The sequence below is a fragment of the Homarus americanus genome, unplaced genomic scaffold, assembly GCF_018991925.1.
Source record: "Homarus americanus isolate GMGI-L3 unplaced genomic scaffold, GMGI_Hamer_2.0 scaffold16430, whole genome shotgun sequence".
Taxonomy (NCBI): domain Eukaryota; kingdom Metazoa; phylum Arthropoda; class Malacostraca; order Decapoda; family Nephropidae; genus Homarus; species Homarus americanus.
In genome coordinates, this window is record NW_024729259.1 from 2,634,317 (window position 1) to 2,747,778 (window position 113,462).

Sequence of the window (113,462 nt, forward strand, 5' to 3'; positions counted from 1 at the left end):
CGGCAAATTGGTTATTCAACCAACTTTCCCGGAAAGCAGATATTTCCCATTTTTTTATGCAGATACAATTTCCTGCTTTCTATGATAATCTACTTCCAAAATTAGGGTATTTCCTGAACACGAAAATCTATTTCCTCAAAAGTCGATAATCTAATTTCCTTGAAAAATTAGAAAATCTTATCTAATTTTCGGGAACCAGATAACCAATCCTCCCGTGAAAGTAGATATTTCTATTTTTTATGATACAAATTTCCCGTGTTCTATGATATTTTCGAAAGTTGGTTATCTAACCAACTTTCCTGAAAGTAGATATATTTCCCATTCTTGCGATGATAAATTTCGTTTCTTTTATGATAATCTATTTTCGCAGTTGGTTATCTTAACCAATTTTCGCGTGGCAGATATTTCCCATTTTCATGGATACACTTCCTGTTTTTCATGATAAGTTGATGGGAAAGTTGGTTATCTAACCAACTTTCGCGGAAAGTAGATATTTCCCCATTCTTTATGATACAAATTTCGCTTATGATAATCTATTTCGGCAAATTTGTTTATCTAAATCCGAACTTCTTAAAAGTATATTTCCCATTTTATGACACAACTTCTGTTTCTATGATAATCTATTTTCGGCAAATTTTGGTTATTCTAATCAACTTCTTCTGGAAAGTGATATTTCCCATTTTTTGTGATAAATTTCCCTGTTTCTATGATAATCTACTTCCCCAAAATTAGGTAATATTTCGAAAACATAAAAAATCTATTTCCCCCAAAAAAGTCGATAATCTAATTTCCTCGAAAAATAAGAAAATCTTATCTACTGGGAAAACCAGACAACCAACTTTCCGTATATATTTCCATTTTTATGATACAAATTTCCTGTTTTATGATATTTGATGAAAGTTAATATCTAACCAACTTTCCTTGAAAGTAGATATTTCCCATTTTTATGATACAAATTTCCCAAAGCTATGAGCAATCTACTGGAAAGTTGGTTATCTAACCAATTTCAAGTGGAAAAGAAGATATTTCCATTTTTAAGATACAAATTTCCCGTTTCTATGATGATAGTTGCTGGAAAGTCACATTCAACCAACTGTGAAAGTAGATATTTCCTCATTCTTTATGATACAAATTTCCCGCTTTTTATGATAATCTATTTTCTGCAAATTTGGTTATTCAACCAACTTTCCCGGAAAGTAGATATTTCCCATTTTTGTGACAAATTTCCTGTTTTCTATGATAATCTATCTCAAAAATTAGGTAATATTTCCCCGAACAGAGACTCCATTTCCCCAAAAAGTCGATATCTAATTTCCCGGTACCAGGTCCATTCTTTTCGGGAAATTAGATAACTTCCGCGTGAAAGTAGATATTTCCCATTTTTATGATACAAATTTCCCGTTTTCTATAGATATCGATGGAAAGGTTATCTAATCCACCCCGGAAAGTAAAGATATTTCCCCATTTTTTATGATACAAATTTCCTGTTTTCTATGATAATCTATTTCGGAAAGTTGGTTATCTAACCAACTTCGCGAAAGTAGATATTTCCATTTTATGATTCAAATTTCCTGTTTTATGATAATTATTTTCGGTGTTGGTTATCTAACCAATCAAAGAAGATTCCATTTATGACACAAATTTCCTGCTTTCTATGATAATTTATTTTCGGCAAATTTGGTCTAACCAACTTTCCTGGAAAGTAGATATTTCCATTTTTATGATACAAAATTTCCTGGTTTTCATGATAATCTATTTCGGAAAGTTGGTTATTCAGTCAACTTTCGCGGAGAAAGTAGATATTTCCCAGTCTGTATGATACAAATTTCCGCCCATGATAATCTATTTCAGCAAATTTTGGTTATCTAACCAACTTCGGAAAGTAGATATTTCCTCATTTTTTTTGGTATGGATACAAATTTCTTTTCAAGATACAGAACTATTTCACCAAGTTTATTCAACCAACTCTTTCCTAAGCAGATATTCCCATTTTATGACAAATTTTATATGCCCGCCATCAAATCTGTTATATATTTCCCATTTTTGTGATACAAATTTCCTGTTTCTATGATAATCTGCTTCCCAAAATTAGGTAATATTTCGAACATGTAATTCATTTCCCAAAGTCGATATCTAATTTCCCAAAATAGAAAATTTTCCACTTTTCGGGAAACCAGATAACCAACCTTCCGTGAAAAGTAGATATTTCTATTTTTATGACATAAAATTTCCGTTTTTATGATATCTGATGCTGAAAGTTGGTTATTCAACCAACTCTCCCGGAAAGTAGATATTTCCATTTTTATGATACAAATTTCCTGGGTTTCTATGATAATCTATTTCGGAAAGCTAAGATCTAACCAACTTTCTTCGCGGAAAGTAGGTATATTTCATTCTTTTTATGATACAAATTTCCCGGCTTTCTATTGATAGAATCATATTTCGCACTGGTTATCTAGCCAACCTTCCTGGAAAGAGATATTTCCATTTTTATGATACAAATTTCGTTTCTATGATAATCTATTTTCGGCAAATTTAAGTTATTCAACTGTTCCTATGATATTTCCCATTTTGTGATACAAATTTCCCGTTTTCTATTATAATCTACTTCCAAAATTTCCAATATCGAAAAATACGAAAAACTACTTCCCAAAGTCGATAATTCACCTCCCGAAAAATTAGAAAAATCCATCTACTTTTCGGGAAACCAGATAACCAACTTTCCGTGAAAGTAGATATTTCCCATTTTTATGATACAAATTTCCTGTTTCTATGATAATTTGATGAAAGTTGGTTATCTAAATAACTTTCCCAGAAAGTAGATATTTCCCATTTTTTATGATACAAATTCTGTTTTGGTGATATCTGCTCGGAAAGTTGGTTATTCAGCCAACTTTCGCAGTGCAGATATTTCTATTCTTATGATACAAATTTCCTGTCATGATAATCTATTTTCATACCATATTCGTACTAACTTTCCCGGAAAGGAGATATTTCCCATTTTTTATGATACAAATTTCCTGTTTTCTAATATAATTTATTTCAAATTTATGGTCTAACCAACTTCCCTGAAAGGATTTACTTGTATACAAATTTCCCGTTTTCAGATAATCTACTTCCCAAAATTTGGTAATATTTCCCGAAAATACGAAAACCACTTCCCAAAGTCGATAATCTAATTTCCCGAAAATTAGAAAAATCTATCTACTTTTCGAAAACTAGATAACCAACTTCCGTGAAAGTAGATATTCATTCATGATGCCACAAATTTCCTGTTTTCTATGATATTTATTTTCGGGAAAGTTATTATCTAACCAACTTTCCCGGAAAGTAGATATTTCCCATTTTTTATATACAAATTTCCCGTTTCTATGATATTCATTTCGAAAGCATATTCAAACCAACTTCTCCCGGAAAGCAGATATTCCCATTTTTTATGATAAATTTCTGTTTTATGATAATTCATTTTCGGTGCTGGTTATCTAACCTAACTTTCATGAAGTTATATCCTATTCTTTACAAATTTCCCGCTTTCTATGATTAACTTATTTTAGGGCAACTTGGTTATCTAACTAACTTTCCCGGAAAGTGGTGATATTTCCCCATTTTTTATGATACAAATTTCCCGTTTCTATGATAACTACTTCCAAAAATTAGGCATTTCGACAAGAGTGGCCTGCAAAGCTTCCTGATGTCTTAATTTCTGTACCAGAAAATCTATCTACTTTTCGAAACCAGATAATCAACTTCATAGAGAGTTTCCATTTATGTGATGCAATTCTATGGATAATTCCATTTTCGGGGAAGGGTTATTCAACCAACTTTCGCGGAAAGTGCAGATATTTCTATTTTTATGATACAAATTTCGTTTATGATAAGTTATTTTCGTGGTGCTGGTTATCTGTAACCAACTTCGCGAGCAGATATTTTATACAAATTTCTGGGCTTTCTAAGATAAATCATTTTCGCAAATTTGTTTATTCAACTAACTTTCCTAAAAAGTAGATATTTCCCCATTTTTATGATACCCTCTGTTTTATGATAATCTATTTTCGGCAAATTTGGTTATCTAACCAACTTTCCCGGAAAGATATTCGAATTTTTGTGATACAAATTTCCCGTTTCTATGATAATTCATTTCCCACCATAGGGTAATATTTCGAATACGAAAATTCATTTCAAAAAAGTCGATAATCTAATTTCCTGAAAAAAATAAGAAAATCTTATCTACTTTTCGGGAAACCAGATAAATCAACTTCCGTGAAAGTAGATATTTCCCATTTTTATGATACAAATTTCCTGTTTTCTATGATATCTATTTTCGGTGCTGGTTATCTAACCAACTTTCCCGGAAAGTAGATATCTCATTTTTATGGATACAAACTCCGTTTTCTTGGCGATAATCTATTTTCGGCGTCATATCTAACCAATTTTCGCGAAAGTAAGTATATTTCCATTTTATGATACAAATTTCCGTTTTCTATGATAAGTTATTTTCGGGAAAGTTATTATCTAACCAACTTTCAAGAAAGCAGATATTTCCCATTCTTTATGATACAATTCTGCTTTTTATGATAATCTATTTTCGGCAAATTTGGTTATCTAACCAACTTTCCCGGAAAGTAGATATTTCCCATTTTTGTGATACAAATTTCCCGTTTTTCACATAAATCTACTTCCCAAAGTTCAGGGTAATATTTCTCGAAAATGATGAAAATCTATGATTCTAAGTTTATATCTAATTTCCCCGAAAAATTAGAAAATTCACCACTTTTCGGGAAACCAGATAACCAACTTTCCGTAGAAAGCAGATATTTCATTTTATGATACAAATTTCTGCTTATGATATCTATTTTCGAAAGTTGGTTATCTAACCAACTTTCCCGGAAAGTAGATATTTCCTCATTTTTATGCAAATTTCTGTTTTCAGATAACGATGGGGAAAGTTGGTTATCTAACCAACTTTCGCGGAAAGCAGATATTTCATTTTTGCGGATACAAATTTCCTGTTTATGATAATCTATTTTCGAAAGTTGGTTATTCAACCCCAACTTTCAAGTGAAAGTAGATATTTTCCCATTCTTATGATACAAATTTCCCGCTTTCTATGATATCTATTTTCGGCAAATTTGGTTATTCAACCAACTTTCCTGAAAGTAGATATTTCCTCATTTTGTGATGCACCTTTGTCTATGATAATCTATTTTCGGTGTGGTTATTCATTAACTTTGAGAAAGCAGTAGATATTTCCAGTCTTGCGATACAAATTTCCTGCTTATGATAATCTATTTTCAGCAAATTTCCATACTAACCAACTTTCCCGGAAAGTAGATATTTCCTTATGATACAAATTTCCTGTTTTCTATGATAATCATTTCGGCAAATTTGGTTATCTAACCAACTTTCCTGAAGTAGATATTTCCCATTTTATGATACAAATTTCCGTTTTCTCGATAGAGCTCTATTTTCGGCAAAATTTGGTTATTCTTAACCAACTTTCCTGGAAAGTGCAGATATTTCTATTTTTGTGATACAAATTTCGTTTCTATGAGATAATCTACTTCCCAAAATTAGGGTAATATTTCCCTAGTAACAGAATCTACTCTCAAAGTCGATAATCTAATTTCCGGTACCAAAATCTTCGGAAACGCAGGACAACCAACTTTCCGTGAAAGTAGAAAGATATTTCCCATTTTATGATACAAATTTCTGCCTTTATGATAATCTATTTTCGAAAGTTGGTTATCTAACCAACTTCGCGGAAAGTGCAGATATTTCATTCTTTATGATACAAATTTCGCTTTCTATGATAATCTACTCTCGAACAGTCGATAATCTATTTTCCGGAAGAGTGGTAAAATTTGTTTTTCGGAAAGTAGATAACCAACTTTCTCGGAAAGTAGATATTTCCCATTTTTATGATACAAATTTCCGTTTCTATGATAATCTACTTCAAAAATTAGGTAATATTTCCCAAAAGTGATAATTCTACTTTCCTGAAAAGTCGATAATCTACTTCTCAGTAGAAAAATCTACGTTTTGGAAAGTAGATAACCAACTTTCTCGGAAAGTAGATATTTCATTTTTATGATCATATTTCGTTTTATGATAATCTATTTTGCAAAATTAGGTATATTTCCAAAAGTCGATAATCTACTCTCGAAATATAATCTATTTCCAAGAAAATTACTTTTCGGGGTAGATAACCAACTTTCGAAAGTAGATATTTCCATTTTTATGATAAATTTCCTGTTTTCTATGATAATCTACTGCAAAATTAGGTAATATTTCAAAAGGGATAATTTACTTCCCGAAATGATAATTTACTTTTCCGAAAGTAGAAAATTCACTTTTCGGGAAAGTAGATAACCAACTTTTCGGAAGTAGATATTTCATTTTTTTATGATACAAATTTCGTTTTCTATGATAATCTACTTCGCAAAATTAGGTTATATTTCCAAAAGTGATAATCATCCGAAAGTCGATAATTCACTTCGAGTAGGTCTACTTTTCGAAAGTAGATAACCAACTTTCTCGGAAAGTAGATATTTCCCATTTTTATGATACAAATTTCGTTTTCTATGATAATCTACTTTTGCAAAATTAGTAATAAAATGATAATCTATCGAAAGTCGATAATCTATTTTCGAAAGTGTTTTTCTACTTTCAGTAGATAACCAACTTTCTAAAGAGATTTCATTTAAAGATAAATTTCGTTTCTATATAATTCTTGCAAAATTAGTAATATTTCAAAAGTTGATAATCTACTTCCCTGAAAGTTTGATACTATTTCTGAAAGTAGAAAATCTACCGAAAGAGATAACCAACTTTCTCGAGTAGATATTTCCATTTTTATGATACAAATTTCGTTTTCTATGATAATCGACTTCGCAAAATTAGGTAATATTTCCCAAAAGGGATAATCTACTTCTCGAAAAGTGATAATCTACTTTCCCGGTAGAAAAATCTACTTTCGGAAAGTAGATAACCAACTTTTCGAGTAGATTTTCCATTTTTTATGATACAAATTTCCGTTTTCAGATAATCTACTTCCAAAATGAATATTTCTGTGGTGGATAATTTTACTTCAAAAGTCGATATCTATTTCTGAAAAGTAATCTATTCGAAAGTAATAACCAACTTTCTCGGAAAGTAGATATTTTATTTTTTAGATACAAATTCCTGTTTTATGATAATCTACTTTGGAAAATTAGGTAATATTCTAAAGTTGATAATTTACTTCCTGAAATGATAATCTACTTTCTGAAAAGTAGATTTTTCTACTTTCGGGAAGTAGATAACCAACTTTGTAGATATTCTATTTTTATGGTACAATTCATGATAACTACTTCGCAAAATTAGGTAATATTTCCCAAAAGTCGATAATCTATTTCCCCGAGGATAATCCATTTTAGTAGAAAATCTACTCTTCGTGATAACCAACCTTTCGGAAAGCAGTATTTCTATTTTTATGATACAAATTTCTGTTTTCTTGATAATCGACTTCGCATGTGTAATATTTCCCAAAAGTGGATAATTTACTTCCAAAAGTTTGATGATCTACTTTTCCTTAGTAGAAAACATTTTTTGAAAGTGATAACCAACTTTCGGAAAGTAGATATTTCCATTTTATGATACAAATTTCGTTTCTATGATAACTACTTCGCAAAATTAGTAATATTTCCCAAAAGTTGATAATTTACTTTGTCGATAATCATTTTCCTGAAGTAGAAAATCCATTTTTCGGAAAGTAGATAAACAACTTTCTGAAAGTAGATATTTCCATTTATGATACAAATTTCGTTTTCAGATAATCTACTTCGCAAATTAGGTAATATTTCCCAAAAGTCGATAACCCATTCTCGAAAAGTCGATAATCTACTTTCCCGAAAAGTAGAAAATTCTTTCTGAAAGTAAATCAACTTTCTGGAAAGTAGATATTTCATTTTTATGATACAAATTTCCGTTTTCTATGATAATTACTTGCAAAATTAGTAATATTTCCCGTGCGGATAATCTACTCTCGAAAAGTCGATAATCTACTTCTAAGTAGAAAACTTCTATTTTCGGGAAAGTAGATAACCAACTTTCTCGGAAAGTAGATATTTCCATTTTTAGATACAATTTTCCGCTTTTTCTTTGATAACTTTGCAAAATTAGGTAATTTTTCCCAAAAGTCGATAATCTACTTCGAAAAGTCGATAATCTACTTTCTCGAAAAGTAGATTTTTTACTTGAAAGATAACCAACTCGGTAGATATTTCCCAGATACAAATTTCCGTTTTCTATGATAATCTACTTGAAAATTAGGTAATTCCAAAAGTCGATAATCTACTTCCCGAAAAGTTGATAATCTACTTTCGAAAGTAGATTTTCTACTTACGAAAGTAGATAACCAACTTTCAAAAGTATATTTCCCATTTTTATGATACAAATTTCTGTTTTTAGATAATTCATCAAAATTAGGTAATATTTCCGTCGATAATCTACTTCGAAAGTCGAAAATCTACTTTGAAAGAGAAAATCTATTTCGGGAAAGTAGATAACAACTTTGAAAGTAGATATTTCCATTTTTGTGATACAAATTTCGTTTTCTATGATAATCACTTTTGCAAAATTAGGTAAATTTCCAAAAGTCGATAAACTACTTTGAAGTCGATAATTCTACTTTCCCGAAAAGTAGATTTTCTACTTTCGAAAGTAGATAACCAACTTCAGAAAGTAGATATTTATTTTTATGACAAATTTCCTGTTTTGCGATAATTTACTTGCAAAATTAGGTAATATTTCCCAAAAGTCGATAACCTATTTCCTGAACAGTCGATAATCTATTTTCCCGAAGAGTAGAAAATCTCATTTCGGGGAAAGTAGATAACCAACTTTCTCGAAAGTAGATATTTCCCATTTTTTATGATACAAATTTCCGCTGCATGATAATCTACTGCAAATTAGGTAATATTTCCCGTGGTGATAATTTATTTTCCCGAAAGTTGATAATCTACTTTTCCGAGTAGAAAATCTACGTTTCGGGAAAGTAGATAACCAACTTTCTCGGAAAGTAGATATTTCCATTTTGATACATATTTTCCTGTTTTCTATGATAATCTACTGCAAAATTAGGTATATTTCCAAAAGTCGATAATCTACTTTGAAATCGATAATCTACTTTCGAAATAGAAAATCTACTTTTGGAAAGTAGATAACCAACTTCGAAAGTAGATATTTCCATTTTTATGATACAATTTCTCGTTTTCTATGATAATCTACTTCGCAAAATTAGGTAATATTTCAAAAGTGATAATCTACTTCCCGAAAGTCGATAATCTATTTTCCTAGCAGAAAAAATCTACTTTTCAAAAAGTAGATAACCAACTTTCAGTAGATATTTCCCATTTTTATGATACAAATTTCTGTTTTATGATAATCTACTGCAAAATTAGGTAATATTTTCCCAAAGTGATAACCATTTCTCGAAATCGATAATTCACTTTCCCAGTAGAAAATCTACTTTTCGGAAGTAGATAACCAACTTCTCGGAAAGTAGATATTTCATTTTTTATATACAAATTTCCTTTATGATAATCTACTTTGCAAAATTAGGTAATATTTCCAAAAGTCGATAATCACTTCCTGAAATCGATAATCTACTTTCGAAAAGTAGATTTTCTACTTTCGAAAAGTAGATAACCAACTTTCTCGGAAAGTAGATATTTCATTTTAATGATACAAATTTCCGTTTTCTATGATAATCTACTTCGCAAAATTAGGTAATATTTCCCAAGTCGATAATCTACTTCCCGAAAGTCGATAATCTACTTTCCTTAAAAGTAGAAAATCTACCTTTCGGAAAGTAGATAACCAACTTTCTAAAAGTAGATATCATTTTTTATGATAAATTTCCCGTTTTATGATAATCGATTCGCAAAATTAGGTAATATTTCCCAAAAAGTGGATAATCTATTTCTCGAAAGTCGATGATCTACTTTCCGAAAAGTAGAAAATCTACTTTTCGGAAAGTAGATAATCAACTTTCTCAAAGTAGATATTTCCCATTTTTATGATACAATTTCGTTTTCTATGATAATCTACTTCGCAAAATTAGGTAATATTTCCCAAAAGTCGATAATCTACTTCCCGAAATCGATAATCTACTTTCTGAAAAGTAGAAAAATCTACTTTTCGAAAGTAGATAACCAACTTTCGAAAGTAGATATTTCCCATTTTTATGATACAAATTTCGTTTTCTATGATAATCTACTTCGCAAAATTAGGTAATATTTCCCAAAAGTCGATAACTTACTTCCCCGAAAAGTCGATAATCTACTTTCCTCAGTGAAAAATCTACTTTTCGGGAAAGTAGATAACCAACTTTCTCGGAAAGTAGATATTTCCCATTTTTTATGATACAAATTTCCCGTTTTCTATGATAATCTACTTTGCAAAATTAGGTAATATTTCCCAAAAAGTCGATAATCTACTTCCCGAAAAGTCGATAATCACAAATTCAACTTCTTTTTGTATTACAGGTCCAAGGAATAGATCCCACCAAAATCATCACCTCATTACTATGGGGTATATTGAAATACATGTAGTAGTTTTAATTACAGAATATATTAACAAACAAACAATAAAACAAATATATCAGTTATGTACAAAATTAAACACAAATTAAATCCGATCAAATAAATGACTAACTCGAGTGACAAAATAATGAAATATAAATATACTTATTTTTTAACAGATAACGGAGCTACTGTAGTGTGTGGTCTACGAGCTGGTGCTACTATAATATGTGGTCTACAGAGCTGGTGCCACTATAATGTGGTCACAGAGCTGGTGCTACTGTAGTGTGTGGTCTACAGAGCTGGTGCTACTGTAGTATGTGGTCTACAGAGCTGGTGCCACTATAATATGTGGGTCTACGGAGCTGGTGGCCTGTAGTATGTGGTGCAGAGCTGGTACCACTATAATGTGTTCACAGGAGCTGGTGCCACTATAATATGTGGTCTACAGAGCTGGTGCTACTGTAGTGTGGTCTACAGAGCTGGTGCCACTATAGTATGTGGTCACAGAGCTGGTGCCACTATAGTGGTCTACAGAGCTGGTGCCACTATAGTATGTGGTTCTACAGAGCTGGCGCAACTATAGTGTGGTCTACAGAGCTGGTGCCACTATAGTATGTGGTCCTAGAGCAGTGTGCCACTATAGTATGTGGTCTACAGACAGTATGTGGTCTACAGAGCTAGTGCCATGGTGTGTGGTCTGGACAGTGCCACTATAGTATGTGGTCTACAGAGCTGGTGCCACTATAGTATGTGGTCACAGAGCTGATGCCACTATAGTATGTGGCTCACAGAGCTGGTGCACTATAGTATGTGGTCTACAGAGCTGGCAACCATAGTATGTGGTCACAGAGCTGGTGCCACTATAGTATGTGGTCACAGAGCTGCTGACATAGTATGTGGTCTACAGAGCTGGTGCCACTATAGTATGTGGTCTGCAGAGCTGGTGCCACTATGGTATGTGGTCTACAGAGCTGGTGCCACTATAGTATGTGGTCTACAGAGCTGGTGCCACTATAGTATGTGGTCTACAGAGCTGATGCCACTATAGTATGTGGTCTACAGAGCTGGTGCCACTATGGTATGTGGTCACAGGAGCTGGTGCCACTATAGTAGGGTGGTGGAGCTGTGCTACTGTAGATTGGTCAGCCCTCCAACACGCCCCTGTTAGCCAAGTCATTTAGTGTTGTTGGTGGTGATGTAGCCTCCTGCCATCTGATGGTGGTGGTGGTGCCTCAGTCATCTGGTGGTGGCGCCTCAGTCATCTGTTGGTGGTGGTCACCTGTGGTGCGCAGTCATTTGGTGGTGGTGGTCACCTGGTGGTGGTGCCTCAGTCATCTGTTGGTGCCGCAGTCATCTGGTGGTGGTGGTCACCTGGTGGTGGTGCCTCAGTCATCTGTTGGTGGTGGTCATCTGGTGGTGGTGCCGCAGTCATTTGGTGTGGTGGTCACCTGGTGGTGTCACCTGGTGGTGGTGCCCTCAGTCATCTGTTGGTGGCCGCAGTCATCTGGTGGTAGGTCACCTGGGTGGGCGCAGCTGGTGGGGTGCCCAGTCATCTGGTGGATGGTCACCTGTGGTGGTGCCTCAGTCATCTGGTGGTGGTGGTCAACTGGTGGTGGTGCCTCAGTCATCTGTTGGTGGAGGTCACCTGGTGGTGGTGCCTAGTCATCTGTTGGTGGTGCCTCCATGTGGTGGTCACCTGGTGGTGGTGCCTCAGTCATCTGTTGGTGGTGCCAGTCATCTGGTGGTGGTGGTCACCTGGTGTGGTGCAGCAGCTGGTGGTGGTGCCGCAGCCTGGTGGTGGTAGGCCCAGCCATCTGTTGGTGGTGGTGGTGGTGCCTCAGTCATCTGTTGGTGGTGCCTCAGTCACCTGGTGGTGGTGCTCAGTCATCTGTTGGTGGTGCCCAGTCACCTGGGTGGTGCTTTAGTCATCTGTTGGAGTGGTGGTGCCTCAGTTATCTGTTGGTGGTGCCTCAGTCACCTGGGTGGTGCCTCAGTCATCTGTTGGTGGTGCCTCAGCATTGTGGTGGTGCCCCAGTCATCTGTTGGTGCTCAGTCATCTGTTGGTGGTGCCGCAGTCATCTGGTGGTGGTGGTCACCTGGTGGTGGTGCCCAGTCATCTGTTGGTGGTGCCTTAGTCATCTGGGGTGGTGGTCACCTGGTGGCCCAGTCATCTGGTGGTGGTGGTCACCTGGGGTGGTGCCTCAGTCATCTGGTGGTGGTGGTCACCTGGTGGTGGTGCCTGCAGTCATCTGTTGGTGGTGCCGCAGTCATCTGTTGGTGGTGCCGCAGTCATTTGGTGGTGGTACCTGTGGTGGTGCCTCAGCTCATCGTTGCGTGCCGCAGTCATCTTGTTGGTGGCGCAGTCATCTGTTGGGGTGCCTCAGTCATCTGGTGGTGGTGGTCACCTGTGGTGGTGCCTCAGTCATCTGTTGGTGGCGCAGTCATCTGGTGGTGGTGGTCACCTGGTGGTGTGCGTCAGCTTGTGTGGTGGTCACCTGGTGGTGGTGCCTCAGTCATCTGGGTGGGGTCATCTGGTGGTGGTGCCTCAGTCACCTGGTGTGGTGGTCACCTGGTGGTGCCTCAGTCATCTTGGTGGTGGTGGTCACCTGGTGGTGGTGCCGCAGTCATCTTGCAGGTGTGGTCACCTGGTGGTGCCGCAGTCATCTGGTGGTGGTGGTGGTCACCTGTGTGGGTGCCTCAGTCATCTGGTGGTGGTGGTCACCTGGTGGTGTGCCGCAGTCATCTGGTGGTGGTGGTGGTCACCTGGTGGTGGTGCCTCAGTCATCTGGTGGTGGTGTTCACCTGGTGGTGGTGCCTCAGTCATCTGGTGGTGGTGGTCACCTGGGTGGTGCTGCAGTCTGTTGGTGGTGCTCACTGGGTGGTGGTGGCTGGTGGTGGTGCCTCAGTCACCGGGGTGGTGCCTCAGTCATCTGGTGTGGTGGTCACCTGGTGGTGGTGCCTGTCATCTGCTGGTGGTGGTCACCTGGTGGTGGTGCCTCAGTCACCTGGTGGTGGTGCCTCAGTCATCTGGGGTGGTCACCTGGGTGGTGCCTCAGTCATCTGTTGGTGGTGCCTCAGTCACCTGGTTTGCTGGTAGGTGGTGGTCACCTGGTGGTGGTGCCCAGTCACCTGGTGGTGGTGCCTCAGTCATCTGGTGGTGGTGTCATTGTGGTGGTGCCTCAGTCATCTGTTGTGGTTCAGTCATCTGGGGGTGGTCACCTGTGGTGGTGCCTCAGTCACCTGGTGGTGTGCCTCGGTCATCTGTTGGTGGTGCCTCAGTCATCTGGTGGTGGTGGTCACCTGGAGTGGTGGTGCCTCAGCTCACTGGTGGTGGTGGTCACCTGGTGGTGGTGCCTCAGTCACCTGGTGGTGGTGCCTCGTCATCTGAGTGGTGGTGGTCACCTGGTGGTGGTGCCCAGCTTGTGTGATGGTGGTGTGCTTCGGTAGCCCATTGGTGGGGTGGTCACCTGGGTGTGGTGCCTCAGTCATGCCTGTGGTGGTGACTTAGTTATCTGGTGGTGGGTCACCTGGTGGTGGTGCCTCAGTCATCTGGTGGTGGTGGTCACCTGGTGGTGGTGCCGAGTCATCTGTTGGGTGCCTCAGTTATCTGGGGGTATGTGGTCTCAGTCACCTGGTGGTGGTGCCTCAGTCATCTGGTGGTGGAGTGGTGGTGCCTCAGTCATCTGTGGGGTCACCTGGTGGTGCCTCCAGTCATCTGGTGTGGTGGTCACCTGGTGGTGTGCCTCAGTCACTGCTGGTGGTGCCTCAGTCATCTGGTGGTGGTGTCACCTGGTGGTGGTGCCTCAGTCACCTGGTGGTGGTGCCTCAGTCATCTGGTGGTGGTGGTCACCTGGTGGTGGTGCCTCAGTCACCTCTGGTGCCTCAGTCATCTGGTGGTGGTGGTCACCTGGTGGGTGCCTCAGTCACCTGGGTGGTGTCAGCCTCTGTTGTCAGTTGTCTGGTGGTGGTGGTCACCTGGGGTGGTGCCTCAGTCATCTGGTGGTGGTGGTCACCTGGTGGTGGTGCCTGTCACCTGGTGGTGGTGCCTCAGTCATCTGGGGTGGTGGTCACCTGGTGGTGGTGCCTCAGTCATCTGGTGGTGGTGGTCACCTGGTGGTGGTGCCGCAGTCATCTGTTGGTGGTGGTCACCTGGTGGTGGTGCCTCAGTTATCTGGTGGTGGTGCACCCGGTGGTGGCCTCATTCCTGTGGTGGCCGCAGTCATCTGGTGTGTGGTCACCTGGTGGTGCCGCAGTCATCTGTTGGTGGTGGTCACCTGGTGGTGGTGCCTCAGTCATCTGTGTACCGTGCTCAGTTATCTGGTGGTGGTGCCGCAGTCATCTGGTGGTGGTGGTCACCTGGTGGTGGTGCCTCAGTCATCTGGTGGTGGTGCCTCAGTCATCTGGTGGTGGTGGTCACCTGGTGGTGGTGCCTCAGTCATCTGGTGGTGGTGGTCACCTGGGGCAGTCATTATCTGTGTTGGTGGTGGTCACCTGGTGGTGGTGCCTAGTCACCTGGTGGTGGTGCTGCAGTCATCTGGTGGTGGTGGTCACCTGGTGGTGTGCCTCAGTTATCTGTGGTGCGTGTCATCTGGTGTGTGGTCACCTGGTGGTGGGTCACCTTGGTGGTGCCTCAGTCATCTGTTGGTGGTGCCGCAGTCATCTGGTGGTGGTGGTCACCTGGTGGTGGTGCCTCAGTTATCTGGTGGTGGTGCCGCAGTCATCTGGTGGTGGTGGTCACCTGGTGGGTGGTCACCTAGTGGTGGTGCTCACATCAGTTGTTGGTGGTGCCAGTCATCTGGTGGTGGTGGTCACCTGGTGGTGGTGCCACATCTGGTGGTGGTGGTGGTCACCTGGTGGTGGTGCCTCAGTCATCTGGTGGTGTGGTGTGTAGCCTCTATTATCTGGGTGATGGTGGTGGTGGTGGTGATGTAGCCTCCTATCATCTGGTGTGGTGGTGATGTAGCTTTCTGTTACCTGGTGGTGGTGGTGATGTAGCCTCAGTCATCTGGTGGTGGTGGTGGTGGAGGTAGCCTTCTGTTACCTGGTGGTGGTGGTGATGTAGCCTTCTGTCATCTGGGTGGTGGTGATGTAGCCTTCTGCCATCTGTTGATGGTGGTGGTGATGTAGCTTTCTGTTACCTGGTGGTGGTAGTGATGTAGCCCTCAGTCATCTGTTGGTGGTGTGTGGTGAGGTAGCCTTTATCCTGGTATTGGTGGTGATGTAGCCTTCTCTCATCTGGTGGTGGTGGTGGTGGTGGTGAGGTAGCCTTCTGTCATCTGGTGTTGGTTGTGATGTAGCCTTCTCTCATCTGGTGGTGGTGGTGGTGGTGATGTAGCTCAGTCATCTGGTGGTGGTAGTGATGTAGCCTGTCATGTGGTGGTGGTGGTGCCTTAGTCATCTGTTGGTGGTGGTGATGTAGCCTCAGTCATCTGGTGGTAGGTGGTGGTGATGTAGCCTCCTGTCATCTGGTGGTGGTGGTGGTGGTGGTGATGCAACCCTTTGTCATCAGTCTGTCCCTTGTTCTTCACTGGTTAGATGATATAAATAATTTTAATGATAAATAGATAGGTTCACAGACTTACTAATTGGCAAAGCCATCAGATACTTATTTACAGTAGGGTCCTTTTGCTAGGTCTCTAATCAGTAATACTATGTCTACAGGAGAAATAATGAAAGTTTTCTGATCAATTTAACAATCATTACATTGCACTTGGACTAACCGAGGTTGGCAGATCACTTCTATAATATTTTTGTGGTTAATACAAACAGCTTCATCTGTTATGATTTTACTTTTAGCTATGAATTGTTTTACGCTATTACTGGTTTTGATGTGATTGGTAACTTGTTTCAGTCTTTTATAGCTGTGAAGAAGAAAGTGTTTTTGTGACAAAATTGATACAGTACAGTACAGTATGCAATTATGTTCCTCTCTAGTGCCCTGCCGGTTCATTATCCCTAATCCTTATAGAAATTTTGGTGTTAAATCAGTCTGCCAACCACCTATAGGGTTTCAGACTCAGTTGTTTCCTCTATCTGTCACACTTAACATTTTCAGTGATTGTGATTGACTCAGATAATGTGATCTCTTGCATTCATATCAAAAATAAACCTCTCCTTCCTTGTTTAAATAATTTTTAATTTGGCTTTTAGCTTCTGTGTTAAGGCAGAGTGTAATGATGATAAGAATAGTCTAAGTGACTTTGTATGAGTGCCAAGCAAAGGGTTGCTATGGTCAGCTGAGACATTTGGCATTTCTATAAACAAATTGTTGATCCTAACATTAGTTTTACTTATTATATCGTCTCTTAATTTCACCTTGAAGAAAGTCAAGAGTTAGTCGGGTATTTCCTCAGTTTACAGTTGAGATGATTATTGCATGTAGTTAAACTCCCCAAGTCGGATGTCCTCTGAAATACCAATGCAGATGCTGAGTTGTAATTGGCCTCTACAAAACCTGGGCAGTACTCAAATTCTGAATCTTGACTCTATAGTACTAAAATATCCTTTTACTGAACTAGGTGGGTAGCATCCAGCTACTTCAGCCATAGGCCCATAGGTAGTTATATTTATTTCTGTAATGATGCTTACTCATGTCCTTATGTGTACTAATGAAACAAAGCTGATATTCTTCAGAAACTGAGGAACTAAAATGTGTTCATGTTCATTGGTTAGATCATTTCCTAAACCAACAAGACCTAGGATCACAGATTGGCCTTGGCACTATGCAAGCTTTACATTGCTCACTAACTTCTTGAAATAAACCCTAGAAGGTTTAGATGAAATTGGACTCAAAAGCAAGGAGACCTGCCTGATGTAGACTATAAATATGTGAATAAGAGGAAAAAACAAGTCAGTGATGGTGATGCAGCAAATGATGATGACAGACTTTCTCCAAGAGACAAATTTTGAGTAAAATCCTTTATTCCCATGATGGATGCCCTTGAAATCAGTGTGTAAAAAATTATACAGTACCCTGTACCAATAATTTTGCAAAAATATAGAAATTTTAGTTGATTTTGAAGAAGAAAGATTGTGTGACAGTTAAAGTTTCTGATGAAAGACTATCCTGTAATGTGATGTTATGTTGGGAAGTGGAGGACTTTCATGTTTATACCAATAAAAATTATTCTAATAAAGGATATTTATGCTAGGACATCTATCAAGTCGTCTTCCAAGATAAGATTCATTGAGCTTCCTTATGCAGACAATATTGTGGCCACTTTTTGGTCTAATAGTAACAAACTGCTCAGGAGAAAGGTAAATTCTGCTGGAGGATTAAAATGAACTATGGACATCAATGCTGTGAATAGAAAGTGAAAATTTTGTGGCTTATCATTGGACGACTTCATCCATGACTTTGCTCTTGGAAACTATGAAGAAAATATTTTTAAACTTAAATGTTCAAACAGAAGAGACAGTGCCAGTCGCATTACTGCTTCCATTTACTAAGGGTGAAACTGTTTAATTTCTTTATATAATAGTAGGAGTAACCGGAGAACAGATTATCTCAACTGTTACTCAACTCCTGTGTGATGAATAACTTCTGTTACCAAAATTGTCACGTATACTTGGAGTACACTTGGGTAACTGTAAACTGTAGACTGGTCAACTTAAACTGGTCCTAGGGAAATTAAGAACCAAGCGGACTGTAAAGAACTGCAGAAGGACCTCTGTGGGCTCCAGGAATGGTCGAAGAAATGGCTGCTGAGATTAATACTGGTGACGGGTATGTACAGAGGCTTTTCCAACGGTAAGGAGGCGTATCATATGCCGTGGGGATGAAGAAACTGCACTAGTTGAGACTGTGTGTGAGAGGACTTTTGGTGTGTATGTTGACAATGAGCTGAAGTTCTCGGGCCATTGCGATAGAAGGTAAATCAGGCAAATAAATTATTGGGTCTTATAAGAAGGTCGTTCAGATATCTAGACGGTCCGTCAACGATCTTCAGGGGTGGAATTGCTTCCCCATCTGGGTACTGTCACCCCATCTGGTCCCAGATATGCTAGGGACTGTCAATTGGTTGAAAATGTTCAAAGGAGGGCCACTAGGCTGGTGCCTGCACTTCAGCACCTCAGCTACCGCAGGGAATTGGGCCTGAACTTGCCTAGCTTATACTACAGACGGGCAAGGGGGGACCTAGTTGAGGAGTATAAGCATCTCAGGGGCTACCAGTTGGAGCTGGTGGACGCTCGCCCCTACAGGGTCGCTCAGGAATTTGAAGAGCCCGCAAGTCCAGGAAACCGCGAGGGCAAACTTTTTCTGGAGTGAGTTGTAAACTCTCGGTACAATCTACCAGAGAGTGTTGTGACGGCACCGAGTGTGAGGCTCTTTCAAGACAAGACAGTAACACTGAGCGGGTTCAGGTGCATTCAGGAGCCGGTGCATGCCCAGTATTTGCCAACAGTGCGTGACAGAGACGTGACCGATCGCCCAAGCGGCAAACCAGAGTCGATCAGTGGCGAAGAGGATAAAAGTAAAAGTAGACTGGGTCCTATTAAGATACACTTTGCCATCTACTGTATCCAATATCTTCTTTGTAACAGTATATAACACAGAAATGGGGAGAACATAATATCTCTACCTTTACCATCTGTTATATATATGTAACAACCTTCCTGGGTTGTCACCATTTGTAACAATCACTTGTGAAAGATGTTACCTTATATTGTAGACGTACTAAAATATAGATCAACGTTTATTGGGTCTTCAGTAACTTAATCCAATGGGTTCCATTTGTGTATTTATTATAAAAGGTTTCTATGTACACTTTCAAAAAGGATTATCACCGTAACTTAATCACTGTAGCTATGAGTGTTAAATGAGGACGGAGGCTATCTTAAAGTAGCTCTCCTAAAACACGTCCCATTGATGTGAGAGTGGGAGTGATCTTGAGTAAGGACCCTCGAGGGAAAACGAAAATACATCCGACGTCCTCCCTCGAGGAAAGACGGAAGCACATCAACGATGGCTATAAATAATGTCTTCCTCTCCTCAGGGTTACCAAACCACTGCCCTCAATAGGTGGCCAGGGAGCCGGATACTTATCCCTTAGCTCAACACTAAGTGACGAGACCTCCCATGGACACACCTTATCACGTGCTCTGAACATGAACCTCATAGCTAGTGGAAAGTTACATGGGATGATAGTTATACAAGTCTAATGTAATTAACCCACATTTATAAAAATACTTCTGCCTATAAGACAGGGGCTAATACAAGGGTTAATCTGTGCAATGTTTTATGTTAAAAGTCTTCAATTTCACATTTGCTAGTTAGGAAATCATAAAGTATTTTATAATACAAATAAGGCTTTTCCTAAGATGTATATGTTATTTAGATTATAAGTTGTTCATTGCCTCTTCGCCTATGTATACTGTACAGTATATGTAAATACATAGTATTATAAACAACCAAATTATTGACCTTTATGTTAGAATGTAATACATCCTTTCTCACTATTAAATACCTTATTTTTTTATGGTATGGAGCCTCTAAATCTTGGCATAGCTTAGGGCTTCAGCATGTCTTACTACAGCCCTCCATCTAGCACAGATTGTAGTGATTATATAGTTACTACAGTACAGTACAGTACAGTACAGTACAGTACAGTATAGTACAGTAAATTTAAGTTCAGTGTAATTAAGTTCGGCATAATACTGTACAGCACTGTACATATTTCTACTCTAATGTTAAGCATGTCAGACTAGCCAAAGTGCAGTGCCTCTCTCCACCCACCAAGGCTCCAGCAATCATATAGGAAAGTAAATGTCCTGGAGTGTTCAGTTGTTATTATGTTTTTAAAGGCTAATATCAAATGAAGACAATTTTTTAAAAGGTACTGGATACAGGGACGTGTACAGATGAGGTGTGTGTGTGTGTGTGTGTGTGTGTGTGTAAGATAGGTGTAAATATGGAGGAGAAAGTAAAGATGTCTAATAAATATGTTAAAGAAGAGGTATACTGCATGAACCAACCTTCTGGAAAACATGTAACAACACACAAGTGAACATACTGGACGTGGCATGCTATATGTTTTACCTTGATAAGAGATGAGTTTATCTTGGGCCACTGCAGGATGAGTGAAGGAAGTGGGTGAACTTTTGAGTTTCTCTAATACATCTTTGTTGGTCGGTCCACTCAGTCTACTTCCCCGACCTTGCCTTCCTCTGTCACAATAAAAAGTGAGTTAGTGAAATACTGTACAGGCATACCTCAGGGTACAGAAGCTTGAGTAATGGAAATTCACATTAAAGGAACTAAAAAAAAAATATGGAATAATCTTTGAGATACAGAGGAAAAACTTCCATTAGTTACTGGGACACTGCACAGTACAGTACTGGTATTGGTTTGCTCAGATCCCATGAAGAATCTCCACCGGTGCATGAATGACATTTCACTCCAATTTTCACTGATTATATTCGGGAATACTGTATTATGTTGGGGAAAAATATTAAAATGGGTGAAATCATGTGCTAACCTAACCAAGCCTAAGAAAACCTGACCTGACCTAACCAAGCCTAAGAAAACCTGACCTGACCTAACCTAATCTACCCTATATCTTAAATTGCCTATATCTAGAAAACTAAGCGTTTGCATAAGAAAATGAACAGAAGGAAAAGCATAAATCAGGTTACAAAACTGTGGTATAACTGCAGTTTCGGACAATATGGATCATGAGTTGACCAATGTGTTTTTCCGATTGATTATACAATTTTAAGACATCTTTTTATAACGTATCCCTCGCAAATTACTTAAATATACAGGAATCAGCATAGAAGAAAATTGTCTTAAAAATGTCTAAACAATCGGAAAACACATTGGTCAACTACTAGGGGTATTGGCCAAAACTCTCTTATAAAAAATCCTAATTACTTAACCACTGACGGTCACCAGCCGTACATTTGCCTTTGCTGCTTTATTAACTTTAGAAAATTAGTTACCAAAATTAAAATAAGGAAATACCTGTACCTGCTGTTTCCCATACACAGGTAACGTGGTACTGTAGTTGTGTATAAATTATAACTGGTAAAGGTGCTTCCAGGTAAATTTGTTTGTTTACTAATATTCTGGTTTCTGAGCGTGCGCAGTTCCTTTACTTTTATCTGTGTTAAAAACGTTTATGCATTAGGGAACATCTTTCTTTATGTATCCTCGACCTCGGTGCCCCAAATACCCTTCTGATTAGAAAGATGATCTTGGTCATGTTTTTACTTTTACTTTACTTTTATCCTCTTCATCACTGATCGGCTCGTTAGCTGCTTGGGCGGTCGGTCACGTCTCTGATACTCACTGATTGGCAATTACTGGGCATGCACTGGCTCCACATAAATCTGATCCTGCTCCAATGCTGGTCAAGTCTGGTCTTGAAATAAGAGCTCACAGCCTCACACTCGGTGCCGTTGTAGCGGACCAGAAGTTAAAACTGTCAAAGAAATAAAATTGTTTATTTTGTATTTCCCTTTTCAATCGTTTGAGTGTGTGTGTGTGTGTGTGTATGTAAGTATTGCTTCTAAATTTATTTTATTATGTAAGAGGCGCCATATAACACTTTTCAGATACAGTAAACATACTGCTAGGATATACAATACAATTGGCAGCGCATCTTAGCTAAACAAAACAATAACTTTTTTATCAGAAAACTTAGAAAATTGAAGCTAACTTAAACATGATCATAAATTTGCCAGAACAAAAACTCTCTACCTTAATAAGTATTATTTCATGCCAGAGTTTTGTGTTCAAATTGTCCCGAGTATACTGATGCTTTAACTAAAACTTACATTGATTTACTAGTCTTTAAGTTGTTCATTGTGATCCTCGTTACTGTAGCCTGTGCTATTATCCACATAACTGTCACTTTATCAATTATTTATACATAATTCCAGAAAGTAAACAATATCAGCTCTGCCTTGCGGTTCTAGTTCTGCTAAATCTATTAAATCCGAAACAAGATCTTCACTTTATTTACAGTCTGCTTCCTTTCTTATATATCGTCCGGAGATATTTATATTTAACTCTCTTCGTTATTGACTACTGATCGTGTCGCAATGCGGATCTGGGTTTTTTTCACTGTCCAGGAAAAAGTACAATGTTGGTAAGGAAGGCGGTGAGTGTAAAGGTGATCCTTCAGTACATATTACTAGATACGAGATTATAGTGTAGCGACAGCATCTATTTTGTGTGTGTGTCCAACAGAGAGAGAGTGTGAGTGTGTGTGTGTGTGTCCAACAGAGAGAGAGTGTGTGCGTGTGTGTGTGTGTGTTAAATTACCATAAATAATGTTATAAGTATTACATTTATAGATTCTCACATTCACGATTCATCGAAAATCTGGATCAAGGTTTGTTTACCAATACACAACAGGTCTCTAGGGGTTCGTGAGCTCCTTCCCGAATTTATTACTGTTATCGCTGCTATACTAACACGCGTGATGACACCATATATTGTTTTGTTTTTTCTTTTAAGGTACAATAATGTGTACGTGAGGGTAGTGGCCTCTCTTCCCTGTCTCGTTATCAGAGTTAATATTGAATACTATTGTCATTTTTCCAAGGTTTATTTTTTATTTATTTATTTTTTTCGTGGTGATGACTCAGCTGTTGTGTTATTCAGGAGGAGGGAGGGGGAGAGGCTAGTGGCGTGTCGTCTCCTCCTCAATGTGGTTATTATCGTCATCAACTCAACAAGAAGAACAACAACAAAAACATCAACAATAATTATAATAACACTGATAACTACAACAACAACAACTACAACAACTACTATAACAACTACAAGTACAACACAGGCAAAGGGGTTCTGAAAATCCTTTTGGGAATTCTGACTGACACAGTGTTCATACTTGGCCTGACACAGTGTTCATAGTTGGCCTGACACAGTGTTCATACTTGGCCTGACACAGTGTTCATACTTGGCCTGACACAGTGTTCATAGTTGGCCTGACACAGTGTTCATACTTGGCCTGACACAGTGTTCATACTTGGCCTGACACAGTGTTCATACTTGGCCTGACACAGTGTTCATACTTGGCCTGACACAGTGTTCATACTTGGCCTGACACAGTGTTCATACTTGGCCTGACACAGTGTTCATACTTGGCCTGACACAGTGTTCATACTTGGCCTGACACAGTGTTCATACTTGGCCTGACACAGTGTTCATACTTGGCCTGACACAGATAACATCAGCATCTCACGTAAACTATGTTGAACACACAACCATACACAATCAGTAACTAGATTCACAAGAGCTATACTACCATATTACATCACTATACCTTATACAGACAACTTCCTGTGTGTAGAAATATTTAAAAACAACGGTTATTTATCGTATTTTGACCAATTTTCTTGTTATATTGTCTTAAAGTATCATCTTACGACTTTTTTTCATATAATAAAGTAAATCTCATCAGGGTAATGTTAGACACGCGAAGGTAAACATCACCTGATTGGCTACTATCATGGGGGTGTAATGGCGACGAGAGTGTATATCTAAGACGTGATTGGTTGGGTTAGCAATAGGGGCGGAGTCAGAGATAGGTGAGGGGGGGTCCATGGCCATACCAGGTGCCACTCGCCCACTCGGTGCCACAGGAGGGGGTATAGTCTCCCGCCATGAAGTAAAGGTAAGGCTGTTGATTTCTGTTATATATCTGTTTACGGTATATTTTTCCTCATTTACTGTTTATTTTAATGTTTTTATTCATTACTATTAACGCTGTTTTTAATTATCTATGTTGTTTTCGTTGTTTACTGATTTCATTATTTACATTATTTACTGTTTACATTATACCTCCGAGGGTAGTTTACGTTGAGTGATGGAGAAGGAGGGGTGAGGGGTTGAAGGAGGGGTGAGGGGTTGAAGGAGGGGTGGGGAGTTGAAGGAGGAGTGAGGGGGTTGAAGGGGTGAGGTTGCTGAGGGGTGGGGGGGTTGGAAGGAGGGGTGAGGGGTTGAAGGAGGGTGGGGGTTGAAGGAGGGGTGAGGGGTTGAAGGGAGGAGTGAGGGGTTGAAGGGGGGGGGTGAGGGGTTGAAGGAGGGGTGGGGGTTGAAGGAGGGTGAGGGGTTGAAGGAGGGGTGGGGAGTTAGCTGATGGTGTGGCCTAGGTGGATGGTGTGTGGCCAAGGTGGATAGTGTGTGGCCAAGGTGGATGGAGTGTGGCCAATAGGTGGATGGTGTGTGGCCTAGGTGGATGGTATGCAGCCTAGGTGGATGGTGTGTGGCCAAGATGGATGGAGTGTGGCCAAGGTGGATGGTGTGACACAATTCAGCATCTAGAAACGTATTCACATTCTGTCTCTGCTGTGTATGTATGTATGTATGTATGTATGTACGTACGAGGTATGTATACATAATAGGTCGCCATAATGTGAACAATGTGTATATTAACTTATGTAAACAGACCTCTACATATGTGTGTACTCAATGTGCTTGTAATAATGTACATGTGTCCGTACTGTACCGGTATAGTATACAAGCTTGTAGGTGATGTATACATGAACACGACCATACACGTACACACAGGCATGCCAGGTGCTCGTGTACACAATCACAAATACATACATACATACATACATACATACATACATACATACATACATACATACATACATCGACTTGTGTTGAATGTAATGTACGCAAACGCCATCATACACATGTACACCGACGTGTTATATACTAATACATTTGTCAGGTCCACATGTATACACGAACACAAATACGTTCACAGTTATACGATTAGGTCATGTGCACATATATGAATGTACACATAGTTGCGTCATATGCGGATGTACAAGGCCACATGTGCACCACGAGGTCATGGAGGGTGTGTGTGTGTACAGCGTGTTGTTAGAAACGTCCATACGAGAACAAGAACACGCATGTACACAAGTATATATGAATCACGTACACACAAGAGAGCATTTACATAAGTGCAAGTGCTTGTCTGTCTGTCTGTCTTTCTGTCCGTGTGTCTGTCTGTCTTTCTGTCCGTCTGTCTGTCTGTCTGTCTGTCAATCTTCCTGTGCGTGTGTCTGTCTGTCTGTCTGTCTGTCTGTCCGTCTGTCTGTCTGTCTGTCCGTGTGTCTGTTTGTCTGTCTGTCTGTCCGTGTGTCTGTCTGTCTGTCTTCACGTCGTTCTGGTGTTCCGAGTCCATATATCGACCTCCTCACGCCCCCCCCCCTCCCCGCGATCACGTGAGGATTTTACACACACGATCTAGCTATTTTACCTGAAGATTAACCACTCTATCGCTACCTGGACGCGGGGGGGGAGGGGGGTACGTCAGTGTTAGGTTAGGTTTGGTTTGGTTTGGTTAGGTTAGGTCGATACATGCATACATACATACATACATACATACATACTGCACATACACCTCCTCCGCCGACTCAAGTCCCCTGGAGTTCCTTCGCCCGAGCTCCTCAGTGTTTACTCAACATTCATACTTCCCAAGCTCACCAATGCCTCCCCTACCTGGTCTTCCTCCCTAAATGCCACACAACGTAAACACCTAGAAAAAGTGCAAAAGAGGGCATGCAACTGTATATTTTCAGCCTTCCAGCTGCCATGCTCTTTCAATAAACCGCTAATTACTATTATTGCTATTATTATTATTATTATTATTATTATTATTATTATTATTATTATTATTATTACAAACATACTGTTGACCAAACTCTACAAGGACCTGTGGCCCCATCCACCACAGCTTGAGGGCCACCAAACAACCATCTTATTGCATTGCCGTAGCCATTTAGGTGTGTCACCTTGGTACTCTGACCTCATCACGCACCGCCAAGTGTTGTCGCTTCACAATATACTGTATATCAGAGGTTGTCACTCACCAGACACCTTTAATTGTTGTCACCGCAAAACTATGACACCACCTAACAGGGATGGCACTGGTAAGGGTGGCACTGGTAGGGGTGGCTCTTCATCAGCACGTGAGATGGGAGATACGAGAGAAGGTGATACAAAGATATGACACACACACATACACACACACACACACACACACACACACACATAATTTTTTGCTACTAACCATAAAATATGAATCAAGAAGACTTCACTCATACCTGACACTTGAAGGAAGGCGATCGATGTCGTTGGTGGGTAAGGGGTGAAGTGGGAGGGTGAGGGGGCTGAGGGGGGAGAAAGTACCAGGAAGTAGGGTTGAGACTAGAGAGGGGGTAGTGGTCAGGGTGAGGGATGAACGTGACAGTACCCGCCTAAAACACCAGACAGATTAAAGTTTATGTAATATGCTTGAACCTCAGGGTAGTTCTTAAGGGTGGCGAGGAAGGTAATGTGGCACTGTACCTGGTCTACAGTATGTCATTCCCTCATCTGTAAAGTCAGGTACATGGTTCACAGCTGGGTGGGTGTGTGTGGGGTGAGGTGTGTGTGGTGTGATGTGGGGGGGGTGGTGGTGGGTGTGAGTGGGATGAGCGCCAGAATGCATAGAGCTGTTCACACCTACCATGCAATGCAGCACATCAACATCACTAAATAATAAACATGCTATGCTGCAAAAAACGCAAGGCAGCACGAAGTACAAAATTGCAGCACCAAGCAGTATTACGCAGCACCAAGCAGTATTACGTAGCACCAAGCAGTATTACGAAGCACCAAACAGTATTACGTAGCACCAAGCAGTATTATGCAGCACCTAGCAGTATTATGCAGCGCCAAGCAGTATTATGCAGCACCAAGTAGTATTATGCAGCACCAAGCAGTATTATGCAGCACCAAGCAGTATTATGCAACACCAAGCAGTATTATGCAGCACCAAGCAGTATTACGTAGCACCAAGCAATATTATGCAGCACCAAGCAGTATTACGTAGCACCAAGCAGTATTATGTAGCACTAGAATAGGAGGTAGGTGAATCAGGTGAGGTAAGGGGGTCATGCAGCACCAGGGTAGAAGGTGGGAGGGAGGGAGGGAGTATTGATTGTGTAGGCACGACAACGCTACAACACCACCATCGTGTGTGTGGGGGAAGTGAGGAGAGGAGGCGAAGGGAGGGAAAGACGCGTAATATATCTCCCTTATGTTAAATCAGTGTTAATTGACGCGTATTGTCACCTTTATAAAGTTTATTCTGAACCTGAGGTGTTTTTTTCTGGTTCCAATAACAAATTCGGTCCGATTGGGGTCTAACTTACTCCCCCCGCTCCCCATCGAACCTTTTACGGCCGTGAGTTTGTAGGGGAATGAAGGTCACTGTACTATACCCCTGGTCAAGTTGTATTCTGGACCCCGATTCTACCTTTAATACTAGTGTTGTGTGTTACTTTGCATAGCGCTTGGTAGAATTCCCTTACCCTTGAGTCATTCAATAGTGAGAAACGTGGTGACTCCTTTTACACACACACACACACACACACACACACACACACACACACACACACAAACACAGATACACACCATGGTAACTACGTGTTTATTTTTCATCATGGCTGACCCAGAATCTAACCCAGTGTAGCAGTCGCCCACACAAAACCAAAACACGAATATAATGAACTGCTTATCGAGGTGAATTGATCCTGTGAACTATAAATAACAAGATGTTTATAAGTTACATATCTATAGCCTAATAATATGTACTGATGTTACATAGAATGAGGTTAAGGTTAGGTAATATGTGACACAGGAGATGTTTAGTTTAAGTGTTGTGTTTATACGTAGGAGTCAGAGTGAGTGTTGTGGTGTTGTAATGAGGGAGGAGGTGAGGATGGAGAGGAAGGAAGGAGGGAAGGAAGGAGGGAAGGGAGGGAGGCAAGAGGGAAGAGAGGAAGGCTAGAGGGAAGAAAGGGAGAGAAGGAAGGGAGGGAGGCAAGAGGAAAAGTCTGGTCTGCCATAAAAAAAAGAAAGAGAGATAGTTCACTTTACTGTCACGAAGCACAAGTCGAGGCAGACAAAAACCTCCCACCTTGTCAACACGTAACGAGGGACAGGTAAAACAGGTGATGACATAATATATAAGTACAGAGAACTGACACACGGTACAAGACACGAACATATGACAATTACACGACAATAATAAAATAGCAGAAATATATGGTCCTGACGTTCAAACATGTGACACAAGGATTTGACACCAACATAAAAAAATAAGGAGTCTGCAATAGGTCAGTTGGCCTGTGCATGGCAGCTCCTGTCGAGAGTTACTACCACTCTCTATCATCCATGAATCTATCCAGCCTCCTTTTAAAACTTCTCAGCGTTCTAGTACTTCCACAAAGTTGCTAAGCTCGTTCCACTCGTCTACCACCCTATTTGTGAACCAGTTTCTTCCTATCTCCCTCCTAAATCTAAACTTATCCAACTTAAATCTGTTGCTCCAAGTCCTATCCTGCTCGGATATTATAAGAACTTTATCTATATCTCCTCTATTGATTCCTTTCACCCACTTAAATACTTCTATCATATCTCCCCGCACTCTTCATCTTTCTAGGGGATGCAAGTTTAGTTTCTTTAATTTAACTTGATATGGAAGGTTTCTAAGTCCCGGAATCATTTTCGTCATTCTTCGCTGCACCGACTCCAGGGAATTGATATCCATTCTATAATAAGGTCACCAGAACTGAACCGCATAATCGAGGTGCGGCCTGACTAGCGCAAGATATAGTTGTAATATGACCTCCGCACTCTTATTACTTACTCTTCTAGATATAAAATATTACACAGATGTGACACAAGTACATGACACTAATACATGATACAGACGCGGGAGACCAGAAGGTGATCCCTGACCCACATTATTGTCAAGGTGACCCAAATCGTTAGTTCCATGGCAGTATCTACGTCACGCTCTCAGGGACTGTTGATGGACCAGGACGGAAGGGTGTGTGTGTGTGTGTGTGTGTGTGTGTGTGTGTGTGTGTGTGTGTGTGTGTGTGTGTGTGTGTGTGTGTGTGTGTGTGTGTGTTCCTCAGGGGTAGCGTATCATTTTCCCGTCTCCATATTAATCTCTCTCTCTCTCTCTCTAGATAATGTCTCCCTCTTTCTCACAAGTCTCTCTCTCTCTCTCTCTCACGTCCCCAGAGTGAGGCAGGATGGGGAGTGGTGCCAGCAAAGAAGGCCTGGAAGGCGAGCCCCTGGAGACGGTAGATGTCCACACCGGCGGCATCAACTGCATGTCACTTTCCGAGGACAGCTCCCTCCTGGTGACCGGCTCAGACGACAAGACCGTCCGTATGTGGAGCACCAAGACGGAGCCTATCGAGGACTTGGGTGTGTTGGAGTAAGTGTTGGAGTAGACCACTGCTTCACGTGTTGGAGTAGACCACTGCTTCACGTGTTGGAGTAGACCACTGCTTCACGTGTTGGAGTAGACCACTGCTTCACGTGTTGGAGTAGACCACTGCTTTACGTGTTGGAGAGACACCGCTTCACGTGTTGGGTAGACCACTGCTTCACGTGTTGGAGTAGACCACGCTTCACGTGTTGAGTAGACCTGCGTCGTGTTGGAGACCACCGTCACGTGTTGGAGTAGACCACTGCTTCACGTGTTGAGACCACTGCTTTACGTGAATAATTTAATCAAAGTTTATTTTTTTTTTGCACTGCCTAATGTATGTCAATCGATGTTGTTTCACTGTACAAATACCTGAAAAGAAAAAACAATGGTACCCCCTCCCCTGTAAGATGGTACACCTGTAGATTAGTTCAGACTACACTTGTTTAAATGTTGTTATACACTCTACAGCAGTAACACCAAGGGGATCATGGACCTGGGTGTTCTCACGTAAGTTTGCCGCAGAGGTTCTCTACACCTGTTGAGAACTTTATTAATATTTCCACACCTGTTGAGAACTTTATTAACATTTCCACACCTGTTGAGAACTTTATTAATATTTCCATACCTGTTGAGAACTTTATTAATATTTCCACACCTGTTGAGAACTTTATTAATATTTCCACACCTGTTGAGAACTTTATTAACATTTCCACACCTGTTGAGAACTTTATTAACATTTCCACACCTGTTGAGAACTTTATTAATATTTCCACACCTGTTGAGACCTTTATTAACATTTCCACACCTGTTGAGAACTTTATTAACATTTCCACACCTGTTGTTTGGACTCTTTTTAACACTATTACTACGTTTAAATATTTTTAAATTAACCTAACCTCAATTTTCTACATTTGTTTACTCATCATTTCTTAACTCCGGGTTATGTCGTGTTTCTACAGTTTGTTTTCCTATCACGTGTTAACTCCGGGTCATGTTACCTTTACCTCACTGAATGTGTTTGATAATTACCACAGTCTACGTCTGTTTATAGCAACGTGTTATTCTTGTTAATGTTGACATAGTCTGTTCTTGGTGATTTTGCCACAGTACACTTGTTTAACTTTGATAACATTGCCACACACTACACCTCACAACGCTGCCATACTCCACACTTGATTATGGCACAAGAAGACTCGCCCACATTACATACACGACACAACACACACACACACACATTGACACACACACACTCCCTCATCCTTGTGTTAAGTTGATCTAATTCTCACGTTGGTTCAAACTTTTATTATTATCAAACTTTATTTTTATTTTTTCTCGTGTGAACAGATTGTATTGTGTTTTTTATTGTTGCCATATTTTACGTCCCATAATTCTTGATTTTGCCATACTTTATAATTGTTAAAGTTACCATACTTTATACTTCTTGACGTTGCCATACTCTACAACCTAACCTATGCCTTCACTTCCCCACAGGCTACAAACTTTCTTCACGCAGTAGCCACAAATTTTCTCCAGGGGGCCACATATAAACACTGTACTTTCTCAATGGCCACAAATTATCCATCTATCTCCTCCAGGGGCCACATATAAACACTGTACTTTCTCAATGGCCACAAATTAAACTCCTTTCTCCTCCAGGGGCCACATATAAACACTGTACTTTCTCAATGGCCACAAATTAAACTCCTTTCTCCTCCAGGGCCACATATAAACACTGTACTTTCTCAATGGCCACAAATTAAACTCCTTTCCTCCAGGGCCACATATAAACACTGTACTTTCTCAATGGCCACAAATTATCCATCTATCTCCTCCAGGGGCCACATATAAACACTGTACTTTCTCAATGGCCAAAATTAAACTCCTTTTCTCCTTCAGGGGCCACATATAAACACTGTACTTTCTCAATAGCCACAATTTATCCATCTATCTCCTCCAGGGGCCACATATAAACACTGTACTTTCTCAATGGCCACAAATTATCCATCTATCTCCTCCAGGGGCCCACATATAAACACTGTACTTTCTCAATGGCCACAAATTAAACTCCTTTCTCCTCCAGGGGCCACATATAAACACTGTACTTTCTCAATGGCCACAAATTATCCATCTATCTTCTCCAGGGGCCACATATAAACACTGTACTTTCTCAATGGTCACAAATTAATTCCTTTCTCCTCCAGGGGCCACATATAAACACTGTACTTTCTCAATGGCCACAAATTATCCATCTATCTCCTCCAGGGGCCACATATAAACACTGTACTTTCTCAATGGCCACAAATTAAACTCCTTTCTCCTCCAGGGGCCACACGAGCTTCATCCAGTGCGCTGTCGTGTATGATACCTACGTCATCACGGGGTCTAAGGACACTACCATTAAGAGATGGGACATGGCAAGCGCTGACTGCGAGTTTACATATGAAGGTACGAAGAGGGGCGGATGTTTAGCTAAGTCTGTGTTCATATAATTCCGTTTTCTATAATCTTTCGATGGTATGTTTCGTTTGGGTTGTAAGCGTTCATAATTGCCCTTTTATATTATTTCAGCCTTTTTTATGATTTTTTCGGTCTATATTCCTCATAAGCATTCAGAGTTTTTTTATATATCAGAGTCAAAGATCATTGCTAGAGGTCATTCCGTTCTAGGAAGCTTAAGAAATTTAATATTAGGGCGTTCTATAAAAAAGATATCCTCAACCGATATTTCTGTTTTACTTTTTTTTTACCTTAACACACTAATGATCCAAAATTTACGTCACTAGCTTACTCTACCACCGTAACTATGGTTGTGTGTTAACTGTGAACCCTCCCACAGGTCACACGGGCCGCATTAACCGCCTCATCTGCACAGGAGAGTTTATCTTCAGTACGTCACATGACAAGACCGCACGGGCGTGGCTCTTTGATACTGAAGATGTGGATGACCCAACTGATGCCTGTATCCGTGTGCTAGAGGTATACTTTATTCTTCTTCTTTGTATCTTTATCTTTAATTTCATCTCTCTCTCTCTCTCTCTCTCTCTCTCTCTCATCAAATCAAGTAATAACATTGAGACAAATAGTAATATTATTAACTCTTAACTAAACACTAATGGGAAAGGATACTCGCTCTTTCCCATTCTCTCTCATCCATTGTAAAATTCTCTTTCCCCTCTCTTCCCCCATTATAACTCTCTCCCATTCTCTTTTCCCTCATTCTCTCTCCACCATCATCAATCTCTCACCCCTATTATAATTCTCCTCCATTCTCTCTCCCCACCCACCCAGGGACACACCAGTGTAGTATCACCTCTCATCTTCATCCCGGGTCATGATACGGGTATACCGGACGAGAATGGTCTTAACATCAACCCTGGGGATCTGATCGTGACTGCCAGCTTCGACAACACTGTCAAAGTTTGGTCCTTCGATACTGGGGCCTGTCTGAAGGTAGGGTGGTGTGAGGGGGTAGTGGTGAGGGGTAAGGGCAGGGTGGGAGTAAGGGGGAGTAGTGGTGAGGGGTAAGGGGAGGTGTGAGGAGTAAGGGGTAGTGGTGAGGGGTAAGGGGGTAGTGGTGAGGGGTAGTGGTGTGGGGTGAAGTGGTGGGGTAAGGGGGTAGGGGAGTAAGGAGTGGTGGTGGGTAGAGGGTAAGGGAGTAGTGGTGTGGGGAGTGGGGAATGGTGAGGGAGGGGTAGTGGTGTGGGGGAGTAGGGAGTGGTGGGAGGGGTGGGGGTAGTGGTGTGGGGAGGCCAGGGGAGTGGTGAGGGGTAAGGGGGTAGTAGTGAGGGAGTGTGAGACTGATAGGGGTAAGTGGTCAGGGTAGTAGTGGAGGGTAAGTGGTACAAATAGCCCTTCGAATATCTCCAGTTACGTATTTCAAAGTCAACTAAAATTACCATATTGTGAGTTATAGACTTTTAGTGACATTATTAAAGTGACAATTTACTCATAGTTATATTAATTATATACAATTTTAAAATAACTTAATATACCCTTAGCTATACTGTTATATTATCTTCTTAATTATGATGACTTACTGTAATAGTGTTGTAAACGACCAAAAACATACATCATTATTATCTTAGTAACCCCTACAACACTTCTCCGTACTCTACAGACCTTGAAGGGTCATAGAAAACCCATCACCTGTATGGACACTGATCCTAAAGGCCGCATCCTCTATACAGCGGGGCAAGACAGGTGTATAATCGCCTGGGACATTAACATGGGCAAAAAAATGAAGGTAAGTGTAATAGTACATACCATGGGGTTGCTGCTTTACACCTGTACTGTTCAATATACTAAATCTCCTGTTCAAAAAATCAATTACGAATCATCATTAAATTACCTTTTCGCTTCGTTTTTTTCTCTTGTTTGCCCCCCTTCATTTCTTCCTCCTTCATTGCCCTCTTCAGGTAGTTGAGGACGCACACACGGGAGCTATCCTGTACTTGAGGGTGGTGAACCGCTTGATGTACACGTCGGGGACAGACCACACGGCTAAGTGCTGGGTGAGGGAGGGCTTGGAGAACACCCGGACATACAAGGACCACACCGATAGCGTCGCCTGTGCCAAGTTCCATAACGGCATCTGTAAGTGATAGTCATGAGTTAAGACTGACAGACATTCACTAGAAATCCATTATATAACTTTACATTGATGCTATAACATATACTATATTTACCCCCCCACCCCCACACCCCCACACATACAGCCCTCTTACTAACGCTAATGTCTCCTGCAGTATACACAGTCTGCAATGATGGGTTCGTGAGGGCCTTCGACGCTAAGAGTGGCGCCCTCAAACGCAAGTACAAGGGCCATGAGAACGCTGTGACGTGTTTGACTGTGTGTGTCAACGAGTACGAGGGACAGGTCTACACGAGGCTCATGACAGGGGGTAATGACTCGACTGTGAGGGTGTGGAATGCTACTGATCTTAGGTGAGTGTACAACCTCTACTACCTCTACTGTTAAGTGTAGGTGAGTGTACAACCTCTACTACCTCTACTGTTAAGTGTAGGTGAGTGTACAACCTCTACTACCTCTACTGTTAAGTGTAGGTGAGTGTACGATCTCTACTGTTAAGTGTAGGTGAGTGTACGATCTCTATTGTATGGTGTAGGTGAGTGTACGATCTCTATTGTTAAGTGTAGGCGAGTGTACGATCTCTATAGTGCTATAATCAATATCTGTGCTTTGATTACCTCCTTGTGTCAGGGAAGACTTAGGTATCTAATAACTGTGCGGACTACGGGCTCAAAAACAACTACAGGTATACTGCAAAGAAATCATTTTTGATACAACCTGTTGATGTTTATTTGTTTTGTCATCCAGTTATGAAATCCCAACAATAATACCTGTTGATGTTCATTTGTTTTTGCCTTGGAGTGACGGGATCCAAACATACTACAACCTGTTGACGTTCATTTGTTTGTTTTTTCTCTTCCAGTGACAAAATCCCATTAATACAACAACCTGTAGACCGTGACTACACCAGAGTTCAGAGCAAACGCCTAGACGAACTCAACCAACACCTGGACGACTACATGCCCGACGATTCTCTGAACAAGTCGTCTGGGCAAACTGTTCCTGGTGGCATCAAGAACAATCTCGACGACTCAGATCTCAATATTATCGATGCTGACTAATTAAACTGTTTGTTGTCGACGAGGATAACAAGGCTGGTATAGTTGTTGTTAAGGATGTGTAGGGAAGGTTAATTCAAATCAGAAATAAGAATGAGGACAAGTCACGTAGGGTCGAATAAAGGAAGAGAAATAGAAGATAATGATATTGAATGACACACTACGAGGAATAAGCAACATCCCACTAGAAATTATAATGATAATGTAAATAGTGAAAATAATAATGATATTAAACAATTGAATAACTAAAGCAAATCATGATAGATAAGGATATAAATGATAATGTAACTAGTGAAGGAAATTACGATAATAATAATAATAATAATAATAATAATAATAATAATAATAATAATAATAATAATAATAATAATAATGCTTTGTAAATTATGTAAGTACAGTCCTATTAAGTAGAATGAAACGCTTTAGTTATACCATACAGTGCCTTAATACAGTGCATCTGTACATTGTAACCACACACCTGTACTTCATTAACCCTACCTGTAAATTACGAACTTTTTATGTGAGGTCACGAGAGGTCACCAATGTGTCCGCCAGGTGAGGTTACGGAGACACATGTTATATCAGATGTGTCGTTGACTATGTATCTTCGTCAACAGCTGGTAGGGTTATGTGTCATGTCGATATTGGTACTGTAGTAGGCTGGCCAGGATACATAGACTGATAGTGTGGTAGGATGGCCAGGATACATAGACTAACACTGTGGTAGGATGGCCAGGATACATAGACTAACACTGGTAGGCTGGCCAGGATACATAGACTGATAGTGTGGTAGGATGGCCAGGATACATAGACTAACACTGTGGTAGGATGGCCAGGATACATAGACTAACACTGTGGTAGGATGGCCAGGATACATAGACTGATACTGTGGTAGGATGGCCAGGATACATAGACTAACACTGGTAGGCTGGCCAGGATACATAGATCGCTTCATTTGTTACACCATGCTAGTCATCACAGAGGGACAGGAACTGATGTGTCTTGTATAGATGACCTGAAGAATAACCACCCCAGGTTATTTCACCTGAAGTCTTATTACCTAACCTAACCTAACCTAACCTAACCTAACCTAATTTAACCTAATTTAATCCAGTGAAACCTAATGTAACCTAACCTAATCTAAATTAACCCAACATAACCTAATCTAATCCACCAAGGTAGTACTAGGGTGGTTAATCTTTAAGTGAAATAAGCTGGGGTGTCTAATCCTCAGGTAATTCCATTATATACATATATTCAGTATATTATGACTCACTCATATAAATTAATTTGTATCATATTTTATCCATATATACATATACATATATTTTGAGTAAGATAATATTTATGCTCTCTAAATAAATCACTTTTAATTATTATTTGTTGTTTGTTTAAATATTTATACCGCTGATGTTTACTACCGAGTCAGAGTAACGTTATAAATTTTCCCGCAAAAACAGCTGACTAAACTTCCATTTGTATCTCCTTATTCATCAGACTTATATCTCTCTCTATCGTTATTACTGTCACCTCTTGTACTGGCTACTGTCCTATCATGGGCGTCCGCAAGATTTTTTCCATGGGGTAAGAAAACAGGACACGACCTGACATAACAGTTTATTAAAATATAATGATCAAATAAAATCGAGCTAGTTACTTTCAAGTATTGTATGATCAACAATATCACTTATCGGGATTATAACCAAATTATTGATCACTAAAATTATCATATGATTGACCTTAAGCATTAAAAACTAACGAAAATAATCTTTTGATATCATTAATCCTGATAATCTAGGGATGGCCAATGCTAGCTGTCTAAGACATGGCCACCTAAAGCGAGTGGCCATTAGGTATATAAGGTAAGTATAATACATGCTCAACCCCCAAAGTTCGACCCTAAGACATTAAGTCACACCCATAACTAACACGCAGTTAACCCCTTAGTTAAATCTCACCCCCATAAATCCCCGAGTATAGTTCACCCCTTAACATCCCATAGTTCACCGCCATAACTCACTATCACAATGGTGACTTGTTCAGAACATTAGCAGTGTACTTTCAATGGAAAATAAATACTGCAGGCGGCACTTATTAGCTTCAAATCGACTAATCGCGTCTTCAGTGAAGGCTTTCTTTCTATCTACCATCTTCTGGCGATGCACGCTGAGCATGCACTGTTGCACAATCCAGACAAGCGTTCAGTTGACATTGTTGATCGAAGCCATGTGTTGGCACGTCTCAGGGTGCAGAATGACCGCTCTACCTCACAAGTAGAGGCAGGAAGTGTTAAGATCAGTAGGGGGCTTCTTGAATAGCAGGAAACATCATTCATCATCATCATTATTATTATTATTATTATTATTATTATTATTATTATTATTATTATTATTATTATTATTATTATTATTATTTATTATTATTATTATTATTATTATTATTATTATTATTATTATTATTAAAGTTACATTCGGCTGGTCTCTTTAATACTACGGTAACACCTTTAAACTCATTCAAAGTCATTTAATTCCCGTATTTAAAATCATTCATGAAACAGGTTATTTACGTCCATTTTCTCTGTTGTAATAAAAGAAAATGGAACTTGTATGTGGGTGGACTTCTTTACTTTTTTATTATGGTTGTAAGAGATATATATTTGCTTATCATATTTGACACTTATCGGCTTATTAGCCGTTTGGGCGGTTTATCCAGATAAAGCACTAAAATTGTCATAGGGTTGACCTTAAGCATTAAAAAATATCGAAAATAATTAAGTTGATATAATTAATCATGATAATCTAGGGGTGGCCAGTGCTAGCTGTCTGTCACGCTGGTGACTTATTCAAAACATTAGCTGTGTATTTTCAATGGTAAATAAATAATTCAGGCTGTGCTTATTAGCTCCAAAACGATGAATCATGTCTTCAGTGAAGTCTTTCTTCCGGTGCTACTATAGTATGCGGTCTACCGAGCTGGAGTTGGTCTACCGAGATATATACACTGTGTCCCGGTAAAAACAATTCCAACTCGGTAGATTGCACACTACAGTTGTACCTGCACGGTAGACCACATACTATAGTGGCATCTTTTTTTTATATTTAACACCTGGTGATGCACGCTAAGCATGCACAATCCAGACAAGCATTCAGTTAACACTGGGTCACAACTCAAGGCTGAAGAAGTCACAAGTCCAGAAAACTGTGAAGGCAAACTTTTTCGGAGTGAGAATTGTAAACTCTTGTAATAATCTGCCAGAGAGTTTTGTGACGGCACCGAGTGTGAGCTGTTTCAAGACCAGACTTGATTAACAGTGGAGCAAGTACAGATACATTCAGGAGCCGGTGCATGCCCAATACTTGTCAACAGTGCGTAACAGAGACGTGACCGACCTCCCAAACGGCTAACGAGCCGATCAATGGCGAAGAGGATAAAAGTAAAAGTAAATTCAAAGCTGATCTAAGCCATGTTAGTACAGTAAATACACTATTGTAACAACATTTTGCATATTATGAGATGTGGAACTCTCTGTTACAGTTAGGTTACGTTACGATAACGTTAACATTAGGTTTGGTTAGGTTAGGTTAAGTTATGTTAATTTAGGTTATATTAGTTTGAATTTGGTTAGTTTAGGTTAGGTTGGGTTAGGTGATTCGCCAAAATAAGAATAAAACGTAGGTCGTTACTTGACAGCAATGTAAGCAACCACCACAGCAGCCTTAATACACCTTGATCCTATAAACAACAAACAGCACAAACAATTAATGACATAACAAACAACAAGAACAACCTAAACAAACAATTGGTTGCCTGTAAACAATGGATATAGAGACCTTAACTTACCAAAACAATAACAATAACGTAAACATAATGACAAACAACAATAATAAACAACAGAAAAAAAACAAGCGAGAAAGAGAGCGAACCAAACAGTTGTCAACAGAACACGTAGACAAAATTGTGTGTCTCTAAGTGGTGTATGTGTGTGTGTGTGTGTGTGTGTGTGTGTGTGTATGTGTGTGTGTGTGTGTACATCTCTCTCTCTCTCTCCGTGCGTGGGTGTAAACAGACAAAAAGGTGATAACTCTCTCTCAGGCGGCGTTGCTACACACACACACACACACACACACATACATTTCCACATACACCCCGGGCCAGCCAGTAGTCTAACTCACGGTGTATCGCCGCCAACACCTCACACCACCATGAAGCGGTAAGAAGTGTCTGTATGTCTGTCTATCTGTCTATCTGTCTGTCTATCTGTCTGTCTATCTCTGTCTGTGTATACTTCCTTCTGTTTTCTCTGTTTTATTTTTCTGTTTTTTTCCGTCTCTTTTTTTCTCATTCTTTCTCTCTTATTTATTCGTTTGTATTATTTTTTACTGTCTTCTTTTTCTCTCTGTTTATCTCTCTTATTTATTCGCATGTATTGCTTCTCCCTGTCTCTTTTTTTCTTCTGTCCATCTATATCTCTTATTTATCTGTCTTCTCCTGTCTCTAAATCATTTTATCCTCTCTATCTATCTATCTATCTATCTATCTATCTATCTATCTATCTATCTCCTCCGCTTTCAATATCTTATTTACACATAACAAAACAGTCATCAAATCAACTAACTTCTACTAATTACGTATCTTCAACAAATAAGTAATCTCCTTCAATTAATTAATCAACCCAACAAATATAATTAATCGTTTCTATATATAATCACGAAAACATCACAGGGAAGAAAATATGTTAATTACCCCTTAAAAATAATTATTAAAGTAACCATAGAAAATGTACATAACATCAAGAATTTATAAGCGTCCGAAAGAGTTGTTACTGTTGACATAATTATATAATTGTACTATGATTTTTAATGTGTTGAAATACCAGGTAACTTTGATAGAAATACCAGGTAACTTTGATGAAAATAACAGGTGTTATGTGTCGTGGTGAACAGGTGTTGTGTGTCGGGATGAACAGGTGTTTATGTGTCGTGATGAACAGGTGTTATGTGTCGGGATGAACAGGTGTTTATGTGTCGGGATGAACAGGTGTTATGTGTCGGGATGAACAGGTGTTATGTGTCGTGGTGAACATGTGTTATGTGTCGGGATGGACATGTGTTATGTGTCGTGGTAAACAGGTGTTATGTGTCGTGGTGAACAGGTGTTATGTGTCGTGGTGAACAGGTGTTATATATCGTGGTGAACAGGTGTTATGTGTCGGGATGACAGGTGTTATGTGTCGTGGTAAACAGGTGTTATGTGTCGTGGTGAACGTGGTGAACAGGTGTTATGTGTCGTGGTGAACATGTGTTATGTGTCGGGATGGACATGTGTTATGTGTCGTGGTAAACAGGTGTTATGTGTCGTGGTGAACAGGTGTTATGTGTCGTGGTGAACAGGTGTTATATATCGTGGTGAACAGGTGTTATGTGTCGGGATGAACAGGTGTTATGTGTCGGGATGAACAGGTGTTATGTGTCGGGATGAACAGGTGTTATGTGTCGGGATGAACAGGTGGTTTGTGTCGTGATGAGCAGGTGTTAAGTACAGGTACAGCGGGATAGCAAATGGTTGAAAACTAGAAATTATGTATTGATTGAGGAAGGAAGGGAGGGAGGGAGGGAGAGGAAAGGGAGGAGAGGAAAGGGAGGGAAGAGGTGGGTATGAGAGGGAGGGAATTTGAGGCGTGTAAAAATGGCAAGACTTTTAAGAAAAATGACGTTTATTATTATTAGTTTTTAAGTACTAATTTATTGAGGCGTTGACACCCCCCATAGAGGGTGTTGTAGTTACCAGGAGTCGGCTGCCACAACAACATTGACCGGTATCAGCTGTTGGAGTCCTCTTTTGATCACACAGCCACATTGTATAGTACCTTACACTAAATAAGGACCATTACTTAATAACATCAACCTCCCTTTTTTTGTTAACTGGCCATAGAGGATTATATAAACCAGTAGTCCCCAACATTTTGAGTCTCTGGGCCACATTTATCATTGTAAATATAATAGAGGGCGCCAAAACTTGGGGTCTAACTGTACATTCAAGGAAAAAAATCATATATCGTACAGCTATTTGCAGTTTTAGACGTCTAACTGTAATAAGTTACATGCTTTTTATATTTACTCTTGGAATATACATTCTACCAAACAGGGAGGTACTACCGCCTGGGAAGATATTGGGGGCATAATGTGTTGTCTAATGGTAGACCCTGCTGCTATTTATTTGACCAAGTCCCAGGTTGCTGATCTGACTTTCTGCCTCATTTACACACCATTGCAGGTTTCAATTGTTTCTCTTACTTTGACAACACAACATACATACAGTATATCGTTTATCACTCTTGATATATATAATATATATATATATATATATATTTCATGTAAATCCACAATGAAAACGTGGATAAGATAATTTGATATCATTACGGCCGGAACAACGGAGTACCTTAGCTTTCGTCTTTATTCAAGACATCTAAGGTACTCCGTTGTTTCCATTTTCCCGTGTGATTTTATCAAGATATATATATGTATATATATATATATATATATATATATATATATATATATATATATATATATATATATATATATATATTTCATGTAAATCCACAATGAAAACGTGGATAAGATAAATCTTGAATAAAGAGACGAAAGCTAAGGTACTCCGTTGTTTCCATTTTCCCGTGTGATTTTATCAAGATATATATATATATATATATATATATATATATATATATATATATATATATATATATATATATATATATATATATATATATATATATATATATATATATATCCACGTCAGGGTCATGTTCTTTCTCTCTTCATCATAGTGGGTGTGGACACCGGCCCCGCCCCGCAGCATGCTATCTCCTCTACCTCCCTCGACCACAATAATATACCCCTCATTCACCTGGACATGCAATAGACATCTCCCAACCACTGACCTTGCAACATACCTTTCCCCGCCCCGTGGACATGCAATATATTTCTCCCCGCCCACTTGGTCTTGCAACATACTCAAGGTAGCTGTTAACGTGTCTACAGGAGGAAGTAAAAGAAGCAGCAGCGGTGGCGGGCAGCAGCAAGTACAGCCGCTACAGCACCACCAGGAGGGAGGACCAGCAACACCAGCAGCAGGAAGGAACAGCAACAGGATGGGAGGTGGCAGCAGCAAGAACAAGACTAAGGGTCACCTGCTGGACACACTACATGACCATGACGGGAGCATCACCTGCATGACGCTCTCTGAGGACGGCTCCCTCCTGGTGACGGGGTCCTACGACATGACGGCCAAGATGTGGAGTACTATGAGTGAACCCACCGAGTGTCTTGGTGTACTCAAGTACGTGAACACTCTTACTTCAGGTATTTAATACCTACCCACCCCCACCTGACCGAACCTTACCTTACCTAACTCACGCTAACCTAACCTAACCTAACCTAACCTAACCTATCTTAACCTATCTTAGCCTAACCACATCATTAAATACGGTGCACCTCCCCTTAAAACCACGTCTCTTAGCACTGTTTATCTACCTATGAACCACGAGCCACGCGAGAGGTTGCGAGACTCAGTAACACATTACTTGGTTACACTGCACAAAAAACACACACAAGACTCAGTAAACTTAACTCACGTTCTAATAACTCCTGAGAAACCCCGGTACACACAACAACCACGATCAATACCAGTAATGTTTATGACCTTCTCGTCAGTAGAAGATGGAAACAGTACCACCTGGCCCTCCCTTCCTTACCCTCCCTGGCATTCCCTGATCCTCTCTAACCCCCCTTGACCCTCTTTGGCATTCACTGACACTCCCTGACATTCCTTGACACTCCCTGGCACTTCCTGGCACTATACTCACTGGGTATCTTCAACAGGAGCCACACTAACCATCCCTGGCACCTCTTGACCCTCCCTGGCACCCTCTAACCATCCCGGGCACCCCCTAACCATCCCGGGCACCCCCTGACCCTCCCTGGCACCCCTGACCCTCCCTGGCACCCCTAACCTCCCTGGCACCCCCTTGACCTCCTGGCCCTCTGACCCTCCTGGCACCCCTTGGCCCTTCCTGGCACCCCTAACCATCCCTGGCACCCCTGACCTCCTGGCACTCCCTGACCTCCCCTGACACCCTTGACCCTCTGGCTGACTCCTTGACCCCTGCAGCCCTTGACCCCCCCACCTCTCCCTGGCACCCCCTAACCTCCTGCACCCCTGACCCTCCCTGGCACCCCTTGACCTCCCTGGCACTCTTGACCCTCCCTGACCCTCCCTGGCACCCCTTGACCTCCCTGGCACCCCTAACATCCCCTGCACCCCCCTGACCCTCCTGGCACCCCCTTGACTCCCTGACCTCTGCCTCCCTGACACCCCTTGACCCTCCCTGGCACCCCTTGACCCTCCCTGACACCCCTTGACCCTCCCTGGCACCCCTTGACCCTCCCTGACACCCCTTGACCCTCCCTGGCACCCCTTGACTATCCCTGACACTCATTGACCCTCCCTGGCACTCCCTGGCACTATACACACCGGGTTATCTTCAACAGGGGCCACACTGGCAGGATCTGGTGTGTGACCATGAAAGGCACCTTCGTGTTTACGGGTTCTGAGGACAAGACCATTCGGAAGTGGGATATGTGTACCTCCGATTGTCTCTTTACCTACAGTGGTGAGTTTTACTAAGACATGTGCAACTCTTATTGGGTCATGTGCACGTCTGATTGGGTCATGTGCACATCTGATTGGGTCATGTGCACGTCTGATTGGGTCATGTACACCGAACACAATTAACACCAGGTAACGCACTACACCACCAGGTAACGCACTACACCACCAGGTAACGCACTACACCACCAGGTCACGCATGACACCACCAAGTAACGCTCTACACCACCAGGTAACGTACTACACCACCAGGTTACGCTCTACACCACCAGGTAACGCACTACACCACCAGGTAACGCTCTACACCACCAGGTAACGCTCTACACCACCAGGTAACGCACTGCACCACCAGGTAACGCACTACACCACCAGGTAACGCACTACACCACCAGGTAACGCACTACACCACCAGGTAACGCCTCTACACCACCAGGCAACGCACCTACCACCAGGTAACGCACTACACCACCAGGTAACGCACTACACCACCAGGTAACGCACTACACCACCAGGTAACGCACTACACCACCAGGTAACGCTCTACACCACCAGGTAACGCACTACACCACCAGGTAACGCACTACACCACCAGGTAACGCATAACACTCTCCCTCAGGACACGTGCAACAGGTTCATCGAATTATCTGCTCAGGGGACTTCATGTTCAGTACTTCCTATGACAAGACGGCCAGGGTGTGGGACCTTCACGCCGACGATGTTATGGAATCAGAGGAAGCCTGCGTCAGGATCCTTGAGGTGAGGAATGACCTCACTAACTTGACTCTCTCTCTCTCTCTCTCTCTCTCTCTCTCTCTCTGTTTATCTCTCTAGAAATTGGATATAAAATGAGATACCTTCTTTTTTTTAACAGTAATATCACCATAGTTCATTATATCCATTAATAATACCATAATACACCATCATTATTATTATCAGCACCATCACCAGCATCATCCTTACTGTCATCACCATTATCACCACCACCCCCTCCACCACCACCATCACCACTACTAACACCACTACTACCACAGGGTCACCAAATGGCTATATATCCCATCATCTTCATACCTGGCGACGATACCGGAGGCCTGAACGAGGAAGGACTACACATTAACCCAAGGGACTTGGTCATCACGGGCAGTACGGACACCACCGCCCGTTCCTGGTCCTTGGATATGGGAATCTGTATAAAGGTGAGGTTGACGGTGGTGTTGGGGTGGGTTGGTGCTAGGGTGGGGTGGGGTTGGGGTGCGTATGCTAGGGTGGGTTGGGGTAGTGTTAGCGTGGGTTGTGTAGTGTTATGGCGTGGGTTGGGGGTAGTGTTAGCGTGGGTGGGGTAGCTAGGGTGGTTGGGGTAGCGTTGGGGTGGGTTGGGGTAGTGTTAGCGTGGGTTGGGGTAGTGTTAGCGTGGGTTGGGGGAAGTGTGAGGTTGACTAGTTTAATTAAGGCTCAAGACTTCTTCCTATAACACTTAAGCAACACACTAATACGAATGTTTCCTACAGACGTTCAAGCAACACAGAGGGTCAGTGTCATGTATGGACACTGACCCAACGGGGAAGTTACTGTACACCGGCAGTGACGATTGTACTGTCAATGTGTGGGACATTAACAGTGGCCGATGTCTTAAGGTAAGTGATCTGGCCTCTCACACCTGTTTGACTCATACCCGACTAAATAACACCTCTTCAACTCACACCTGGCTATAACCTCTTTGACTCACACCTGGCTAACACCTCTTGACTCACACCTCTTTGATTCACACCTAGTTAAAACCTTTTGACTCACACCAGACGAAAAACCTGAATAACTCACACCTGTAACACCAGTCCCCCTCACCTCCCCTCCTCCTCCTCCTCCTCGCAGACTCTTGATGACCACAAAGGCTCGGTGACCTGCCTGAAGGTGGTGAATAAACTCCTGTACACCGGCAGTGCGGACTCAAAGGTCAAGTGCTGGGTGAGGGAGTTCGGTGACTGTACCCGCACCTACAAAATCAACAAGAGCGAAGGCGGTGTGGTGTGTTTCAAGTTCTACAGAGGTATATGTAAGTTTGACTCACTGGACTAGTATCAGTTTTTTTTTCCGTAAAGCGAAACATTGTTATTGTTTTGGGGATTTTTAACAGGGCTTTAATAACCTAACCTAACCTAATCTAATCTAACCATGAAATTACTTTAACACACTTCCTGGGTGGCTACAGTGTTCGTCGGCTACACAGACCACTCAGCCCGCGCCTACGATGCCAAGAGTGGATCTATGAAGAGAGATTACCGCGGCCACACTGACTCCATTAACTGCCTGACCGTGGCTGGTAATAAGCTGTACACGGCCAGCTCTGACGGCTCCCTCAGGGTATGGGACGCCTCCAAAGTCAGGTAAGATGAACATACTATCTATAAGTGTACAAAGTGAGGGCATGAGTGTACACGTGTGATTCTAAACAGCACATAGGTTGTACAAGGGAGCGTATATGTAAAATTATGTTCGCTTGGAAGGAATGAATACACACATACGCAATCATGTATATTTTATGCTTGTTCCTGGATATATGCTCATCTTACGCATGTTCTAGATTATTTGTTATTTTACGCATGTTCTAGACTGTGTTACGCTTATTCCAGTATGTAAACATTGTCTTGTACTTCTGTCTGTCAGAATCTTATGTGATTTTACGTCGCTTAAACAAGAACTTATTTTGTCTTAAGTTGGGCTTCAAGATTTTATTGTCTTAGGTTGGCTTAGATAACTTACTTTATCTTAAGATGGGCTAAAAGTATTTAAGTTGCCTTATGATGCTTTAAAAAAACCAATCCAGTCTTAAAAAACAAAAAAAAACATCAGCGCATCTATCGGTAATAACTATTTGGTATTAAAGTCGAATTATATGATCGTGTTTCATCTAAAAGGTAAATAAGTTATTTCTGTTCACTTTCTATTTTACTTATCTACCTTAACTAAACTAATTGTTGTAATATTAAGTGCACTGTATAATCCTATGTGAATAATAATAATAATAATAATAATAATAATAATAATAATAATAATAATAAATGGTGTGTGTACAGTCGGGGACAAAAGTTCGCTTCCCTATATAAAACTGAGTCACTAGAATGAATCTTTGAACTGATTCACCCTGACTGTCATCTGGTGCGGGTGTTGTTTCATCTCATTTGGGGGTCGATACTGTTTCATTTTGGGCGGGAGCGAACTTTTGACCCTGTCGGTATTTATTTTCACATAAAGATAACGCTCCGAGTCTATTTTGAGTATATATATATATATTTTTTTAAATACGGTTAGGATAGGATAGACTAGGTTAGGTTAAGACGAAACTTACCTAACCTAATTTAACTTTTATTGAGGAAAAAACTAACTCAACCTAACCTAACCTGTATCTAGGACGAAATTAACATTACCTAACCTGTATTTAGCATAGAACTAGCGCTAGTATTAATTATTCTTTAACTGGAGATTCATATCTCTCATGGTTTCCACAAATGTTTTTTTTTTCACAGCCTTTACTAAACATTGTTACTATATTCACCTCATCTTAAACAAATTATTTATCTGTCAAAACAATCCTTCGCTCTGGCTTTCTTTTATAATATCTAAGTATGATAAATATTATTGGATTACCTGAAGATTATCACCCTAACTTAACCAAACCTAACCTAACCTAACCTAACTTAACCAAACCTAACCTAACCTCACAGATAGTGCTATGGTGGTTAATCATTAGGTGAAGTAAGCTGGGATGGTTAATCTAAAGGTGATCTATTTTGTTTGCCCTCTATTAAGCTTTGTATCCAGTTGTCTTCAGTTCGTCATGCTGTCACGTTTAGTTCCCTCCATAAAACAGTGCTGTAGTTCCCACCTCCTGTTTAATTCAAATCACCTTCCTAGCTGAGGGTCTTAAGTGTGTCCAGTCAGGCGGAGGAGAATTAGTGTAGGATGAAGGACTGTAGAGTGGTGTGTTCAGAGCCTGGAGCCTCCCTCTGTCTTGCAGTACAGACGACGAGCTCTTCGAGTTGGCGGTGGCCAAAGCCTCACGTAAAAGAACAGCTGTGAGTCCTATGGTTGGCGAGATGCGGTAAGTGAGTTTCCTCGACTCTCTTCTACGGTTAGGTAAGTCACCGTAATCGGACACTCTGTAACCGGACACACCGTAACCGGACTGACTTGATTTCGTCTGTGCTTGTGGGAATTCTTGAGACAGCGTAGGTCGAGGTGTGAATCGACATTAGATTTTACATGATTCAACGAGCAGTTGGTTGCACGTATTGTGGTTCTCTCTGTGCTGTCACGCCTTTCCTTAGCTGGTTAGTTGATTCCTTTACCTGGCTAGTTACCTCTTAATAAATAGCTGTCGAAGAATTTATGCCTTTCAGTGACCTCTACCTGCCTGTGACACTGACGAGGAAGAATCCAGCCTGATAATTGAGGATGATTTACGAGCACTTGATTTGCATGCTAGGAGAGTTATTTATTATCATTGCATTATCACCATGACTACCTTATCTAAAGAGGTAATACAGAAATTAGCTTTAATGTTTTTCTTGCAGTGATGAAACGACTTCTGAAGGGGACGACTCCGAGGAGGAAGAGAACAAGCCTATGGATCTGGATAAGTACCTCGACAAGTACCTGGGTGACGATGTGGACCCCGTGAGCAAACCTGAGGACTCCACACCTGTATAGAACCGTCAACCACACCTGTATAGAACCGTCAACCACACCTGTATAGAATCGTCAACCACACCTGTATAGAACCGTCAACCACACCTGTATAGAACCGTCAACCATACCTGTGTACAACTGTCAACCATACCTGTGTAGAACTGTCAACCATAGACACAACTTGCATAAAAGAACTGTCAATAATCCTTAATTTTTTTGGTGAAACCATGGAGAAATTTTACGAACGAAGGAAAGAGAGAAGACGAGGAAAGAAAGGAGGAATAGAATGACATTATAATAACAAAAACAATAAAATAAAGATTACAATTCTCAGTTTTCACATTTAAAAGAAAATAAACATTATGATTATCACCAACATTATCTTTTAACATCATCATTCATATTGTTCGTGTTTCTTAAGTCTGTGACGTCACCACCTGCCTCAGACTGTGTTGTAATGTTCAGTGTTAGAGAGTAACTATGTCCCTTTATATTCATCCACTATAACTGTGTCCATTAGATAAATATTCACTATATATATACATATTATATAATGACGACGACGTGCCTATACCACTTTTCATAAACACATACACTGTATTTTTGCATGCAGTCTGATAATAATGTATACCTAGCAATAAAATATTTGAATTATATTGTCTTTTTGTATATCTGAGAAAGAAAAAGATGTTTAGTCTCGTTTTAGATAAATAATGAAGAATTTGGGTACGAAAACGCTTGTGTTATGGTAGATGGGATAAAAACAAGTGACAATCGAGACTATAAATAATAAGGGACCCTTCATGTAAAGACCACCATGACCAAAACAATATTTACACTCACTAATAAATACACCAGTTATTCACTAAATCACCCACAGGTAAAAATAGTCTTACCAGTTCATAAATCAGATTTAAATAAGGAATTGCAGGGTGTTAAGGTGTTAGAATCTCAAGTCAGGAGTTTCATTTACAAGTACAGAAATCGAACACCCGAAATCCGACGAGTGGGGAGGGGAGGGAGGTGGGAGGGAGGTGGGAGGGAGAACAAGGGTGGGAGAGTACGGAGGAGGGGGAAAGGGAGGGTCGAGAGAAAGGGAGGGAAGAGGAAAGGAAGGAGGAGGATAGATTCTTAAAATATAATATGCTCTGGCAGGTAAATATGATCACGCGATATTGATTAATTTCTACAGCCATCTTAGAAATGGAGTCACCTGAAGATTAACCTCCCACCCCCAGCTTAACTCCCACCAGGTAGCGTTACGGTGTTTAATCGTCAGGTGAAATAAGCTTATGAGATTAATCTTCAGGTAAATCTTATAAAAAAACTGTGAGGTTAACAGCAAAGGTGTGGTGGTGTCAGCCGAGGGAGTGTGGTGATGGTGTCAGCCGAGGGAGTGTGGTGGTGGTGTCAGCCGAGGGAGTGTGGTGATGGTGTCAGCCGAGGGAGTGTGGTGATGGTGTCAGCCGAGGGAGTGTGGTGATGGTGCCAGCCGAGGGAGTGTGGTGGTGGTGTCAGCTGAGGGAGTGTGGTGGTGGTGCTGGGCGAGGGAGTGTGGTGGTGCTGTGCCGAGGGAGTGTGGTGGTGGTGTCACGAGGGAGGCATGGTGATGGTGTCAGCTGAGGGAGTGTGGGTGGGGTGGCCAGCCGAGGAGTGTGTGGGTGGGATGGTGTCAGCCGAGGAGGTGGTGGGGATGGTGTCAGCCGAGGAGGTGGTGGTGGTGGTGTAGCTGTGCCGAGGGAGTGTGGTGATGGTGTCAGCCAGAGGGAGTGTGGTGATGGTGGCCAGCTGAGGGAGTGTGGTGATGGTGTCAGCCGAGGGAGTGTGGTGGTGGTGTCAGCCGAGGGAGGTGGACAGGGGCCACGAGGGAGTGTGGTGATGGTGTCAGCCGAGGGAGTGTGGTGATGGTGTTAAATGAGGGGAGTGTGGTGGTGGTGGTGGTGGTGCCAGCTGAGGGAGTGTGGTGATGGTGGTGACGGTGTTAGCCGAGGGAGTGTGGTGCTGTAATGGTGGTAGTGGTGGTGTCAGCCCAGAGAGTGTAGTGGTGGTGGTGGTGGTGTCTGCTCTGGGGCAGTGTAGTGGTGGTAGTGGTGGTGTCAGCCCAACTACTGGGTGGTAGTGGTGATGTCAGCCCAGAGAGTGTAGTGGTGGTAGTGGTGGTGTCTGCCCAAGCAGTGTAGTGGTGGTAGTGGTGGTGTCAGCCCAAGTAGTGGTGGTAGTGGTGATGTCAGTCCAGGGAGTGTAGTGGTGGTAGTGGTGCAGTCAGCCCAGAGAGTGTAGTGATGATAGTGGTGTTAGTGGTGGTGTCAAACACGTCAGTACTACCACTGGGCCACCTGCCACCACCACACATACACACAGAGCGACAGTCCAGGTACTCAGTCATGCGAGGGGCGAGTAACAGTCTGTTCCTTCAGGCTACACAGTTACAGTCTATTTCTACAGCCTAGTTTACCAAGTTCCAGGTTAAGTGTAAGATCAACAGTCTAATTCTACAGTCAAATTTACAGTCTAACTCTACAGTCATACAGGTGAGTTTAGTTTACAGTTTAATTCAATTTCAAGTATTGAGAAGTGAGTGAGAAATCCAGTTCTTAACACCAGTCTACGCCAGTCTATGTCAGTCTATGTCAGTCTATTACCTCTCATGTAACCTGTCGTCATGTGATTGGTGATAGACAGGCGTGGGAATAATTGAGTTCGTGTGTGTGTGTGAGTGTGTGTGAGTGTGTGTGTGTGTGTGAGTGTGTGTGTGTGTGTGTGTGTGTGTGTGTGTGTGTTATGGTTACCGCGTCAGTAGTACCCACAACAACATTGATCCTCTCACCTCTGTGGACACCCAAGTATGGCCCCCTCCCTCACTCCCTTATACTTAATCTCCCTTATTTACATCTCTTACTCTCCCTTAATAACTCACTCTCCCTTAATATTTCCCTCTCCCTCACACTTACTCTCCCTTAATAACTCCCTCTCCCTTACTCACGTATTTAACTCATTTAATGACTCAAATGCGGTCGTTCACTCTCTTCATGACACATATACTGTAGACTCACGTGTGCTTACAGGTATGTCATACATGTGTGTTTATAGGTGTGTCATATACAGTAGACTCACGTGTGTTTACAAGTGTGGCATATAGACTCACGTGTGTTTACAGGTGTGTCATATAGACTCACGTGTGTTTACAGGTGTGTCATATATTTCATGAATTTTGTCATTAAATTTTATGAAACTTGAAATTTTGTTAAATCTATAATCGATATTTAGATGATAGTAAGTGTAAATAAATCATTTTATTTGATTAATTATAACAATGACGTATTTAGTGAGTGTGATGTTGTGTTTGTTTGTTTGTTTATTATTGCTTGTACACACACACACACACACACACACACACACACACACACACACACACACACACACACACACAAGATCTTTATGTTTTGGTGTGACCTAGCGACAGACTCCCCTCCCCTCCTAACCTCCTCCTCTCTCTCCCCCTCCTCCTTATGCCTCTTCCTCCCTTATCTCTCCGTCCTCTCCTTCCCTTTCACCTCCCTCCTACCCATCCTCATTATCTATCATCCCCTTCCCTTCCAATCCCCCTTACTTCTCCTCCTTTACTTCCCTTTTTCCTCTCCTTCCCCCTACTGGTGTGCTACCTGTTGCCTGTTGCGACAGGTAGTCACAGAGAGAGAGAGAGAGAGAGAGACTCCAAATATAACCTCTTTACCTTCTGCAGGAGTCACAACACCCCACGAGAAGAAGCAGCAGTACCAGCAGGAGGATACACACAGAGTAGCGAGAGAGAGAGAGGAAGGATGGGTAGCGGAATCACTAAAGAGTTGGGTAAGCTCCCTCTGGAGACCCTGTGTGACCACGACGGAGGCATCAACTGTATCGGCGCTTCTGACGATGAATCCCTCCTGGTGACGGGCTCTGAGGACAAGACTGCCAGGGTGTGGGCCATCGGGGGCAAAGAGACGGAGTGTATCGGTATTATAAAGTAAGTGTGTGTGTGTGTGTGTGTGTGTGTGTGTGTGTGTGTGTGTGTGTGTGTGTGTGTACCTCCTGATGCTGCTGCTGGTGTTGAGACATTAATACATTGTAACCTCCTCCAGGGGACACACGAGCTACATCACCTGCGTCACGGTTCACGACACCTTCGCCATTACCGGGTCTGCTGACAACACCTTGAGGAAGTGGGACATTATCGACTGTGATTGCTTGTACACCTATGAAGGTATTCTGTATGTTGATCTTTACCGTGTCAGTCATTACTCTCTATAGAAGGCTAAAGGTTGGAGAATAAATCGTGGTGAAGTTTACCTCCGAGATTATCATAAGGTATTGGCCAGTAGGGTTAAGAATGAGATAAGAAAAGCAAAGAGGAATAATGAACTGAAGATAGCAAGGGAGGCGAAGTCAAACCCTAAGGGATTCTTTCAAATCTATCAAACTAAAATACGAGAAAAGATTGGACCAATACAGTCAGATACCGACGAGCTAACGGATAACGACGGAGAAATGAGCAATAATCTGAACAGATATTTGTTAACAGTTTTCACCACCGAAAATTTAATCATGATACCGGAGGCACCGACTAGTGAAGAAAATAGATTAAGCGAGATAGTAGTGACTAGTAACGATGTTAGTAAGCAAATAGTCAAGTTAAAGCCTAATAAGTCACCATTTCCTTAGGAGATATTTGCCAGAGCATTACAGGAATGTAAGGAAGAGCTTAGTATGCCCTTAGCAAATTTGTTTAACATACCATTAAAAACGGGTGTAGTACCAGAATCCTGGAGAATAGCGAATGTAATAGCGATTTTCAAGAAGGGAGATAGATCACTATCCTCTAACTACCGTCCAATCAGTTTAACATCAATTGTAGGCAAATTCCTGGAAGCAATAATTTCAAAATCTATTCGAAATCACCTGGAGAAGCACAAGTTGATCAATGATTCCCAACATGGCTTCACAAGCGGGCGTTCATGTCTGACTAATCTATTAACATTCTTTTCAACTGTTTTCGAATCGGTGGACGACGGGCACGATTATGATGTGGTATATCTCGACTTTAGCAAAGACTTCGACAGAGTCCCCCACGAAAGACTAATGCGAAAAGTGGAGGCTCATGGCATTAAAGGTGATATTCTAAAATGGATTAGAGCAGGAAACAGGACAGGACAGGAAACAGTGAGTAAGCATTAACGGCACTAAATCCGATTGGAGTAACGTCACTAGTGGAGTACCTCAAAGCTCAGTACTTGGACCATTACTATTTATTGTATACATAAACGACATAGATATAGGCGTAGACAGCAACATAAGAAAATTTGCTGATGACACTAAAATAGGGTGTGTAATTAAATCTGACGAGAACTCCGCTAACTACCGGAAGATCTAAAAAAAAGATTTGCATAGTCTGAAAAATGGTAGATGAAATTTAATGTGGACAAATGTAAAGTACTTAGTTAGGAGATGTAAACAGAGAAACCAGACATCAGATGAACAACTTTGTTATAGAGAAATCCGACTGTGAGAAAGATTCAGGAGTAATGATAAGTTGGAATCTTAAACCAAGACAACAATGTGTATTTGCTCGAAACAAAGCTAACAAAGTACTTGAGTTCATACAAAGGAGTGTTAGTTACAAGACAAGCGAGGTTAACGTGCGTTTGTGAGACCTCACGTGGATTATGTCGCTCAGTTCTGGTCACCGTATTACAGAATGGATAGGAAATCCCGAGAAAGAATTCAGAGGAGAATGGAAAGTCAGGACTAAACAAAGGTGATATAACAAAGGTACTCAAACTATCCAACCAGGAGCGAACTCGTAGCAATGGTTTTAAATTAGAAAAATTTAGATTTAGGCGCGAGATAGATGAACACTGGTTTGAAAATATAGTAGAGGACGAGTGGAACAAGTTACCAAACATCATCATGAACTGGAACACGCTGGGTAGCTTCAAACATAGGTTGGATGGGTATATGAGCGATACGGGTTGGGTGTAAACGGGACTACCCAATATGGACCAATAGACCCGCTGCACTTTCCTCCATTCTTATGTTCCTGTGTTCTTATGTTCTTATCAATAATTACTCTCTATGTCACTTTACACTTATATCCACATCTACTCTCTACTTACTGTATATACATGTAAATCCTCACATAATAATTACGTTAACTTACACACATCCACAAATACTTCTTATGTCTACTTAAATACACACACAATCCACACACACTCCACACACAATCCACACACACTCCACACACACTCCACATAAAAACTAACTGTGTCAACAATACTCACAGCAACACAAATAATGAGTGAGGCAGCCAGCAGTCGTTAAGAAGAGATGATTGTCACTTTAATTTACCCAGTCTATAGGGTCCATAAGCTTGCGAGCTAGAGGGGTATATGTAACCAGCTTCTGCCAGGGTTTAGTCGACAAGAATGGTAGTCAAGTTTCCCTCGTAACTATTCAATAACATTACATATTAACACCACACTTTACACACATGATCACTGAATATTCCCGCGCCATTATTTTCAGCCATAACACCACAACGAGTCACACAAACACTAAATTATAGCCATACAAGAGTTAAGCATGGAACACTTTAGAAGCCAACGACGGTGCTGTCCTCTGCGTGTAAACAACATAACAGTGGAACTAAAAATTATACCCTTGTTGACGGTGCTGCCCTCTACGTGTAAACAACATAACAGTGGAACTAAAAATTATACCCTTGTTGACGGTGCTGCCCTCTACGTGTAAACATAACAGTGTGACTCAGAATGATACCCTAATTGACGTTACAATGTTAATACAACACTTTAATAACTAAGGTCTTAAAACCCGTAACTAAATCCAACAACCAATTGATAATTATGAGAAATAGAACTGTTTATGTTGATGTTATGATGTTATTAATGCACTTCAATAATCATAAGGTCTTTCAGTTGGTTGTTAAAGTTGTAATTACACTAGTTGTCCATTAATAATAAAGAAATATGAGATACAAATTTATTACCCACAGGTCATGTATCAACACCCACAGGTCACAGGGTCATGTATCATTACCCACAGGTCATGTATCAACACCCACAGGTCAAAAGGTCATGTATCATCACCCACAGGTCATGAATCACGCATCACCAGGGTGTTGTGTACGGGAGAATACTTAGTGAGCACCTCCCAGGACCACACCGCAAGAGCCTGGTACTTTGACGAAGATGATTTAGAGGAACACACCTCCAAGTCTGTCTGTATCAAGATCTTTGAGGTAAACATTGTCTCTCTCTGTCTCTCTCTCTCTCTCTCTCTCTCTCTCTCTCTATATATATATATATATCTCTCTCTCTCTCTCTCTCTCTCTCTCTTTCATTTTTCAGTAGCTGTGTATCTATATTTCACAGGGCCACAGTGACTATTAGTAGCATACACAGGGCCACAGGGTCACAGTAACCAAGCCCTAATGTTCCACAGGGCCACAGTAACCATACACCTAATGTTCCACAGGGCCACAGTAACCATACACCTAATGTTCCACAGGGCCACACTGCGGGTATCTACTGTCAAGTGATCATACCGGGAGTTCTTGACACCGAGATGGGCTCAGGTGATGTAATAATTACCGGGAGCCTCGACTGTACCGCTCGTTCATGGTCCTTTACTACCGGGAAGTGTTTGAAGGTGAGCTGTATCCCGGTGCCCAGTGTAAATACCCACAATACCCAAGGTTAGGTTAGGTTATAGTGTTAGGTTAGGTTACGTTACGTTATAGTGTTAGGTTAGGTTATGTTATAGTTTTAGGTTAGGTTACGTTATAGTGTTAGGTTAGGTAAGGTTAGGTTAGGTTATAGTGTTAGGTTAGGTTACGTTATAGTGTTAGGTTAGGTTATAGTGTTAGGTTAGGTTACGTTATAGTGTTAGGTTAGGTAAGGTTAGGTTAGGTTATAGTGTTAGGTTAGGTTACGTTATAGTGTTAGGTTAGGTAAGGTTAGGTTAGGTTATAGTGTTAGGTTAGGTAAGGTTAGGTTAGGTTATCGTGTTAGGTTAGGTTACGTTATAGTGTTAGGTTAGGTTACGTTATAGTGTTAGGTTAGGTTAGGTTATAGTGTTAGGTTAGGTTAGGTTAGGTTAGGATCCTAATTATAAGAAGTTACAAACGCCTGTCCTTCATTGTACCCATATGTACGGATTATATAATTATATACATGAACAGTTACTTTTAAATGCTTGTATTTCTTTTTCTGACCCAGAAATTTGAGGGCCACACAGAATGCGTTAGTTGCATGGCCACAGATGTAACGGGAAAAGTGTTGTATACAGGTGGTGCTGACAAGACCCTTCGTAGCTGGGACGTGGCCACAGCCGTCTGCTATAGGGTAAGTGGCCAACAAACTTCACCTGTTATAGGTTAAGTGGCCATAACATTCACCTGTTATAGGGTAAGTGGCCACATTCTTCACCTGCTATAGAAATACATGGCCACATCCCTCAATGCATTACATATTAATCACAGGTTTTCCCTACAGGTGTTTAAGGGTCACCTGGGTCAAATAGTGTGTATGGTGGTCCTCAAACAGCTGGTGTACAGTGGTGACGGAGTTGGTGAGGTGAAGTGTTGGGATGCTGGTTCGCCAGAGACTGTCACTATTAAGACTAAGGCGACTGAAGTGGGCCCCATGACCACCTTCTACGGTCACAAGAACACAGTCAATGCTATAAAGTTCCACCGTGGCTTGTGTAAGTCTGTGTTGAGTCTGTGTTGAGTCTGTGTTGCGTCTGTGTTACTTTTGTGTTGCTTTTGTGTTGCGTTCTGTGTTGCGTTCTGTGTTGAGTCTGTGTTGCGTCTGTGTTGCTCCTGTGTTGCTCCTGTGTTGAGTCTGTGTTGCGTCTGTATTGCGTCTGTGTTGCTCCTGTGTTGAGTCTGTGTTGAGTCTGTGTTGCGTCTGTGTTGAGTCTGTGTTGCGTCTGTGTTGAGTCTGTGTTGAGTGTGTATAACCCAAGTGTATTATTTTGTAGTGTTTCCCCTGCAATGTACAGCATAATGTGTACACCCTTTAATGTACAGTCCACCTTTTACAGTGTACAACCTTCTATCTGCAGTATACATCCATCCCCTACAGTATACAACCTTCCCCTACAGTATACAACCTTCCCCTACAGTATACAACCTTCCCCTACAGTATACACGGCCAGCAGCGACAACTACATCAGGGCCTTTGACGCTAAGACCTCAGAACCGCGAGCAATTTACGAGGGTCACAAAATTGGTGTTAACTGCATCATAATCTGCGCCTCTAAATTATACAGCGGCTCTACTGACACTACCCTCATTGTGTGGGGCCTGTCCAAACTCGGGTAAGCTAACTGTCTATCTGTGCCGTGTGTCTGTGGTTACATAGAAGGCTAGAGGATTAATATTTGAGGGAGAGATATGGGTCTGGAGGTATTGTATGGAGAGATGCCTGGGTTATGTTTATTTACGAAGACTGCTGGGTAATAATAATAATAATAACTAATAGTAATAATAAATAAGAATAATAGTAAATAATAATAATAATAATACTAATAATAACAATAAATAATAATAATAATAAACTGTTTTTACATCCTATATATATAATAAACTTTAGAGATTCTCCAAACATCATAAGATCCAGCCAACCAACCAATTAGTTCCTTACATCATTAACTTATACACATTGCTCTCTAGTATCAGACATAATATTTTATAATATTGTTTCAGTAACGAAAATGAAGAGGAAGCCAGCGACGATGATGATGGTGATAATGATAGCTCAAGCAGTGGTGACAGCTCAAGCAGTGATGACAGCTCAAGCAGTGGGAAGAAAGGCGTGAAACATATCGTATAGGTGGATAATGAATATGAAGAAGGAAGCACAGATGAAGGCAGGAGATATAGAGAAAAGAATTGACTCAGAAAATGGAAAGACCAAAATATAGTCAAAGTATTTAAGAGAAAATATTAAAAATAGAAAATTGACTGATGAGTTCTAGGTAGACTCAATCAGATTTAAATAATGACGACGATTGTGAACTCTGATTCCTTAAGTATAGTGATTTTGTGTTATATTAAGTTTATTATGGTTTAGTACACCTGTTCAATTCTCTTATACAGGGTGTCTCAAAAAAAGAATTAGAGGCTGTACGCTAACTGAATACTTGAACAACAATAACAACAACAACAACAACAACAACATCTCCTCAGTTGTTGTTGTTGTTGTTCTCCCACAAGTTGTAAAATAATTCTTCACGTCATCCACACGGGGAAATATGTAAGGTAATATTTATAGTACATATTATTTTTTGAGACACCCTGTTGTTTCAGTAATGTGTGATGCCTCATAGGATTTGTTGCTAGTCAGGGAAACCTATTCACTATACCTAACCTAACCTAACCTAACCTAACCTGGATAATATCACCAATAAATCCGGATTGTGAGTAAAAATCGTAATTGTGGAAAGAATTTAATCTGAGAATGTTCCTTTATTTTTTTTTTTTTAGTATTAGTGTTAAGGATGTATATTATTCTTAAGTTATTGAGGATTACAGAATTATAGAAGAATATATATGGTAATTAAGACCTTGTATTTATTATGGTGAAATTATTATAGTTACATTATACAGTTACGTATATAATGCTACATCAATTAAGTCTAGTATATTATAAACACTAAAATTATCAATTGCATTACTGTACAACTCACATTATTCCAAGTGTTCATCTAACATAAACAAGTGGTGACGTAAGACAATTGTGTGACGTAAGCAAAGTGTGACGTCACCAAATTGTATGACGTAAGCAAAGTGTGACGTCAGTAAATTGTATGACGTAAGTAAAGTGTGACGTCAACAAGTCCTCTGATCTCGTAACAAAAATTATCAAGTTCTAGTTTTGAGTTACATGATTTTCCGGATATTCGAGAACTTGGATTTTAGTTTCGGATACCGATAGCCTTAATAACTTAGTACTCTGGGAACTACTCTAGGTACTCTTGTTACTAGGCACTCATATGTCAGGTCAGGTCAGGTCAGGTCACAGTTATAGTGAAGGTTAATTCTTGTTATCATTCTAACTTGTTCTTTGTCGAATGTTTATTTTTTTCTGTAATATTTTAAGGTCTATTGGATCACCTGAAGATTAGACACCCCTAGCTTATTTTACCTGATGATTAAATGCCTTAACGATACCTGGGGGGTTTTAGGTTAGGTTAGGTTAAGTTAGGTTAGGTTAGATTAGGTTAGGTTAGGTTAGATAATCTTAAGGTGACATAAACTAGGGGTGTCTAATCTTCAGGTGATCCTATTGTTTATTCATTGATGTTAAAAAAAAAGATATATGTTTTATTTTCAAATTTATAGAACTATATATTTATCCTAATTAAAAATATAATAAGTAATATTAGTGAAAAAAAATACAACTGTAGTTTTATGAAGATATACATGACAACACTATATGACTCGTTCAGTATATAACTCATTAATAAACGGCAAAAACAAAATCTAAGTCGATGTGTTTTTGTATTTTTAGAAGACTTACCTAAGATCCTTGGTAAGTATTGATTTACTCCCAATACTTAGAGTAGGATTCACCTTTACGTCTGTTACCCACTAGGACTAGGTGAAGGTTGTTGATAAATAGTATTTGCGCGGGAAATGAGGAAGCATTGTGATTGGTTACTGATGAGTGATGTCACTGTATCGACGAAAGGAGATGGTGAACGAGGCGAGGAGAGGTTGTGATCCAGGCGAGGAGAGGTTGTGAGCCAGGCGAGGAGAGGTTGTGAGCCAGGCGAAGAGAGGTTGTGAGCCAGGCGAGGAGAGGTTGTGATCCAGGCGAGGAGAGGTTGTGAGCCAGGCGAGGAGAGGTTGTGAGCCAGGCGAGGAGGTTGTGAGCCAGGCGAGGAGAGGTTGTGAGCCAGGCGAGGTTGTGAGCCAGGCGAGGAGGTTGTGAGCCAGGCGAGCCAGGCGAGGTTGTGAGCCAGGCGAGGAGAGGTTGTGAGCCAGGCGAGGAGAGGTTGTGATCCAGGCGAGGAGGTTGTGAGCCAGGCGAGGTTGTGAGCCAGAGGTTGTGAGGCGAGGAGGTTGTGAGCCAGGCGAGGAGGTTGTGAGCCAGGCGAGGAGAGGTTGTGAGCCAGGCGAGGAGAGGTTGTGAGCCAGGCGAGGAGAGGTTGTGAGCCAGGCGAGGAGAGGTTGTGATCCAGGCGAAGAGAGGTTGTGATCCAGGCGAGGAGAGGTTGTGAGCCAGGCGAGGAGAGGTTGTGAGCCAGGCGAGGAGAGGTTGTGAGCCAGGCGTGGGGAGTATTAAGTATTCAGTGCGAAGTCATCAGTACATCTAGTAAGTCGTAGCCTGAAATCACTGAAGTAGCTCTGGAAGTCACCATGGTAGCTCCTGAAATCACCTAAATAGCTCCTGAAATCACCTAAGTAGCTCCTGAAGTCACCTAAATAGCTCTTGAAGTCAGCTAAGTAGCTCCTGAAGTCACCATTGTAGCTCCTGAAATCACCTAAATAGCTCCTGAAGTCACCATGGTAGCTCCTGAAGTCACCTAAATAGCTCCTAAAGTCACCTCGGTAGCCACACCCACTTCAGGCCTTCGTCTTGTGCCTACGCCTGACCCAACTCTTACTCATGACGCAGCAGAAGCCCTCCAGGAGACCCACCATCACCGCGACGCCCATACACACCCCGTAGACGATGACGGCGCCCTGGAGGAGGAGGAACAGAGAGAGAAAAGGTGGGAGAGAGAGAGAGAGAGAGAGAGAGAGTCCAAGATGGAAGATTAGACACCACAGTTTCTTTTGTCCTAAATATTAACTATCCTAATGTTATTATAAGAGGAGTTAGGTTAGGTTAGGTTAATTCGTATCACTTTATCAGGTCTTCCGGTTGTCTATGTGTATATTTACGTCACGATGGAGTTACGTAATGATTGTGTTACGTCATATGGTACTTACTGTACGTCAAGATGTATTTACCTGATAATCTGCCAGACTCAGGGGTCGAGAGCCTCTATTACCAACATTAACACCCACTTCACGGAACTTCATATTTCTCTTGAAGTTCGTCTGCGCCTCCTGCAGGTGAACAACAAACGATTACCATACATTAAGGTCCTAGTGGGTCTTCAATCACAGAGGTTCGTATAATATTTAATACACGTCAGTAAAGATGTGGGAAAAAGATTTGAATTTACACCGAGTCAATCTAAAGTAATCTTGCAATCACAAAAAAGTTTCTGTTTACGCCTTTATTTCCTACTCACAGAAACGTTTCTTTTGTATACTTCTACTCACAGAAACGTTTCTTTTGTATACTTCTACTCACAGAAACGTTTCTTTTGTATACTTCTACTCACAGAAACGTTTCCTTTGTATACTTCTACTTACAGAAACGTTTCCTTTGTATACTTCTACTCACAGAAACGTTTCTTTTGTATACTTCTACTCACAGAAACGTTTCTTTTGTATACTTCTACTCACAGAAACGTTTCCGTTGTTTACTTCTACTCACAGAAACGTTTCCGTTGTTTACTTCTACTCACAGAAACGTTTCCTTTGTTTACTTCTACTCAGAAAAACGTTTTCTCTTCTCACCTTCCACCAGTACCTGCAGAGGCCAGACTCAATAAAGACTGAGATGTAGTGATTAAACTTGTAGGTCCAGGGCGTGTGTTTGGGGAAGTACCAGGCTATGTGCGATGCCCTGTAGTTCACCTTCAGGATGTATGTGTTGACGGCGCCCTTCAGGGTGGCCACATACTGAAGGTACGATTCTGCTTCTATCAGAGCGTGGCCACCGTTTTCTACCTGTTGAAGTCAGTGGAAGAGTAAGACTAAGGGGGTGCTATAACTGTCCTCTTGCTGTGCTAAGGGGTGCTATAACTGTCCTCTTGCTGTGCTAAGGGGTGCTATAACTGTCCTCTTGCTGTGCTATAACTGTCCTCTTGCTGTGCTAAGGGGTGCTATAACTGTCCTCTTGCTGTGCTAAGGGGTGCTATAACTGTCCTCTTGCTGTGCTATAAGCTGTCCTCTTGCTGTGCTAAGGGGTGCTATAGCTGTCCTCTTGCTGTGCTAAGGGGTGCTATAACTGTCCTCTTACTGTGCTAAGGGGTGCTATAACTGTCCTCTTGCTGTGCGATAGCTGTCCTCTTGCTGTGCTAAGGGGTGCTATAACTGTCCTCTTACTGTGCTAAGGGGTGCTATAACTGTCCTCTTGCTGTGCTATAGCTGTCCTCTTGCTGTGCTAAGGGGTGCTATAACTGTCCTCTTGCTGTGCTAAGGGGTGCCATAACTGCCCTCTCACTGACCATGCTGAGGCCGAGGTCATAGTTGTAAGGGATGACCTCAAGGGACTGACCCAGCTTCCTAAGGGCGGGGTCAAGGGAGGAGGCCAGAGCGGAAGGGATGTAGCTGCCGTAGTCTGTCATGATGGGCCTGGCGGAGGTCACTAAGGTTAGGTCAAGGTCATTAAATACAGGAATGACTCAGGTTTAAATGAAGCCTCAATCTAACCTATCCTATTAAAAGTCTTAAACTGTGACTTATGAGGTACTGATGGAACCACCTGAAGATTAGTCCCTCAGTCTCTTTTTTTTCCACCTGATGATTAACCACACCTAACGCTACCTGTGGGATGTGGATAGTTTTGGTTAGGTTAGGTTAGATTAAGCTAGAACATAATAGGTTAGATTAAGCTTAAGTTAGATTAGGTTAAATTAGCATCAGGGTGATTAATAAACTGAGGTTGGTTAATCTTCAAGTAATCAGGATGGCGATTACTTGAGACCGGAAGAGGCAAGTTGATGGAAGGTACGGAGGTAAGCTGGCCTGGGCGGGGCAGTAATGTAAGCGACCAGGTTCCCGGTGTAGGAGATGGAGATCACCATAGCAACCAGACGCCATACTCCCTGCATCGTCCTGACCAAAACAACAATAATCTCACTTAACAACACTGCCTACAACACATTATGACGTCAATCTAGTCAAATATTCAGTTGTATGTCGTGAAATTGAGTTAATATTATTTGTACGTTGTAAATTTTGTTGTATTGTTGTACGTCGTAAATTTTGTTGTATTGTTGTACGTCGTAAATCAGTTTAAATTTAAAGATGATTTATTTGTCACTAACTCATATAAGATAAGACACGTATAGACCCGATATATCACCGTCAGGTCACCATTCAACGTCAGTAGTTATTGTCAGTCACTATCCAACGTCAGCAGTCACCATCATCAGTCACCAGTTAGTTACCTGACGGAGTAATCACATGAGAGGTCTGAAGCGTCGAGGCGTAGGATGGTTCTTACCACCTCCAGGAGAGTATGGCTCAGCCCTCCGTCAGGTAGCTCCTTCACCTGCCGGTATACACACACACACACACACACACACACATTAGAAACTGTACAAATTATTTATTGTTATTAATAGTAGTAAAGTAAATCTCAAATGAGGACGTGTCTTTAACTTACCTTGATGAAGACGAGGTGGACGATGGTGACGAGGACCAACGTCAGCACCACGCCCACCCACGTCGACCACCTGCAGAAGGAGACAATCCCTTCTACATTGCGTTGCATCTCCATACGATGAGCAAACAAACACCTCCACACGCATTCTCACACACACACACAAGCAAACACCTACACACATAAGTGCCTACATACACACACACACACACACACACACACACGCACACACACACAAACACATAAGTACATACACACGTACACCAACCCATACACACACACGAACATTTGCATATCTTACTTACACAAAGAATTACATACAATACCTCCCGCACTGTTAACCTCAGTCACTCATCGAAATAGCCACTATTCCCCCAGAACGAGGCGGAGGACCTACCTGAAGGGGAAGGAGATGGACCACCAGCGAGACGGTGGTTCAGGGATGGGCAAGAGGAAGTTGTAGTACTCCACCCAGTACGTGATGCTGTAGTCTATTGCCTTGTGTCTGTCGAACTTGATGGCCATCTGGTTGATCCCGAAGTCTCTGTTAGGTTAAGACCTGTGTTTTGTTTACCTTTTAAGGAACCGGTATGCATAATTTAATTGCCATCTGAAGGTTATACACACCCTAGCTGAACCTAACCTAACCTAACCTCACCTAACCGAGCTTAATCTTCAAGTAAATTAGACTGAGGTGCTTTTTCCACTTGAATATTAATCACCCTAAGGCGTTTGAGTGTTTTAATTAAAAGGGGAAATAAGCTGGAGGTTAATCTTTAGGTAACCTGATTAGTAAAGTTTGCTATTATTAATTAAGCTCATTCACCAAAATTGCCAAGAGACAAATTAGAGTTATGGACACAAACAATTGACTAAGAATCTGAAATGTAGTTTTGATATCTTAATAAAAAGGGAAATTTATTAATTCAGATATCAAACAACGATTTAGATGAATAAACAAATACTAATTCCTTCTTCATAATGTTTGACAGATTTCTGGAGAATTGTTAAGCAGTAAACATCAACGCTAATACTTACTTTTCCTTGCGGTAAACTTCGCCGATAAGACCCCGCCAAGAACCATTGAAGAAATCTCCCCACTTTTTGTCCGGAGGAAAGTCGTAAACCTGGTAGGTAAAGTTGAGCTTCCCGGAGATCTCCTGCAACATACGGAGACAAAACCCGGGAGAGTCGGCCGCTCCAGCTGCGTTAATCAGGAATGGGAAGTCGTCGATCCAACTAGCTAGGTGGAAGCGGTGTCCGTTGAAGTGAGTATAGCGGTCTGGGAAAACTTCAGAAACGGTATTTATCTGACCCACAGTGTACGAGGCTACAGTCCTCACCTTGTCTCTTGGCCAAAAGTTGTTGTGGGTCATGATGTGATAGGTGCTGGTCGGGGCTCCAGAACGGTAGACTGGTTGAAGTAAGGAGAGGAAAGGGCTATGGTTTATGCTAGGATGAGTGAGTAGTAATGACGATTGGGGTCGAGAACCAGCGGCAACGAGCAATAAGTACTGTGGTGCCCAGACCCGTGGAGGTAAACTACTGGCGAAACCCTCCACAAGATGTCTCTCCTCAAACAGCAGAATATGAACGTAAACACCGTCGTTGTAGTCTCCCATCCACCCCGCCTTGACCAGACTCCGTTCTGTTATATCAATTATCAACAAAGGCGTTCTAACATCAGACGCCAATAGTTGACTGAGGACGGATAGGGTTGTTGGCTGGGAGTCATAGTAGATTAACACGTCCCTCTCAGCCAGCGTAACGACTATCAGGAGTCTAAGAAGTGATACCAACATGTCAGTTAAGATGTCACGTTCCTTCACCTCATGTAGATCGAGGCTTCTTCTTTTTCTTGACCTCAACACTTCTCCGTTATGTCTTCCTTCGCCATCGACCTCCTGACAATGGTCCTCTCCCACAGACATTGATGGTATGAATCCATACTCCCGGGCACCTTGACGCTGGTGAAGGAGTAGGTGTTGGGGCGCCGCCAGGAGTTTGTTCACAACTCCCTGAGGATGTGTGGCCGTGAAGCCAACACAGAGAGAAGCAGCGAGGAGTAGCCAGTACAAGGTCCTCATCCTACGACTGAAGCGGTGAAATTAATGATAAAAAGTTGTTATCATAAGTGGGAATGAATATGACCCACAAATATTGCAGTTTTTAATATAATATCTGAGTTATATTGGAGTAAAGACCCCTACCCCTTCCCCTCCCTTCACCTCGACGGTCTTTCCATAATAGACTGTTAAAAGTTAATTTCCAGCGGAGTCTTGCTCTGTGTACTCACTGTTCTGGTAAATCCCGAGGGTGAGATTACTTACCAGTTGATGACTGCAGTAAGGATGACACTGATGAATGACTGGCTTATGAGAGTAAACATCTATTTAACCACCGACGCCCCGCCCACACCACTCACTCTCTCTTCCCCGTTGGCTCTGCGTCACCCGCCCACACCACTCACTCTCTCCCCCATTGGCTCTGCGTCACCCGCCCACACCACTCACTCTCTTCCCCATTGGCTCTGCGTCACCCGCCCACCGCATGAAGCTGACTTTTGTTACGTCTAATATAACGTTTTTTTTTTTTTTTTTTTACAAACCTTAAACCTCAGTCCTCCAAAATTATCTTGCGCTTTGGCTTGTTCACACTACGGGCTTAACTCTTGCCACACCGTATCGCTGCTACATATACAGTAAAACTAATGCCTGAAATCGTACCCAAATTTGCATACGAAAATACTGAGTTACGTTGTAGAGTTAGGTTAGGTGGCATATTATCTTATCAGGTTAGGGGTAGGTTAGGTTATATACTTGGTTTCATGTAGGTTAATGTGGGGCAGATTGTCAAGATAGGTTAAGGTGTAGGTTAAGTTAGGCTTGAGATAAATTAGGTGAAAGGCATCAAACTACAGTAAGTAGTGTGTTTAGTTAGGTTAGGTTTTGACCCTTGACGAATTTGGTTAGGTTAGGTTATGACCAGTATATCAGACCAAGAAGAATATCAGATCACGAGTAGAAATAATTATTCACCAACAAAACTTAACCAATTTACACACAGACACACACACACAGACAGACACAGACACAGACACAGACACACACACACACACAGGTATGTTCGGAATATTTATGTTGACATTTTGATATTCTCGGTGCTGTGTGTCACCTCATTTCACCCCAGCACACGAAGGTATCCTAACCAGGCCGTAATATTTAGCTTAACATTCATCTGGTTGACTCTGTTGTGCCGATTCCATATTGTTGACATTTTCAATTTTTTCTTTTCTTTTCATGTGACTAGAAGCGAGAGAGCAAGTTTTGGTATTTAAAATAAGAGGAATATAATCTGTTCCATAATTGTGATGTGGAGTATTGTGGTGGCTTGAGAAATGAGGCGGGAAAATAGTTGTTTTATTGTGATGGTGATGTGACGTAGTATCATAATAGACACTACGAGATATTAAAAAAAAAACCACTGAAATATTATCGTTTTCTAAGATGTAAATGCCAAAAGTATAACAAATGGTCAGGAATATTAAAACAAAAAAATGTGCTGTGGTTTTATTTTTTCTCAGTTTGTTACTTAACAATCTTGTCCACAAATAAAAAAATATTTATTTTTAAACAGTACATGAGATGATTACACCGGAGATATAATATATTTAATTCAGAGATGGAATTCGTTCTTATTCACCATTTTCTTCAACAACAACTAAATCAAGGTCATTTACTGGTGTCTTTACCCTTGTATACAGTACGTGAATCATGATCTCTTCCCACACACAGTCGGCTGGTGACCTTCTCATTCAGCTGGTGACCTTCCCCCTTCAGCTGGTGACCTTCCCTTCAGCTGGTGACCTTCCCCTTCAGCTGGTGACCTTCCCCTTCAGCTGGTGACCTTCCCTTTCAGCTGGTGACCTTCTCATTCAGCTGGTGACCTTCCCCTTCAGCTGGTGACCTTCCCCTTCAGCTGGTGACCTTCCCCTTTCAGCTGGTGACCTTCCCCTTCAGCTGGTGACCTTTCCCTTTCAGCTGGTGACCTCAGATCTGGGTACAGTAGTAAGCATGACCTCAGTGGTAGCCTCCAGAGCCCACGTATTCAGGTATGGCCATCGTCAGAGTGTATATGACCCAGTTGAAGCAAAAATGGTCCGTTCATCTTAACTGCACTCATCTGGAGGCGGCAGTGTGTAGCTCTGGAGGCAAGAGGATACATGTGTTACTGTGATGGGTCAGGAAAATGATGATTCTGACAACGCTATGCAAGATGGACACTTTATAAGGAGGTAAAACTGTAGTGTAAGACTTCACATTCTTAAAAATGGGAGAAATATGAAATAACTCTCTCTCTCTCTCTCTCTCTCTCTCTCTCTCTCTCTCTCTCGCTGTCATAACCCTGAAATCACTTCCAGCAAACTCTTGTCACTACGAAAATTCTTTTGAATGATTTTCAATAACAAATAAGTTAAAAAAAAAGGGGCGGATGTGTTATATTACAAGCATCTGCCTCTTTTCCTTTGATTCTGAAGTTATCTTAAGACCTTCCAATAATACTAATCTTAACTGTAAAACACGTTTAACTCACCTTGGATATCTCGAACTCAGGCTGGTAGTAGTCGTAAACACGCACTGTGCCAGGCTTCACATCCTCCACGTCAACCACTCGTATCGCACGGAAGTTTACACAGGTGTCTTGGGCAGTTAACTCTTCGATGTAGAAGGAAACTTTGCTGCCATCCACCTCATAACGCTTTATGTTGACGTTGTCATTCACAAGTTTCTTCAGGTCTTCTTTCTCAGGGATGTAACCAGAGATGAGGTCCACCTCGATGACAGCCATGTTAGACTTGCCATCAGGGAGGCGATAGGAAGCACAGGCCGTGATGCGTTTGGTGACGCACTTGTTGTCTGGAGCCGTGTTGGTGTTGACAGTCAGGTTGAAGGCATCACTTCCTTCAGGCTCAGGAATATTATACCGAAGAACAGCCTGCAGGTGATAGCGAGGATAACCCCAACATTTTAGTTATCTATATTACTGATAAGTAGTGATAAAAACAGATGACAAAAAGCTCCTAGAGCAGATTATCTTAATGTTTCAAGTACTGTACACTAATAAAGTCAACTCGTGTTAATCTTACCTGGAGAACAGCACATCCTTGGCCCTCCATAGTGATAGAGACGGTGGTGGGGAGTGTTGGCAGTGTTACCAGCTGCTGCAGGAGTTTGTTGTCGTCTGTGACAGTGAAGGAATGGGAGAGCCCAGTAGCTGTCACTGCTGCCACCACCTTCAAGGGGCCCTGGTACGTGTGTGACTCATACATGGCCAGAGCCTGGAGGGCCACCACTGTGTCCTGGACATCACCCCCAAAAAACTCTTTTAGTTTTCAGCGTAAAATAGATTTGTCTTTCAAGGTACCTAGAGCTGCCATTCTAATAAACTACAATATTTAGGACACGTCTCTCCTCCTTCCTTCAATAAACTACCCATTTCTTTATTGTGTATCCTCATCAACACCTCTCCCACCCACATTATCTGTAAGTCTTTCTCTCTTGTGTTAACTCCGTGTTTTGTTTCACGACGATAAAGCGAAGGCCGAGTTCAATATGAGGTATGTGGAGTGTAATGAACCTTTAACAATAATATCAAAACATTTATCACGACTCCGCAATTCGATCCCTAAAACAATTTAAAATCTTGTGTTTAGCTTTACGAAAAAAATAAATTTGTTCGTCCTTTCGGGAAACCTTAAAGATACTCATTCTGGCTACAGTTTCTTCTTCAAAACGAAACAGGACACTATTTTGCTGTTAATAAACCAGTTTCGATTAAAATATGTGACTTGGCTGCCATTTTACATAACACTTTTATGATAACGACAGAGCGTGTGAAGTATATGAATAATACGAGCGCCGAATTGGTGGTTATTTCTCTTTCAATTGGAATTTTCATAAAGTGTCAAATTGTTAACTACAATTTTCAAGGTAAATAATAATAATTTAAAGTGAAAACCAACCAAGTACAGTACTGTGATGTTTTTCCTATAAATATTAACACCAAAATAAAAATAACTATGTGTTACGTTCACTAATACTGTACTATACTCAAATGTCAACTTGTTGTTTATGTTAATTTAGTGTTTTAGTTATTAAGGTCTTTTAAACAAATGATTCCATGCACTAGATATAAATTATTGACCCAAAAAAAATCTTCCCGCTCGACTTTATCTGAACGAGTAACGTGATTCGTTTTTTCCCCATTTCACTGAGAACTGTTTATCTCTGGCGTGATGCTTTGCCTAATACTCAAGTCAGGTTCTCATGTTCACTACCATCTACAACACCTGATAGCTACAGTCAGTAAGATCGTCTCCTACACAGTCATATACCTGCGTAGAGAAGAATCCTCCTTGGCCGTTTCTTCTTGCTGTGACCCATTTTATCGTCCTTCTCGCTTGCTCTTCGTATTTCTTTGCATCAATTGTGAGCATGGCCATGATAGCATACCCAGCTATCTCCACCTCCACGGCTTGACTTTTACCTGGTGTGAGATCAGTCTTATAAAAACAAATATACCATCAACAAACTGTAAAGACTGAAAATATATCAGTCTTAGATAAATACATTACACTTAATAGTCGACATCACGAAGAAATGCGAATCACAATAACGTCGGCAGATAAATCCAAAACTACTTCCATGAATAAAACCAAAAGTACGTATGAAAAAATCTTTAACCAGCCAAGAAAATATTTCTACATCACTGGTGTCAGTATCACAGACTTCCTGAGCTTCTGAAAAGTTCATCTTCACATCATTACAGACAGTTACTACAATTACATACGTGGTCCTTTAGGTAACTCCCAGTGGGTGGAGTTCTTGGCCACGATGGCTTGGCCAAGCAGGTTCTGGAGAACTGTATTGGCCTCAGTCAATCCAGCCAAGGCCATGGCGTATGCTTTCAGAGCCAAGGTGTAGGGGTCCTGGGAGGTGCTGGCCTGTATGCATTCGGCAGCTGGACAGAATAAGGGGTTACAAGATAAGTCACCAGCTTCCATCAGAGCGATCATCACGTAGGCCGTCAGAGGTACAGGAGAGTCACTTTCGCCAACACCGCCCTGTCGGGAAGTTGAGGATCAATTTAGTGTGTGTTTTCCCTTGATCTACACTTAGGTATGTATTAGTAAAGAAAATATTTAAGATAAAAAGAATAAGTGCAGTATTTCTTTCATCCTCTAATATATATCTAGCTTCAAAAATACTATTATGTAACGATAAAAGATAATTAATTCTGAACAATTCTCAGTGAAGTGTTTTGTTTCATTGTTGAGCCGCTGGAGCGTGACTGTCCCACCCAACACTACCCATGCTGTATCGCTCCCACCCACTTAACAGATAACTGTATGATAACTAAAGGTTTCTATAATAATTCCTTAAGATAAAATGCACAGTCACGGGAATAATAAGTCTCCGAACTGATTTACCCTGACTGTTGTATCTCATTTGGGGTCGATGCTGCTTCATTATGGGAAGGATGCGAACTTTTGACCCTGACTGTACAGTATACAGTATATATCAGGTGCTAAAGAAGGCTCAGGCTTTCACTTGGCACAGCCATGTTAATATTGTTATTATTATCCACTCTGTATCTGTATTTTTCTGGCTAAATAAACTGTTTCAATATCAATTAACCCTGAGTATGTTAGTTTCTCTCAGTGAGTATGTGAGACTCCCTCGATGAGTATATTTGGCTCCCTCGGTATATGTTAGACTCCTTGGATGTGAGTATATGCTAGGCTCCCTCGATGCTAGGATACTTAACAATTTTCCAGAAGATTTACACACTGTACTGAAGATTGTTATCTTGTACATGAACAAAAACAGCGCCTCGTATATTGTTCAGTAGAGGTATATCAAAATAATCCTCTTTTTCACCTAGAAGTTTTGTAGTTTGTAAAATATATTGGATATGATGAAGACAGAACATCCAACAACATTTGAGATTCGTTACGTTAGACACAACGCTCACTTATTATAGTTGTTGTGGCGTAGTAAGACTTTATAACAGCAACAAGAACTCTCTCCCTTACTACAAGACACACACTCACCTTCATGGACTTGCTGAACACTTTACCAACAGACCGGAAGCAGCCATTACTTCCCTGCTGCTCAAGAAGCCAACTGGTCGTTTTATTGAGACCCTTCGTGTCAATCTGAAATAGTTAGAAAAACATAAGAGTCGATTTTTTCCCTTAGTTAAACAACAGTTATATAATAATAATAATAATAATAATAATAATAATAATAATAATAATAATAATAATAATAAAATTTACTAATATCTGAAAATAAGTTGTTGTTCGGCTCTCTCTGTCTGTCCCTGTCTCCCAATAAACATATCCTGAATTACACACGAGATAGATCCTTAAACTCACCTGGATATAATTTTGAGCTTGGGCGAAGGACTTGAGCACGAAGGCCGTCAGCCAGGTAGAGCCAGAATCATCAGAGTTCCCGAAGGCGCTGTAGGAGCCATCGTTACGTCGGTACAGGAGCTCCCGTTGATAGCCTGGCGTGAAAGAAAACCATAAAATAAACAAAGGAATGAGGCAAATATTTTTTTTTTCTTATTAATAAATCTATGAGTCAAGTTTTTTTTTTTTTTCCAGTTGTGTTTTGTTTATTACTAACCAAACCTAACCTAACCTAACCTAACCTAACGTAACCTAACCTTACCGAGTTTCATGAAGGTGAGGAGCTTGGTGCTGGCTTCTTCGCTTGTTTGACTGGATGCCTCGAGGTAACGCATGATATAGATGTTGGGAGCGAAGTTAACCATGTTCTGCTCTCCACACCCATACGGCATACGGATCAGGTGTCCCAGGTTCTGTTAAAAGTGGTGTTAAATTATAAAAAAAAAAAATGGAAGAGAGGAAACTAGGTGTATATAAAAACGGTGACTCCATGTAATTATTTTGTTGTGTTTGTTTCTTAAATGATTCAGAGTTGAGATAATATTTGTAACACACACACACACACACACACACACACACACACACACACACACACACACACACCGTAAGTGAACCATTAAGAGGAAGGTCCAGATTAACAGTACGGACATAGGAATCATTTGAATCACGACCAAATTTCGTTGTGTCTCGCCATGGCTGAGATTTAAATTATTCTAACCTAACCTAACCTAACCTATGCCTGCACTGTTATCCTGAGGAAATCGGTCGCACAGATTCACCTAATTAGCCACGGTTTAAACATTAACAAGGCATCCCTCTATTAGACTTTCAAAAAATAATATTATACAAAGGATTGACAACGTACCTCGAGTGAGAGGGCAAGGAGATCACCTACGGCAGTAACCCAGGCTCGATCTGATCCCTCCACGATGATCAAGGGCGTCTCTAGATTCCACGCTTCCAGTGAGTCTTCTCCCGTAACGAAGTCTACCAGAAGGAGAGAGGACAGGATAATGTATCAAACACTTTATGATCTCACAACATTTCACTTACCAGAGACATTTCGATACCGGGAAGATCCAAGTTTGTTTAGTTTGAGTAACCGTATCTAACACAACACAACACAGCTCAACTCAACACAATTTACCAACTCAAGAAAGAAAAATTAGTTTGTTTAATCACACATTTGTCCAACTACGATCTATAAATACAGCAATATAAAATGGTGACTTGTTAATTACGATCACAAGTCGAGCAAAACTGTAATGATGTTGACAGTCTCACCCTTAGAACAGATGTACTTGGTCCAGGTCTTCTCTCTTAGGAATCCATCAGCCTCAACCTTGATGGGCTTGATCAGAGCGTCACTGTGGGAGGACAAACATCTAGGAGTACAGAATATGGTTTTTTTAATGTATTACTAGGCTTCATTAACTAAGGTCTTTAAGCGTGTTTTCTAGATACACAAATACACTAGTCATCAACAATAAGAAGTTAAGAGAACACTAGTTACATGTTAGCAGACTAGTTAAGATGACTGGCCCAGGACACAGACAGGGGGGTTACTACACTAAACAGTCATATACCTGTAGATTATTAAAACAATAAGCTATACCGAGTATCACACCTCGTAAAGCAAAGCATGACCATTTATTTAGTTGCAACAGTAATGCTATAAATTCCAGACTTGATTTATGGACTGACTGAATGAGGAAATTTTGTGATCAGTAAGGTCTTGAGAACATTGAAATATATAGTGTACACAAATGGACGCTCATCATGTGTGGTGCCTAGTTGAAAAAATTGTATAAGCATATTTTCGAAATTTTTTACTGATCATCAACAACAGAAACGTGATGCTTATAAAATGAATTACAATGATATTATAAAAACTACTTAAACAGGAAAATGAGAATGAGTAAACAGAGACTAGAAGAAACCACAAAAGAATGGTAAAAAAATGTAAAATTAAAAAAAAAATCAGATGACGGTAACTAAGTGTGTGAGGAGAACAAGAAGCTTATTTCACCATGAAGATTAAGTTAGATTAGAATTAGGTTAACTTTAAGGAGGTCAATCTTAAAGTGCAATAAGCTAACATGCCTAATCTTCACGTAATCTTTATTTGTTCCTGATTATGACCATCCAAAATTTTAGTAAGGCTAAAGGCTTAATAATACTGACAATAACAACAACAATAATAACCTTCTGTGGATGGAGGTGTCGCCTGACCCACATGGCTCAGGGTACTGGTAGTCCACGAACGCCGACACCGTAATGTTGACTTCACCGATCACCAGTGGCTTGATCTTGACTGTGTGGACAACCTTGTCTTGTGCTGGTAGACATGAGCTACGCCGTCCACGGTCTCCTTGCGTCCCTGACCCCTCCATTAACTCGTATTCTGGACTCGTCTCCACCCTAACACTTACCTAGGCGCAGAAAAGAAAGTTAAAAATGATAATGCAGATACAACGATAGAAAGGTGATTTCAAAGTTATAAACCTTATACCTTTATTTAACAGCGCTGGGAAAAGACGCGTGAACGATGTACTGGTTACTTTTATTTCTCTTGGGACGAAGATCGAGATTTCATATAATTCAATTTATTAGATATAAAATCAATAAAAAGGTATAATGTGTGAAAACAGGTAATTTTAGTAATTACTGAACACTTACAGGTACTGGCTGGTCTGGTTAGTAATTACTGAACACTTACAGGTACTGGCTGGTCTGGTTAGTAATTACTGAACACTTACAGGTACTGGCTGGTCTGATCTGGTTAGTAATTACTGAACACTTACAGGTACTGGCTGGTCTGGTTAGTAATTACTGAACACTTACAGGTACTGGCTGGTCTGGTTAGTAATTACTGAACACTTACAGGTATTGGTCGGTCTAGGTAGTTGAAGATGGACATCTTGACGGGGAGTATCTCGCCACGCTTGACAGTGGGGGGAAGGGTGAGGTCGACGAAGAAGGGGGTGAAGGTAGTGATGGACTCCCTCTCAGACAGTGCCACGCCCTTCTCTGGGTGGGCACACACGGCCTTGCCCACCCACTGTGTGATGGTGTCAGGCAGTGTCAGGTCCTGGATGTTCACCCCAGACGATCTGTGTACAGCATACACTGATATAACTAACTGTACCCATCTAGTAATACAGGAAACGTCACTTGGGTACAACACTCAATAACACTTCACTCATAACTTTAAATATGAAATCATCAAATATTAATATTTCAAATACTCTACAGACTTTGTTTACATACTGTCGAGACAAACTCTTCACTAAAGGATTCACAGCACAGTAATTACAATTTTCAAGGATATTGTCAGTATTATCTTGATAGTTATACACCAAAATATGGCTGTTTTCTTCACTAACACCTTCCATCGTCTTCAGGCGCTACATTTACTGGGTAAGTTTGTTAACGAGAGGTTCTAAGCCGCACAATATGTTAAGACAAAACTTACGGAAGGACGACAATGTCCCACAGCCACGTCTCAGGGAATTCGGTCCTGGGAGCCTCTACTGATTCTATGACCGTCTCACCCATGTCCTCCCCGTCGTAAGGGGAGTCGTAAACTAGGCTGGGGCTGCTCACAGGTCGGCGCGGCATGCCTGGTGGGGCTGCCAGGGACGGCATGTTGTAGACCGCCACTCTATTTGTCGAATGAGTGTACGAGTGGACCACTGCATATAAGGAACACATTTTTTTTTATACAACCATATGCAGTAGTAGTTACTATACTAACACGTGCACACACATAGACATACACACATACCCAATGGCATGGCACACGTACAAAATACACTCGGAGATAATCTCACAGACACACATGCATGCTCATAGTTAATCTGCATGTCATTCAAGTAAACCACTCCATGCAACTTTTATCATCTCTGTTTATTGTATATTTTCAGCCTTTTAACCACCACGTTCTTTAAATAAACTGTCAATGGTACTACAAAATTATCTTACACACATTATATATACTGTATATATATATATATATATACTCTATGTATGTATGTCCACAGTATTGAAGATAAGTTCAATTTGGAAGGGAAGTGGAGTGGCCACTAAGGGATGGGTGGCTGGTCGTGAACTCTCCCGAGCCAACCCATGAGGTAACTGACCGAGCTATATATACAGTATATAAATACATATCAGCTGTTACCGAAAAACACACTGAGTGGAAGGCTGGGGATTTTAAGCTGTGCATGAGCATTCGTCTTAAGTTACCCTAAGTTATCAGTTATTTCTCATTACGCCTCATTATACATCTGACTCATTATACCTAACTTATCAGACTCACATCACAGGAGCACTAAGACAGGTGGTAGAGTACTGGGTGCCTTCACTGGCCACAAGTGACTCGATACCCTGTACTGTCACATGTTATATAGTATGATGTCTGTAAATTAATTATACCTTTTAACTAAGCAATTGACCACATGAAGATTAGAAACCTATACACATTTCACCTGAAGATTGACCATCCTAATGCTACCCAGGAGGATTAGTTTACGTTGCATTAGTTTAGATTTGCTAAGTTACATTACCTTTAGGGTAGTTAATCTTCAGGTGAAATACACTGAGATATCTAATCTTCAGGTGATCCTAAAACAACCTTGAACATTTAGACAAGAATGAGAGACTAAATGGCTTCGTATTAATCAAATAAATATACGAAATACAATAGAATAAAATTACGTCTTCCAGAGCAGGGCCTCGTCTCCACTGTCAGGTCGGTGAAAACGTATAAACCAGATTTCTGAAAAGAGTAAATAGAAGAATTAAATCGTTAAACACAGCAATATATAAAAACCATAAAAGTTATATTGAATCACTTGCCAGAATAAAAATACTGTACTAGGCTAATTGTGATACTGGAAAGGGGTGGGATGGGTTAGGTTAGGTTAGGGTGTTCAATAATCTAGTGAAATAATACACTCTGACTGGGGTGCTTAATCCTAAAGTGGCCGGTACAAGAGTTAAGGGGAGGTGATTTAAATAAGAAAAAATCGAAATATAAGGCATGTTAATTATAACAGAGGAAAGATTCAAACATATGAATAATGAGAGAATGAAGTACTAATAATAATAAATAAAGCCAACAGCAAGAAGCAGGTGGAAAATGGACCTAGTAATGATAATAACAATAAGAATTATATGTTGCCGTGGTATTAAAATATTTTCAACACTCTCTCCTACTGGGCTAACAATCATCTTATTCTATCTCAAACTACGACAGTACGTGGTATATACTCAGAGGCAAACATAAATAAATTATGTCTACGTACAGATATTCAGTAACATTGACCCATTGACTTCGTAGAACCAATGTTTGTGACTGATGCGCAAGAGAACATAAGTCTTTTAAAAACTATTATTATGATTATTATTTGTTCTTTCAATTACGACTGAGGATCTGTACTAGAGATGTACCCAAACACATTAGGAAGTTACTAATAATGATTTTATCAAAACCAATTATATTATACAATTATCATGTTTTTGTTCTAGTTTTGCTTTATACAGACCATTAATTACCACTAATGTATTCAATTTAAGTTATAGATGAATTATCTATAAGACTATACTCACGTCAAACATCGCCAGAGCGTCAACGTAGTCGCTGTAGTAGTTGGGGTGTATTGGAAGTGGTGGTGGAATGACATGCTCTGCGGGAAAAATTTATATATATATAGTACTGTACAGTATATATCAGGCTGTGCAGATTATGTGGAACGGATCATATGAAGATCCTCCCCCCCAAACCTACTTGGGGGGGAGGATCTTCATATGATCAAGCCTGGATGGGAGGATCTGACCTGACCAATGACCAAACCTGACCTTACCTGACCTGACGTCACTATGACCACATTTGTGTTGGTATATATATATAGTCAGATTTTGCCCATGTACTCAATAGGTTAGGTTAGGTTAGGTTAGGTTAGGTTAGGTTAGGTGGATCTTCATATGAGCGCGACTGGGGGTGGGTGGATCTTCAGTTGGATACTTTGGGGAAGATGTTCATATGATCTAGCCTGGGGGGAGGATCTTCAGTTGGATACTTTGGGGGAAGATGTTCATATGATCTAGCCTGGGGAGGATCTTCAGTTGGATACTTTGGGGGAAGATCTTCATATGATCCATTTTTTTATAAAATTTACCTGCTCGGATGTCATTGTGGGAGAAGTTACGTAAACATCTTAAAACAGTTAAATTTATTGTATGTATCAACTCAGATCACTTACCTAGCTGGTGTTAGTGGCGATCACCCTTGTCATGTGATGTCACCACTTTTGTCATCTCGCCTCACACCTGTAGGGTGTGATCACCTACCTTAACTAGCACTCCACCCCCACAACTTGTGTTTCAGTAGCTTGTCATGTGAGATCATAACTCTGTCACCTCACCTCAGTTTGGTGGTTCTTTTAAAATGTTGACAACTTGACACCGGCTGACTGGAACCGGGTTGATGGCTTCATGTAAAGACTATACAGGTTCGACAGATATATGAGCGATGTGTGTTGGGTGTAAATGGAGCCGCATATAGTATGGGCCAATAGGCAAGCTGCAGTTTCTTTCATTCTTATGTTCTTATATCAAATTACCTTACCTGGGTCACCTCAATTTTAGTACAGTATTCCTAAGTAGTTGGTTTTAACGAATGGTAACCCAAAATTAAATTCCGGGTAATATTTCAAACCTAACCTAACCCATCTTAAAACACAGAGTCTATATGGGTAGTATACGGTGGCAGGTCAGGTGAGATGGTAGTGAATGGCGTCTCTCATTTCTGACTACACCATCAACCTCCGTCACTTGGCAGTCTTCAAGATGTTTCCGTCCTTTTTAACGTAATGGAATAGATGTTTTCTTAGCGTCAAGACAGAAAACAGACCTACACACCAAGAATATACTGTACAGTAGTCTGAGGTGGAATCGAAACCTAAATTCCCTTATGAAGAAAGATTAAGACTTGTATAATTCTCTGTCTATCAATAAACAATGGCAACTGACCCACGCGGGAGCAGTCCGTGACGTGTACTCAATAATATACACACAAGTACGTCTTCTGGAAATTTGCTAAAGATTGGCTTATATTGAAGTCCAGTTCCAGTCAGAAATGAGGTCGTAGAGTTATTACATTCCTCATTGTAACTTAATAAACAACTTGAGATACTAGAAAAAAATTAAGGTCACATAGAGTCATATGATTTCATTTGTCTTGACTGACTCGTGTGTGTTGATGTCAAGAGAAGCTTAACTCACCTCCCGTTGCCATTCGAGCCATCTTTTCTTCATGCTCTCTGTTTTTCTTATTTATGCAGTAATTGAAGGTGTCGATCTGGGAGTTAATCCAACTGGAAATGTCGAATTCTTTGGCAAACTCAAACAGCTTATCCAGTGTAGCGGGTTCAGGGTCAGAGGCCAACAGCTCGGTGCTCCTGTCTACCACCCCTACGTTAGGTCAAACAAGAAATTAACATTACATTGTGTACAGAAATGAGATAATACTATGAAGTGTGTGGTTCCTAAGGAGTTAACTTGGTCAATAATTTCGTAAGTGTGGAGAGTGAGTGATACATACCGAGGCTACACACGGAGTTTGGTTCTGACGAGAGAGTCAAAGTGGTCTGTTGTCCAGGTTGTGCCTGAGACTCTGACCAGGTGAGACTGGCGCTGCTACCAAGACACTTCTCCACCTCCAGCTCTCTGGTGTCTGCCACCACCTCCCCGTCCTCACGAGTGTACCACACCAACACCTGCAACACATTGTCTTACTACACTCGAGTCTCCCAGGTGTACCACACCAACACCTGCAACACATTAACACAATCTCAATATAAGCTTCAACACACGATATGAGCAGGAACAGTTAACTAGACGAACCAGTGAGTGTGAGACGCTGCAGGAGACACGTAGTACAGTAATAATTATTATTAAAGCAAAGGTAAAAACTATAGCTAGAAAATATAAAAACACCAAAGGAAAGGCTGGAGGAAATGATGAGAGAAGATGTAAAAGAAAAGAAGTATTACCGAGAGGGATTACAGCAGGCGTGTGTGTCAGCCCTGGAAAAAGCCCACAAAGAATGAAAGCTGGAATGTAATGTGGAAAGAAGTGAAAAGGAAATACGAATAATATTTTGAGAAACTGGTGAATGTATCGGATGGATGAGAGAGAGAGAGAGGTGAAAGCATGTATAAGAACCCTTCAGGCGGGTGTTAAATCACAAGAACGATGTTAAAAGTGGAAGAAGAAAGATTGATACTTAGATTTAAAAGATGAATGAATCCAGACCAACTTCTCCGTACCTGCCGCGGGAGTGTTTATTTGCAAGAGTTAACACATCTCGCTACGTATAATGATTCACTATCAAATAACTAATAAAATAAGGCATATTATCATGTTGTCATAGTTACGTTGTTAGAGTTATAGTGCTGATGAAAACTATAAAAATGGGGTTAGTTTGTTTACATGTTTTAAAGTATTTGGTGTAGCGTAACGCGACGTTCTTACCAACCTTGGCACTGGGAGAGGCTGTCGGGGGAAGGTTGATGTTGATGTTGACGACTCCCCTGACGGTGCCCTCAATAGGAGGAGGCAGAGGCTCCACCAGGTGCTCTACGCTGATGGGCAGGTCTCCGCCAATCAGCTGATACTCCTGGCTACTCCAGTGTTGAGTTAACCCGCGTGACACGATCTGGGAAAATATGGTTACGTCAGGCTTCTGTTAAAAGGTTTTAGATTTAATAGACCAAAAAATGCACCCTCGTATCTCAAGCTAATTTTCTTCTTTCATATTTTTTTAGGATTCCGGAATGGCCATCTCAAGGTTTCTAACAGGATTATTTGTATGTGATTTAAGTGAAGAATTGAAACATGTACTTTGCTGTGACTCTTGTGGTCCCAGGAGATCTTGTTCGGTTATATCACGTAACAAGACTCAATCAAAATAATCTTACCTCAATCTCAAGTGTGGTATTCTTCATTTCAACGCACACCCGCAAACACTCGACCGCATACATTGTAAGACCGTCTCCTTTTCTCCCTGGACAGTGAATAATATGCATTCACTTACCTGTACAGTGAAGACCGCCGAGTCTTGGTTCCTGGCAGAGAAGAGCACAGGTAGGGCGTGTTGCTGAGTTTGTCCAGACACACACTTCAGTTTACCCTCGGGGGCGTGGATCACCAGGGAGGAGTTGGAGGGGGAGTAATAGTGCTCCAGATCTTTAGAGTACTCAGACTGACGCATGCGAGCCCGGCAGTTGAGGGTCTTCATCTGTGAGAATATCAAAGGAAGATATTAATGTCTTATGTACTGTTCTCTTTGTGTTGTAAGTCTGTGCAAGGCTACTAACACTGTGCGAGGCTACTAACACTGTGCGAGGCTACTAACACTGTGCGAGGCTACGAACACTGTACGAGGCTACTAACACTGTGCGAGGCTACTAACACTGTACGAGGCTACTAACACTGTACGAGGCTACTAACACTGTGCAAGGCTACTTACACTGTACGAGGCTACTAACACTGTGCGACTGTGTGCAAGCTACTAACACTGTGCAAGGCTACTAACACTGTGCGAGGCTACTAACACTGTGCGAGGCTACTAACACTGTGCGAGGCTACGAACACTGTACGAGGCTACTAACACTGTGCGAGGCTACTAACACTGTACGAGGCTACTAACACTGTACGAGGCTACTAACACTGTGCAAGGCTACTTACACTGTACGAGGCTACTAACACTGTGCGAGGCTACTAACACTGTGCAAGCCTATCAGCACAGGAGGCCAACACTCTCCCTACACGACAAGACGTAGCAACATTTTTCATGAGGAAATTGTTCTGTAATTGTTACTTATTGTAGTTTAAAAATCTGCCGTTTAGGTACTCATACGCTGCTCAAACTGCCCGACTTAATGTTAGCCTCTAGGTATAATAAGTACGAGTAGTCATCAACCTGGGCTGTCGTGTGCCGTTTTAGATAGTCTTAAAATTGAGTCATGTCGAATTATTTTTTTACTGAGGTCGAAATCAATAGCTATCAAGAGTCTATGTGATATTCAGTCTTAAGAAGAGAAAAAAATATTAAACTCAGGTACCTAATCTTCCTTCAGAATAAAGTTGGTGAGTTTCTCTAAGGTAATTTTAACAAAACAGTCAGGCTATTAGGTTGTTAACACCATCTGAGAAGTTTGCTGTGGTTGTTGTAAAATTTCAGAACTGAGAAAAAGGAAAAGATGATTCAAACAGATTCTCAAGCAACACAAAGGAAATATTAGTCCACATAAGACAAAATGATGTGCAAGTTTATATGGAGTCATGAAATGATACCGAGTGACACATATTTGTTAACAAGACATGCCTTGGATAATCAGTCTTGAGGTTAATACTTACAAAAACTCTGTTGGTCTTGTACGATGGTAAGACTGTAGTGAAGAGACCGTCAGGAGCTGTGGTCATGTTGGTACACCGACCAGCTGCACACACTTCCATAGGGACACCAACTGCGGGAGAACCATCTGGCAGTTCTGCTCTCAGCTGTACGAAGGAGCAAAGGTCTCAAAAAAAAGTATAACATGTTAACGTTCAATCATTATCTATAGACTGGATGTGATATGCAAATTAACACAACTTCTGATACTGGTAGGTGCAGATAGTTACAAGGGTTGTGATTTTGAGCGGTAATTTGGGTCGCTGTGAATGATAGTGGTGTCAGCATATTTTTTTTTTACTTCTTATGTCTAGTATATAAACTAACTTAGGTGTTCCATCTTCATTTGTCATGACTTAGTAACCCTTATCATTATCTTCCGTAATGTGGTATATATGTAACAAAACTATCTTCACTTTTCATGATTTATCACTCACACTTTTATCTTAGTAACTTCATCAACAAACCTTAAGAGTAAAAGGAAGATTTGGCTTCACGTATTGATCTTCGTAAAGAGTTTTGAAGGATACGGCAGTACGTGTGATGGTAACCCGACTAAATGACTTCATCTCGATGCCAGTACCTTCCTCAGTGACCTTCGCGTCCGCCACCACACTGTACACATTGCAGTCAATGATGTTCATATCTTCGTTCGTTATTTCCACTTCCTTGCACCCTGAGATCTACAGAAACGTACAGAAGAGTTAACAGAGTGTACACGTTACCAAAACAAAATGGATCACTTGAAGACCAGACACTCTAGCTTATTTCGACTAAAATTTAACCACCCTTACGCTGGAATGTCTAATCTACAAGTGGTCCTAAGTCCAAACAAAGTTCCGTGGAAAATTTGTCTAATTCATGAGTTTCCTCAGACATGGATATTAATTCCATTATTAATCCAAGTCTATTCATGACAAGATTTATTTCTTAAAGACCAAAATTATCGTAAAATTCGACAAAAACTGAAATATGAATTTAAAACGGACATAAACGGGTTAGTAAAATAGTAAATATCTCTTTGCATGTAATATTGTTTGATATGTAGATTAGATAGTCAATTTGTGTTTTGTTTTTAAGTATAAGAAGTAATTTGGTTTGTCTTTATTATACGTGAGGCTGGGTTGTGTTAGGATGGGTTGCCTTAGCTTAAGTTCAGTTAGGTTAAGCTGAGTTAAATTAATAAGGTACTCACGGTAACGTTCCGAATAACCTCAGCTTTGCACTTCTCCCTCTCGCCATTAGTGAAAGTCACCTGTAAGTTGCCTTTGACTGGCTGCCCGTAAACATAGCTGTCGGAAATGGATAAGACAGAATTTAAGCTTTATTTCAGAGTGCAGTATGTATGTATACTGTGTACCAGCAGTGTGTGTGTGTATTAAATCAATGTATACTTGTATGTTGATTTTCCTGAATAAGTATGTATTTATCTGTATACAGGTATACACACCGAGCGTACACAATCACCCATACATAGGATACCATACACAACATGAATACAATCGCATACACATATAAATATACTACATGTTTATGCTCGATATATCGGAAAAAGTGAGTCCCGTTAGACAGTCCGGATACAACACACTATACTGACGCTCTTATTTTTTTTATTCATGAAACTTGTCTCTTCGTTAAACCTAAACAGACTATTTCTCACCCAACTTATTAAATTTGGCTTTTCACTTTTATATCCAAACCTCTCCGGTCTGCACCCACGAGACAAACATACTATTGGTTGCTCACTTGGCACACACGGTAAAGGTGAACCGATCGTCTGTAGCCAGTATATAGCTCGGCTTCTTGATGGTCACCTCAAAACGTGGCAACACAAACTCATCCACCTTGAATTCCCGTCGTATTGTTTTACCGCCCGTTGTCTTCACCTGGATGCGATACATACCCTGAAACAGAGGAGAAAATTACTCTAGTTAATTGGTGATTAATGATAATTTAACAAACTTCAATCGCTTATGTATTAATTATGTGGTACGCGTGTTTACATAGCCTTATTAGAACATTTATGACATGAGGAATTGGAACCCCTAATCTTCAGGTAATCCGATCTTTTGAATGGTCCACAATCTAAACATTGCAAAGTTTGTTTGGGGGTTAATAAATGCATCATGACGTTGTTGTACAGGTCACGCATTTTTGCTAAATTATAAACACCAGAGAGTATTATAAAAAAAAAAGACCACCAGCCTTAAAACCCTTCAATCTTTACCCCCTCCCACACACCCCTCAAAATACCTCCTCACCATCTCGGGTTCGTCGGCCAGATCGAAGTCAAGGTGGACCAACCCAGCGGTGTTGTCCACGTTCTTCCACTGGGCGATGCGGGTCCGGGAGGGCGTTCTGACCCAGACTTCTCGGTACTGTCAGGAGAGCGGTGCAGAACTCATTGGGTTAGAATATTGTGTGTAAGAATTCTTCGACATAAAGAGTTCAAATACCACGTTTTTTTTTTATTCTTTTATGTATAGCTGTCAAGGCGAGGATATTAAGATTTATATATTTTTTTATTTTCACTTTTAGGTCAAATCTTCACTCTCACTCTTATTCATTCCACTCAATCATTCACTCCAATAGCTCATTCACTCCATTCATCCATTCACCCCACTCACTCCCGTACTCTTTCACTAGCACACTCACTCCAACCACTCACTCACTCACTGCTCATATCTTACAGGGTCAGAGGAGACACGCAGGTAAGGTCCATCTACGGTCATGATCCTGAACTTGACATTTTGACCAGGTTTATACAGGTATTTGTCTGTGTGGATGATGGTGAGCTTGTCAGTACTCTTCAACCTCATTTCCTCGGTGCGGTTGATCTTGACCCCTGCCACTGTGCCAAATACGTGGAGCTGACAGCGGTAATAGTCCGTATTGGGCACTGGCACCTCGTACGAACATGATTCTGTCTTTCCTGTGAATAAAAAGTGATATATCAAATTAAATCTCTATAGTGATAATGCATAACGTGTACGACCCTGCCTATCCTACAAATAAAAATTAAACATTCAATTAAATGTCTATAGTGATGATATTTAATAGACGGAGCGAGATAATAGTTGTTCAATATCATTCAATTAGTACTGGAAGGTGAACGATCTCACCCACAGAAGCAGGAGGCCCCCCCAGGAAGGTAGACTAACCCACCTGCCGGGATCTGAATGGTGGTGTTTGGAATGATGGTGACATTCTGTTCCTCCTTCTGCATGTGCCAATCTCGGGTGGTGAGGGCGATAGTGAGTCTACCTGCCGGAGCTGAAGGGTCACTCACGTACACACACACCTGGGCAGGAGATCCGGCTACCCACATACGCGGCGTAGTGATGATGTAGCTCCTGTAGGTGGTGCTGGTTAGTTAGTTACCTGGCCACCGAGGTTTTGATTTTTTTTAATGGCGCTGGGTCATACCAAGGATTCTAATACTATATATATAGTATTAAAATCCTTAGCGAGTCTTTTCCTTGTCAACATAAACACACTGGATTAGAGATGGTCCATGATTCGACGTCACAGCTTACCAATATCTCGTTGAAATTCAGTTTTCTAGGTTTCATATCAGATAGCGTCAAGAATTCTCTTCCAGTCAGTTTGTTCAACGTTAATAATTTAAATATGCCACCGAGAATTTTATTAAATAGTAATTAATTTAATGTACCAATAGTAGATAAAACTGCTTGAGTAAGAGGTCCCAAGCTTACAAATATTAAGAATACTAAATGTTACGAGTAGATCTTTATTTATCCGACTTAATTATATAAGAGACTTTATGAAATTATTTGACGAGTAATTTTATTATTTTTCAGGCGTACGTAATAGCTATAAGAACTAATTTATCAAGCATAAATAATATTAGACCATTAATCAATACATTTCACTTACAATATATTCATGTTAAGTTAATAAATAACTATACACTAGCCATCAACAATAAAAATAGGAGTGAAAGATCTCGCTGATTCCCTACGTGGATTCTCTCTCCAGTGAATTAAACAAAGGCCTATTTATATAACTACAAAATAAAAAAATTATGCACCGACATACGACTGAAATTAGTTGTCTAAAATTAATTTAAATATTAAAAAACATTATGCTTTAGGTTTATAACATACCTGTACACTACAGTATATCCACATTTATATTTGTGTATATTATTCAGACTCCAGACGATGGTCTTACAGATCTCTCAAATAAAATGTATACTGTATATTTACTGTACCCCAAGACTCCCGAGCATTCTTATTTACAACGACCATTCCAACAGTTACATAAAATAAAATGATAATGCCATAATGACGTACTTACCCACAACCTAAGGTCGAGATGAGGGCCAGAACACATGCCAGGAGACACAAGGAGCCCGGGGCCGCCATAGCAACAGATGGAGACGTCCTCGCTGTGTGTCGGCGGCTGAGGGAGTGAGGATGGTGCTAGCCGGGCAGCACATCCTCACGTCCGGTTCCTCCCCTTCCTCCAGTTCCCCCTTCACGGTGCCTCACTGCTGTGCTCAGTAGATGGGTAGCAACAGTGACAGGGACTTTTGGATACACATATACCTGGATGAACCGATTTTTTTGTGTGTGCAACATTAAACTAGTTTCACAAATTAAAGCCCATGCAAATAACATATGCATGCTTTTTTTTTCTTGTCAAATCATTCCTAAACACACGCACTTATCTCGTGAATTAACGCACAAGAACAGCCTCCCGGATTTTATTGAGGGTCTTGTTACCTACTGTGAAAAAGGAGACCTCGCTGATCGTACGTCACACACCTTTACATAATATCGTAATAATAATTTTTCTGATCTTACCGGACAGCCTGAGCTGTTGAGTTACAACGGACTTCGTTATCATGCTGGTATAGATCATTTTCATAACACTTCCTCCCTTCGAAATGCAGTCGGTTTGTGATCGGCTCACCCTAGTTGTATTTCTCTCAAATGAGACCTTGGACCATGGCTGTTATCTCCCTACTCTTGTCCTATACATCAGATATTGGAAAGTGCTTTCATTCGAACTTTAATGCTGAAAAATATGATTTAATATTGCTTAAGTTTACGAGTGTTTTAAACGTTGGTTGAACTTCTATACCAAGTAATTTCTATCTCCACGGAATTCTATATTAATATTTGTCAAACAGTGTTCAGAGATCAACGGGAACACCATTTCGACAAGAATTTAAACTACGAATTTCTTCAAAGCCAAAATTAGCCATAATAATTGAAACCACTCAACCACATGAAACCATCGAAGAAACCCTTTAACTTTAAGGTTAACACTACTACTTATACTGCTGCTACTACTACTACTACTACTACTACTACTACTACTACTACTACTTCATCTTCTACTGCATTTTATTCTACTACTCGTTTATCTTCTACTTCGTCTTCATGTATCCCTTTTGGAATGGGGTTTCTCACGGGCAGATCCAAGAATATCAAAAGGGGGAACGGTGAGGGGGTCCAAACAGTTGTGGGTGGGAAGAACAGGAGCACAGCGGGACAACTCGGGTAGTGGTGCTACAAGCCCCATCCCGGATAATTTTTTAAATCTGACCAATATCCTGGGCATTTTGAGGCCATTTTGAAGTCATGTGCACTTGATATTAAGAGATATTCTGAAATCAATACTAAGTATTTTTTACTGTATAAAAACGCCTGAGTGGTAGTTGTGATTAGGATAGTTGTGGTAGCGATGAGGATCGTGGTTGTGGTGGTGATGAGGATAGTGGTTGTGATGAGGATAGTTGTTGTGGTAGTAGTAGTGATGAGGACAGTTGTGGTAGTGATGAGAATCGTGGTTGTGGTAGTGATGAGGATAGTGGTTGTTGTGGTGATGAGGATAGTAGTTGTGGTAGTGACGAGAATCGTGGTGGTTGTGGTGGTAGTAGTAGTGATGAGAATCGTGGTTGTGGTGGTAGTAGTGATAAGGATCGTGGTTGTGGTGGTAGTAGTAGTGAAGAGAATCGTGGTTGTGGTGGTAGTAGTAATGAGAATCGTGGTTGTGGTGGTAGTAATAAGGATCGTGGTTGTGGTGGTAGTAGTGATGAGAATCGTAGTTGTGGTGGTGGTAGTAGTAGTAGTAGTAGTAGTGATGAGAATCGTGGTTGTGGTGGTAGTAGTGATGAGGATAGTGGTTGCGGCGAGAAGTGGCGGGCGTGATATCTTGTGTAAGGGGAGTGAATCGTCAGTGTGGTCGCACTCTTCTTGTCGGACTTGCCCTTGAACGTACTTGACCTTATAACGATATTTCTGACATTCATACATAGCAACACACACACACACACACACACACACACACACACACACACACACACACAAAGTTAAACTCTCACAAGTACATTTAATTCCACCCAAACCTTAAAATATGACCACGATGAATATACACGTTCTCTGTTCGATACTGTCAGTTGTAAAGACCGATTAATCATTTATAATCCTAACTATCCACATAATTGCCTTAACTGGTATATCATTAATAAGTTTTAATTCAATAACTATAATAAAACAAGAATCAGGGATGACATTTTATTAACAGATCGAGAGAATACACAGGATTCATTAAGCCACTGTACCGCCCTCATACCAACACAAATGCTTGATGAAATGCCCTCTGTCCGTCCTCTCAAATTTTAAGCATTACAACTGTGGTATAAAATTTAACAAAAACTATAAATTTACCGTTTAACAAAATATAAAAAAAATGCTGAAACACTCCCCTCACAATATGATCACTACTTCATGATCATATAACCATTAAATGCAGTTACAGTATTTGATTTTATCTTCTTTTGATCGTCTTGGTTAAAAGTAAAATACCTTGTAAAACAGATAGATTATTAAAAAATGAAATAAAATAAAAGAGTAATTGGACTTGTATCTTTGCTTTATGGCCATTCTCTACACTTGTAGGAGTTGGCCATAATCCTGACAGTACCTCAAACTCCTGCACCTCTTGACCCATCTTGTGTTCTCTACATGCCCGAGCCATCTTAATCAACCTTTATGCAAAACCTCGCCAATACTGTACCCTCAATGCCCAGCTGCCCTCTTAGCTCTTATAAACCCAAAGCTAAGCTTTATATAACCTTCATAGTAAAATCAATGTGCACTTTTACTATCGAGTTTCTAAGATAATACAATACTCATTTAGATTTAACTGAAACTCACAATTCATCATTCTCACGTGTACTTTATCAACAGGTTGTAGATGGATATTCATACTAAAGTGAGAACAACTTCATAAGAGTCAGCTAACCCCAACACAAATTTGTATTTAATATATATCTTTAGTTCTGGCACAACATCCGATGTCATGCTGTACGTCAACAGACTATACTCAAATGTTATAAAACCATGTGTTCCTATTTATCAGTATCTGAGAAGTAATGCATTTGTTACTAAAACACACCGCTAATGGTGGTAGTTAACAAATTATTCTAATGGTCTGCCAAAGAGTGATGTTCCTAATCTATTCTTTAATTTCCCGTAGCGACTCGGCACACTGATACACTGGTCCAACAAAGTGGTAATCGCCGACTAACGCAAGAAAAACAATCATCGGGGAAACGTGAAGCACAGATCACCATAACAAAAGTGATGAACTGACACCAAGTATAGTGATGTTTAAGGAAAGTTGCCAGAAAACACAAGAACAAAGACAATTTCGTTTTGTTATTTCACTGCGCTTCATTGGCTAAGGTCCTTAACACTACACTAAGCCCTGGTTTACACACAAAGAAAAAAAAAGTTGATAATTCTCTCTGATAGGGGGAAGACATCACAAGAAAACATGAAGCAGAGATCTGTATTTTTCTGAAGTAGGAGTTTTTTTTTCTTCTTTTTTTTTACACATCAGCTGTTGAGACCAGCATCATTCACCGACCCTAGAAGCAACTGGCAATACAAGGCATCTGGAGTGAGCCATCTAGCGGCACTCGGTTGGAGGTGGCAATGTGTAGCTCTGTAGTTGGGAGAGAACATTCCACTATTAGCATCATACTTATATAAAGTTCCATATGTTACATTTTTTTTTATTAATTTCCGAATAAAGTTGTATTAACACATACATCAATCCTCCAATTCAACAATGTTAATGCTGCCTACAATGTAAGCAAACAGATTATCACGTAACTCAAGAGAAGAATGTAATGTTAAAAGATTCCATTGTATCATCGCCCGGTCAACTATTTAAGTCTGGTATCAATTTATATTCTGAAGTTCTCTAGGATCTCTATTCTGAAGTTCTCTAGGATCTCTATTCTGAAGTTCTCTAGGATCTCTATTCTGAAGTTCTCTAGGATCTCATTTTAACAGATAGTAAATTGTCATACGAGATTAACATATTGGCAAATCTTAAATGAACTACAAAACGGACTTTCCATGGAAGTTCGTCTTTACAATGTAGAAATAAAAGTGAATTAATTGTTTGGATTCTCGTCAATTTCTGGTAGATTGTGTTGTTATTCCTACACCTCTGCAGTGAACAAACACAGATTTTGAAGCACCTCGATTTCTTCAAAATTCATATCACATTTTCTACGGAGGTTCTTGAACTTAAGGAGTATAATGGACAAAAATGCAAAGGTACCGTTCACTGGTCACTTCATTCACTTGTATGATTACAGCAATAACACCTCACCAAACTGCTGTTCTTTACCATAAGACTTTTCATTAGTTTGTTTTCAAGAAGGTAATAATGCGTAATGACTTCCAATTATAAATACTTTTAGTTTAATTTTGTTATACATTGCGACAAAAGCACATTAAACTTACCTTGGAAAACTCGTACTCAGGCTGGTAGTAGTCGTAAACACGCACTGTGCCAGGCTTCACATCTTCCACGTCAACCACTCGTATCACACGGAAGTTTGCACAGGTGTCTTGTGCAGTTAACTCTTCGATGTAGAAGGAGACTTTGCTGCCATCCACCTCATAGCGTTTTATGTTGGGGTCATATCTCACAGCATTCTTCAGGTCTTCTTTCTCGGGGATGTAACCAGAGACAAGATCAACCTCGATGACAGCCATGTTAGACTTGCCATCAGGGAGGCGATAAGCAGTGCATACCGTGATGCGTTTGGTGACGCACCTCTTATCCGGAGCTGTGTTGGTGTTGACAGTCATGTCGAAGGCTTTACTTGCCTCAGGCTCAGGAACATTATATCGAAGAACAGCCTGCATGTAAGAGCTGTGTTAACTTCATGGCATTAAATATTTTTATTATGATTAGTGATGAGTAACATAACAGAAGACTCACAGGATTCTAAAAGCAAACTTTTTAATTGTTTCATCTGCACTATAATGATGTTCAATCTTACCTGCAGAACAGCACATCCTTGACCCGTTACAGTAACAGACACATTGGTAGGGAGTGTTGGCAGTGTTACCAGCTGCTGCAGGAGTTTATTGTCATCTGTGACAGTGAAGGGATGGGAGAGCCCAGTAGCTGTCACTGTTGCCACCACGTTCAAGGAACCCTGGTACAACTGGGACTCATACATGGCCAGAGCCTGGAGGGCCACCACTGTGTCCTGGACAAAGACAAGTCTTATGTAGTATTGTACTTCAGCAACCGAGGTCTTTAAACACACATAAATCACTTAAGAAAGTAATAGTTGCAATAATCATTACGATATAAGTGAAAGATCCTCACATGCACAAACTTTCTATATTATCGTTCACTCTCTCTGGCTGCAGTGTTGGTTGTTAGGTTAAATACATAACTACTCGCATCACATATTACTGTACTTTATAACCTTCTACTACCGCTTTAAGGTGTCTTCAGAATGCATCCTTAACCTCTAGTCCCTCACTTATCTATGCACCAATATATCCCTCATTCTTAACCCACACAATTTTTGTTTTGTTACACCAGCATCCTGGACCCACGCAAAGTTGCTATTAATACAACTAGTCCTTTCTAGAAAGTACAGACACTCCTTTCGTAAAATTAACATTCGCCTGCAACACTCCTGCTCCGTGTTCACCCTCAAGTCTCTCACACACACACACACACTTCAGTCTTCGGTTTCCAATATCATGCCTTTAATTTTCTCTTTGCATCATTAATTCATTAATATTTCAATATAATCGACTAAAAACCTTCCCTCTGGGGTGCCATACCTGTGTTGAGTAGAATCCACCTTGTCCGTTCCTCTGTGTGGTGAGCCATTTTACAATCTTCCTCGACTGTTCTTGGTACCTCTTTGGACTCCTTGTTAGCATGGCCAGGAGGACATACCCAGCTGTCTCCACTCCTATAGCATTACTTTTTCCTGGCATGGGAGAAGATAAATCTTGTGACCTTTGAAATGAATGTCTTTTGAGCAATAATCAGTGAACTAAATATTCAGAATAATGTAAAAAAAAAAGTAAGAGATATTAAAGAACAACCGTAGAGTAAAGGTATCTGCAATAACGTTACCAGAGACAATATAGTAAGACTTAACATTCAAATTTTCAACACAATGGATCAAAATTCTCTTCAAACCAGTAATAATAATTTCTCATGGTGTTACCTGGTCCTTCGGGCAGCTTCCAGTACAATGAGTTGGTGTTCACAAGAGCCTGGTCGAGCAGATCTTGGAGAACCGACTCGGCATGAGGCAACTGAGCCAGGGCCAGGGCATAGGCCTTCAGTGCCAGGGTGTAGGGGTCCCGTGAGGTGCCAGATCTTACACACTGGGCAGCTGGACAGTAGGATGGGTTACAGGACTCGTCATCAGACTCTAGCAGGGCGATCATCACATACGCCGTCAGCGGTACAGGCGACAGAATTCCCTCGATGCCTCCCTGTCAAGAAGATTGGTGGGATTACTTACTTTTATCTACATCACCTGAAGATTAGACCTAATTTATTTCACCTTGAGAACCACCCAAACAATATCCTAACATAGCCTGATCTAACCAAATTAGAACCCCAGGTAGTGTTAGGCTATTAGGCGGTTTAATAAACAGGTGAATTAAATTGGTGTATAGACTTTTTTTCAGAATCATAGTTGATGTGGTAATAGTAAAACAATGATACTGTAACATTAATAATACCGAGACAACATACATGCGTGTACCTTGGATAATTGTGTGATATTACTCGACACATTTCTAGTTTCCTGATTTTTTTGCAGGTCCCAGAAACTTTATTATACTTCAAGAGTATTCATGCACCCCCTTTCAGCAGACATTTTACTGCTGTGTGTAATGTCAATAGTTTATATCATAATAGTAATTAATAATGTATGTAAAATACCCATTAGTTTTTCTATCTACTGTATACCTATCCACATCAAACCCAAATTTCCTACAAATTAGAAAATATTTACTGTATCGTCGTATAGAACTTTTGCAGGCACCTTATTTTGTAGAGAAGTTTCTAATGCGCTGGCTTGTTTTGTCTACTTCTCTTGCTTTCCAGAAAGCTTGCCATTAAGCTCACCATTTCAATCATTCTACCGCAATAGTTCAATGTAAAGCTTGTTAATTACGCTTACCTTCAAGGCCTTGTTGAAGACTTTGCCAACAGATCTGAAGCAGCCATCTGGCGATTGTTTGGAAACGAGCCAATCCCTTGTTTTGTTCAGACCTTCCTTGTCAATCTGAAATCATAAGATATGATGAAATTAAAAAAAAAAAATCAAAATGCCCGAGCTCACTTGGAACATAAAAGTCAAGATATATAGATCATATACAAGTCCCGCATCCCATCCGTCTCTGTCATGATGTATCAAGTCTCCACATACTGTACGTAATGTGCAATTATAGTTTTACAGGAGGATTCACTCGCTGGTAGCCAGAGTTTTGCTAATATAACAATTATTTATGAACTGAATTCCACATTAGGGAACGTCCACTGTATCAAGTCCTCTTGAACGATTTTAATCGCCCTCAAGATTTTTGCAAAGCTTGTTTTAAAACACCCTTTCCCTAAATAGGCTACCAGCAAGAGGATTACCCTATGTATGAGAAAAGGAAAGATTGATTCATGTCCTGTGGAACGAATTCAATATAATAATGGATATAAATTAGTTAATTCTGAAATAAAATTTTTTTTACTAACCTGGATATAGTCTTGAGCTTGGGCGAAGGACTTCAGCACGAAGGCCGTCAACCAGGTGGAACCGGAGCTATCAACGTTCCCGAAGGCGCTGTATGATCCGTCACTGCGTCGGTACCGGAGTTGTCTTTGGTAACCTAGAAAGCAAACTTTACATTAAACTTTTACGCTAATACTCACACTACAGACTATCATAATACACTTCAGATATTCAACCACCTTCAGGAAATATATCACATTAGTTGTTTAAGTTGTCGAATTAAACCAGTGTTACCATCATAAAACTTCAAAACATAATTATAAAACGTCTGCATTATTTGTTTTCCTTCTATAGAGTTAGGATGTTTTGTGTACTCTTCAACATCATTTCCATTCTGGCATCGTGACTACGTTAATACTGTATACACTTAACTGACCTACTGAAACTTTTCAATCCCAGCTCATGTTATACACACTACTGTTGACGTTATCCTATCATGTTATATACTACCGTTGACCTTGACCTATCATGTTATATACTAACGTTGACCTTGACCTGTCATGTTATATACTACTGTTGACCTTGACCTATAATGTTATATACTACCGTTGACCTTGACCTATCATGTTATATACTACCGTTGACCTTGTCCTATCATGTTATATACTACCGTTGACCTTGACCTATCATGTTATATACTACCGTTGACCTTGACCTATCATGTTATATACTAACGTTGACCTTGACCTGTCATGTTATATACTACTGTTGACCTTGACCTATAATGTTATATACTACCGTTGACCTTGACCTATCATGTTATATACTACCGTTGACCTTGTCCTATCATGTTATATACTACCGTTGACCTTGACCTATCATGTTATATACTACCGTTGACCATGTTATATACTACGTTGACCTTGACCTGTCATGTTATATACTACCGTTGACCTACCTGTCATGTTGACCTTGACCTGTCATGTTATATACTACCGTTGACCTTGACCTGTCATGTTATATACTACCGTTGACCTTGACCTGTCATGTTATATACTACCGTTGACCTTGACCTGTCATGTTATATACTACCGTTGACCTTGACCTGTCATGTTATATACTACCGTTGACCTTGACCTATCATGTTATATACTACCGTTGACCTTGACCTGTCATGTTATATACTACCGTTGACCTTGACCTATCATGTTATATGCTACCGTTGACCTTGTCCTATCATGTTATATACTACCGTTGACCTTGACCTGTCATGTTATATACTACCGTTGACCTTGACCTATCATGGAGTCTGACTTTGTGAATATGTAGTACAGTATCTTCAGTGTACCTTTCTAATTTACCTCAACAGTTCAATTACTGTATATCGTAACTGTCAACACTACTTTCATGTATGTATGTATGTATGTATGTATGTATGTATGTATGTATGCATGCATTTCGTGGTGACCTGTGGTGTAATGATCAGCATGATCGCCTCACAAGCAACAGACCCGGGTTCGATCCCCTGGCCGGGTGAAACCATGGGCAAGTTTATTTACGTCATTTCCCTGCAGTAATTGGGAACCTGGATGTTAATCGATTTGCGGATCGTATTCCAGGGTAATGGTTAGCCAGTGCAGTTGGCGAGTAGTCCGGTCTTCTCCGACTATTCCTTGACACGGAGTCCTGCAACTCGTTAACTTAGGGTGTGGTTGTTATGTTGGCGACAGCTTCTACACAGACAAATTCACGCCTAGGTGACCCTTGGGCCTGCCACCCTCGTTACATGAGGGGCAACCATTATGTATGTATGTAACTACATTACCGTTTTTCATGGATGTGACAAGTTTCCTGGTTGTCTCTGGAGTGGTTTGGTTGGATGCCTCGAGGTACCTCATGATGAAGATGTTGGGGGCAAAGTTGATCATATTCTGCTCTCCACAACCATACGGCAGACGGACCAGGTTTCCCAGATTCTGTGGAGTGCACACTAAGTTAAACTTTATGTTGTGGCACTAGAGGTGTACCGTGTCGTAACCTACTCACTTGAGACCCTCCCATATGTTGTCCTTTTAGAAGAACAACAAAGCAGTTAAGAAAAATATTTTAAAGTAATGTCATCATCTTTCTCGGCATTTCAAAACAATACTCCAAAATCAATGCACTTTAAGAGGGTAAGTCACGTAGAAAAAAAAGTCTCTTATCAAAAAGATATAATGAAGTATAGAACTGTAGATGTTTGTGTTATAAAATAAAAAGTTTTATTCATGGTAAAAGTAATGGTAAATAGCGAACCTCTAGAGAAAGAGCGAGGAGGTCACCCACAACTGTGACCCAAGCTCGGTCTGATCCCTCCACGATGCCCGGGGGAGCCTCCAGTTCCCATTCCTCCAGTGAGTCTGTAAGTGTCTCCAGGTCTGGTTCAAGAAAAACAAGACATACTAAGTAAATTCTGGCTCCAAGACATGTGTAAACATTTCTTCATTTTGTTGTAATAATACAGGAGCAAGATTTTTATTCTCTCTGCATGTGAACTTAAAAAGTGAAATGGTGAAGTCTTTGTGGCAGTGACCCTGTGGAATGACATGGAAGAAGTTTTTGCAGGTATAGAACCAAGGACATTAGAAGTCTCACCTTTGGAGCAGACGTACTTGGTCCAGGTCTCCTCCTTCAGGAAGCCCTCGGCCTCAACCTTTATGGGTTTGATCAGAGCGTCTCTGGAGATAAAAGGAATAAGAAAATAGAGAAATTTACTCATTTCGTCAACTATGATGCAGAGGGAGAGTCTTGGATGAGGAAGTGGTGCAGTTGAACACACTAGTAAATGCTCTACGAGTCAATATCATTGTGGTCAAATTATTGTCTCCATCAATATAAAGGTGATATAACAAAGAATATTCAACAGACCTTTTCTCGATGGAGGTGTCGCCTGACCCACAAGGCTCAGAGTACTGGTAGTCCACGAACGCCGACACAGTAATGTTGACTTCACCGATCACCAGTGGCTTGATCTTGACTGTGTGGACAACCTTGTCTTGTGCTGGTAGACACGAGCTACGCCGTCCAAGCTCACCTGGTGCTCCTGGCTCCTGTATGATCTCGTATTCTTCACTCTCCCCAACACTCACACTCAACTAAATGGACAAGTAGAAATAATTTTGAATAATAAATACAAAATTTACTTATGTAACTTTTTTTACATTTATAGTAAAAGTGAGAGGATTAAAGTTGGAAATAATTTACCAATCGAATAGCTAAAAACGTTCTTCAAGACCAGATTTTGGTTATCTGTGAAGCATTTGGTACAGAAGGCAGTGTGGCCAGCGCTGCACTCTAACACCCTCACTTCCCCAAATGAAAAGTTAGGTACACAGTTTAAAGCGGTTCTTTTCATAATTACTGAGGACATATTAGTATTGGCTGGTCCAGTTCATAATTGCTGAGCACTTACAGGTACTGGCTGGTCTGGTTAGTAATTACTGAACACTTACAGGTACTGGCTGGTCTGGTTAGTAATTACTGAACACTTACAGGTATTTGTCGGTCTAGGTAGTTGAAAATGGACATCTTGACGGGGAGTATCTCGCCACGCTTGACAGTGGGGGGAAGGGTGAGGTCGACGAAGAAGGGGGAGAAGGTAGTGATGGACTCCCTCTCAGACAGTGCCACGCCCTTCTCTGGGTGGACACACACGGCCTTGCCCACCCACTGTGTGATGGTGTCAGGCAGGGTCAGGTCCTGGATGTTCACCCCAGACGATCTGTGTACAACATTCACTGATATAACGAACTGTACCCATCTAGTAATACAGGAAACGTCACTTGGTCTAGGCTTCACACTCGCATTCTCAAACTGTGCTAAACCAAGAACTGTACTGTTTTAAGTCAATCATATCACCTGATACTCAATTACGGAGGTAAACAAAGGTGAAAACACTGTCCCACAAAACCCCTTAGTAACAAGCCATCAGTATTTAAATGCGATTGGTTCTACATTCACGAAGCTTTTGTACAGTATGTGCAGCAACAACTTTACAGTATAAATGCTGTCGGTAATTGTCATGAATATTGCATTATCTAAAATATATATATATATATATATATATATATATATATATATATATATATATATATATATATATATATATATATATATATATATATATATATATATCTATCTATCTATCTATCTATCTATCTATCTATCTATCTATCTATCTATCTATCTATCTATCTATCTATCTATCTATCTATCTATCTATCTATCTATCTATCTATCTATCTATCTATCTATCTATCTATCTATCTATCTATCTATCTATCTATCTATCTATCTATCTATCTATCTATCTATCTATCTATCTATCTATCTATCTATCTATCTATCTATCTATCTATCTATCTATCTATCTATCTATCTATCTATCTATCTATCTATCTATCTATCTATCTATCTATCTATCTATCTATCTATCTATCTATCTATCTATCTATCTATCTATCTATCTATTCTATCTATCTATCTATCTATCTATCTATCTATCTATCTATCTATCTATCTATCTATCTATCTATCTATCTATCTATCTATTCTATCTATCTATCTATCTATCTATCTATATATATATATATATATATATATATATATATATATATATATATATATATATATATATATATATATATATATATCTCCATCACCATACACAGCTTATCAGACATCGATTTGTTATTATATATTTTGTTCCGAGAAGTAAAGGACGAATTCTTACGGGAGGATCAGGAGGTCCCAGAGCCAAGTTTCAGGGAAGTTGGTCCTTGGGGCATCTGCTTGTTTACTACTGTCTCCCTTCACACGGAGACCGAATCTTTCATCTTCGGCGATTGTTTCATGAAAATCTTGATGAAAAGAGCTCTGAGGTCTTGAGAAAGCTACATGTCCACCAGCGGTCGAAATAATGCTTTGAGGACGTAAGGTCTTTGCCTCCTCTGAAAAGGAAAAATAGTTACTTTTCTTCATAAGTAAAGTGAAACAAGTAATGCAGTATTACCACTGGATATTTTTGCTTATTAGAGATAACTTTATTGTATCTACAAGTAACTTTTTTTAAGGGAATTAGCCCACCCGGGCACAGGTCAAACGACCCACAACGGGGCCTAGGGGGCGAAAAAATAAGAACAAAAAAAATTAAAAATAGAGAAGAAAAAGGTTAGACTGTTAATCTACACCACGAATATGACAGGAAACCAGCTTTTTAAAGTGACAGATTGTATAAGTATGGAAACAGAAGGCAGAGCATTCCACAATTTGGCTGTGTGAGGAAAGAAGGATGTACTATAACGGTTATTCTAGTGTGACCGACAGCCACAGAGAAACGGTGGGCACCGCGGGCAAGACGAGTGTTACGAGCACACGGCCTTGCCGGCGGTACACAGGATGCCAAATCCACCGAACATTGCCCATTAAAGTACCTGTAAAGGAGAGAGAGAGAGAGAGAGTGAAGCAACATTGCGGCGAAGAGAAAGGGAAGAAAGATTGTCAACTAAAGGAGGAGAATTAATAAGACGAAATGCCTTTGATCTAACAGTTGGACAGAAGGAGAGCCACCCCAGATATGAGAGCAGTACTCCCAAGTTAGGACGAATGAATCCCTTATATACTTGAAGCAACTGCTCAGGAGTGAAGTAGCTACGGCATCTGTACAGTATTCCCAACTTTCGGGAGGCAGCTATGTTAAGGATGTGTGACTTCCATTTATCACCAGATTAATTCACTTATAATGTACTGACTCATTAGTAAACCTTGTGTAAGTTAAGTTGGGATAGGTTGGGTTATGATACTTAACTATTAATACAATTCATCATTTATAGTTTGTATTCGGTTTGTATATGCTATGTACACGTGAGCTTGATTTTTCTTAAGATAGAAGTCACTGAAACTATTGTATTGTACAAATTACTATTTCCTTAGACTTCCCAGCTATTAAGATAAAATATAAATTTGTACAGTTTTCATAACTCGTCGTTTTATTGATCTTAAACACCTGTGGACACCAATGTACACAGAACCGCATTGTGTCGAAAATCGTTACCTACAAAAACTTCCACAGCCAACCACTCAACAGAAAGCACCTGACATCTTAAAGGACTATCAAGACAGCAGGGATAACACCCAAACCAGTTTTCACATATGAACAAATTTAAATAAACTTTACAGTACATTACCTGCCTCACATGGCCTCGTCTCCACAGTCAAGTCAGTGAAAATGTACAGGCCGGATGTCTGAAAAACGTATTGAATCTAATTGTGACAGATTTATAATAAAAACATAATTAGTGTACAAAGAGAGCTTCAGAAGTACAGTATAAATAATAATGATAATACAGTATTACAGCTTATAATTACCATATACCTGTACAGTATATAATGAATATACAACACACAGCAGAGAGAGGCTAGCAAGGAAAGTATGGGAGACGAAGGTGGTGGGAGGAGGAGACCTACTAAGACCAACGGTGGGACGACAAGAGTGAATAGAAAATTGGTTAAAGAGGAAGACGAGGATAGCAAACGGTGACAAAGGAGAAGCCTACAGTAGATGAAGTGGGACTGTGCAGTGAGAGTCGTGTGACAAATCTCAAAGCCAATAGGACACAAGAAGATAAATAATGCGATATATATATATAACACATACGAAGTTTTTCAAGTTATCTTACATCAAACATCTTCAGAGCATCCACGAAGTTGGTTTGGTAACTGGAGTATCTTCTCAGAGGAACAAAATCTGTGAAGTAGCCCAACATAAGACGATGTACATAAAACAGAGGCGCTCATACCCCACTACCACTGTGGGAGGGACAGTACTAGAGGAGGTTCTGTTAGTTCTTCCTTCAGGTTCACATAAGACAATTAGTTTCCTCCCATGAGAAACAACTGTGATTGGGGATTCTCAACACCACCCCTGATATAGGGAGAGAGGACGGAGGGAGGGAGAGAGAGAGGACGGAGGGAGGGAGAGAGGACAGAGGGAGGGAGAGAGGACGGAGGGAGGGAGAGAGGACGGAGGGAGGGAGAGAGGACGGAGGGAGAGAGGATGGCGGGAGGAGGAGGGAGGGGGAGGGAGGACGGAGGGAGGGAGGGAGGAGGACGGAGGGAGGGAGGGAGGAGGACGGAGGGAGGAGAGGAGGGAGAGAGGACGGAGGGAGAGAGGACGGAGGGAGGAGAGGAAGGGAGGGAGGACGGAGGAGGAGGGAGGGAGGGAGGGAGGGAGGGAGGGAGGGAGGAGGACGGAGGGAGGGGAGGAGGACGGAAGGAGGGAGGGAGGACGGAGGGAGGAGGAGGAAGGAAGGAGGGAGGGAGGGAGGACGGAAGGAGGGAGGGAGGGAGGGAGGAGGAGGACGGAAGGAGGGAGGGAGGGAGGGAGGACAGAAGGAGGGAGGAGGACGGAAGGAGGGAGGGACGGAAGGAGGGAGGGAGGGAGGGAGGAGGACGGAAGGAGGGAGGGAGGGAGGACGGAAGGAGGAGGGAGGGAGAGGGAGGGAGGATGGAGGGAGGAGGGAGGGAGGAGGGGGAGGACGGAAGGAGGGAGGGAGGACGGAAGGGAGGGAGGGAGGAGGGAGGGAGGAGGACGGAAGGAGGGAGGGAGGGAAGACGGAAGGAGGGAGGGAGGGGAGGAGGAGGAGGGAGGGAGGAGAGGACGGAGGGAGGGAGGAGGGAGGACGGAAGGAGGGAGGACGGAAGGAGGGAGGACGGAAGGAGGGAGGGAGGGAGGACGGAAGGAGGGAGGGAAAATAGTGCCGAAATCGTGTCTTTCTGAATCATATGCTTTGTTTATTCTCTTCTTCATAATATTAAGAACTGAATTAACATACGTATTATCTCCATGTCATCAAATATATTTTTTCCCCATTTAGAAATTACCTTAAAGAATTTTCAATGATCAAATATTTTACCAGGATTGTTTATAATTAATTTTTGCTGTTGATATTATGGCAATACATTAATTCTTTATCACATACAAATACTTGAACCTAACCTCCGATTAATCTAGCTGCAGCGGCTTTTTTCAGATCCTCTTTACGTTGTTGCTCTTTGCAGTATTTGTTGTTGTTGATTTGGGAGTTCCCACCAATGTTGATGAAGAAGTTATTCGCAAAGTCGAACAGTTTATCCAAGGTGATGGGGTCAGGATCTACTGCCAGGAGCTCGGAGCTTCTGTCCACCACACCTGTGTTGACGAAGTGAAACTTATTGAACGTCAGTAATGTGATAGTTACTAGTCCTTCTGATTTAAGTAACTTGGAAAGAAAGGAAGTTAAACACCAGCTCACACTGGAAAGTTTACCAGTGCTCTCATCAAAATAGGGATACATTTTCTTGTGTTCTTAAATCACAGTAATACAAAATGAAATCTGGTTACCTTGTTTTTTTTTTAAGCCCAAGTGAAGAGGAAAACAGGTCTGCCATATGTCAACAGTGTGGAGAGTGGCTGATACATACCGAGGCTACACACTGAGTTTGGTTCCGACGAGAGTGTCAAAGTGGTCTGTTGTCCAGGTTCTAACTGAGCGTCTGACCAGGTGAGGTTAACGCTGCTACCAAGACACTTCTCCACCTCCAGCTCTCTTATGTCTGCCACCACCTCCCCGTCCTGACGAGTGTACCACACCAACACCTGCAACACATTAACAGTCTTATTACACCCGAGTCTGACAGTGAACGGTGTTACTAAGTTTTTCTTGATCTTTAATTTTTATCTTAAATATCATAGTTCTTCTTGGCTACGTCTAACAGCGGCTTAGGCCAGGGCAAGTCATTAAAAGATGACTTGCAATTACTTTTAATTGGTTATTTAAACAAGTAAAGTACTTCAGTTTAGTTCGTGGGGCATGTCGAGTCAACTGTGTACAGATATTTCAAAATTATTTGAATCATCCGTGAGAGTGAGTGAGTGAGTGTGTGTGTGTGTGTGTGTGTGTGTGTGTGTGTTGGTCTGCCAGACTCGGGCATGATCAGTCGTGACGCTATAAAATTAAGAACTTCACAAACCTTGGCCTTGGGAGAAGCTGTCGGGGGAATTTTTATGTTGATGTTGACGACTCCCCTGACGGTGCCCTCAATAGGAGGAGTCAGAGGCTCCACCAGGTGCTCCACACTGATGGGCAGGTCTCCACTAGTCAATTGATACTCCTGGCTACTCCAGTGCTGGACCTTCCCACGTGAAATAACCTGAGAAAACGATGTATAGACTAATCATTCCTGGGATCTACTAAGCTACCTAGGGGGCGCTCTGGTAATGTCAAATTAATTAAAATGTTACAAAAGATAGTAAACAGGACCTTAGAGACCTAAAGGGTAATTCAATTGATCACATAACTTCCAAGTCAGTTATAGTACGAGAACTCTGAAAGGATTACAGCCAACAGGTTGGAGGCTCTCATCAGGCTCTAACTCCTGGGATTCTATTCGAAGAAACCGCTGATCATCTTTCTGAATATTATACTATAACACCATCGTGAGAATTTGATTTTAAATTAATTTAATTGCCCTTTGTCTCAACAGTTATTCATAGTTATTCCAAACAGAAGCATCGATCAGCTCCGATTCTAAATTTACATGTCCGTTTTTACATCAAAACGTTGTCTTTATGAATTACTCAGATCAAAGACTAAGCATTAGTAGGACTGGAGAAACTCTGCTAAAGGAAGCAAGACCTTATCCCCAAATCATTTGATATCAGTAAACACTAATGTTTACCTCAACAAAAAAGGCAGTCTGGTATGAAACCAGCTGGATTCGGTAAAATGCTACTGACATCCACTTAAGCAGCACGGGCAGTTCCCAATGAAACGTTCACGGAGCCATCAGCTCGATGAACAGGCTTTGTGTGAAATATCACATTGTCTAGAACTGCTTTTAGTGCTCTTGTGGTATGGTCGGTAGCGTTCCCTGGTCCCATGCATTAGGTTAAGGGTTCGAGTCCTGGCTGGTGAGGTCGTTGATTATATACATATATATACACACACATATATATATATATATATATATATATATATATATATATATATATATATATATATATATATATATATATATATATATATATATATATATATATATATATATATATATATATATATATATATATCACTGTAGGTATGATATATATATATATATATATATATATATATATATATATATATATATATATATATATACTTACCTGTACAGTGAAGACCGCCGAGTCTTGGTTCCTGGCAGAGAAGAGCACAGGTAGGGCGTGTTGCTGAGTTTGTCCTGGTACACACTTCAGTTTACCCTCGGGGGCGTGGATCACCAGGGAGGAGTTGGAGGGGGAGTAATAGTGCTCCAGATCTTTCGAGTACTCAGACTGACGCATCAGAGCCCGGGAGTTTAGGGCCTTTATCTGTGGTGTTGAAAAAATAATTATGTTCCGTCTGATGACAAAATGATCTGGGTACATGTGACCCAATGTACAAAAGGGTTTCAGAGAACGGAATTCTTTTACAAATCGCTGAATACTTGTACATAAGCTAAAGTAAAGTGATCTGCCATATCAAATACATCTTCAACGCCCACTTACAAAGACTTTGTCTGTGTTGTAAGAAGGCAAGACTGTTGTGAAGAGTCCATCAGGCGTTGTGGTTATGTTGTTGCACCGTCCAACAGCACACACCTCCATGACAACACCAGCAGCAGGAGAGTCATCAGGCAGACTAGCTCTCAGCTATTGAGGGCAAACAATCAGTCATAAAATAGTATACTTTAGCTTTTAGCTTTTTTATCTAGTAAAATGTTAAATATTTAGATTTTTTTTATTACAGTTCCTTGGTGTTGGATTCCTGCAGTGAATCTTGTTAAATATAGAAACATCATTACTGTTACATCCGAGTTCCTAGAGACTGTCTGTAGGGTAATGGGGTCTGGGAGACGTCACTCAATATTTATTCAAGTACTTTTCAATGTAGTTTAAGAAGTCTGTATTTGTATAGTATTTGAGATTCACTATGTGTATTTATATAAATCAAATCATCATAATGTGCTAATTTTTCAGTTTTACCGATTTTCTTCGGGTTTTTTCTCTCATAAGTTTACGTTATAATTTCCGTTAATGTAAATGTTTATTTCTCTCTCTACAGAAGCATTATCCTCTTGATATCACATACTACAGAACATTTAACGACTGTACCACATTAATTCAGTTTTTTTTTTAAATTTTATTCATTTCGTGACCAAAAGAGGATAGTTATTAATTTGTAAAGCATTACAGCTGTTAATGTAATTTTATGATATTTTCATGAACAAACCTTTAAGGTAAAAGGGAGATTCGGCTTCATGTATTTATCCTCATGAATAACCTTGAAAGACACAGCTTGGCGATGGATGGTGGCAGAGTCCCGGGCACTGAGCTCTATGTTGGTCCCTTCTTCAGTCACTTTGGCTGAAAGCGAGAGGGTGTTTACGTTGCAAAGCATCGTCTTCATTTGTCTTGCCGTAATCTCTACGTCCTTACAACCAGAGATCTGCAACATATTACCATCAATACCACCAACCCTTATTGCATGGTCTTTAAGATGATCCCACAGACGAGAACAATTTCCACTCAACATTATCATTAGCCACAAATGTACAGGATTATCGGAACAAAATTATCCCCAACTTATCAATTTTCCTACAATCATGTATCACATACTGTATATACCAACACCTACAGTCTCACCCTATTAAAGTCAGGAATTGTAAATCTTATGCTGGGATATTAAAAGAATTAAATGCAGATCAATAAGCTGCTTTAAATGAACAACAATAAGTAAATATTAAGTTAATGTGGCCGGTAAACTTTCTCCCATTCCTTATACAGTAGATCCATCCTACCAAGCCACAACTTAAACCAAACTCAACCACTATGAGCTGGGGACAGTAAGGATAGAGGCCCTATCCTAATACCTGTACTTCGATTAGGATGTGGCTCAAGCAAGACCCACCAGGATTTACAAAAAAAGGGTAGGAAGGGTTGTGAGGATGGGTTGGGAGTTTGACTTTGCTGGTTGGTCGAGTTATTGACACAATGGCGGGGTGCAAGGCTGGAAATACTCACTGTGTCATTGTGGGTGACAGTGGCTTCACAATCTTTTCTCTCACCGTTGCTGATAGTCAGTGTCAAGTTGCCCTTAACTGATCGTCCAAATGTGTAACTGTCAAATATAGTTAAAATAGGATTAAAAAATGTCTCCAAATAACTAACACACACACACACACACGGCCTGTTCAAGAAAACTTTCAGTCTTGTTAATACTGAGGAGCCACCTTAACCACTACACAACTCCCCAACATAGTAAATCCACTTTATGGGTGGAAAATCAGTCTCATTCCTCTTATATTGAGTAATTACATGTAATCCTGTTCACTGCTGAAGTTTTTTTTTTTTTTTTTGACTGCAGGTAAGCCAATCACGCCCAGAGTCGACTTGTTTATTAAGGTCCTTTACAGTATTGAACGAGATATTCTGATATTGAAGACCTTTCCTACTTTGATATATATTGGTGTTTTTAGATTTGTATTTATGTTCATAATATTCCATTCCAGTTTTTCCTGTACTCTTCACAAACCAACTTTTTACCCTACTACAGGACACCACTTCTACACAACTTCTGAAAATCTGTAGCTACAGTATAAATCGTTACTTCACAAATCAAAACCAAAAACTAACCCTGCTATTTATTTTCAATGATTTTGTAGTGAATCCATTTTTGTTTTGCTAATCCATATTAAATTTCAAACTGTGAGGTTCTTCCCGACTCAATACACCTAAACACGAGACCAACAAACTGTAGAGGATCTCACTTGGCACACACGGTGAAGGTGAACTGCTCGTCAACAGCCAAGATATATTTGGGCTTCGTAAGTGTCACCTCAAACCTTGGCAACACAAAGTCCTCCACCTTGAAGTCTCTAGTTGTAGTCCCGCCATCTGAAGCCTTCACGTGGATGCGGTAGGTTCCCTGAGGAGTATTATAGCCTGAATGAGTCACAGTGGTTTGTTGTGAATGTCAACTTCTTTCACTTTCTCCCTCACCTCTCCGTGCCTTATATTCTCCACCACCACCATCTCTTTCACCTCTCTTGCCTCACTCTCTCCCCTCCTCCTCACCTCTCTTGTCTTGTCTCTCTACCCTCCTCACCTCTTGCCTCACTCTCCCCCCCCTTCCTCACCTCTTGCCTCACTCTTCCCTCCTCCTCCACCTCTCTTGCCTCACTCTCTTCCCACCTCCTCACCTCTTGCCTCACCCTCTCCTCACCTCTCTTGTCTCACCCTCTTCCCTCTTCCTCACCTTCTCTGGTTCTTTGGCCAGGCTAACGTCGAGATGGACCAGCCCATTAGGATTGTCCACATTATTCCACTGGGCGATACGAGAGCTAGCAGGCGTCGTCACCCACACTTCTGGATACTGTCAGGGGAGGCAGATCACAGGAACATCACACCTATGTTCTCAACCTTTATTATTATGGACAATAACCTCTATTGACATAAATCACAAGGCTAGCTGGATAACATGAATTACGAGTTAAATAACATTACATCAAAATCCTGTAATACATAACACCAAAAAATATTGTACATGAAAGCATCACTGGAAGACACACTGGTACAGGGTAAATTCATTCATCCTGTGGTCTCCATTTCCCCACCTGTCTTCATTCTTCACTAATATATAGCTCAGTATCACTCACACACACACACTCCATGTATACTTTCATACATCCATCTTTGGGAAACATTTCATGTTCATGTAATTTCTTTATCCTAAGGTACCCGTGGAAACTATTTACACTTTTATCCTTTTATTTTTTTCATTTATAAAACTTTGGAACTCACTTCAGTAAGCTTTTGTACACTTACAGGAACACTCACTTCAATAAGCTTTATGAATACAGTAATAAGAAATGAACCCTTGGGTTATACCCCTACGTGTTGACTGAAGTTCACACTCACATTCTCGGTGGAGACCTTCAAGTTTGCCCCAACCACAGTGAGGATCCTAAACTTGACATTCTGGCCAGGCTCATACAAGTGCTTGTCGGTCTGGACGAAGGTGAGATCCCTCGTTTGCCTGAGTGTTATCTTCAGTGAACCGTCTATGTTGACACCATTCACAGTGCCGAACAGGTGCAACTCAACTCGAGAATCCGTCAATTTTGGTACTTGCACCTCGTAGCATACCTCTGTCTTCCCTGCAAACGTAACGGGTTTAAAGACTAGACAGTTTTGTTTCATTGTAGCTATCATTGAAGTGTGACCCTTCAATGTTGTAGTAACAGCAAGAGAGATCAAACACTATCACTGACCATTCAAATCCCGTACCACCTGACCTGACTAAACTAAAATACAAAGTCCTCCTCACCCCTACATGCTCTATATGTACAGACAGGCCCAGAGATAAGGTACCGTTTCACAATGAGAAATAACATGTACTGTATATCGGGTACTTGTATCATATTCTTACAAAATATATATAAACATCCGAGCACGATTTAAAACATACTGGAACATACTGCGCTAACTGACCTACCGAACCACCAACCTCCCAACTAACCTGCTGGAATTTTTATTATAGAAATAGGATCGAAGGTTGCGTTGGCTTGGTTGAACACTTGCTGAGGGGTAAGTTTGAATGTCAGTTCTCCTGCAGGTGCTGTTGAGTTAGTCACGTACACACACACCTGAGCTTGTTCACCTGCCGTCCACTCCCGCGGCGTCGTGATTACATAACCACTGAAGTAAACGAAAGGGTTTATACATATTCGACTACAAAAAAAAAAACTTTCATGCATCCGATTTGTATTTTCAGCAAGTAACAAAAAGCCAAAAATGTGTTCATACAAATCTGACCACAAAATCCGTTTTCATAAATTTGACACTTTAGAATTTGTACAATATTCATACAATATTCTTTACTGTTCTTAGAAACAATAGTTACAATATAAGAATAATATAATAGGGTTACATAATAGGGCGGCCAGAACTTTTAATCTAGCAGCACCAAACTTCCGCAAGAGACAGTTTACTCGTGACTTTCCCTATAAACACGCAAAAAATACAGATGAGAGAGACAGGAAGAAGTAGAGGAATATCAAGAGAAACTAACAATTCCAGGTTTGTCTTCTATACATATTAAGAGTCGTGACGGGGATGTTTTAAACCCTTCAAAAAATCAATCTTTCGCGCTCTTGCTCTCTCGCTCAGCATCTAAAACATTCCAGCCCTTCACCTCAAGGACAAGTCAGTCAGGAAACATGCAGAGTCATTAGCCCTCAGGTCTTGTGGTTTGCCTCTACCATGTTCCTAGACTACCTCTCCCGAGCTCTCAAGGTCTGCAGTCCATTGCTACAACCTGCTCTCTCCACCCCCCCCACTCTCTCTGAAGACCTGTTACCACGCCAAAACTTAGTGTCGTTAATTCGTTCCTAAATTTGACAATAGTCTTAAGCGTGTTCGTAGCTGTGAAAAAACTTGAAGATTCCGTTTAAGCGTTCGTAATTGTAACAAGAAACAGCTTCCGTCCGTTAACGCGTTCGTAATATTACCAACACTCAATAACATCAGCAGCAGAGCGAAGGTGACTCCAAGGGCTGGTGACACGAGCTTGTTTGGCGAATGAAGTAACTGGAAGACTTTAATCAACACCGCATCTACGGGTTACAAGAGAGATTTTGTTGTACACCTACTAACTAACTGCCTTTAAAATTCTGTCGACACGTTAACGCACTCTGTCTTGAAGAAATATTATTAGAAACCTTCACGTAAGGTCTTTTATTTTTGTTTAACTCACTCCGTCTTTACATTTCATAACTAAAGCAATCAAGGTTAATTTTTCACACCATAACGCACTCTCGCTGTCTTAAAAAAAAAAAAAAATAACCACAACACATTAGTTCCAAGTCATTAATTTTCAAATATTTTTTATCTTTGTACTGTAATAGCAAACTGTTATTTTACGACTAGAAAAGTAATCAACAACGCTTCTACGAGTTTCCTTCCCTGTTATTAAGTTATATTTGGGACTAAAAAAGTAGACCTTCAAGCAATTTGTGTGTGTGTGTGTGTGTGAGAGAGAGAGAGAGAGAGAGAGAGAGAGAGAGAGAGAGAGACTGGTCAGATATGTAAGAGGGAGTTGAGAGCTAAACGTTTCAGTCTAAAAACCTCGACAATTTATCAAGATTTGTCACCAGTCAGTATTTCAGCACAAAATTTCCGTTAACTCTCATCACATTGTTTTACGTTATCCTCAGCTGACTTAATCTAATTTAATCTTCCTAACCTACATAACCAACCTAATCTACCAAACCTAACCAGACCTTACCTAACGAAACCTTACCCAAGTCCATGAGGTTTTTATCCGTGTACCAGTGTCACGTTGAAGAGGAACACCACCCCCAACCTCTTCCTTCTGGCTCATCAAACCTCGTGACCGGAAGGAAATTATTTTTTTACTACACAACAACTCGCGCACAAAACATAGCTTGACATTGATTATGTGAGCTGGATGATAGGGCAAGTTTCAGTATCAATTGTAATCTTCAGCCAAGAGCAAGTTTTGATTCGTCGTTCTACCGTCTCTAAACAGTCGATTAACAACTGCGTAATTCACTGATGCAGGGTAAAATAGGACCTAAACTTATATATTTTCAACCTTATTCTTGCAACGTTCTTAGAGAGGTCGCATACCTTTACTAAGCAGCCATATTCAGTCATGCCTTACATAGAGATTATTGCCATATAACGATCACTTTCGTGTGGTTCTAAAGGGTTAAAAAGTCGCATTAGGCGTGTCGATATACATATAAGCTAAAAGTGAATAACATACACTAACCTAACTTACTATAGGAATACTGTATATCAGAGGCCCGGAAATTCGTCAACGTTGAGCCACAAACACTTGCTTCAAAATAACAGCAGCACATTCTTTAACACAAGGCCAGTCTTCCAGAACACAGGAGGACAAACTCAAGGAAAAAGAAACGGATGTAAGCCCTGTGATTAACCCCGAGTGTAAATATCTTTCATTTTTCTCAGCACATTGTGGTTTGCTATGTGGAGCTGGTATTTGAAGAACTACATTCCTCAGTCAATTTGTTATTTTAGCGAGTTATATTACAAGTAACTCAATGTAAAGTTGCATGTGGATGTAGAAACAATTTCTATACATTACAAGAACAAAAGTGAAAGGTTTCTACCAATGCAGACATACAATTACCAACGCACTCGAGTATTAAATTCGAGAAAGTTTAATCTGACATTTTGTTTTTTACAAGCAAATAAAAGGGATATTCGAAAGTAGAAGATAACTTCTTAATATTGCGGTATATTATTAAATAACTGGATGAATGTAGCCAAGAGAGTTGTTGTGGAGAAGAGGAGTCAGGATCCTTGAGAGAAATATTGGTGCAATCCCATTACATAATAAGCCTCAAGCCTCCCCAGTTGAGCTACACAACACGGTTACCAAGAACTACACACTGTTCTATCCAATAAAACATCCCCACCTATTGTTGTAACCGAGATTATAAAAGTTTCCGTATGATATTAAAATTTCCCTCAAAGATATTCAGTGATCAATCATTCCGCAGCCTCGAGTACTATTCCAGACATCAGGGCGTTAAACTTAGCATATACTACCGTTGCTTAAGGTACCCATGATAACGGAGCTTGTATTATGATACGATCATGTTTAGCAGTACAGTATGCTTTGTATATACACTTCCTTGAATTTATCTTCGAACAAGTTCGTTTTCATGTAGCAACGCCGTCAACACGTCCCTGAGTCTGAGAAAGAGAAAGCTGCAATAATAATAATAATAATAATAATAATAATAATAATAATAATAATAATAATAATAATAATAATAATAATAATAATAATAATAATAATAATAATAATAATAATAATAATAATAATAATAATAATAATAATAATAATAATAATAACAATAATAATAATAAAAGGTTTATTGAAAAAGTTTGCAGCCCGAAGGCTGAAAATATACATTGGACATAAATGACTTATTACATACATTGGTGGTTTAACAAAAGCCTTCATTAGAGAAAGGTGAAGGAACATACAGTG

At 40.7% G+C, this 113,462-nt stretch overlaps 6 protein-coding genes and 1 long non-coding RNA gene across 11 annotated transcripts; 3 read left to right on the top strand and 4 right to left on the bottom strand.

Annotated features, from left to right (window-relative positions):
* Positions 1-15,883: 15,883 nt before the first annotated feature.
* Positions 15,884-21,616, bottom strand: LOC121866582. The gene is made up of 5 exons (XR_006088994.1): positions 21,529-21,616; positions 20,605-20,732; positions 20,541-20,543; positions 16,062-16,092; positions 15,884-15,900 (listed from the first exon to the last, which is right to left on the bottom strand). It is a non-coding gene; the product is annotated as an uncharacterized LOC121866582 (long non-coding RNA).
* A 2,504-nt stretch (positions 21,617-24,120) lies between these two features.
* On the top strand, positions 24,121-36,562 carry LOC121866399 (WD repeat-containing protein 86-like). Of its 2 annotated transcripts, XM_042366048.1 has the most exons (10): positions 24,121-24,190; positions 29,614-29,812; positions 30,278-30,316; positions 32,133-32,254; positions 32,646-32,785; positions 33,098-33,259; positions 33,927-34,052; positions 34,225-34,402; positions 34,555-34,753; positions 35,263-36,562. In XM_042366048.1, exons 2-10 carry the CDS (start codon positions 29,625-29,627, stop codon positions 35,459-35,461), a joined length of 1,353 nt encoding a protein of 450 aa, XP_042221982.1. In that variant the 5' UTR covers positions 24,121-24,190; positions 29,614-29,624; the 3' UTR covers positions 35,462-36,562. The 2 variants fall into 2 exon arrangements, with proteins under 2 accessions (XP_042221982.1, XP_042221983.1); XM_042366049.1 differs by lacking the exon at positions 30,278-30,316.
* Positions 36,563-39,596: 3,034 nt separating this feature from the next.
* Positions 39,597-49,462, top strand: LOC121866400 (WD repeat-containing protein 86-like). Of its 2 annotated transcripts, XM_042366050.1 has the most exons (10): positions 39,597-39,668; positions 42,502-42,799; positions 44,011-44,132; positions 44,745-44,884; positions 45,160-45,321; positions 45,634-45,759; positions 45,995-46,175; positions 46,332-46,506; positions 48,138-48,221; positions 48,694-49,462. In XM_042366050.1, the coding sequence occupies exons 2-10, from the start codon at positions 42,612-42,614 to the stop codon at positions 48,827-48,829; spliced, it is 1,314 nt and encodes a 437-aa protein (XP_042221984.1). In that variant the 5' UTR covers positions 39,597-39,668; positions 42,502-42,611; the 3' UTR covers positions 48,830-49,462. The 2 variants fall into 2 exon arrangements, with proteins under 2 accessions (XP_042221984.1, XP_042221985.1); XM_042366051.1 differs by lacking the exon at positions 48,138-48,221.
* Positions 49,463-51,115: 1,653 nt separating this feature from the next.
* On the top strand, positions 51,116-60,043 carry LOC121866401 (WD repeat-containing protein 86-like). Its single transcript, XM_042366052.1, has 9 exons — positions 51,116-51,339; positions 52,551-52,814; positions 52,930-53,051; positions 55,960-56,105; positions 56,375-56,515; positions 57,085-57,210; positions 57,361-57,571; positions 58,015-58,189; positions 58,578-60,043. The coding sequence occupies exons 2-9, from the start codon at positions 52,630-52,632 to the stop codon at positions 58,702-58,704; spliced, it is 1,233 nt and encodes a 410-aa protein (XP_042221986.1). The 5' UTR covers positions 51,116-51,339; positions 52,551-52,629; the 3' UTR covers positions 58,705-60,043.
* Positions 60,044-60,963: 920 nt separating this feature from the next.
* Positions 60,964-66,410, bottom strand: LOC121866583 (glutamate receptor ionotropic, delta-2-like). The gene is made up of 9 exons (XM_042366354.1): positions 65,362-66,410; positions 64,721-64,867; positions 64,327-64,396; positions 64,109-64,212; positions 63,636-63,773; positions 63,164-63,290; positions 62,451-62,663; positions 61,833-61,931; positions 60,964-61,562 (listed from the first exon to the last, which is right to left on the bottom strand). Exons 1-9 carry the CDS (start codon positions 66,408-66,410, stop codon positions 61,443-61,445), a joined length of 2,067 nt encoding a protein of 688 aa, XP_042222288.1. The 3' UTR covers positions 60,964-61,442.
* Positions 66,411-67,878: 1,468 nt separating this feature from the next.
* On the bottom strand, positions 67,879-87,707 carry LOC121866402 (murinoglobulin-2-like). 3 transcript variants are annotated; one of them, XR_006088969.1, is made up of 28 exons: positions 87,585-87,707; positions 86,430-86,617; positions 85,955-86,196; positions 85,526-85,642; positions 85,011-85,168; positions 84,460-84,556; positions 83,732-83,947; positions 83,228-83,371; positions 81,903-82,106; positions 81,345-81,524; positions 80,409-80,583; positions 80,090-80,278; positions 78,416-78,492; positions 77,522-77,582; positions 76,278-76,497; positions 75,687-75,915; positions 75,008-75,234; positions 74,087-74,169; positions 73,668-73,789; positions 73,065-73,215; positions 72,764-72,897; positions 72,437-72,541; positions 71,173-71,446; positions 70,718-70,869; positions 69,470-69,682; positions 68,917-69,318; positions 68,372-68,527; positions 67,879-68,330 (listed from the first exon to the last, which is right to left on the bottom strand). XR_006088969.1 is itself a non-coding variant. In XM_042366054.1 (27 exons), exons 1-27 carry the CDS (start codon positions 87,650-87,652, stop codon positions 68,492-68,494), a joined length of 4,464 nt encoding a protein of 1,487 aa, XP_042221988.1. In that variant the 5' UTR covers positions 87,653-87,707; the 3' UTR covers positions 67,879-68,491. The 3 variants fall into 3 exon arrangements, 1 of the variants encoding a protein (XP_042221988.1); XR_006088968.1 differs by having other exon boundaries at positions 67,879-68,129; positions 68,190-68,527; XM_042366054.1 differs by having other exon boundaries at positions 67,879-68,527.
* Positions 87,708-89,798: 2,091 nt separating this feature from the next.
* LOC121866403 (alpha-1-inhibitor 3-like) lies at positions 89,799-110,109 on the bottom strand (the record flags this gene model as incomplete). The annotated part of the gene is given in 26 exon segments (XM_042366055.1): positions 89,799-91,247; positions 92,060-92,461; positions 92,605-92,817; positions 93,410-93,561; positions 93,805-94,078; positions 94,774-94,878; positions 95,340-95,473; positions 97,142-97,292; positions 97,612-97,733; positions 97,951-98,033; positions 98,224-98,450; positions 98,848-99,076; positions 100,088-100,304; positions 101,541-101,598; positions 102,033-102,100; positions 103,352-103,543; positions 103,816-103,990; positions 104,365-104,544; positions 105,539-105,742; positions 105,920-106,063; positions 106,644-106,859; positions 107,435-107,531; positions 108,181-108,338; positions 108,669-108,785; positions 109,331-109,569; positions 109,932-110,109. Coding segments are annotated over 26 exon segments (4,371 nt in total), but the record flags the coding sequence as incomplete, so codon positions are not given.
* Between the last annotated feature and the right edge of the window lie 3,353 nt (positions 110,110-113,462).

What these genes read in the sequence shown, in the direction of transcription:
- LOC121866399 (XM_042366048.1), top strand. Translation starts at nt 29,625, where the DNA reads ATGGGGAGTGGTGCCAGCAAAGAAGGCCTGGAAGGCGAGCCCCTGGAG. An exon ending in CTGCGAGTTTACATATGAAG is followed by an intron (nt 32,255 to 32,645) that starts GTACGAAGAGGG and finishes ACCCTCCCACAG; the next exon opens with GTCACACGGGCCGCATTAAC. An exon ending in CAAGTTCCATAACGGCATCT is followed by an intron (nt 34,403 to 34,554) that starts GTAAGTGATAGT and finishes TGTCTCCTGCAG; the next exon opens with TATACACAGTCTGCAATGAT.
- LOC121866400 (XM_042366050.1), top strand. Translation starts at nt 42,612, where the DNA reads ATGGGAGGTGGCAGCAGCAAGAACAAGACTAAGGGTCACCTGCTGGAC. An exon ending in GAGTGTCTTGGTGTACTCAA is followed by an intron (nt 42,800 to 44,010) that starts GTACGTGAACAC and finishes TATCTTCAACAG; the next exon opens with GGGCCACACTGGCAGGATCT. An exon ending in ACAGTGGCCGATGTCTTAAG is followed by an intron (nt 45,760 to 45,994) that starts GTAAGTGATCTG and finishes TCCTCCTCGCAG; the next exon opens with ACTCTTGATGACCACAAAGG.
- LOC121866401 (XM_042366052.1), top strand. Translation starts at nt 52,630, where the DNA reads ATGGGTAGCGGAATCACTAAAGAGTTGGGTAAGCTCCCTCTGGAGACC. An exon ending in CTACCGGGAAGTGTTTGAAG is followed by an intron (nt 56,516 to 57,084) that starts GTGAGCTGTATC and finishes TTTCTGACCCAG; the next exon opens with AAATTTGAGGGCCACACAGA. An exon ending in AAAGTTCCACCGTGGCTTGT is followed by an intron (nt 57,572 to 58,014) that starts GTAAGTCTGTGT and finishes CTTCCCCTACAG; the next exon opens with TATACACGGCCAGCAGCGAC.
- LOC121866583 (XM_042366354.1), bottom strand. Translation starts at nt 66,410, where the DNA reads ATGAGGACCTTGTACTGGCTACTCCTCGCTGCTTCTCTCTGTGTTGGC. An exon ending in TCCACCTCGTCTTCATCAAG is followed by an intron (nt 64,213 to 64,326) that starts GTAAGTTAAAGA and finishes GTATACCGGCAG; the next exon opens with GTGAAGGAGCTACCTGACGG. An exon ending in TCTGCAGGTACTGGTGGAAG is followed by an intron (nt 61,932 to 62,450) that starts GTGAGAAGAGAA and finishes GTTCACCTGCAG; the next exon opens with GAGGCGCAGACGAACTTCAA.
- LOC121866402 (XM_042366054.1), bottom strand. Translation starts at nt 87,652, where the DNA reads ATGGCGGCCCCGGGCTCCTTGTGTCTCCTGGCATGTGTTCTGGCCCTC. An exon ending in CCTCACCTTCATGAAACTCG is followed by an intron (nt 72,898 to 73,064) that starts GTAAGGTTAGGT and finishes CTTTCACGCCAG; the next exon opens with GCTATCAACGGGAGCTCCTG. An exon ending in AAGCTCAAAATTATATCCAG is followed by an intron (nt 72,542 to 72,763) that starts GTGAGTTTAAGG and finishes TAACTATTTCAG; the next exon opens with ATTGACACGAAGGGTCTCAA.